Genomic DNA, 144,179 nt, shown 5'->3' on the forward strand with positions numbered 1-144,179 from the left:
TGTAAAAACGCTCCAGGCCGCAATTATGGACCGATCGTCACGAAATTTTGTATGGAGGTCGGGTTCAGATCAGAATAGATCCCTATTCTTATTGGTGATGATCGTGAAATATTTAGCGGGTGAAATGGACCAAAAACATAATATTTATACAATTTTCTAGCGGCTCTGTAGGTCTCAATAATAGTCCGATCAACGAAGGAGAAGCTTGCAATTTGAGATGGCGATCGGATAATATTTAGAGGGTTAAATGGACCAAAACTTTTGTGTGAAAATTGTGAAATTTTTTAATATACAGCTTATATCTTAATTCCTGGAAGTGACATTCCGGACCTTTCAATTTATGTCAATTATGTTGGTGTGCATGATCAGATAAAAGAGTTACAGCCTAATATATTCCGTTATTTGTTTGTAGTATAATAATAAACTCGCTAGAAGTCGCAATTGTACATCAATAGTCACGAAATTTTGCACCGGGTAAGAGTATAGGTCGAAAAAGATGCCTACAATTTTGAATGATGATCTGATATTCTTTAGCGGGTGAAATGGACCATTACTTTTGTATGAAAAATATAAAAGTTTTATTTTTAGTAGATTTTTTAATTCCTTGAGGACATATATATTTCGCAAAGTAGCCTACATATGGGAAAAAAACTACTGACCTTTCCTCTGATGTAAATTGCAATAAAGTGTTTGCTAGATAACGGGCCTACTGCCCAATATATAATGGGTTCTGTGTTGAGAACCACATTTTTATCCCATGCTACATATTGTCTCTCCCAAAGTTTTGTAACACCACGAAAGATTCGTCCTAGACCCCTTATTTGGTATGCCAAAATTCATATCTCGTCGAGATAAAGCGATTTAGCGATGTGTGTCTGTCCATTAAAAATTGTAAACAAGCTTAAGGCCGCAATTATGGACCGATTGTAACGATTTTTTTTATGGAGGTTGGGTTCGGGCCAGAATAGAAATGATTCGTTTTTGCTGATGATAGTGAAATGTTCAGGGAATGAAATGGACCAAAAACAAAATTTTAACCAATTTTGTAGCGGCTCTGTAGGTCAAAATAATAACCCGCAAAATTTTAAACAAAGTTTGAGTTTATGATGAGGAAGAAGCGTACAAACCAACGTGAATATCAGACGATACTTAGCGGGTTAAATGGACTGAAACTTTTGTGTGAAATTGGTAAAAATTTTAATAACGAAGCGGTTAAACAACGGAAGTAGTAGTACTACATAAGTGGGTTTCATTACATTTTAGTTTGTGTGAACTAAGTGTTCCTTTCCTGCTACAAAAATGTCTTTGTCATGGTAGATAAATTTTTGGTTTTGGTCATAAATATTATACATTACATCTCTGACATTTGATAATTAAATTTTCACAATCATTAAAAAGAAGTTCCGTGGAGAGCGATTGTCCAGGGACTTTTCTTACTTGTTATACCCTACACCACTATGTGGGGAGGGTATTATAAGTTGGTTTTGGCAAAAAGTTTGTAACGCATCGAAATAATGGTCGTAGACCCATACTTATATATACCAAAATGAATGTCTCGACGAGCTGAGTCGATCTGGCCATGTGTGTCCGTCCGCCAGTCCGTCTGTCCATCTAAACCTTGTAATCACGCTACAGGTCGCAATTTTGATCGGATCGTCACGAAATTTTGGATGTTGATGGGGGTCCCGGAGGGGAAGAAGCCTATTGATTTTGGTGATGGTCGGAAAATATTTAGGGGTCAGAATGGGCAAAAAACTTATGTGGATAAAAAGACAACTTTTTTTTCAAAGCGAATATCTCAGCTTCTATACGGGGTATATCAAAAGCAAAACCTGACAATAAAAGTAGAAAATATCACCTTTCTAATGATGTAAAGTAAGTTCTCGTAGGTGATCAAACAACGAAGATATCACAATAGTCGAAAATAAAACCCAAATTTTCATTTTTGCGATTTTACTTATAATGACGAATATCAAGGCTTTGGTTGTGGACTTTCCAAAAGCAAAGCCTGGCTATGAAAGTAGAAGATCCCAACTTTACAATGATGTAAACTAGGTCGACGTAGGTGACCAAATAACGGAGATATCACAATAGTCGGTAATACATCCCATTTTTCCACTTTTTTTGGAAATCACGCTACAGGTCTCAATTTTGATCGGATCGTCACGAAATTTCGAGGGTTAATGGGGGTCACACAGAGAAAGAAGCCTATTGATTTTGGTGATGGTCGGATAATATTCAGGGGTCGGAATGGGCAAAAAACTTATTTGGAGAAAAAGACAACGTTTTTTTCCTAAGCGAATATCGCAGCTTCAATATGGGGTATACCAAAAGCAGAACCTGGCCATGAAAGTAGAAAGTATCGCCTTTCTAATGATGTAAAGTAGGTTCTCGTAGGTGATCAAACAACGAAAATATCGTAATAGACGCTAATAGAACCCAACTTTTTATTTTTGCGATTTTAATAATAATGACGAATATCACAGCTTCGGTTGGGGATCTTCCAAAAACAAAGTCTGACTATGAAAGTAGAAAATCCCATCTTTACAGTGATGAAAAGTAGGTTGGCGTAGGTGGCCACATAACGGAGATGTCACAATAGTCGGCAATACATCCCATTTTTTCATTTTTTGTAATCACACTACAGGTCGCAATTTTGATCGCATCGTCACGATATTTTGGGGGCTAATGGGGATCCTACAGAGAAAGAAGCCTATTGATTTTGATGATAGTCGGATAATATTTAGGGGTCGGAATGGGCAAAAAACTTATTTTGAGAAAAAGTCAACGTTTTATTTCAAAGCGAATATCTCCGCTTCTCAAAGGGGCATATCAAAAGTAGAAAATATCACCTTTGCAACGATGTTACGTAGGTTGTCGTAGGTGGTCAAACAACGAAGAAATCGCAAAAGCCGCTAATAGAACACAACTTTTCATTTTTGCGATTTTGATAATAATGACGAATATCACAGCTTTGGTTCGGGACCTTCCAAAAGCAAAGTCTGACAATGAAAGTAAAAAATCCCATCATTACAATGATGTAAAGCAGGTTGGCGTAGGTATCCAAATAACGGAGATATCGCAATAGTCGGTAATACATCCCATTTTTCCACTTTTTTGGAAATCACGCTACAGGTCGCAATTTTAATTGGATCGTCACGAAATTTTGGGTGTTATTGGGGGTCCAACAGAGGAAAAAACCTTTTGATTTTTGATAATGGTCGGATATTATTCAGGAGTCGGAATGTGACAAAAAAATATTTGGAAAAAAGACCAACGTTTTATTTCAAAGTTAATAAGGAAAACCTGGCAAGGAAAGTAGAAAACATCACGTTTACAACGATGTGAAGTAGGTTGTCATAGGCTGTCAAACAACAGAGATGTCGCAATAGTCGGTAATGCATCCCTTTTTCCATTTTTGTGCAATCACACTACGAAATTTTGATCGGATCCTCACTAAAATTTGAGGGTTGATGGGGGTCTAACAGAGAAAGATGCCTGTTGATGGTTGGCATACATCCCACTTTTCCATTTTTCATTTGGGTTGTACTGTCGATGCACTTAAATGCGTTTCAAAAAAATTGACCTGTGTTAATGAAGACATTCAGAGCGAAGGCGCTAAGCTATCCCAATTTTAATATTTTGAATTTTATTAGTCAAAAGCTTATGAACAGGGGTAGTGGTGTAGGGTATCACATAGTCGGCCCGACCCGACTATAGCCTTGGCTCACTTGTTTTTATATAATATTATTTATATTATTTATATAACAACACATGTGGGAAGATTAAAAAATCAAAAAACATTGATCCTCGTATTAAAAAAAAAATCCCGTGATTCCCGGAATTGACGACTTCGTTATTCCCGTTTCGCGGCATGATAAAAACCGAGCAAACCTTACCGGAAGGTGATATCGATCCAATTCCAAAACATTGAGCTAATATAAATGAGGGTCATCTCATTCTATAAGATATTTTTTGCGAATTCGGGGATGTTCGTGGGAAAAAAATATACCTATGCATTTATGTGTGTTTTCATGAATATATACATAGGTAAGTATCTTTGTTGGTTTGACACATAAAATTGTATGCTCCTTTCAAATTAACCACTTCGTCTGCTCCGTCGGAAAAGGTCGTAAGTCCCTTTCAATAAATTTTTCAGGAGGAAGAAAAAACATTCCAGCGCTTTCTGTATTAAAGATTTTATTATGGTGGTAAAGGCAGTATTTTTCGTTTATTTATTCCGCTTCAATACCTGTACTTTGTTTGATAAAATTCCGTCGCGTTTGAGATATAATTGGATGTCTTTGGACTTACGACCTTTTCCTTGTACAGTTTTGTATTTTTTTGGGGACTTACGACCTTTTCCTACAATTTACGGACGTTTTTAAAATAAAATCTTTGTACTTTACAAAACAATGTGGAAAGGGTATTATAAGTTTGTTTTGCCCAATATTCGTGTAACATCGCGAAGTATTCGTCGTAGACCCCCTCCCCTTGCCATTTTTTCATATCTTGACGAGATAAAGCTATGTGTGTCCGTCCATCCATTAACAATTGTAATAAAACTACAAGCCTCAATTTTGGACCGATCGCCACACAATTTTGTGGAGAGGTCGGGTTCCGACCAGAAGTGACCCCATTAGATGTTTGTTATGATCGAAAGGTGTAAAATGGACCAAACCCACAATATTTACCCGACTTTGTAGCTGTCCTGTATATCGCAGTAATATTCCGATCGGAGCGAAATTTTAAGAATGATTTGAGTTTAAGACAAATTATTAGCGGGTTTAATGGACTAAAACTTTTGTGTGAAATCTTGTATATAAAAGACAATGTGTGTATGTTTGTATGTTCTGCATAGACTCAAAAACGGCTGAACCAATTCTTTTTGAAAATTTCAGAGAATATACAAGGAACAACCGAGGTAAAAATAGGCTTTATATTTCTTGAATTTCGGAGGGTGCGGGGGCAGGCCCTATTTTTCAAAAAACGCTTTTTTTGTAAAAGTTATGAAAGTATCGGTCAGAAAATTAATTTGCGAGGCAACGGTTGTTGAATCTCCAACCCTAAGTACTTATTCCATGTAATTTTCAGATTATGCACAGGGATGTCCCTTGGTTTAAGTAGGCTATATATGTATTTTGTTGAATTTCGGAGGAGCGGGTTACACCTTTGACCTATTTTTTAAATGCGCTATATATAAAACTTACAAACGATTCCGTTTCCCCAAGCCTGGGTACATATTTAAGCAATAAGACACGACCAGAGTAAAATTCTAAGTCGGTATAACCATTACCGTCTGCCCGTCGTTTGAAATTAAGATACAGCTCGCAATTTTTAAGATAGATCTTCGTGATTTGGTATAGAAGTTTCGATTACTTCTAGGATGTTTGGTATTGACGTCATCAGAGCTTTCAGAATCACCCTTAAAACCATAGGGAACTAGGCCCATGACACCATCGTCTAATTCCATTCCAAATTCATACTGCTCTTTGTTAGCAAAAATCATGATGCCTTCTTGGTTTAATATCATTTCAATCAATTATTATTTTAGAATCATTTAATAATATAAACATTGCACTTACCCGTCCGTTAAAAGGTACTACTTTATTGAATTCAGAATACAAACTAATCTCGTTATGTGAATAAATGTCCCTAGAGAAACCACAAATTACCATTTGATAAAGTTAACTAAGATATACGACAGTAAAAACAGTAAAAATTTTGATTTTGTTTAAATATGAGGTATTTGAACACATACAGCATCCCAATTTGTATCAATGAAAAGGCCAGAAGTCCATCTTTCATAATCAGTTCGCTTATAGGGGAAAATAGATTTCAAATGTAAATTTTCGTTGCAATATAAAAATTACCACATTTTTGTTCAAAAGTTTGGTCCACAGGCTCCGCCAAATATCATCCGATTATCATCCAAAGGTGTAGGCTAGTTCTTTACGTTGTACCCCAACCATGGATGACGTTAAACATTATATCTGAACTACATTAGCTGTAGTATTCTTTTAAAGTATACATTTCCCCGTGGACTTACGACCTATTCGTACTCAAATTTGTACGTTTTGTGGACTTACGACCTTTTCCGACAAGGGCAAAATATATAGAAAAACGCCACATACTACAATTTTCTTTGTATCATACGACGTGTTTTAACTTGTACTATCATCCTGTAACAAAAACGCGATTTCCAAAAAAAGTGGACTTACGACCTTTTCCGATGGAGCAGACGACTTGCTTAATTTTCTAATTTAAAAATCACAGTGTCTATTCCCATTTCTCCCAAATCATTTTGTTCAGATATTCTCGCCCCGAAAATTCAATCTGATACCCTTTTCCTTCCAACTGCACATAAATCACAACAATTCGACTTTATCATATTTCATTTACCGGCCACTCACTACTTCGAGAGTTTTGTGTTTGTTCTACCCTGAATTCTTTACAAATACCTATCACATCTGCTGCTGTTCCTGCTGCTGGTTGTTTTCTTCTTCATCTTCTAAATTTCTTTTTTTTCTCATTGAATGAAAAATAGTCTTGTAATCGGATAAGGTAATTGGAGGCTTTTGTCTAGACATTAAATGGACAAATTACCATTGTTCTCTAAGTGAGAAATTCCAAACACCCTCTGGTCGCAATGGTTTTGGTCGGTCAAAGGCAAACAAATGTTACCCAAACCACCTACACTTCACTTAACTCATATTCATGAAATAACAATAAATTCAATGGAGACCGGTAAACTTTGATCCATTTACCCAAACTTGAAAATAAAACGTTTTAAATTTCAAAATTTAAACAAAACTAAATCATTATGAAAAGTATAATACCGTCATAGTCGTAGTTGTGGGTCATATTTGGTTTCAATTTGGTATGCCAAGCTAATGTTCGTGGTGTGAGCAGGCAACAACCGAATAATGTGTGACAAAGAAATCAAGATGCATTAGTACTGGCAACTGTGCTTTAGGATATTTATTTTGCAGTACATAGCTTAAAATTCGGGCAGTTTCCTATCCATATTTAAAGTTGTTTGGCTTTTTAGTGAACAATTTTTCAATGTATTCACCATGAAGTAACCAAAGAAAAATTAAGCCTAAAAGTATGCTTTAATTTTCATAATACACATCAGACATTTCACCAGAAACAGTTAACCCGGCGTTTACAAATGCCAGCCCTGCAAACATTTGCTATCTGTTTCTTGTCCAATGAGTCACTTCAATTAGATTGCACAAACGAATGCGAAGGAAAGAACTGTTCCACTCATTAGATACTTTTTTGAGTGTCTAATTGGACACTTCAGAAAGTTATTAAAACGATAATATCGGTGGAGCAATGGTAGGCATGCTCGCTTTGCAATCTGAATGCCCGGGTTCGATTCCCAGGCCAGTCGACATTTTTTTAATGACAAATCTTTTTTTTTTAACTATAAAACATTAATATAGCTAAAAACTTGATAAAAAATATTAATAAATAAAAAAGAACAAAATTTTATTTTGATTTTCTTTTTAACTTAATTTAATTCCTTTTTATTTTATGTTTTGTTTTATTGTTGTTGTTGTGTCGTTAATCCTTTGTTTGGGTTATTTTTGACTTTTTGGTTTTTTATTTTTTAATTTAATTCATTATATTTTTATAATTGTTTCAGGAATTGTCGCTTATATTAATTTTGTCATTTGAAAAATGTGATGTCGCCTGACCTGGTAATCGAACCCCGGACATTCAAATTGCAAAGCGAGCATGCTTACCATTGCACCACCTGCGTATATAACAATCTGTGTACAAATGTCTTATTTGTTCAACTTACAACAATTCTAAAAATAAATGTAAGCTGTCTAATTTTTATCCAAATAAAGGATGGAAAATAGATATGTCTATCTAATTTCCATCCTTCATTGTGATATAAATGAGATAGCTTACATTTATTTTTAGATACATATGTTATTGTTGTTATTTGTCTATCGTATTCTTTTCTAAATAGTGACTGGATACGATACAAATGGGATAACAATTGTTATTGTATATTAGACAAATGTCGCATTTTTACAGAAAATTAGACACCAAAAAGATACTCATTTATAAAATTAGATAAAACTCACTTCCAATTGCTGGCAGGGAGTACTGGCAAGACAGTAGCAAAAATACAAACCTTTTTCACAAATACATTTATAAGTTTTTAAATATGGATAGAGAAAAGTATGAATGTATTGGTGAAAATGGTTTGTAACTTTGCTATTGTCTTGCCAATACTGTCCGTGTGTAAACGCCTAGTAATGGGAAGTGGCTTCATTCTCATGCGAGACTATTCAACATTTTCTTAATAAAGTAAAGGGAGAACTTTGAACTTCTTCCCTGTGTCCCTTAAGAAATCTCAGGATCCAAACAAACCTTCCATGCACATACGGATAAACAGAAATTTTCTACAATACTTTTCCACATAAAATATTAAAATAAGATGTTGCACTGGACATGGACGTAGACCAAACAGCACCATTGATGCAAATATTGTGCCTGCCACCAAGTGTTACAAATAGTTTTCCTATGCAAATCGAAACATTTAACCTTTTAATGGGGCTTTTGTCTACTATCCACCAGGAATATGCTGGAAAAATGCAACTTTCGTACAGACATTTATTGCAAGCCTTCGAAAGGATACACCCAAACCTTATGGAAATTTCAACTTATGCCCTCATGTATCGGTAGTTGAAAGTCATCTGAAATTTCTTTCTTCCAAAGAATTTCATAATTAATTCAAAAACCTTTTTCAATGGATGCAACACCTGTGGTTGGTTTTAGACGACCTCAAGAGTACTAAACCGCAAATATTTGGCTATAGAACGAACAATAGTTTTACTCGTGCGTGTGTTCCATCCATTCTTATGGTCGCTAAAAGGCATTAACAATAACATTTGGGTATTCGTTTGTGGGTTGAGTGGAAATTTCTTAAAAGTTTTGGAAAGGATTTTATGAATGAAATAACATTTTAAGTAAAATATAAAAATTAGCAGAAAAAATCTAAAATGTCGGAGGTATATTTAGTAGGCCGGGGCGAAGAAACAAACCTTAATTAATGGGCCCTTCGCGTTTCTGATTCCTGGGATAGAACTGAGCAAAAAAGTTCACTGGACCATATATATAATTGTTCCACAAACATCCCAGATTGGACAAGGGAGACTTCTCTCATATCAATGAGTGCACCCCGATTCATATTAGCTCAATGATATGGGACCTACTATTTATTGCCGAGTCCGAACGGCGTGTCCTAAGACACCACTTGTAGAGAAGTTTTACAAGGCTGAAATACTGAGGAAATGTCGCCAACATCACTGAGGGGTATTTTGCCACCGTTGAAAATTTGATGTTGCCTGGCCTGGGAATCGAACCCACGACCTTTAGAGTGCAAGACGGGCGTGCATACCATTGCACTACGGCGGCACCCTCACTGGACCATATGCCTACGATGAAAATCGAGCCTCCCGAATTTGACTTGAATTTTTATGGACGTTCTTTGGATATTTTGGCATATAACAGCCAAACCATTGAGATTTGCGATCCAACACAAAGAACAAAATTATAGCCAACACAATAGTTAAGAACTCTATACTATATCGTAAAAGTATTGGAATACTCCTTCAGGCAGTTTTGGCCTTGAGAAAGTGCAAATTTTTCGGAAAATATCGATAAATGACACTGTGCTACAAAAGTTGACCAGAAAAAATTCAAGTGTTTTGTTACAAAATTCTATCGTGTTGGGGTCCATGGACAACGAAAATGCCTTTGGTTCGTTTGGGTTACTTCGTTTTATTATTTTATAACGGTAAAAGTAGTGAAATCTGGGTTTCTTATATTTCCAAATTTAAAAGGGCATATCTTCTTTTTTCACAACGGATTTCTATTGATCCTTTTTCCTTTAAAAGGGGTGAATAATATCTTTAGAATAAACTATTATTTGTTCAAATCGGTTAATAAATGGCTATGTTATAGTTGTTGATTCATTGTTGATCAATACAATTCGATGAGATAATAAGGCTAAAACCTTTAGTATAACGAAAATCGGCAGGTACCATTATAAAGGGGCTATATCAAAACGTGGACCTATACCTAAAATTCTCTGCATATATATATATATGTGTTTTTACGTACCTCTAACATAGGTAGGCACACCTAAAACAGCCGGTGTTGACAAACCTGCAATCTTTAAGCACAACGATAGAGCCAAGCTGGTCGATTAATTGGGCGAGGACGACCTAACCGAACCTCTGAAAACTATTGAGGATAACTTAGAGAGACCTAGTAGGGTACTCCTCGACTAACTGGACAGACTTGTTCCAGAAGAACAGAATCGTTACATACGCCCGGAAGACTTATTTCTCAACGTGACCTTTACGGGTGATAAACTGTACACTGCGGCGATCAATGCCAAATCTACAAGAGAAGACGAGAGTAAAATTGGCGAAGGAAGTGTGGACTCTGATGCTAAACAGGAAGCAAGCCCAGTTCCAGCTAGTCCTATATCGGCACATGCCGGTATAGAATGACTAATAGTGGGGAATCCAAGGAGGCTCCAACAGCAATCAATGACTCCAATGACAGAACTGCCAGAGAAGTTAAGGATACGAATCACTATAAACGTGCTGTCACTTATCTACGCAAATTCGTGGGACTAGAAGCGAATTTGCATACTGAAAGGGAAAACGTCTTTAGCAGAAGCAAACTGAGATACATGTCTAAATTCGAAAGAACTTAACCACATGTACCCCCATGCGAATTTGAGGTGGAAAAGATATTCCTTCCAATCACAAAGGAGCCGCGTTGGATTGTAAAAAAGTAGAGGCGACGAAACCAACTGCCTAAAACTAAAATGTGGAGTAGACCTCTACTCCGAAGCCGAGCTCAACCAAGAAGGAAATGAGTTAAGCTAAAGAGGCGACCATTTGGCGAAAGGAATTCAAGCACAACTCAAACCCAGAAGACAAGGGGAATGCGGATGGAAAACCAGGTCCAAAAACTACCGCAGGCTGTAAGGAATTCAAAGTGGTTGGACCAATTGAGGAACCATCATTTTCTGAGAAGACGGACAAAGCTCACAGCTTAAAAGTGAGAAACGTGTATGATCTTCAGAAGGACCCCAACTAATGAAGTGCGATATATATACTAGTTCCCAAGCTTTGTCTTCGTCTGCCACAAAAACAACATTCAATACGCCTGAAGATCGGCTTAACCACCCGTGAAACGTAGCGTAATGGTTGAATGCGTGGAACTTCGGTAGACTCCTAATTTTTCAATGTATATAATAGGTCTAATAAGCTCAACTCGAAAGAGAATTAATTAAATATCACTATAGATGACCTTCGCCTTAATACGGCAAAAACAAAAAATAAAGATATCGTTCAATTGAACGATCCGGATCACTATCGCGTTCAATGGACACCGGTAATTTTGTTGAAAAAACTGCGTATACTTAATTTCACACGTTGATTTTTATGATGTTACTTATTCGCCTTTGAACGAGGACAGTGATCCGGATCGTTCAATTGAACGAAATTGCCCAACTCTAAACCCAACCCATTGACCTTCTACCAGGCTGCCACAGCCTAAAAGGAAAGGATAATAAGCCCACTACCGAAAAAGTAATTAACTCTTCAGGAAAGGCAACCTTTACGGCACATGGTCAAAGGCGCAACTAGTTCTACTCCAGACCGAGACCAATGATGACCGCTGACGACTTTCGAGAGCCAATCATCTACCGAACTGACACCGACGGGAGAATCGGCGATGGTCGCATGTTGGTCGAAATCGGACTTCGGAGGAACATTGTTTCTGACATTGTGGTACACCAGTAAAATGATAAGGTGCTATAACAAGAATTCGCGATATTCTTGTTGAGGTAGTTAATGGCCTTGGTAAGCTTCCGTAAGGGGCTAGTCGGTCTCAATTTCAAACCTAGGGTGGAAAAGGAGCTCATTCCGAAAATACTGGACTTTCAAAGTCTAGTCTAATCCCTTGTGAGTACAATGGAAGTATGGGCATTAGGGTGCCTGGGGACTCAATGGGGGAGGATTATCTGAGAAAGCACGAAAGAAAACTGAACTTCGGTTTCGAATGGATTCGGTCCCGACTGAATCCACCTCACGAAACTCAGTAAGAGTGGAAAGTGGCAAACACTGCATTTCCTACAGATTAATCTGCACCATTGCAGTGCTGCTGTCGCTGTACTACTCTTGCCCTTCACGAATTCCGAAGTAGACATTGCCTTAGTTCAGAAACTACATGAATATGGTTTCCGGACCAAGCAATGCAAACTTTGAAGTCTTCTCTTCGTCCGAGGGAGACATGAAGAGCTTAAATTTAATCATTCTATCTAATTACAGTAATGGAGACATGTGCACCGTTTGAATGGAACATGTTACGGGGAAAGCCACACTCCTGTCCTAAGTTTACATACCTTTTGAGGACCCGGGTGTCCGCAGGATGCTGAATAACGTGTATGTAACGTGATCTTGGGATGCGACGCAAATGCCCACCATTTTTTATGGGGTAACAACAGTGGGGGTGAGTCAATATTCGACATTATTTTATCATACATATAAGGCGGGAGGTGTGTATTGGTATATACATATATACAAGTATAAGGTTTTTCATTAAGAAGTCCATCGTAAAAAGCTGTATGCCATGATCTTATGAAAAGCCGATATACAGATTTTTACCATTATATTAAGAAGTATGGATTTCTCCACTAAAAACTTTATATCAATGTTAAGAGGACAAGTACTACCTCCTGTAATATTTAAACAAGGATTTTCAATTCTACCACTAAATAAATAAAAACAGCACAGTAATAAAAGTGTGACTAAATTAACGTAAAAGTTGATTTTACTACTAGTGACCCTAATTAGCTGGCCAGGCTAATATGACAAATTTTTTAGAAGAATTTGAGTTAATTTCCCCACATGAATGGAATCTCTGTATGTTTTGAAAGCGCACGATAGTGCTTATACTAATCTATATATGGTAACATGGGGCGCCTTCTCCAGCACCGATTTTCTTGATAATTATAACTGCTACAGAAATGCCGTTAAAGGAAAAATTGTGAGTTTAACGAAGATCTTTCATCTCCCAAAAATTGGCATTTCTATCAAATATATGATTGCTGATGCACGCGGTTTCATGTTTTTGGGGTATTGCGAAAAATATTTATGGTAGGTATATTTGGTGATATCTTGTATACCTTTTGTCATATCAAAATTATATTTTATACCGTTAATAGACAATTACTGAATAATATAAATCCAAATAATTTGCATGATAAAAGTAATTATAAATGTCAATATATTCATATTATGAACTATGTAGGGGGTGGGGCGGCTACGCCATGATAGGGGTGTTGTGGGTTAATGTGAGAAATATGTCAGGTTTAACTTAAATTGTTTATGCTATTGATATACCACGCTATAATGTGAAGTTGAAATCAAATATTGTGCTAAACCTATCTAATTTGGCAAAAATTTCATTTTTATGCCTAAATTCAAGGTACCTACTTCAATTAACGGCTAGAATATCTTTCTTTTTGTAAATTTTAGAATCATTTTTGATTATTAAATAGAAAACATGTTCCTTTTATGCATAATGTTGATATTTGGGGAGGAAGTATGGTAAATGCCAGTTTTAGAGTCCGTTGATATATGTCCTATGTCGATGTCGAAGCTACCCCATGGGTGGGGAGGCTTCGCCACTTTTTAGACATTTTGTAAATGCTCAAAAATAATATTTTAAAAACAAAATTATAGTCATTTATATATCAAAACTTATAGTCAAAACATGCTAATATTCTTACCAAAAATAATATTTGGAAAAACTTTAATGATGTCGATATGAGAACATTTTGAAAAAAACGTGGCGAAGGCGCCCCATGTTACCATATATAAAATTGAAATTTGTTTGTCTGTTTGTTTGTTTGTTTGTGCCTTATAGACTCGAAAACCGCTGAACAGATCTTGCTGAAATGTTTAGGGTACATTGCTACATGGCCTGGAATGAAAATAGGCTATATCATTTTTTGAAATTTCGCGTTGATCTGGAGATATAGCATCAAAACCGGAGGTACCTCCAAAAAATTTAGATTTTATATGCAAATATCTTTAGAACTATTAAAGATACAATCTCCAAATTTTGTATGTGTGACGGATTTTGATGCAGAAATAAATTTACCAAATCATATTCAAATCGGTTCAGATTTGGATATAGCTCCCACATACATATATTTTCAGCCGATTTCCTTATTTATGTACCAAACACCCTATATATATCCAATTTCGCTGAAATTTTGAATTTCTGACGGAATTTGTTCTAGAAATAAATGTGCCAAATTATATCAAAATCGGTTCAGATTTGGATATAGGTCCCACACACATATATTTTCGGCCGACTTCCTTATTTTATGCACCAAACACGCTATATATGTCCAATTTCTCTGAAATTTTGAATTTCTGACGGAATTTGTTCTAGAAATAAATGTGCCAAATTATATTGAGATTGGTTCAGATTTGGATATAGCTGCCATATACATATATTTTCGGCCGATTTCCTTATTTTATGCACCAAACACGCTATATATGTCCAATTTCGCTGAAATTTAGAATGTGTGATGGATATTGGCCTAGAAATATATGTGGCAATTTATTTTGAAATCGGTTCAGATTTGGATATAGCACCTATATATATTTTCTGCCGATTTCATGTAATTGATGCACCAAACACACTATATATGTCCAATTTCGCTGAAATTTGGAATGTGTAACGGAATTTGGTCTAGACATAAATGTGCCGAATTATATCGAAATCGGTACAGATTTGGATATAGCTCCAATATATATTTTCGGCCGATTTTCCACATTTGATGCACCAAACATGCTATATATGTCCAATTTCGCTGAAATTTAGAGGGTCTGACGGAATTTGTTCTAGAAATAAATGTGCTAAATTATATCGAGATCGGTTCATATTTGAATATAGCTCCCATATATATTTTCGGCCGATTTCCTGTATTTTATGTACAAAGCACGCTATATATATCCAATTGCGGTGAAATTTGAAATGTGTGATGGATATTGGCCTAGAAATATATGTGCCAATTTATATCGAAATCGGTTCAGATTTTGATATAGCTCCTATATATATTTTCTGCCGATTTCATGTATTTTAGGCACCAAACGCGGTATTTATATCCAATTTCAATAAAATTTGGAACGTGTGACTGAACGTGGTCTAGAAATACATGTGCCAAATTATATCGAAATCGGTTCAGATTTTGATATTGCTCCCATATATATTTTCGGGCGATTTTCCGCATTTGATGCACCAAACACGCTATATATGTCCAAATTAGCTGAAATTTGGAATGTGTTACAGAACTTGGTCTAGAAATAAATGTGCCAAATTACATCGAAATCGGTTCAGATTTGGATACAGTTCCTTTATATATTTTCGGCCGATTTCCTGTATTTTATGCACCAAACTCGCTATATATGTCCAATTTCGCTGAAATTTGGAATGAATGTGCCAAATTATATCGAGATCGGTTCAGATTTGAATATATGTAGCTCCCATATATATATTTTCGGCCGATTTCCTAAATTTTATGCACCAAACACGCTATTATGTCCAATTTCGTTGAAATTGTGAATATGTGACGGATATTGGCCTAGAAATAGATGTTCCAAATTATATCGAAATCGGTTCAGATTTGGATATAGCGCTCATATATATTTTCGGCCGATTTCATGTATTTGATGATCCAAACACGCTATATATGTCTGATTTCAATGAAATTTTTAACGTGTGAGGGATATTAGCCTAGAAATATATGTGCCAAATGATATCGAAATCGGTTTAGATTTAGGTATAGCTCCCATATATATTTTCCTCCGATTTGCAGAACTTAATGCACCAAAAACGCTGTATATGTACGATTTCAATGACATTTGGAATTCATGACGAATATTGGCCTGGAAATAGATGTTCCAAATTATATCGAAATCTGTTCAGATTTGGATATAGCGCCCATATATATTTTCGGCCGATTTCATTTATTTGATGCACCAATTACGCTGTATATGTCTGATTTCAATGACATTCGTAATGTGCGACGGAATTTGGCTAGAAATAATTGTGCCAAAATACTTCGAAATCGGTTCAGATTTAGATATAGCTCCCATGTATATTTTCGGCCGATTTCATGTATTTGATTTGATATATACGTCCCATTTCAATGAAATTTGTATCATTATTGACATATCTATATCAACATTGGATTAAAAATTATCAATAACAGAAGCAGTTATCCTAAGAGTAATTTAAGATGTCCCAATAGGCTGAATAAATTACAAGTATCCTCAAACTTAAGGTACTCAATTTTAGTGTGGTTCCTAATTTAATTATCGTCTTTTAAAGAGAGAGTGGACTCAGGAGTGTTAGAGTATATAAAATTTGTAAATGTGATCTACGTAGGACTCATTCATTTATTTTTCACTTAGTCGGGGTAGCGAAGCGCACCGGGTTAAGCTAGTACCATATAAAAAATGATTTCATAAAATTCTTCGAAGTTTTTCGGATTCGGAAACTACAACGTTCATGAGAAAAATCAAATAACAAACAAATAAGAACGACGTTATACCCTCCACCACGAGTTGTATTGAGGTAAAAACGAGTTGTATTGAAGTAAAATTAAGAAGACTAAATACCAAATCTCAGAAAGTTCGGTAAAACAATGTGACTAACCATCAAAATACCGAAATTCGGGAGGTACCGTTCCATGGAGGCTACATCAAAACGTCTATCAATTCCTACAAATTTCTGGCGGAAAGTTTTTAGACTCAAAGAAGACTAAATACGAAATTTCCGATATTTCGGTAAAACCTTCAAAACTTCTTTGGGGATATAGGAATCCGCGGACCTATACTGATAATTCTCTTCCGGATTATTTTCTAACCCCATGGAAGACTACATAACAAATGTCAGTCTTCCGGTGGCATACTGACGTCACAACATTTATACCGATGAATTTCAGTCAGAAAAGCTTTTACCTCCAACAAAAACTAAATACAGTATAGTCTCGATAATCCGGATAACGCGGTAATCCGGACACTAGAATTTTATACATTGTAGACTCTATAATCCGGGCATCTCATATTTTTCGTACCTCGATAATCCGGACATCAAAATTTTTTCCTATATTGAGCATTATATTCTTATTTATTGCATAGACGCAATAGCAATTCGTGTACAAATAAGAAAAATTAAGTTTTTTTAAGTCAAAATTTTTGGTTCACATCTCGCCTTTTTGGCTAGCCACTTTTGACTCAGTTATACAGTCAATATGGAATTCACACTATCTAAATCTGTCGAATGATTTTTCTACCGTTCAACGTATGAACATCTGGAGGTACCGTTCTATAGGGGATATACGAAGGCGTAGACCTATACCGACAAATTTCAAATGGAACGTTTAATACCCCAAATGGAGACCAAATACCAAATTTAAGCCATTTCGGTGCAATATTGAGGCCACATCCTTCGAAATAGGAACATATGCCGACAAATTTCATATGGAACGTTTAATACCCCAAATGAAGACCAAATACCAAATTTAAGCCATTTCGGTGCAATATTGAAGCCGCAACCTTCAAAATAGAGGCGTGGCCCTATACCTACAAATTTCAGGTGGAAACTTTTATACTATCAACGAAGACTAAATACAAAATTTCATTCCATTGAGGCAACAACTTTCAAAATACTGAAAATCGGTAGGTACCGTTCTATGGAGGCAATATGAAGGCGTGGATCTATACCGACAAATTTCTGGGGGAAGTTTTATACCCCCAACAAAGACTAAGTACCAAATTTTAACCATTTCGATGTGATAATGAGGCTAAAACCTCCAAAATACCGAAAATCGGGCGGTACCTTTCTGTAAGGGCTATATCAAAACGTGGACCAATGTAGCCCATTTGCAATATCAAACATCCTAGAAATAGAAAAAAATCTTTTTTTGTATTTTTTGTTGTTTTATCAGCTATCTTATAAAAAAATAAAAAAAATAATTTGCAGAGTGGGCTTGGATGGAATTTTCGCGATTTAAAATTTAAAATCAATTTTTATCAATGATTTTACTCTTCGATTTTCTTGAAATTTTTTGTATTAAACTACGATTAATTACAAAAATTGTAGGACCTATTTGGTAGTGATATTCGAATGATTACTATTTATTCTTAATTTTTTAAAATTTGTACAATACAATTTTTCCTTTATACCAGTGTGAAACATTTGTTATTTTATCAAAAACTAGCAGACCCCGGTCCGCGTTGCTGGCCCGTCGTAATGAGTTTAAATGACAACTTTTTATCGACTTTATGCTTGAAAATTAAAAAATAGGTATTTTCCACCCCACTTCTTCGGTCTATTGTCAAACCGAGAAGGATTTTTTGTCTGTAACCTTTCTTTTCTCTTACGGACTTTGTCGGATTTTTTCGCCAATTCATGCTTTTTAGGCTTTATTATCGTCCATGTCCCTGTCTTTATCCTAAAGCGATCTAATTTTTAAGGTTAAGAAGTGGTTAAATCGAATTCTCCCGCTTATTGAGACTTTTATGTTTTAGCTTTTCATGGCTGATGGACCGTTGAACCTCACCATAATTTATAAATATATACTTTTTCTTGATCGGGGGCGCAACCACCGTTGTCTCGAAACCTAATTTGCAACCCGATGCACTCATAAGGTTAGCAAATATGGCATTTTGGACCAAGGGACATTCCTGAATATTAGGTTCAGTAGTTTTGGAAAAATAATGTTTTGAAAAGAGTGGGCGTGGTCATCAGTTTTCAAGATATAACATATTAAAAAAAGTAGGCCTGGTCCGGTATCTTGGCTCCAAATATGCACACAACTTCATTGCCTACCAAAATGTATGCTGAAACCGATATAATCATACATTTGGCTTATATATAGCGTTTAACAGAAAGGCATGGGGAAGGTACCCCACCTCTTCCGAAATTCATAATATATACATAACAACGGCAAATATTGAGCTTTGTCGCAAATTTTATGGAAATCCCTTCAATAGTATTGGAGTTATGACATATTAAAAAAACAGGCGTGGTCGGGCCTATAGGCCCTAAAGAAGTACCTAGATTGTAGATTAATCCGTAAGTTTTAATCCGATACATGAATAATTTTTGCAAATATAACGTTTTTTAAAAATATCACATAAGGAAGGTACCTTGCTCCCTCTGGAATTCAATAAAATATGTAACCTGTTTTCGGGGGGCGTGGTAAACTTTTCTTTCCAAAAAACCTAAGTTGGGTTATGACAGCATTTGATTTTTATTCATAAAGGTAAGGCGTTTTTTTTTCAAATATGCCCCCTTCAAAATTCAAGAAAATATGCCCGTACATTCCCTGATATTTTCAGGAAAATCGGTTCAGTAGTTTTGTAGATGTAACATATTTTAAAAAATGGGTATGGTCAAGTCATTGGATCCTAAAAAAGTGGGTAAGGTCTTCCGAAATAGATACATTCGTAATTATTGTAAATATAACATTTTTAAAAAAGTAGGGTATAGGGGAAGTACCCCGCCCCCCGTATAAATGATAAAAATTAAAAATTGAAAAAAGTGGGCGTACATTTTCTTTGCATAAAAAAATATCGAAATCGATCCAGCCGTTCTCAACTGATGCCATGACCAACGAACGACATTGGATTTTTATTTTTAAAGATTTAAAAGTTTAGACAAATCGCGATTTCCTTGAAAATCCCTTCAATAGTTTTGTAGATATAACCTAATTAGAAAGTGAGCGTGGTCGGATCTTAAGTCCCAAAATAAGTACGTAAGGTTGGAGACACAATCGCCATTGACTCGTAAATAAATTCCGAAACCGATACATTCGTATTTGTTGCAAATATTGCATTTTTACAAAAATATGGCATAGGGGAAGTACCCGCCCGATCCGAAAGTCAAAAAATATGTAGCCTATTTTTATCGGGGACCAACCCTGTACATTCGCTGGAAGTTTCAGGAAAATCGATTCAGTAGTTTCGTAGATATAACATATTTAAAAAAGTGGGCGTTGTCCAGTCTTAATGCCCCAAATAAGCACGTAAGGTCGGAGACACAATCGCCATTGACTCGGAAATTAATTTTCAAAGCGATACATTCGTAATTGTTGCAAATATTGAATTTTTACAAAAATAGGGCATAGGGGAGATACCCCGCCTGATCCGAAATTCAACCAAATGTGTAGTCAATTTCAATATGGGGCCATCACTCTACGTTCCCTGAAAATTTCAGGAAAATCTGTTGAGTAGTTTCGTAGATATAACATATTTATAAAAGTGGGGGGAAAAGTGGGCGTGGCCAATTTTTCTTTGCATAAAAACCTAAACTGGACTATGACTAACATTTCCACAAAAAATTATCCAAATCGCTCCAGCCGTTTTCAGCTGATTCAATTACCAACAAACGACAATTGAGTTTTATATATAAAGATTAAAAAAAATTAAATTTTTCAAAATTTTTTTGTACTTTTATTTGGGAATTTATCTTAAACATCTTAAAAACGTAGTCATTTTTCGATTTTGAAAATTGGTTAGCTGTTACTGTACTAACTAAATTGATGATCAAAAATCTGCAGCTTAGGAACTATATGAATGGGCATCCGAGACGAATAATCTACCAAATATTAAAGTGATATTTGCATCCGAAGAATACTATTTAAATACAAAGGAGGATTTGAATTTTAGATATTCAACGGCTATGCCTATCGTGGGCACAAAAAAACTTCATTCAGTAATACGCACTGCTGCTGGTACACTTATAGCTACACTATTCTTAAAATCGCAAAATAAAGAAGTTTTTAAGACTTTTAAGATAAATTCCTAAAAAAAAAACATCAAAACAAATGTTTATAAATGGAACTTTTTTGTGTTCTTGTAAAATAACATTTGATATAAAAGAAATATTGTATTGACAAATTTTAAAAAATTAAGAAAAAATAGTAATCATTCTAATCCCACTCCTAAATATGTCTTAAAATTGTTGTAATTAATCGTAGTTTAATACAAAAACATTTCAAGATAATCGAAGAGTACAATCATTGATAAAAATTGATTTTAAATTTTAAATCGCGAAAATACCATCCAAGCCCACTGTCCATTTTTTTTTGCCCAAGAAAAAAACTTAAAAAAACAAAACTTAAAAATTTGAACTTTGATTGCCATTTATTTAAAAAGCGTTCCGTTCATTGTAGAATCCGCAAAAACTTTCCAGGTGTAAGCACCTTCCATTTTAAGTTGCTTCAGACGCACCGTGATGTAGGTCTGACCTAGTAGAATATAACGTTTCTAATCCAATAAGGTGGTAACATCGACTGGATGTTTTCAAAGATCCTTAGGTTCATTGTCTAGAGTTCAACATAACATGAGGGTTTTGCAAACATGCACGAGGTGTTTTCGAAGTATTGCCACTAATTGAGCATTAAGAGCAACTTGATAAACCAAACCATTACTAAAGACAGGCCGGTATAAACATCTTGGTCAGCGTTGGTATCATTAGAACATTCACAACAAGGATGAACAATGCTAGGCATAAAGGGTTATACAGAATAAGGCCACTCCACTTACAAAAATGTTTTATCAGAATAATTAAAAAAATATATATTATTTAGTCAATTATTTCCATTTTTTAATCATTTTCACATTACTTCGAAAGAGTGGGACGGAAAGAAATAACTAAATCAATATCTCACCACTTCCTTCCCCATTCTACAATTCAAAACAACATCTTCATCCTGCACGGTCTATAGCAAAAGAAACGCGTGAAAAGGGTTAATAATTTGAGGATATGTAAAAAATAAATTTTCATCTACACATCATTCGCTTGCCTTGTGGCTGCCCCCGGCATTACTGCCTACGACGCTAAAGGGTTGAAAACAAAGGTGAGTAGAGTAAATATAAAATATTACATTATAATTATAATTTTTGGTGCTTAATGAAAAATATTATTACAGCAGTACTGGCTGTGCTGGGCTGGCCTGTATGTGGCATGCACTGCGGCGAATGTCATGAGCAATGAGGATTATGCGGCAATGGATGCTGACGCTTGCCGCCGAAAAGTTTTTTTGCCGAAACCAAATGAAAATGTAAGTCCTCATTTTCCCATCCAAGAACATTTTTTAATTGTTAACGACAGTCTAAAATTTCGTTAGTTGATCTCTAACTACGGCTGGTAAGAACGTACATATGAATGTATGAGCCCAAGTGTGTGTGCGTGTGTTTGTGTAGACGACATCAGCACGTCACCGCGGAATTTCAAAATGAGTTATTAATGCCAGTGAACATTTGTTTATGTAAATTTTTCCTACGAAGTTGGTACTTTTACATACTTTGTTATAATGAAAGTATCATTCTGCCAGGGTGTCTAAAGTTGTTGTTAGTAATGGTAGTACTGAATGCTGCTAATACAAATGTCTATGTGCGTGTGTGTGTTTGTGATTAACCCCTTTTTATTTCCCGTTTACTGCTCGCATTGTAATAAATGAATGAATGTAATGATTTGGTGATAGACATCAACAACAAAGTCGTCTACGTCTGCCACGATGGAAATCTTCATCATCAAATCTCTGGCATCATGTCATTTATTATTTGCCTTGAGATCAAGACGAAGATGTTGTTTTAATTTTTAAGCAAACTCACGCCTCAATAGTGGAAGGCAATGAAATCAACCAACAACAACAACACTAGCCATGTGGCTAAAGAAGCGTTTTTCGACTTTAATTTTGAATAAACCGTAATTCAGCACAGCTGAATTAAAATTTCAATTCAGCATAGCTGAATGAAATTTTCATTAGAAAATGTTCAATTCAGCTTAGCTCTGAATGAATTTTTTTAGTAAATTCAGCCTAGCAAAATAAATTTTTCTTTAGAAAATTTTCAACTGAGTTTAGCTGAATGAAGTTCTCTTTAGAAAATTTCATTCAGCTTATCTGAATTGAAAATTTTCTAAAGAAAATTTCATTCAGCTAAGCTGAATTGAAAATTTTCTAAAGAAAAAAAAAAGAAAAATTTTCTAAAGAAAAATTTCAATTCAATTTTTCTAATGCTGAGTTGAGAATTTTCTAAAGAAAATTTCATTCAGCTAAGCTGAATTGAAAATTTTCTAAAGAAAAAAAAAAGAAAAATTTTCTAAAGAAAAATTTCAATTCAGCTTAGCTGAATGAAATTTTCTTTAGAAAATTCTCAACTCAGCATTAGAAAAACTTCAATTATGCTCAGCTGAATGAAATTTTCTTTAGAAAATATTCAATTCAGCTTAGCTGAATAAAGTTTGCTTTGGAAAAACTGACAATTGGTGCAAGGAAAATTTCCTAATGTAAATATGGATTTATAAAATATCGAACTCACCTTGTCTGAATGATTTTTTTAGTAAATTCAGCCTAGCTACATAAATTTGTCTTTACTACATTTTCAATTCAGCGTAGCTCAATACATTTTTCTTTAGAATATTTTCAACTGATTTTCGCTGAATGAAGATTTATTTAGACATTTTTCAATTCGTCTTAGCTGAATGAAATTTTCTTTAGAAAATTTTCAATGAAATCATCTTTAGAAAATTTTCAATCTAGCTTAGCTTAATGCAATTTTCTTTAGAAAGTTTTTAATTCAGCATAGCTGAATGAAATTTTCATTAGAAAAATTTCAATTCAGCTTAGCTGAATGAAATTTTCATTGGAAAATTTTCACTTCAGCTTAGCTGAATGAAATTTTCATTGGAAAATTTTCACTTCAGCTTAGCATAAAGCAATTTTCTTTAGGAAATTTTCAATTCAGCTTAGCTGAATGAAATTTTCGTTAGAAAATTTTCCATTCATCTTAGCTGAATCAAATTTTTTTAGAACATTTTCAATTCAGCTTAGCTGAATGAAATTTTCTTTAGAAAATTTTCAATTCAGCTCAGCTGAATAAAATCTTCTTTAATCTAGCTTAGGTGAATGCAATTTTCTTTAGAAAGATTTTAATTCAGCTTAGCTGAATGAAATTTTCATTGGAAAATTTTCACTTCAGCTTAGCATAAAGCAATTTTCTTTAGAAAGTTTTCAATTCAGCTTAGCTGAATGCAATTTTCTTTAGAAAAATTTCAATTCATTCTAGCTGAATGAAATTTTCTTTAGAAAATTTTCAATTCAGCCTATCTGAATGAAATTTTCTTTAGAAAATTTTCAATTCAGCCTAGCTGAATGAAATTTTCTTTAGAAAAATTTCAATTCAGCCTAGCTGAATGAAATTTTCTTTAGAAAATTTTCGATTCAGCCTAGCTGAATGAAGTTTTCCTTAGGAAATTTTCAATTCGGCTTTGCTGAATGAAGTTTTTTTTTAGAAAATTGTCAATTCAGCTTAGCTGCATGAAGTTTTCTTTAAAAAATTCTTCAATTCAGCTAAGCATAACCAAATCTGCATTATTTTTAAATTAATTTATAATATTCAATTGGTACTTTTCTTTTGTTATTGTACATTGTCAACACTTTATCTGTTAACAAAGAAAATTGTTCACTTTGCCACAAGATTTCCTTCCTTTTCAATGCCGCCCGCTTATAGTGTCAAAAACAATGATTTCAACACTCATGACCTCATATTGTTTTAAGCAATTTCCTTCTGTTTATAAGCCAATGAACCGTCTCCACTCAACGAATTCAAGATGCGGGGATTTTGGGCGTTTAGCAAAACATTCGCACCAAAGGGATATCCTTCGTCTGTTGTGCAGGGTTAAAAACTAATGTTTGTCTTAATCTTTGATTTGTTTTTCAAATGTAAACGACAGGAATTAATTTAGATAAATGATTTTTGAAGAGGCTTTACCACTTACTCCACAAAGAAGCACAATATAAGAAGCAGCAGTGCGTGTAAACATCAACATCAGCATCAATGCCAAATGCCAGTTTGGCATCTTCCTTCAAATGTGCCATGGTTGAAGACCATGGAAATTGAAAAGTCTTGCCGTACAAAATTCCTTCAACTTGAAGTGGTTGTTGGTCTTCATTAAAAATCGTGGTGCGAGAGTGATTGTTTTCTTTGGTGAGTCTTTCTATCTGCCTAAAGTTTTACAACCATTAGAGTTACGAAATCATTATAAATTGTTTTGAGTAAACAAAATAATTTCGTATTGAAATTTGATTTATTTGTTAATTTGTTTGTAATGAATTTCTGTCGTCTCCCATCCAGACATCCATCTAGTCATATATCCTTGAACGACAGTCATCATTGAAGCATGTAATACCAGTTCTTTCTGCCTGAATTTAATCTAAAACATTTACCCCTCCTTCTTCTCCTCACCCACCTCCACCAGTCTGTCTTTAATGTAACATTTTCTTAATCTTAAGTATTTAATTGGCTACATTTCTCAGCCAATTTTCGATTTAGGTTTGGGAATTCTTGGTCTTTGCCTCCTAGCCTTAATGGTGTGTCTATCTGTTTTGCATTTAATGCTCTTGTTGTCTAGGTTGGAAAGAGGTTTTCTTTTTGCACTTCATTTCACTTTGTAAATTTGCTTTTAAATTTAATAATACAACTGGTTTTCCTTCTGGTATCTGTTTGCTTTGGCTCCATCTGAAAATATATTTTCTTCTTTTGTTGGAATTTTAAGGGGAGGAGGGGTAAATTATTTACTTTTTAACCACTTAGTTGTTGAGTTCAGAGTCCGTCTGGAAACAGACAAAATTGAACATCGAATAATCATTCCATCCATTCATTGTCTTTTCTTTGTAGTGTACAAAGTTTGTATTGTAATTATTTGCTTATTTCTATCGAGAACGTTTCATCGAATAATTAGTTTCATATAAACTTTGTAATTGTGACCTTTTTGAATATACGGTAGCTAAGCAAATTGCCAATTAAGAAATACTTTTCTAATTTAACTCATACACCTCAATAGCAGTATTGGAAAATGAGAAAAATTAGATACTAGCAACGCAAGTGTTCCCTACGACATGTGAAGGTTTTGCTGTGGACCAATACAGTGCAAAACTCGCACGACCCGCTACACCTTTCAAACTGCTCTGCCAAACCTACTCAATTAACTCCACTAGATCTGTGGTTACATCCCATCGAAACCGCCACATTCCTAGAACTGGAGATATACTCAGAGTCATATTAAGCAGAAAAAAGGACATACAAACATATAAAATATTGTTACAGCAACAACAACCTTTCAGTGATGCATATGATGAGTATATGAAGCACCCACAAGTAAATTTTCACCACAAGTCAAGTTTCTGAGTTGTGGCGTCGATATAACCATATCCGTCCCTCCGTCTGTTGAAATCAAGATGCAGCACGCAATTTTTAAGATAGAGCTTTATAATTTGGTATAGAAGTTATGTTACTCCCAGGATGTTTAGTATTGAAAATGGCTATATGGGTGTATGTTTTGATATATCCCCCATAAAACGACACCTCCCGATTTTCGGTATTTTGAAGTTTTCTCTGTAATTATTTTAACAAAATGGCAGAAATTTGGTATTTAGTCTTCTTTGGAGCTACAAAACTTTTCCCAAGAATTTTGTCAGTATAGGTCCACTTTTTTATGTAGCCACCATATTACGGTATCTCCCGATTTTCGGTATTTTGAAGGTTTTAGCAACATTATCTTACCAAAATTGAAATTTGGTATTTTGTCCTTTTTTGGGGCTACAACACTCTCCCCCAATTTTTTTCGTATAGGTTCCCCACAACGGAACCTCCTGATTTTCTATATTTTGACGGTTCAAGCCACATTATCCATCCCAAATGGCTGAAATTTTAATACCTAGTCCTCTTTAAGGCTACAAAGAGGACTAGGTATTATTCAGTATTGGTCCACGTATCGATATAGCCCCTATAGAACGGTACCTTCCGATTTTCGTTGGTTTGCAGGTTTCAGACTCATTGTCTTACTAAAATAGATAAAATATGGTATTTAGTCTGCTTTGAGATTTCAAACCGTTCCCTCGAAATCTGTCAGTCATTAAAACGTGGACCTAGTGCTGATATAGTCACAGAACGGTACCTCCCGATTTTCGGTATTTTGAAGGTTTCAGCCAGATTATCTTACCGAAATGTCTAGAATTTGATATGTGGTCTTCTGAAGAGTTTTACAAAACTTTCCGCCAGAAATGTGTCACTATAGGTCCGCATGTTGATATAGCCCTCATAGAACTGACCTCCCAACTTTCATCATTTTTTAGATTCTGTCTGAATACCATACCCAAATGGCTGAAATTTGGTATTTAGTCTACTATGAGACTACAAAATATTCCTCCAGAAATTTTTCAGTATAAGTCTAGGTATGAGTATGGTGGTACATGCTTACCGTCGAGACGCGAGTTTGTTTTAACAAATTAAAAAAGTAAGAACCACGAGTTGTATTGAAGTAAAATGGAACAATAAGTTTCCTTTTGTTTATGAAAGTACTAAACTCTCCCGTCACGCCATTCCAATTGGACGATGCGTGTTGGTAGTCGTACCTACTTACAAAACCCCCTATTAACCCATGAATAACTAGTTATTCTTTAACCACTAGAATAACTGGCCACTAGAAGTTGAAACATTTGCTAAAAATTTCTACAACTCATAGTGGAGGGTATAAAAATTTCGCCCCCGGCCGAATTCAAAGCCGTTCATACTTGTTTTAACGGTTCCCTATAATGCTTAAGAAAACAGCTTATTTCTGTTTGGCCTTCTTGTTGCTTCATTTTGAGATCACATTTCTTCGTTAAAATCGAATGGAGAATCTTTTTGTAGAACATCTAGTCCTTCTAAATCTATTCCTCTCACGACCTTAACAGACCTTGAGTTCCATTTTGCGTCACCTTGTTACATGATGGTTTTGCCTTGAAGCCTATTCGATATGAAATAACCCGAATGAGCAATGTGCTATTATACTAAAAAGAAAAATCAGAGATGAAGAATTCTAATGATTTAAACTGATGTTTGATTCGAATTCAATTTCAAATTACCCCTGCCAATCAATAAATTACAATGCCATTCACGATCACGTTGATTTTTTCGCACCTGCTAATAATTCGGGTAATATATAGGTATATATATCATAAGCTGTTTCAATAAGGGGAAAAGTGCACTGCAAAACTTAATTGAAATTCGACTTAATTGAAATTCTATTCACAGAATATTTGAATAAAAATATTTAATTTGAATGTACATACAAACTGTGAGACAACGTTTGCCCTACACCAATATGTAGGAAGGGTATAATAAGTAAATTTTAGTAACATGCTGAAATAATGGAGATTGACCCACCTTTTTTATACCGATCAACTTCTATCCGCATTTTCAGTCGATTTAGCCTAATCTGTCCTCTAAACCTCGTAATCACTCTAAAGTTCAAAATTTCAGTTGGTCACTAGAACAAATATGAAATTTTTGAAGAAGAATGTTAAAAATGTGTATTGAAAAGTTGTAAAAAGTGTACTGACAAAACAACATGGCTCTTGCTTATTTCATAATAAAGAGCCGTGTGTATGGTGCAATCTAAGAAGCGACGTCGGAAGGTGAAAAAGTTTGTTTTTGCATTGGTGGTGTGTATGCGGTATTCGGCCAAACGCTTGTGTTTCGTTCTTGGTTGTTGTTGCGATTTATTCTTCCACAAGCATACATTTTTTCTGTAACTCACAGTTAACCAACCTAGCAAGCGAAGAGGAAAAGACAAAATTGGTATGAATTATTACACTGCTTAACAAAATTGAAAAAGTTGAATGTCTCAGCCGAATTTTTTGTTGTTTCTAAATGAAATCGGCGAGATATTTTCAAATCCGGTCGAGGTTTTTCTCCATAAGGTCTTGTTCTTGAGATATAGCTCAAATCGGTTTTTACGAGTTTTACCCAGAATTTCGCTATTTCCGGATACAAACAAACATTTTTTGTGGGTTTTCGACACTAATATATTAAGGAGATGTTGTACGTTCAATACAAACTGTTTTTGAAATAATTATGGTGAATATATATCAAAAAATATAGAAAACATACGACGGACTTTGTAAAAATTGCATATTTTGACATCGGATCTTCATATGGCACACTGGATATGCTTAGGGTGTCTACTATATAGTCCAGTATTCAAATATATAATATAAAGTTCATATAGCCCATGATTCGGCCATAACCTAAAAATCGTCATGAAGACCCTTAACAGCACTTAAACAAAAATGCTTACCATTTTAGAGAATATTTTCGAACTTTTGTGGGGGAGGTACCAGAAGGAGTGGACCTATAAGCACCATCTTCGAATTTAATCCAATATTCGAAGAAATATTACGATATGCACAGTGTGGACAAATACAATATTCGGTTAGGGCCGTAGGGGTTTTTTACAGTTTTCAGCTCTTTTTCTCAAGAAGTATGGACTTACCACTTAAAAAACGTGTACCATCGTAATAGGGAATTCGAAATTAAACTAAGTTTGGACAAAATATTACGAAGACCAAATCGGTTCATCCGTTCGAAAGTTATAGTGCGCACCAGACAGACGGGCGACATTGCTAAATGTAGAAAAAATTGATAAAGATTGATAAATAATGATTTCAAATGGAGTTGATATTAATAAGCGAAGATTTTTTTGCAAGTCAAAAAGGAACCACACACAATCACCATTATGTGATCTGGTTTCGCTGTTGGTAGCAGCTCATCAGACATATAGGCTGTGGAGTGAGTGGCTTCTATGTCATCGAAATGTCTTCTTTCAAATACAACGTGTTTTTACCGAGACGAATATTTGTCCGTTCAATCTGTATGGCTTACATGAAAAACGCTTTTTACACAGCCTTAGGAAGTTATGAGTTTGGCTCTGAACGTTAATAAATAGCATCCGGATGCAGTTCAAGGGAGTTGTGAAAAAGGCACTCCCGCACTACAAAGAACTGCATAATTTTTCCAAAGATAAAAGGTTGATATAAAATAACAAAATAAACCAAAAGTTGGGAACATTTTTACGGTAACTCACGAGAAGAAAATTTCCTGATGAAGTGCTGTTAGAGTACTTGTCGAAATCTTAACTGGTGGTGGGAAGACAATATAAGAACCCCTTTAGCAGATGAAGCAAAAACATTTAAAATTTTGTCTGTTAAAATTAAATTGTTTTTAAAGATTTTTTTTCTATTTGGACCAATATTAAATAAGTTATGAGTATTTTTTTGGACATAGTTTTTACAGAATTCGACTTTTTCAAAGAGCGACATCTTTGGAACCTTTAGCCAAAAAAAAAATTAAAATATACTGACATATTTTGTTGATGAGCAGCATCAACACAGTAAAAAAATATAGGAAATCGAAAACTACTTCTTGAAGAAATCCCCATATACACTCCGGTTCATCTGAATAGAACCAACCAATATTTGTCTACAAATACCGTTATATCTGACGAAAGAAAAGAAATTGTAAATTATAATTTTGTGGACATGTAGAGTATATAGTAGCCGATATGTTCAATACCTAACATGTTGCGCATATGCGTCATAACGGTACTTTTTACTCGCTTTATGAAAGGTGTCAAAATATTAGCATTTTTTAATGGTTCACCAGGATAGAACCACCCTAAGAATTTACACAAATCCTTTGTTAGATGTGGGAAACGTTAACAAAAAAATATTTATAATTATAAATAAATGCCGTGAGTGTTAATTGCTATCAAATATTGTGCAAAAATTTGTTTTAGGGTCTTGAAATTTGATGAAAATCGATGCTTAGAGCTCCAAAAAATATTTTTATGAAGAAATCGGTAGAAACAATTTATAAAGACAAAATTTTATACTGAATTATGTTCAAAATGTTCTATACTACAATAAAATTACAAAAAAGTCACATTTGATAGGTTTATCAGTCCGAAACAGAGGAAATATGGACAAGATAATTCAAAATTCTACCTTTCCAATCAAAAAATTGATATTTTATCTCAGGAAAGTGAATGCAAATCGATGGGTTCCACCCATTTTCGTTGGCTATGGACATCTACAGGACAAAAAAATAAAGAAAATTCCACCGCCGAGCGCTCCATGTCACCATCAAGTCCTTGGAATTTCAAAAGGTTCTAAGACATTTGATGCGAAGAAACAGCTTAGCGATAGAGGAATGCAGACGTTAAGTTTTTCGAAAGGAAAGGGTATAATTTTGATGGTTATGATGTTCACACATCTTTTACTCATAGTACAAGTACCGAAAAAATATTTCTGATCCGTTATTACACAAAAAGAGCGCCTTTGTTTCTGAGCTATCCATGTCATGCGATATCTTCTAAATCAAAGCCCTTGATGTTGACATGAAGCGTTCGGCGGTGGGATTTTCTTTATTTTTGGACCTGTAGATGTTCACAGCCAACGAAACTGGGTGGAACCCATCGATTTGCATTCACTTTCCTCAGATAAAATATCAATTTTTGGATTGGAAAGGTAGAATTTTGAATTATCTTTACCATATTTTCTCTGTTTCGGACTCATAAACCTATCAAATGTAACTTTTTTGTAATTTTATTGTAGTATGGACAATTTTGAACATAATTCAGTATAAAATTTTGTCTTTATAAATTGTTTCTACCGATTTCTTCATAAAAATATTTATTGGAGCTCTAAGCATCGATTTTCATCAAACTTCAAGACCCTAATACAAATTTTTGCACAATATTTGGTAGCAATTAACACTCACGGCATTTATTTATAATTATAAATAGTTTTTTGTTAAAGTTTACCACATCTAACAAAGGATTTGTGTAAATTCTTAGGGTGGTTCTATCCTGGTGAACCATTAAAAAATGCTAATATTTTGACATTTTTTCATAAGGCGAGTAAAAAGTACCGTTATGACGCATATGTGAAACATGTTAGGTATTGAAAATATCGGCTACTATATACTCTACATGTCCACAAAATTATAATTTACAATTTCTTTTCTTTCGTCAGATATAACGGTATTTGTAGACAAATATTGGCTGGTTCTATTCAGATGAACCGGAGTGTATGCTTGATCAGCATAAAATACATAAAATACTGAGCTCGCAATATTTAAAATAGAGCTTTATAATTTGGTATAGAAGTTTCTTTTTCTCCTAAGATGTTTGGTATTGAAAATGGGCTATATCGATCCACGTTTTTGTATAGCCCCCATAGAACGGTATCTTTCGATTTTCGGTATTTTTAAATTATCTCACCAAAATGGCTGAAATTTGACTGTATAAAATTATTCCATAAGCTGATGGCCTTTGTAGCTAATGCTTTTACCACTTTTGTAATTATCCTTATATTTACTATAAGTATAATTGTAAATAAATAAAATTATTCCACCAGAAACTTGTCGGTATAGATCCACGTCTTTATATAGCTCCCCATAGCTTCCGATTTTCGATGCTTTGAAGATTTCTGCATCATTATCACACCGAAATGGATGAAATTTGGTATTTAGTCTACGATGGAGACATAAAACATTACACGAGAAAACTGGGTATAATTCTACGTCTTCATATAGCTGCCATAGAAGGGTACCTCCCGATTTGCGGTTTTTTTAAGGTTTAAGCTTCATTACCACACCGAAGTGGCTGAAATTTGGTAATTCGAATTCGTTAGGAGTGTGACCCCAACATTGTTGGGGTATAAAAATTTCTATATGAAATTTGTTGTTATAGGTCCAAGTCTTTGTGTATTTTGTAGATTGTGGCCACAATATCCCACCGAAATTGCTGAAATTTTGGGATTAGTATTTATTGGTGGGTATAAAAAGTTCTGCCAATTCGCCGTTTTTACTTGTTTTTGAATGATTTCGAAAAAAGTAAGCCCAAACGTAATGATGTATGGTACCACATCATGGACCACTTACTTGAATTTAGTCGTGAATTGAATCATACTGTCGTTTCTTTCTATATATTTACAATTTTCTTGGGGTATATTAAAGTCTGCCACGTCCGACTTACTTTGATTTCTGGACGGTAATTAATTTCTTTGAGTATTTTGCATTTAATTAATTTCTTCGAGTAAATGAGCGATATTTATTCATTTATACCGTACCAATAGTTATGAGGGCGTTTTGTTGCTTTTTTCTCTCTCAGCTATTAAATGTGTTAAAGTCACAACTAAAAAATATCAGCTTCGTTCACAATGGTTTTGCTCGTGAAACACATTAAATCTAAATAACGGAGAAAAAGTGTAGCTAACACGCCAAGGTCAAGTTCAAGATCACTTTGTGTTTTGTTTTTTCATATTAGAGACGTGTGAATTCAGGTCAATGTACTCTCTCTGTTGAGTTTGTTCGTGCGAGAATGGGAACGAAACGGAAGTGTGAATTTGTCTAAGAAATTTTATGAATGAAATTCGGGGAATCATAAAATAAGTTTATTTGTGTGTGCGAAGCAGCTGGATTAGATTGGTATTCTGATATCTTCTAACAACATAAATTATGGACACTTAAGCCATGAAGTAAGATTTTGGCTTTTCCAGTTTTTAATAAGCGAGACGATCGCTTAATTCAAATATATTCTAAGGATAATTTTCCCCTCACATATTTAAAAGATTCTTTGAATATTCGAATACTTAATAGGCTTTGACTTGTTTAGTGTCAACAATTGTTTGTATCTTTGAGTCAAATATGATCTCAAAAATAATGCAATATTTATTTACAGCAGAAAATAAGCTGGCATCTGTTAGGTTGTCATGGGACCATGGACGTAGTAATTTATGGGATATTAAATGTTCGCATAAACAAATCGAATGTAAATGGAATACCCAGCAATAGAGAAAGACAAGCAACCCCCCAACTACGCCTGTAATGACCATGACAATGAAACTGAAAATGTCACCCCTGTGACATTCCATGTTTAGAATGGAATAATGGGATAATAGGAATTCATCAGCTTCCAAATACCCACATTTAAATTCAACAAATAGATGAATGAAAAACCAATAATGAGCTCCACTACAAATGTGGAATGTTAATGTTTCCCAGTAAAATTCATATAAAAGAAATTATTGTGGCAACCAATCCATTTAATAGTATACGAACCGGCATAGTGTTAGCAACGATATTTTGTGCTCTCTCTCTCTCGCGCTCTCCCACAGCCGCTCAAAGTAAAAGTCATAACGATCATGAATCAGGCCTGCCTGTACCACAGAGCTAATGCAGTTCAACGTTATGACGCGGAACAAATCATTCAAGAATATGCGGAAAAATTCGAGTGGCGCCATGACGGCTTGGATTGTTTGTTGGATGTGGGCACAGGATCCGGAGATGTGCTAATGGATTTCATTTATCCCATAATGCCGAAACAATTTTCGCGTGTTGTGGGTTCTGATATATCACGGAAAATGGTGCAATTTGCCCGGACATGTTATAGCAGTGAGAAACAGTGCAGTTTTCGGGTATTGGATATTGGCACCAAGGAGAACCTACCAGAAGATCTCGTGGGTTCATTTGATCATGTGACCTCATTTTATTGCCTACATTGGATACAAAATCAAAGGTAGGAAGAAGATAAATACGAAAATTATATTTAAGATATTCTAAACTTCCAGGCAAGCTTTACAAAACATCTATAATCTGCTGCGCCCACAAGGTGGTGATTGCTTGTTGGTCTTTTTAGCAGCTAATCCTACCTTTGATATTTACAAAACTCTGAGTAAATCAGCCAAATGGTCGGCTTATATGAAAGATGTAAATCGTTTTATCTCCCCATTGCACCACTCCAATGATCCCAAACTGGAATTCACACAAATGTTAGAGGATGCAGGATTTACGAACCTCGAAGTTGATCTAAGGGAGAAAGTCTATGTCTATGAAGGTTTGGAAATATTAAAAGGTAAATTGTAGAAACATTTATTTCCATACTCCATCATCGTTTATTGTTGTTCCCCCTCACCAATTTTTACAGATAACATTAAAGCTGTTTGTCCTTTTTTGGATCGCATACCTGTATCACGACATAATGAATTTTTGGATGATTTTATTGACATTGTCACGGAACTTGATTTAAGGCAGAGTAATGATGCCAGTGGAGAAATGGACAAATTTAATTCTCCCTATAAACTCATTGTGGCCTATGCCAAGAAACCAGCGGCATTGGTTGAAAATCTTCTCAATGGTTTAATTATATCGGCAGAAAGTGAAGAATTGGAAAAGAAAAATATCAAATAGTTGTGGATTATTACCATCTGTAGTTAATTTATCATTATCAATTGTAAATTTGTTAGTAACCGTTAATAGTGATATTAGTAAAATTTTTTTGTTGTACTCTGTCGTTGTGGAATTACAGGAGAAATAAAACTGTTGTGGGCAATTAATGGCATATTTTCTAAGACGATTTGAAATCGAATTCATTCGAATTACTACCAAGCTCCTGTTTATGTGGAAATTTGTCATTTTATTATTTAATTTTAAATATATTTCAGAAAACAGAAATTTGGACGAACGTGCTTTCGGATCGTTTTATTGAAACAGACCCTAAGTCTATTCGGACGTAATTACCTCGATGTTGGTGACATTTTCATTACCTCCACCACGAGTTATATTGAAATAAAATAGCTGAAAACACATCCAACGTTTGAGTAAACTTTTGTGTTAGGCGTTGAGAAAAAACAACAACAACAGGTCGACGCCGACACCAAAGTCCAGCGTTGTTAGCCGGCATATTTTTCAAATGAATTTGAATTTTTAGGCATCATGCCCAACAATGTAAAAACAGCCAAAACGACACAAAACGTTACCCAAACGTTGGATGTGTTTTCAGCTTTAGTTTCCTTTCGTTTATGAAGAAGACTAATTACCAAATTTCAGCAAACTTCGTCGATCTATACCGACAAATTCATGCGGAACGTTTTTAGACTCAAAGAAGACTAATTACAAATTTCCGATATTTCGGTAAGATAATGTGACTGAAACCTAAAAAATACCAAAATTAAGAGGTATTCTTTATAACCCCTGGAAGACTAAATAACAAAATCCAGTCATTTCGGTGGGATATTGACGTCACAACCTTTAGAATTGCGAAAATCGGGAGCTACCGTTCTATGGGGGCTATATGAAGGCGTGGACCCATGCCGACAAAATTAGAGGGGAATGTTGAATACTTCAACGGACACTAAATACCAAATTTCAGCCACTTCAGCGGAGTATTGTGGCCATAACATTCAAAACACCGAAATTCGGGAGGTACCGTTCTATGGGGGCTATATAAAGGCGTGGACCTATACCCACAAATTTCAGTTTTATACCCCAAATGATGACTAAACACCAAATTTCAGCCAATTCGGTGGAGTATTGAGGCCACAACCATCAAAATACCGAAAATCGGGAGGTACCGTTCTATGGGGGCTATACGAAGGCTTAGGCCTATACCGACAAAATTCTAAGTCAAAGTTGTATACCTCCAGCGAAGAGTAATTACAAAATTTCAGTCATTTTGCTGTACTAATGAAGCAAAATCCTTGAAAATACCCAAAATCGGGTGGTGCCGTTATATGGGGGCCATGGGCGTAGCCAAGTTCTTAGTCAGCTCCAGTCTCTTAGCAAGCTCCAAGCTCTTAGCAAGCTCAACGCTCATAGCCAGCTCGACGCTCATAGCCAGCTCAACGCTCATAGCCAGCTCCTAAGTACCAAATTTCAGCCATTTTGATGGAATGTTGTGGCCACATCCTTCACAATACCGAAAATTGGGACGTACCATTCTATGAGGGCTATATGAAGCCGTGGACCTTTACCGACAAGATTCTGGGGAAAAGCTTTATATTCCCAATGAAGACTAAGTGCCAAATTTTAGCCATTTCGCTAAAACCTTCAAAATACCGACAATCGGAAGGTTCTCCTATGGGGGCTATATAAAATGTGGACCGATATAGGCCATTTGCAATACCAAACATAATAGGAGTAATAGAAACTTTTTTTCCAAATTACAAATCTCTATCTTAACAAGTAAAAAAGTATCAGTCGGCTTTGCCGACAGAGATATACCCTCAGTCTGTGTGGATTGAAATACTTTTGTTGGGGAGGTACCGGAAGGAGTGCACCTATAAGCACCATCATCGAATTTCATCTAATGTTCGAAGAAATAATACAATATACAAAGTGTGGACGAACGCAGTATTCGGTTCGAGACCTCCAGGCACTACATATGGTGCCATAGGGTTTTTTTACAACTTTCGGGCTGTTTTCTCAAGAAGTATGGACTTGCCCCTGAAAAAACCTTTTACTGTCGTAATTGAGGCAGCGAATTCAAGTTGCATCAACAAAAATCCAAATGATTCGAGAGCAGGTCTTAAAGTGAACTTATCCGAAAATTTGTGTGGGTGGTACCAAAAGGAGAGGACAAATATAGTCCATATATATAGTCCTGATCTATATCTGGTAGATATATTAGGATGTGTAAGATATGAACCAAACCGGTCACTCCCTTCAAGAGTTATTGTGCGCACCATTTTTCCGAACATTTTTGAACTTTTGTGGGGGGATACCTGAAGGAGTGGAGCGATATGGCTTATCTTATCTGATTTTAAACTTAGTTTGGGCAAAATATTACGAAGGCTACATTTTGGGCCGAACCGGCAGAATCGTTCGAGAGTTATCTTGCGCTCCAACCACTACACACGGTGTGAGAGGGGTGTTTTGTATATTTCAGGCTATTTTCTCAGGAAGTATGGACTTGCCCCTGATGAAACTTATAGCGTCGTATGGAGGCCAGTAAATACAGGTTGCTACAAAAAAATTAAAGCGATTCGATAGCAGGTCCTAAACTGAACTTTTTCGAAATTTTGTGTGGGACGTACCTGAAGGAGTGAACCGATTGAGTCTATATTGGAACCTCACCTAAGTCCGGTAGAAATTTTACGATGTGCAAATTATGGACCAAATTGGTTACTTCCTTTAAAAGTTAGTTAGTGCGCACAAATTTTCGGAACATTTCCGAACTTTTGTGGAGGAGGTACCCGAAGGAGTGGACCGATATAACCCATCTTCGAACTTAAACTAAGTTTGGACAAAATATTACAAAAGCTAAATTTTGGACCGAATCGGTTGATCCGTTCGAGAGTTATCGTGCGCACCAGCCAGACAGACGGACATTGCTAAATCAAGTCCAAATTGTCTGAAACACATTTCGTCCAAACGTACCATTATTTCGATGAGACACATTTTGCCCGTTTGAAAGTGTATATACCCTCGTTAGCATAAATGCTGAGGGTATAAAAATTGCGAGCTGTATCTTGATTTCAAAAGACGGACAGGCGGACATGGTTAAATTGACTTAGAATTTTTACCTGATCAAGAATATATGGTCTCCGCTGAATATTTCGATGTGTTACAAATTGACTGACAAATTTAATTATACCTTCCATATTATGATGGAGGGTATAAAAGATATGAACTTTAACCGCAATTTATTTAAAAAGTCCTCCGGTTATTTTTATTTTTCTCATCTCTCATTTCCAATGTGTCACTTAATTACCAAACTCGACAACTTCTATACAGATCGCGAATGACAGAAAGAAACTGGCTGCAGAATCTCAAGGCGTATTTAGCCATATTAAAGTCATATCTATCTATTGTAACTAGTAGACGTCTAACTTTCTTTTTGATACGACTCTTCCAGCCTATTTTTCCTCTTATAACGCTCTTCCTTAAACCTAAACCTTAAATTCGACACAGTTTAAGTATAATTCTTTATTTATTATCATTCTATCGTCTGGCAAAAATCACCAACTGTTCATAAGGAAAATTGAATTCACCCACATGATCGTTGAAGTACTTAAAACTTGGCTTAGCTTTTATCATGGCTTTTGCAAAGTCATTCATGAAGTCATCCTGCAACTCAATGGGAATACGATGTGTATAATGTGAGACTGCTTTCATATTATCTATAAAAAATATATTAATAATCAAGAAGTTTTAGAACTTTAGTTAGTCAGTAACTCACTTTTAAAATCCTCTATATTCGAATAAGTATAAATTGTGGGCTTCAGTTGAACTTCAAACTCTCGAAAACCACATTCCTTTAGTAGCTTCTTAACTTCTTCCACAGGATCATATGAATAATGCCATGAGCAGGTATAATCGTCAACATCCGACATATAGGAGGACCATTTTATTGTCTTACTCATGGTTTGATAGGCATCGTAGTAGGGTGAACGAGCAAATATTGTCAATAGGCAATTACCACCATCTGGACGTAGCAGAGAGTAAATATTCTGAAAGGCTTTTCTATGATATGTTGTTAATTTTATTTTATACTTCTGGGAAACCCATTTCGACTCACCTTTGATTTGGTACCAATTGTAGGCAAAAGAATGACAATAAATGATCAAATTGTCCCTTCAACTCGGTGGGTAATTCCGTAGCTATATTGAGTATGCGAAATTCACTATTTTTTACTTTGTCACTGTAGTGTTTTCGGGCATATTCCACCATATTAGTATTTAAATCCGTACAAACAATGCGTTGAAAATCTCTACGAAATAGAGGACACACAATCTCCAAAAACACATCACCAATTGCTGAACCAACATCAATAATTGCATCTAAACCATCCGAACGCCAATGAAATTTTGAGAAAAATTCTCTGACGGCAATCGCTGCATTTTGACGTTGCAACTGATTTGTTTCTCGGTACAATTTTGGATTATCCATTCTAGACTGTAGGGCAATAAATAAATCCACTTTGTTCAGTTTCTAACTGAACTCAAAATGTTTTCATTTGCAATAAACATGGCTTTATATTTAAATAAGTGGTATTGACTACTTTGCCGTAGAATTTAAACTTTGAATCGAACTAAATAAATATAAAGGTTATTTCACATTTTAACTGCTTATTAGAACAGTTAGAAATACAGAAGCTATAATTATTAAGCATTAAACCGAGTAAATACTTTTTAGAAGAACACATGTTTTATTTGTGAGTAAATAAATTAAGTAAAAACGGTATTAAGTTCATTCAGACCGATATTTTCATACCCTACACCACGAATTGTATCGAAGTAAAATATAAATATTAGTTTCTTTACGTATATGAAAGCACTAAGCTTCTCACTTTTAATATCTTTTACGATTTGATAGTTCAGAGAGGTCATTGTTGTTCTATAAATTTTCTTGTTTTGCACACCCTTTCGATTGTGAATATATGTATTAATTTCGCTTAGTGTGTTTTTTGTGTTTGTTGCACTGGTGCGAGATGTAACCAGATCTTCCGTCTAGAAACATCGGCAACGAAAAGCGATTGAGCATAATTATACAGATAATTCTCTTTTGCAATATTTTATACACCCATGGCAATTTAAATACTAAATTTCAGTCATATCGGTGTTATATTGAGGCCACAACTTTCAAAATACCGTAAATCGGAAGGTACGGTCCTATGGGGGTATTTGAGAACGTCGACCTAAACTTAATTCCAAATATCAGCTATTTTGGTGGACAACGAGCTTACTTACTTACTTAGCTGGCCTTTTACAGAACATTTGTTCCATAAGCCGAACTAAGAAAAAAATCTCCAATCCTCTCTGTTTGCTGCTGTATTTTCCCAATCTGGGATATGTAGTTTACTGATATCTCGTTTCACTTGTTCGCTCCAACGAAGCTTTGGCCTTCCAGATCTGCGAGAACCTCCATGCGGCCCGTATTTATACGCCTTTTTAGCGGGTTCATCATCACTCATTCTTATAACATGACCTAGCCATCGCAATCGTTGTATCTCGATTTGTTCAACTACATTGATGTCATTGTATAGTTGGTACAGTTCGTTGTTCATACGACGCCGATATTCGCCGTCAACACAGATTGGCCCGTAGATCTTTCGATCTTATCTGCTTGAGCAAGTACCCATGCTTCGGAACCATACATTAGCACGGGTAGTATCAGTGTTTTATAAAGTGTTACTTTTGTTTGACGAGAGGTGGCTTTATTCCTAAACTGTTTACTCAGCCCAAAGTAGCATCTGTTAGCCAACACTATTCTTCTTCGTATTTCACAACTGATGTTATTTGTTGTGTTTATGGCGGTGCCGAGGTAGACAAAGTCCTTTACTACTTTAAAATTGTAGGTACCAACATTCACAAATGGTGCGGGGTTTGTGGTAAAATTACGAGTCGATACCATCAACTTGATTTTTTCGCCGTTTACTGCCAGACCAACTCTAGCAGATTCTCTTTCGACTTTTGTAAAGGTGTCAGTTACTTCCTTTACCGATCGACCCATGATGTCAATGTCGTCGGCATAAGCCAGTAACATATGGCTGTTCGTGTATATCGTTCCATTTCTTTTGACCTTCGCGTCTCGTATGACCTTTTCCAGCAGGATGTTGAATAGATCACACGACAGGCCGTCTCCTTGTCTGACACCTCTTTTGGTAATAAACTCTTCGGAGAGGTTCTTTCGTATTTTAACTGAGGATCTCGTCTCAGTTAATGTCATTCTACAAAGCCGAATGAGCTTTGCAGGAATACCAAAATCTGACATGGCTTGGAACACCTTTGAACGTATAGGGCTGTCGAATGCTGCTTTATAGTTGACGAAAAGATGGAAGGTGTCGATCTGCATTTCTTGGGTCTTTTCCAGGATTTGTCTCAAGGTAAATATCTGGTCAATGGTGGATTTGCCAGGTCTAAAGCCGCACTGATAGGGTCCAATAATTTCATTGACCATAGGCTTTAGTCTCTCACACAATATGCCAGATACTATCTTATATGCAATAGGGAGCAGACTTATGCCCCTGTAATTGGGGCACACAGTCTTATCACCCTTTTTGTGGACTGGACATAGAATGCTCACGTTCCAATCGTCGGGTACGCGTTCTTCCTGCCAGATGGTGCTAACTAGCTGATGCATACACCTTATCAGCGTGTCGCCTCCGGTTTTGAACAGCTCGGCTGGTAGGCCATCTGCTCCTGCCGCCTTATTATTCTTTAGCCGGTTTATTGCTGTCCTTACCTCATCTTGGCTGGGCGGTATACATTCAATACCATCTTCTGTGATTGGATCTGTGGTATCTTCGCCGTCTTCACTGCTATCGGATACCAACAGTTTGGAAAAATGTTCTTTCCATATCCTGAGCACACTGTCTGTATCAGTTACCAAATTACCTTGTTGGTCTCTACAGGAGGATATGCCAGTACCAAAGCCATCAGTTTGATGCTTCACTCTTTGGTAGAATTTTCTGACTTCGTTCTATCTCCTGTACATCTCTATTTGTTCACACTCCCTCTTTTCCATCTCTCTCTTTTTCCTGCGGAAAAGACGTTTCTCCTCTCTCCTTTTTTCCCGATACCTCTCTCGTGCGCTACGCGTTACTACTGATTGTAAAGTAGCCATATATGTCGCATTTTTTTCTTCGGTAGCAGCACGGCACTCCTGGTCATACCATGGATTCCTTGGTGGAGGTCTCTGGTATCCAAGTACTGATTTTGCGGCAGTTTGCATGGAGTGGGCAATATTTTGCCACTGTGCTGATATGTTATCGGGACGAGAAGCGCTTTCATTAAGCAATTGGGTCAGTTGAGTGGAATATGCTGTGGCTATCTGTTGTGTTTGCAGCTTAGCGATGTCCAACTTTCGTGTTGTGTCTGTCCGTGCTTTATTTGCAACGTTAAGACGGGTACGTACCTTTGCTGCAACGAGGTAATGGTCCGAATCTATGTTTGCTCCTCGAAACGATCGTACATCCAACACGCTCGACGTGATCAATTTGATTTATTGTTCTTTGGTCTGGAGACAGCCAAGTGCCCTTATGAATATCGAGATGCTTAAATCTGGTACTGCTAACTACCATGTTTTTTGCCGCTGCGAAGTCTATCAGCCTCATTCCATTGTCTGATGTTTCACTATGTAGACTGAATTTCCCGACTGTTAGTCCAAAGATATTCTCCTTTCCAATTTTGGCATTAAAATCGCCTAGAACAATTTTAATGTCATGGGCAGGACAACGGTCATATGTTTCTTCTAAGCGCTCGTAGAATATATCTTTGGTCTGTTCGTCCTTGTCTTCGGTTGGAGCATGAGCGTGAGAACGAGCTATATGTAGAAAATCGGGAGGTACCGTTCTATGGGGGCTATATGAACCCGTGGACCTATACCAACAAATTTTAGGTGGAAAAATGTATACCCTCAACGAAGACTAAGTACCATCTTGCAGCCATTTCCGTGTTATAATGAGGCTAAAACCTTCAATATACCGAAAATTGGGATATACCGTTCTATGGGGGTACCCCCAAAACATGCACGTATACCGACAAATTTCTAAGGGAAATTTTTGTAGCCCAGAAAAAAACCAAATACCAAATTACTGCTACTTCGGTGAAATAAGGAGGCTACAAAATTCAAATACCGATAACCGGGAGGTACCGTTCTTTCAAAACGTTGACCTGTACAGACAAATTTGTGAGAGAAATTTTTGCAGCCCGGAAAAAGACTAAATACCAAATTTCAAAATACCGAAAATCGGGCGGTGCCGTTCTATGGGAGCTATATGAAGACGTTGACCTATACCGACTAATTTCAGGTGGAAAGTTTTATACCCACAACGAATATTATGTACCAAATTTGAGCCATTTCGGTGTTATAATGAGGCTAAACCCTTCAAAACACCGAAAATTTGGATGTACCCTTCCATGGGGTGTACATTAAAGCGTGGACCGATACAGATAAATTTCTGGGAGAAAGTTTTACATCCCAAAAGAGGACGAAATATCAAATTTCTGCCATTTTGGTAGTATAGTATAGCTAAAACCTTCAAAAATACCGTAAATTGGGAGAAATCCTCCTATGGGGACTATATGAAGGCGTAGACCTATACCGACAAATTTCATATGGAATGTTTTATACCCCAAATGAAGACTAACTAACCACCAAATGTCAGCCATTTCGGTGGAATTTGAGGTCACAACCTTCAAAATAACGAAAATCGGGAGGTACCATCCTATGGGGGCTATATGAAGGCGTGGACCTATACCTAAAAATTTCCGGAAAATTTTATACCCCCAACGAACACTAAATACCAAATTTCAGCCATTTCGCTGCGATAATGAGGCTAAAACCTTCAAAATACCGAAAATCGGGAGATATCGTCCTATGGGGTTTATATCAAAACCTGGACCTATATAAATATTTTATGTTAGAAATATTTCTTAGCCTCTGGAAACACAAAATGTAAACTTACAACTGGGGCGTTATATGGGGGCTATACCAAAACGTGGACCTACATAAACAAACTTTGGTAGAAAGGTTTTTTAGCCTCTGGAGACAAAAATACCAAATTACAACCAATTCAGTCTCAAATGGGACTTATACATTCAAAATATCTTAAAATGACGCGTACTATATATGGGGCGTTATATGGGGGCTATACCAAAACGTGGACCTATGTAAACATTTTATGGTAGATATGTTTCTTAGCCTCTTGAAACGCAAAATGCAAAGCTACAACCGATTCAGTGGTCAAATGGGACTAATACATTCAAAATATCTTAAAGTGACGCGTACTATATACGCAGCGTTATATGGGGGCTATACCAAAACGTGGACCTATATAAACAAACTTTGGTAGAAAGGTTTTTTAGCCTCCGGAGACAAAAAATACCAAATTACAAACAATTCGGTGGTCAAATGGGACAAATATCTTAAAATTTCCTTAAAACGACGACACGTCACGCGTCACTTTGTATGGGGGCTATACGAAAACGTGGACCTACATAGCCCGCTTTCAATACCAAAATTCCTACATACATATAATAGATTTTCCCAAAATTTCATCCACCTACTTCAATCCGTTCGGACGCTAGAGTGATTTCCACAGACGAACGGACGGACGGACATGGCTATATCGATGTAGAATTTCACGCTGATCAAGAATATATATAGTTTGTGCGGTCTACAATGATTATTTCGAGTAGTTACAAACGGAGTGACAAGGTGACAATGTCGGCTAACAGATTTTGAAAAGAATTTTTGCGTATACTTGCGAATAAAAAAATTATCAACTTCCAGATTTCGTACAACTTAAAAATTTGGATATTTTTAATTTTTGGTTGGAAAATCAGCGAAAACCTAAACACCTTATAGAATGGATTTCTGCAAAATTTAATCGAGGTGTCAAAGACAACTTCATGACCGAAGTTAAAAAGCAAATTTATAATATTTGTGCACGCCTTAACCAAAAATGGATAAAAAATTGGAGGTCAAAAAGTCGTGTATTACAATTTGAAAGCTTATGGTTAGCTAGCGACACAGTATTTAAGCTAGAACAAGGCAATGATAAAAAGAAGAGAGGGCGCCCTAATGTGGATTATAGTGAAGGAAGAAAACTTGCTTCGGAAGTCTGCTATGAACACGGCAACAATACCAAACCCTTGATTTATGCCGCCTCTGTTTCGGCCAATTTGTCAAAAGAAAAATATTTAAACTATGTTCTCAAGGAAGTTCGGTATCAACCAACTAAATTGAGAAAACAATTAACTTCGACAGAGAAAATTTATGAACGATATATCCAAATCTGAACCGATTTCAATATGATGTCTCAATAATGTTTTCTAGACCAAATTCCGTCACACACTTAAATTTCATCACAATTGGACATATATAGCGTGCTGCACGAAATACCTAAAATCGGGTGAAAATATATATGGGAGCTATATCCAAATCTGAACCGATTTCGATATAATTTAGCATACTTTTTTTCTAGACGTAATTTCGACACACATTTTAAATTTCATCGAAATTGGACAGAATTTGCGTGTTTGTTGCACGAAATACCTCAAATCGGGCGAAAATATATAAGGGAGCTATATCCAAATCTGAACCGATTTCAAAATAACTTGGCAAACTTATTTCCTGTCCGAATTCCGCCACATATTCCAAATATCATAATTGGACAGAATTTTCGTGTTTGGTTCATCAATTACTCGAAATCGGGCATATATATGAGAGCTATATATATATGAACCGATATCAACCAAATTTGGCAGATTAGCTTCTAGGCCTATTATAAACATCTGCACGAAATTTTGAAGGTCTAGCTTGCCCTGTGGTTTTTTGCCTCAAAAACATGTCATCAGCCCCATCGTGCGGTGGTCGAAAGCACTGATCTAGCGGCGCGAAATTCATAACTTGTAAACGAATTGAGATACGTCACTGAAATTTTGCACAAACTCAGCTTGTACCTGTGGGTAATAATGGGCCAAATATGAACAATATCGGCTAATGGTTTGGTATAGCCCCCATATAACGGTACCTTCCGATTTTCGGTATTTTGAGGATTTAAGCAACAATTTCGTAGCAAATTAGCTGTAATTTGGTACTTAGGGTTCCTAGTGGTCACAAAATATTTCCACCAAAAATTATGAACCTAGGTCCACGTTTTGATATAGACCCCATGTAACCCTACCTCCCAATTTAAGGCATTTTGAATAACATGACCACATTTTTAATTCAACTTGGCTGTAATTTTGCATTACGTGTTCTCACTGCGTATAAAATCTTCTTGCAAAACATTTTCAATACGGATTTATGTTTCGATGTAGCCCCTTTTATGGTACCCCCGATTCGTTGAATTTTTACTTGTTATCCCATATTTAATAACATATTTAGCTATAATATGGTATTATAGTGTCTCCAGGGGTAGAACTCCTCCTTGCAAACATTTCTCAAGATAGGTCCATATTTTGATTTAGCTCCCATACAAATGCACAGCTAAATTTGTATGGATTTCATGCAAAATCCCTTATTTTAAAATCGCAGTCATCAAAAGATTTGCAAATATTTGCAGCCCGAATCTGGTTATTCAGTATCCAGAGAGTCCAATCTCATTCCCAAAAAAATAATCGGACCTAAGTTCGGCCAAGTTTACAAGATGCACTCTATGGAACAAGCGCGTACAATCCATAAAAACACTAAAAAATTGAATTTTTTGAAAATTTATTGCTATATAACTAAGTATCTCCAGACCCCAAACTAATTTTTATAATTTAAATCACACCCTCTGCTAGTAATTAAAAATAAATCTTGTCCAGTTTCATTACTAATTTAATTAACCTTTAAACAAATATGAAGTTAATTTTTTTGCAACAATTTTTTAAAATCTGATGCAACAAAACTCTTGTATTTGATAGTGTATAACTGAGTGAATATTTACAACAACAAAAATGAAAACAAGTAAAAAAGCATTAAGTTCGGCCGGGCCGAACTTTTCATACCCTCCACCATAAAATATTCATTCCTGTCCCCAACTTTAAGTGAGTACGTTAAAATGTCAGATAATGTACATAAAATGCTTCATTCGGGAGGCCCTTTTTTATGGTGCCTATATTTAACTGTTGACAATTTTTGGTGGGCTAGAAATTGGGAGGTACTGTTATATAGGGGTTATAATAAAACATGGGCCTATGTTGACAGTTTTTGATGGGAGCCTTTAATGTCAAATAACTCCTAATTCGGTTAAAAAATTTAGCTAGAATCCTCAAAATATCGAAAATCGGTACATAACGTGGGAACTTCAAATGTCATTAACAGTTAGTTCGGAGGTATCTGGGCTATACGAAAATATGAACTTAAATGAACAATTTTTGTTGCAGAATTTTTATTGACTATTAAATTTCAAATTACAGAAAGTTCGTCCAAAAAATAAAGCTAAGGTACGGAAAATCGGGAGGTTTGTTTTGGGGCTTTACAAAAACATGGACCTACGTTCGGTTAAACATTTTAAGTAAAATCCTCAAAGTACCGAAAATAGGGAAGTATCGTTATATTGGGGCTATGTTGAGAATTGTTGATGCAGATGTGTGGTGACCACTACAACCTTCAAATGTCAAATTACAGTTAGTTCTGTTAAAAATTGTAGCTAAAATTGCCAACTTACTGAAAATTGGGAGGTACCGTTACATGGGAGCTATATCCGAACATGGACCTATGTTGACAATTTTTGATGGAGAGGTGTTGTGACCACTAAGAACTTCAAATGTCAAATTACTGCTTGTTCTGTTTAATATTGTAGCTAAAATCATCAAATTACTGAAAATCGGGAGGTACCGTTATATGGGGGCTTTCTTCACAATTTTTAGGTGGAGAGGTGTGGTGACCACTAAGAATTTCAAGTGTCAAATGTTCAAATTACAGATAATTCGATTAAATCTTGTTGGTAAAATTCTCAAAATACCTGAAATCGGGCGGTAACGTTATATGGGGGCTATTCCAAAACATGGACCTATGTCCACTAGTTATATAAGTTTATTGACATTTAAGAACCCTAAATATCAATTGATAGCTAAATCGGTCTGAAAATGTAGATAAAAACGTCAAAATGCCGTAAATAGGGGGTACCGTTATATGGGGGCTATACCAAAACTTGGACCTAGGTCCACAACTTTTGTTATATAAGTTTAGTTACACTTAAGAACCCTAAATGTCAAATTATAGCTATATCGGTCTGAAAATGTAGCTAAAAACGTCAAAATACCGTAAATCGGGGGGTACTGTTATATGGGGGCTATACCAAAACGTGGACCTATGTCCACAAGTTTTGTCACATAAGTTTATTGACATTTAGGAACTTCAAATGTCAAATTATAGCTAAATCGGTCTGAAAATGTAGCTAAACCCGTCAAAATACCGTAAATCGGGGGTACCGTAATATGGGGGCTATACCAATACGTGGACCTATGTCCACAACTTTTGTTATATACATTTATTGACTTTTAAGAACCCTAAATGTCAAATTATAGCTAAATCGGTCTGAAAATGTAGCTAAACCCGTCAAAATACCGTAAATCGGGGGTACCGTTATATGGGGGCTATACCAATACGTGGACCTATGTCCACAACTTTTGTTATATAAGTTTATTGGCTTTTAAGAACCCCAAATGTCAAATTATAGCTACATCGGTCTGAAAATGTAGCTAAAAACGTCAAAATACCGCAAATCGGGGGGTACCGTTATATGGGGGCTATACCAAAATGTGGACCTATGTCCACAACTTCTAATTTATAAGTTTATTAACACTTAAGAACCCTAAATGTCAAATTATAGCCAAATCGGTCTGATAATGTAACTAAAAACGTCAAAATACCGTATATCGGGGGGTACCGTTATATGGGGGATATACCAAAACGTGGACCTATGTCAACAACTTTTGTTATATAAGTTTATTGATACTTAAGAACCCTAAATTTCAAACTATAGCTAAATCGGTCTAAAAATGTAGCTAAAAAGGTCAAAATACCGCAAATCGGGGGGTACCGTTATATGGGGGCTATACCAAAACGTGGACCTATGTCCACAAGTTTTATTATATATGTTTGCTGACACTTAAGAACCCTACATGTCAAATTATAGCCAAATCGGTCTGAAAATGTAGCTAAAACCGTCAAAATACCGTAAATCGGGGGTACCGTTATATGGGGGCTATACCAATACGTGGACCTATGTCCACAACTTTTGTTATATAAGTTTATTGGCTTTTAAGAACCCCAAATGTCAAATTATAGCTACATCGGTCTGAAAATGTAGCTAAAAACGTCAAAATACCGCAAATCGGGGGGTACCGTTATATGGGGGCTATACCAAAACGTGGACCTATGTCAACAACTTTTGTTATATAAGTTTATTGATACTTAAGAACCCTAAATTTCAAACTATAGCTAAATCGGTCTAAAAATGTAGCTAAAAAGGTCAAAATACCGCAAATCGGGGGGTACCGTTATATGGGGGCTATACCAAAACGTGGACCTATGTCCACAAGTTTTATTATATATGTTTGCTGACACCTAAGAACCCTAAATGTCAAATTATAGCCAAATCGGTCTGAAAATGTAGCTAAAACCGTCAAAATACCGTAAATCGGGGGTACCGTTATATGAGGGCTATACCAATACGTGGACCTATGTCCACAACTTTTGTTATATAAGTTTATTGGCTTTTAAGAACCCCAAATGTCAAATTATAGCTACATCGGTCTGAAAATGTAGCTGAAAACATCAAAATACCGCAAATCGGGGGGTACCGTTATATGGGGGCTATACCAAAACGTGGACCTATGTCCACAACTTCTAATTTATAAGTTTATTAACACTTAAGAACCCTAAATGTCAAATTATAGCCAAATCGGTCTGATAATGTAGCTAAAAACGTCAAAATACCGTATATCGGGGGATACCGTTATATGGGGGCTATACCAAAACGTGGACCTATGTCAACAACTTTTGTTATATAAGTTTATTGATACTTAAGAACCCTAAATTTCAAACTATAGCTAAATCGGTCTAAAAATTTAGCTAAAAAAGTCAAAATACCGTATATCGGGGGATACCGTTATATGGGGGCTATACCAAAACGTGGACCTATGTCAACAACTTTTGTTATATAAGTTTATTGATACTTAAGAACCCTAAATGTCAAATTATAGCCAAATCGGTCTGAAAATGTAGCTAAAAACGTCAAAATACCGTAAATCGGGGGGTACCGTTATATGGGGGCTATACCAAAACGTGGACCGATATAGCCCATCATCGAACTTGACCTGCCTGCAAACAAAAGACGCATTTTCCCAAAATTTCAGCGTCCTATCTCTATTTTTGTGGATGCTAGAGTGATTACCACAGACGGACGGACGGACGGACGGACGGACGGACGGACGGACGTGCTCAGATCGACTTAGAATTTTACCCTGATCAAGAATATATATACTTTATAGGGTCGCAAATGAGTATTTCAATGAGTTACAAACGGAAAAACAAACTTAATATACCCTCCATACTATGGTGGAGGGTATAAAAACAAATCTTTGTCTGCAAAGTGTCCGTAATCGATACAATGGAAAATATTTCTCAATTTTGTAGTTCGATTTTTTGAGTTTAGCGCCGCTAGATCAGTGGTTTCGACCAGTGTGCGTCAGTGAGAAGAAGAAAAAGCAAGATCTGTTACAATAACGCAAGTGCAATATCGTCATCGCTATCTGAAACAGTGGAATAAAGATTTCGGAAAAAAAAAATCAGTTTCAACATTTAATAATGGAGGAGATACATTTTTAAAATTCGCTTCATCTGCTCCAGGATCTTCATCTATAATGTAATTAGGAGGGCTTCTATAAAAGTTTCTGGCCTAATAATGAAAACGCAAATATTTATTTATTATTGTCTTTTTAGGACGAAGGCCATTATTTATGAAGTTTTTAATTAAATAATTGGATTAATCGAGCTAACATGGCCTAAGGAGTTTTGTATTGAAAAATGAATTCTAGCGAAATACCACACACTCAACCATTACGCTACGATCGTTTCGCCTGGTGGTTTAAGCCAGTCTCATCAGGCGTATTTGAATGCTAATCGCTAGAAGACAAAGGTTGATTTTGATAACTTCTATTTATACAAACATTTTTACAATTTTGTAATTATGAAGTATTTATTGAAGTCTTTTTCTTTATCAAGTCACCCTAGTGTCTTGTCTAGGAATCATTTTTCTCAATACATACACATATACAATCGAAGGGGGGTTTCCTTCATGAATTGTAATGCCATCAGTTATTGAAGTTTTGGATATCATGTCGACTAGTTTGTTGATATGATACATTGGCAGTGGCTTAGAACGCTGAGATCTCGACAACATTGTCTGTTTGTTGGAGAGGACCCAGGTTCAAACCTCAGCCGGGGCAGCCGGGCTCTGCTGTGAAGTTTTTATTTATTATTGTCTTTTTAGGACGAATGCCATTATTTATGAAGTTTTTAATTAATTAATTGGATTAATCGAGCTAACATGGCCTAAGGAGTTTTGTATTGAAAAATGAATTCTAGCGAAATACCACACACTCAACCATTACGCTACGATCGTTTCGCCTGGTGGTTTAAGCCAGGCTCATTTTATATTTATCAACAAAAATAGTTTTGTTGTTTTCTAAAGTATATTCCATCATAATTTATACACTTTTGGCACCACTCAAACCACTTGTTCAAGCGCTTTTTCCACTCCGGATGAGACATCTCCAAAACATGGTTTTTGAACGCTTCAACAGCATCTTCTGGCGACGAAAATCGTTGACCACATCTTTTTTCTTTATGTGGGGGAATCAATTGAAGACATTGGGTTCCAAGTCAGGGCTGTACGGCGGATGATCCATCAATTCCGGTCAAAAATGATTTGGTTTGAATGGATTTGTAAGAGCTCACATTGTCATGGTGCACAATGATTCGACTTTTCTTGTTCGTTTCCGAAGACATAGACATCAAACAAACAGAATTTATCGTCGTACGTTTTTTATGCCATGTACTCGTAGTCGCCATATGATCAGTTTAGCCGCAGAAACAGGCGACCATTTGTTTCGAACTGCTTCTTCAATGAACAACTTTAGTTGGATTTGGCTCGTGTTCGAAGACCCCCTGGTCGATTGCTGTTTTGTTTCGGGCATATATCCATCATTCGTCACCTGTGTATGAACGTCTTGTAAAGCACCGCACCGTATTTTTTCAACATTTCTTTGCACCAATCGACACGAGTCTTTTTTGAGCGATTGTCAAATTGTGGAGGTTCCAACGATAACAAACCTTTTTTACGGACAGATGTTCATGCAATATCGAATGTATGCTGGTGCAAAAAATGACCAATGCTGCCTCTATCTCACATGACGATTTTGCATTATTAGTTCTTGCGGCACATGTAGTGAGCTAACATGTGCCGCGCGTTCACCCATAAGAACGTTAAAAACTTGGGTTTGGGCGTCGGGTTAGTAACCCTCCCCTAGAAAAAACAGCCTACTATGAAAAAACGAAAGAAAAGAAAAACAAGTAAAAAAGTATCAGTCGGCTTTGCCGACAGAGATATACCCTCAGCCTGTGCATATTGAAACAAATTTTTCCCATAACACGTATGTATTTAGGGGGTTTTAAAAATTTTGGGCGTTTGAACTGACGAAAATGTTGACCAGGATTAAAGATCAAAAGTTTTGCGGAGGAGATACTAAAAGGAATGGATGGACATTGACCGTTATGGAAGTGGATCTCCAGCCGCAACATATGGTGCCATAGGGGGTTTTTACACTCTTCGGACTGTTTGCTCAAGAAAAACGTTTGCCATCGTAATTGAGGCAGCGAATGCAAGTTGCTTCAACAAAAATCAAAGTGATTCGAGAGCAGGTCTTAAAGTGAATTTATCCGAAATTTTGTGTGAGAGGTATCGGATGGAGTGGACAAATATAGCCCATATTTCAACCTGATATATATATATATATATATATATATATGGTAGATATATTAGGATGTGTAAAGTGTAGACCAATTCGGCCACTTCCTTCAAGAGTTACCGCACGAACAATTTTTCCGAACATTTATGAAATTTTGTGGGGAAGGTACCCGAAGGAGTGGACCGATATGGCTTATCTTCAAACTTAAACTATGTTTGGATAAAATATTACTAAGGCCATATTTTGGACCGAATCGGCAGATCCGTTCGAGAGTTATCTTGCGCTCCAACCACCTCACACGGTGTCATAGGGGGTTTTTGCAAGTTTCATGCTATTTTCTCAGGAAGTATGGACTTGCCCCTGATGAAGCTTGTACCGTCGTATGGAGGGCAGTGAATACAAGTTGCTAAAACAAAAATCAGCGATTCGAGAGATGACCCTAAACTGAACTTTTCCGAAATTTTGTGTGGGATGTACCCGAAGGAGTGGACCTATTGAGACCATATTGGAACCTCATATTACTCTGGTAGAAAGTTCACGCTATACAAAGTATGGACCAAATCGGTCACTCCCTTCAAAAGTTATCGTGCTCACAAACATTCCGAACATTTTCGAACTTTTGTGGGGGAGGTACCGGAAGGAGTGGACCGATGTAGCTCATCTTCGAACTTAAACTAAGTTTGGGCAAAATATTACGAAAGCTTTTAACCGAATCGGTTCATCCGTTCGAGAGTTATCGTGCGCTCCAGCCTGCTGGACAGACAGACAGACTGACGGACGGACATGGCTAGATCGACTCCAAATTGTCTGAAACACATTTCGTCCAAACATACTTGGGGTCTAAAACCATTATTTCGATGAGGCACATTTTCATCGTATCAAAGTGTATATACCCTCCTTAGCCTAAAGGCTGAGGGTATAACAAACCCCTCTAAAGTTGACGAACCCCGCAAACGTTTTAAGGACCATGATCTGCGAATCTGCACCTGGAATGTTCGCACTCTTTATAGAGAAGGTGCAGTCTTCGCATTGGCAGACGTACTTGAAAAGTACAAGGCCGATATTACTGCCATACAGGAAATACGATGGATTGGGAAAGGCGTCACAACAACACCTAAAGGTGACGCACTGTATTATAGCTGCCATGACGTAAAGCATGAGTTTGGTTGCGGATTCATAGTTAGTCGGAGACTAAAACATCTGGTATATTTTACGAGCGCTTAGAAGAAACATATGACCGTTGCCCAGCCCACGACATTAAAATCATTTTAGGCGATTTTAATGCCAAAATTGGAAAGGAGAATATCTTTGGCCCAACAGTCGGGAAATTCAGTCTCCACAGTGAAACATCTGACAATGGTATGAGGCTGATAGACTTTGCAGCTGCAAAAAACATGGTAGTTAGCAGTACCAGATTTAATCATCTCGATATTCATAAGGGCACCTGGCTGTCTCCAGATCAAAGAACAAGAAATCAAATTGATCATGTTGTGATAGATGGAAGACATTCATCCAGCGTGTTGGATGTACGATCGTTCCGAGGCGCAAACATTGATTCGGACCACTACCTTGTTGCAGAAAAGGTACGTACCCGTCTAAACGTTGCAAATAAAGCACGAACAGATACAACGCGGAAGTTGGACATCGATAGGCTGCAAACACAACAGATAGCCACAGCATATTCCACTCAACTAGCCCAATTGCTTAACGCGAGCACTCCTTGTCCCGATAACATAACAACACAATGGCAAAATATTGCCCACTCCATGCAAACAGCTGCAAAATCCACACTTGGATTCCAGAGACCTCCACAAAGGAATTCATGGTATGACCAGGAGTGTCGTGCTGCTACCGAAGAGAAAAATGCGGCATATAGAGCTACTTTACAATCAGTAGCAACGCGTAGCGCACGAGAGTGATATTGGGAGAAAAGGAGAGAAGAGAAACGTCTTTTCCGCAAGAAAAAGAGAGTAATGGAAAAGCGGGAGTGTGAAAAAATCGAGATGTACAGGAGCCAGAATGAAGTCCGAAAATTCTACCAAAGAGTGAAACATCAAACAGATGGCTTTGGTACAGGCACATCCTCCTGTAGAGACCAGCAAGGTAATCTGGTAACATATACGGATAGCGTGCTCAGGATATGGAAGGAACATTTCTCCAATCTGCTGGTATCCAGTAGTAGCGAAGACGTTGATACCACAGATCCAATCCCAGAAGATGGTATAGAATGTATACCGCCCGGCCAAGATGAGGTAAAAACAGCAATCAACCGGCTGAAGAATAATAAAGCAGCAGGAGCCGATGGCTTACCAGCCGAGCTGTTTAAAACCGGAGGCAACGCGCTGATAAGGTGTATGCATCAGCTAGTTAGCACCATCTGGCAGGAAGAACGCGTACCCGACGATTGGAACTTGAGCATCCTATGTCCCGTCCACAAGAAAGGAGATAAGGCTGTATGCTCCAACTATAGGGGCATAAGTCTTCTCCCTATTGCCTATAAGATAGTGTCAGGGATATTGTGCGAACGACTAAAGCCAATGGTCAACGAAATAATTGGACCATACCAATGTGGCTTTGGACCTGGCAAGTCCACCATTGACCAGATATTTACCCTGCGGCAAATCCTAGAGAAGACCCAAGAGATGCAGATCGACACATTTCACCTTTTTGTCGATTATAAAGCAGCATTCGACAGTCCCTTCCGATCAAAGGTATTCCACGCAATGTCTGAATTTGGTATCCCCGCAAAGCTCTAGGTCCTCAGTTAAAATTGGAAAGAACCTCTCCGAAGAATTTTGTACCAAAAGAGGTTTCAGACAAGGAGACAGCCTTTCGTGTGACCTATTCAACATTTTGCTGGAAAAGGTAATACGAGATGCAAATGTCAAAAGAAATGACACAATTTACACCAATAGCCACATATTACTTGCCTATGCTGATGACATAGACATCATGGGACGATCAGTAGAGGAAGTAACTGATACCTTTAGGAAGGTCGAAGCAGAATCTGCGAAAGTGGGTCTGGCGGTAAACGGCGAAAAGACCAAATTGATGGTGTCGACGCGCAAAGCGTCCATAGAGCTCGGACCAAGTGTGGAAGTTGGTACCTACAATTTTGAGGTAGTTAAAGACTTCGTCTACCTCGGCACTGCCATAAACACAACAAACAACATCAGTTGTGAAATAAGAAGAAGAATTGTATTGGCCAACAGATGCTACTATGGTCTAAGTAAGCAATTTAAAAACAAATCCACATCTCGTCAAACAAAAATAACACTATAAAAAACGCTGATACTACCCGTGCTAATGTATGGCTCCGAAGCATGGGTACTTGCGCAAGCAGATAAGGCAGTGCTTGGTGTGTTTGAGAGGAAAATTCTTCGAAAGATCTACGGGCCGATTTGCGTTGACGGTGAATATCGACGTCGTATGAACCACGAGCTATATAAGCTATACAAAGACATAAATATAGTTAAACGTATCGAGATGCAACGATTGCGTTGGCTAGGCCATATCATGAGAATGAGCGATGAATACATGCCACATGGCGGTGCACGTAGAATCGGCAGGCCTATGCTTCGATGGAGCATACAAGTGGATGAAGAAATGAAAAGGCGCGGTATTCCAATAAGTCAAGCGAAAAACAGAGAGGAATGGAGATCTTTTCTTAGTTCGGTCTATGGAACAAATGTTCTGTAATGGGCCAACTAAATAAGTAAGTTCTTGCACGACAACAATGTTTTCTGGCACAATGACCGTTTTTGAGCGATATTACCTAGGCCAGAAACTTATCTAGTAGCCCTCGTATTCAGATCTTCGGCGGGTGCAATTGCGATGCCATTAAAATCGTGCAAAAACTGTTCAAATATTTCTTCTAAGGCCTTTATTATCTCATTTAATGATAAAAATCTGTAAAAATAATATTTTTATTTTTTGCACACAAGTGCCGAACGTACTACATGTAGTACGCAAGGAAATATGTCAACTAAAATCACATATAATTATTTTTTTACATATACTTATGCTACGTACTGATTTGTACAACTGTTACAATTAGAAAAACATAGAAAACCAACAAAAATATGCATATAATTTTTTTCGCACCGATTGCGTGGCTTCTTCACACTTTTCCAAATTTCACAAAACTGAAATTTTTGATCATAAATAATACGCACAAGCAATCACTTAAGGCAAAACTTATCAAAGTACGCTCTGTTCATCGTTATGTTCTGTAGCGCCTCAGCAAGTTTATTAGCAAATTTAAAGTAAAATAAGCGCAGAAATATACAAATAATGGGTGTACTACATGTAGTACACTCGGCATATCTGGGTTAAGAAGTATGGACTTCTCCATGAAAACCTTTATATGTGTGTATGTATATAGTCATACACGAACATTGACTCACCCCTGCTGTTGGTATCCTTGTTATCCCATAAATAATGGTGGGCATTTGGGTTGCATTTCAAGACCGAAGTGACATACACCCAATATTTTATTCAGCATTCTGCAAACACCCAGGTTTGGTGGGTTCGGGTCCCCAAAGGGTATGTAAACTGAGGACAGGATTGTGGTCTTCCCCATAACATGCTCCATTTGAACCGTGCACACGTCTCCAGTAGATAGAACGATTAAATTTTAGTTATTCATAGCAACTACGCAAGTCCTCATCTTGACCCACTCGGACGATGTAAAGACTTCAAAGTTGGCATTGCTTAGTCCAGAAACCATATGAACCAAGGGAATGTCTACTTCTGAATTCGTGAAGGACAAGATTAGTTCAGCGGCAGCAGCATTGCAATGGTGCAGATTAATCTGTAGGACACGCAGTGCTTGCTGCTTCTCTACTCTTACTAAGTTTCATGAGGTGGATTCAGTCGGAACCGAATCCATCCCAAATCGAAGTTCAGTGTGGACTAAATAGGGTAGGGTTATCTGAGAAAGCATGAGGGAACTTTCCCAGATAACCCTCCCCTATTGAGTCCACAGCCACCCTAAAGTCCATACCTCCATTCTCCATACAAGGAGTTAGACCAGTGCTGGTCCAAACAGATGTAAGGAGATCTGGATTTTGAAACTTTATCATTTTCAGAATGAGCTTCTTTCCAACCGTAGGTGCGGAAGTACATGTAAACTCCTCTCTGGATTTTATATCAGATATTGAGACCGATTAGCTTCTACCCAAAGTATACCAAGGCAATTAACTGCCTCAATAAGGAAATCGCGAATTCTTCTTATGGCACCTAATGACCTTTTGAAGGTAGGCACTGCCGAACTGACGGTCACTCTGTTGTATCACCATGTGATACAATGATCCTCCGAAGTCCGGTTTCGACAAGCAACACGTGACCTTCGCCGATTTTCCGTCGGTGTCAATTCGGTAGATGATTGACTCTCGAAAGTCGTCAGCTGGCATCATTGTGGTCGGTCTGGCGTAGAACTTGTTGCGCCCTTTACCATGTGCCGTGAAGTTTGCCTTTCCTGAGGAGTCACTTACCTTCTCGGTACTGGGCTTATTATCTTTTCCTTCTAGGCTGTGGCAGCAGCGTAGAAGGTCAATGGATTGGGGTCTTTCTGAAGATCAGACACCTTTCCCACTTTTATGCTGTGAAGCTTTGTCCGTCTTCTCAGAAGATGAGTGTTTCTCAATTGGTCAATCCGCTTTTACTTCCTTACAGCCTGTGGTGGTTTTCGGACCCGGTCTTTCATCCGCTTTGCCCTTGCCTGCTGGGTTTGAGTTGAGCTTGAAGTCAGACCCTTTCGCCAAATGCTCGCCTTTAAAGAAGTCATTTGGTCTAGGGGTAGACTCTTCAGATTTTTTCGTTCCCTTTTAGGTTGAGCTCGGCTTCGGATTAGAGGTCGACTCCACATTTTAGTTTTAGGCAGTAGGTTTCGTCGCGGCTCCTTTGGGGCTTTTTTTGAGCAACTGCGCTTTTTAATGCTTTTGCGCTTGTTAATGCTTAATTCTCCATTTGAATTTCTATACCAACAATTTACTAACAAATTTTCTTTTTATACCCTCCACCATAGTATGGAGGGTATATTAAGTTTGTTATTCCGTTTGTAACACATCGAACTAATCATTTGCGACCCTATAAAGTATATATATTCTTGATCAGGATAAAATTCTAAGACGATCTAGCCATGTCCGTCTGTCTGTCCGTCTATTGTAATCACTCTAGCGTCCGCAATAATTGAGATAGAGTGTTGAAATTTTGCACCCGAGGGTCTTTTTTCCATAGGCAGGTCAAGTTCGAAGATGGGCTATATCGGTCCACTCTTCGGTATAGCCCCCATATAACGGTACCTCCGGATTTGAGGTATTTTGGCGTTCTTCGCCACATTTGCCGACCGAATCAGCTATAATTTGACACTTAGGGTTCCTAGTGATCAACAAACTTATATCCCAAAGGATATGGGCATAGGTCCATGTTTTGGTATAGTCCCCATATATCGGTACCTCCCGATTTTCGGTATTTTGGGAATTTTAGCTACAATTTTTTACAGAATTTTGCCATTTGAGGTTCTCAGTGGTCATGAAATATCTCCACCAAACATCGTCAACATTGGTCCATGTTTTGGTATAGCCCCCATATAACGGTACCTCCCGATTTTCGGTATTTTGAGAATTTTAGCCACAATTTGTAACCCAACTATCTGCAATTTGACATTTGAGGTTCTCAGTGGTCAAGAAACATCTCCGCCAAACATCGTCAACATAGGTCCATGTTATGGTATGCCCCCCTTATAACCGTACCTCCTGATTTTCGGTATTTTGAGCATTTTAGTTACAATTTTTAACCGAACCAGCTGTAATTTGACATTTGAGGTTCTCAGTGGTCATGAAATATCTCCACCAAACATCGTCAATATAGGTCCATGTTTTGGTATAGCCCCCATATATCGGTACCTCCCGATTTTGGGTATTTTTAGAATTTTAGCTACAATTTTTAACCGAACAAGCTGTAATATGCCATTTGAGGTTCTCAGTGGTCATGAAACATCTCCACCAAACATCGTCAACATTGGTCCATGTTTTGGTATAGCTTCCATATAACGGTACCTCCCGATTTTCGGTATTTTGAGAATTTTAGCTACAGTTTTTAAACGAAATAGCTGTAATTTGACATTTGAAGTTCTCAGTGGTCATAAAACATCTCCAACGAAACATCGTCAACATAGGTCCATGTTTTGGTATAGCCCCCATATAACGGTATCTCCCAATTTTCGGTATTTTGAGAATTTTAGCTGCAATTTTTAAACCGAACTAGCTGTAATGATCGGTATTTTGAGAATTTTAGCTACAATTTTGTCTATTCAAAAATAATCGTCAATATAGGTCCATGTTTTGGTATATCCCTCCATATAACTGTACCTCCGGATTTTCGGGAATTTTCAGTGGTCACAAAATTTCTCCACTAAAATTCGTCAACATCGGTCAAATCTTGAGGGTCTACGTTGTTTTGATGAAACTACCCTCAATTTGGCTCGTGAAGTTCCCTGCAGCTATAAAACTTTTCCGCCAAAAAATTTAAAGATAGGTTGACTCTTTGGTAGGTGGTACCTTTCACCTAGCTGAACACATTTTTTTAGATTAGATAACACTGTGCAACAAAATGGAGTTGAAAGTCTGGGGCACGGAAAATTCCTCTTGGGGAAGAAAGGCCTTGGTGAATATGTTATGAACCCCGAAGGACAGATCCGCCGTGAGTCGAACTTCTGCGTTATGGCGTTATGAAATTTTTGTTAGAGACCCTGTGGGCCATCAGGAATTAGCGTTATATCTTTGTTCACTGTTGCTTAAGTGCTCTACAAAAACAACAAACGAAGATATAATGCTAATTCATGATGGCTTACAGGGTCTCTTGCAAAAACTTAATCACGCGATAACGCGGAAGTTCGACTCACGGCGCATCTGTCCTTCGGGGTTTGTAATATACACACACCAAGGGCTTTCATCTCCAAAAGGAATTATCTCTGCCCCAACATTTGTGTTCACAGTGTAATTTAAGCAATAGTGGAAGGCAGTAGGAGTCTATCCATTGTCGAAAAGTTGTTCCACCTAAAATTGTGAAAGGACCCTAATTATTCCATTTTAATTAAGACTATTTTATGGTGGAGGGTATAAAAAGTTCGGCCCGGCCGAACTTAACGACTTTTTACTTGTTTATATTGCAATTTATTTTTAGAAAACATGTGGACTGGATTCTGAATATTTTATTGTTGCAAATCACATGTTGATATATGACCAAAAATCCCAAATATAAAACTTATTTCAAAACAGAAGGTTTTCTTGCATAAATCATCATTTGTCTGTAAGGCATGCGAATAGTATCATTATCCTTATTATAAAAATTACATTCTGGGTCCAATTTGTTCATGGCCTCAACATAATCATTAAAATAATCATCCAGCAAGTGATGGGGAATCCGACATAAATAGGGTATTAAGGCCTTTGAATTATCTGGAGAATTTATTAAAAAGTTACAAACATTTTTGTTAATTAAAATCATGTTACCATTCAACTCACCTTTGAATGCTTCCAATTTGTATACATAAGCGCGATCTTTGATTTCTACGGAACAATGGCTAAAACCAATGGAATGCAATAAATCGAGCATATACACCTTTGGATCTTCTACATTCTGTAATGCAGATGCTAACACCTCTGAATTCCGTATATAGGGAATCCATTTTTCATTACAGCTAATGATGTTAAGAGCATCAAAAGATAATGCATGTGGAATGACATTTATTAAAATATCACCACCCTCAGGACGTAATAAATTGTAGATATTCGTGTAAACTTGCCTGGGGAACAAAAACATAAGGATATAGTGTAAAATAATGAAAAATTCAATTTTAAGTCGTTAGTCATAACTCACCTTTGATCAGTAGGGTGATGTAAACAATAATTTGAAGTGACATGATTAAATTTGCCCTTCAAATCATCCGCTAATTCCTCATGAGATTCAATATTCAAAACATGAAATTCACTATTGGGTAAATGCTGATAATGTTGGCGTGCAAATTCCACCATGTTGCTCCTTAAGTCAGAGAAGACAAGACGTTGATATTTGCTGGGCATTTGGGGATAAATGCATTCGCTAACAACATCTCCCGGACCAGAACCAATATCGATTAGGGAATCCGAACCATCATTATGCCAAGAGATTTTTGTTAAAAATCTATTAAAAAATTCAATAGCGTCCTGCTTTTGCATTTCGTGGGCCTCGAAATATTTTTCGGGATTATCCATTTTATTCAAGCTTTTTCGCTTAATTTTAATTTAAAATAAACCTTAGAAGTTAACACACGTGAGGGCTTTTAACTACTACATTTTTTAAATTTTTTGAGCAGTTATATAAACAGCAAAATAATTGGACTGTTTATGACCTAATAGCATGTAATTCAACACGAGTATTATTCTATAATGTTTTACAAATTTATTACCTGAGTAATGTACAATAATCCAGTTGCGACAACGAGAGTTTTTAAAGATCTACGTATTTTGTTTGCGAAAGTATATGTTGAAAAAAAAAATGAATCATAAAACTACATTTGCATGTACACTAAGGAAGTGATCTAACTGGGTTATTTGAAAAATTCTCATATGTATATCAAATTAATATAGGTATAACAAAAAAGAACGATGTTAATAAACGTCAGACGAATTTCTTTTTACCTCCAGGAATTGTATGGTAGTGAAATTGAGGAATTAGTTTCCTTCCGTTTATGAAATTACTAAGCACTAAAAAAATCGGTAGGTACGGGGTATATACCAATATAAGTACGACGACACTAGAAAAGTTTCCGGCCTAATAATGAAAACGCGAATAATAATCATCAAAATTACTTACTTACTTACTTAGCTGGCCCATTACAGAACATTTGTTCCATAGACCGAACTAAGAAAAGATCTCCAATTCTCTCTGTTTCGTGCTTCGCTTTTTGGAATACCGCGCCTTGTCATCTCTTCATCCACTTGTTTGCGCCACCTATTCTTTGGCCTGCCAATTCTGCGTGCACCGCCATGTGGCTCGAATTTATACGCCTTTTTAGCGGGTTCATCATCGCTCATTCTTATTATATGGCCAAGCCAACGCAATAGCTGCATCTCGATACGTGCAACTATATTAATGTCATAGTATAGCAGATACAGCTCGTGGTTCATACGACGTCGATATTCACCGTCAACGGAGATTGGTCCGTAGATTTTTCGAAGAATTTTTCTCTCAAACACGCCAAGCACGGCCTTATCTGCTTGCGCAAGTACCCAGGCTTCGGAACCATACATCAGCACGGGTAGTATCAGTGTTTTGTAAAGCGTTATTTTTGTTTGACGAGTTGTGGCTTTGTTTTTAAAGTGCTTACTTAAGCCAAAGTAGCATCTGTTGGCCAATACAATTATTCATTTTATTTGACAACTGATGTCGTTTGTTGTGTTTACGGAGGTACCGAGGTAGACGAAGATCTTTTACTACCTCAAAATTATAGGAATCAACTTCCACAGTTGGTCCGATCTCAATGGACGCGTCGACACCATCAGCTTGGTCGTCTCGCCGTTTATCTCCAGACCTATTTTAGCAGATTCTACTTCGACCTTCATAAAGGTATCAGTTACTTCTTTTTCTGATCGTCCAATAATGTCTGTATCATCAGCATAAGTAAGTACCATGTTACTAAGCCGAATACGCTTTGCGGGGATACCAAATTCAGACATTGCTTGGAATACCTTTGAACGTAGCGGGCTGTCGAAGGCTGCTTTATAACACTGTGAACCCAATTTTTGGGGGGTTGAAAATTCCTTTTGGGGATGAAAGCTCTCGGTGAGTTTATACAGAACCCAGAAGGACAGATCCGCCGTGAGTCGAACTTTTGAGATATGGCGTGATGAATATTTTGCTGGAGACCCTATAAGCCCACAGATATTAGCGTTATATCTTTGTCCGCTGTTGTTTTAACTTATTTTTGAGATCACATTTCTTCAGCTAAATCAAATGAGGATTATTTTCGTAGAGCATTTTGACCTTCTATCTCGCATCCTTCAATGTCCTTTTCGTCCTTTATTTAAGAGCCGCCATAAAAGTACCACAAGATGACGTTTTTCAGCTTCGAAATGTTCTGCAAAAATGTCGCTCAGAAAATTTTAGGTACGGCTCTCATTGACAACAATTCGATTTTGTCGCGTTTTCGTGGTCGGTTTGTGCATTTACCCTGTTTTGTTCAGAAAAACACTATATTTTGTTTTTTTGTATATTCGTTACAGAACATACAAAAACACAAAACACAGTTTTTTTCTGAGCAAACAGGGGCAAATGTAATAAATGACTATGAAAACGCGACAAAATCGATTAGTTGTCAATGAGAGCCGTACCTAAAATTTTCTGAGCGACATTTTTGCAGAACATTTCGAAGATGAACAAGTGGGAAAAGCGTTAAGTTCGGTCGGGCCGAACTGTTTATACCCTCCACCACAAATTTCAGCCATTTCGGTAGATTAATGTGGCCACAACTTTCAAAATAGCGAAAATCGGAAGTTACCGTTCTATGGGGGTCATACAGCCCCATGGCGCGGACCTATACCTACAAATTTCTGGGGGGGGGGGAGTTTTATATCCCCAACGAAGACTAAATACCAAATTTCAGCCATCTCGGTGTGATAATGAGGCCAAAACCTTCAAAATACCGAAAATCGGGAGATATCGTCCTATGGGGGCTACATCAAAACGTGGACCTATATAAACATTTTATGGTCGAAATGTTTCTTAGCCTCTGGAAACACAAAATACAAAGTTGCAACCGATTCTGTTGTCAAATGGGACTAATACATTCAAAATATATTAAAATGAAGCGTACTTTATATGGGGGCTATACCAAAACGTGGACCTATAAAAACCAACTTTGGTAGGAATGTTTTTTGGCCTCTGGAGACACAAAATACCAAATTACAACCAATTCGGTGGTAAAATGGGACAAATATCTTAAAAATTCCTCAAAACGACGACGCGTCATTTTGTATGGGGGCTATACGAAAGCGTGGACCTACATAGCCCACTTTCAATACCAAAAGTCCTACGTACAAATAATAGATTTACCAAAATTCCATCCACCTACGTCAATCCGTTTGGACGCTAGAGTGATTTCCACAGACGGACAGACATACAGACGGACGGACATGGCATTAATATACCCCCATCCTATGGTGGAGGGCATAAAAACGTCATCTTGTGGTACTTTTATGGCGGCTCTTAAATAAAGGACGAAAAGGACATTGAAGGATGCGAGATAGAAGGTCAAAATGCTATACGAAAATAATCCTCATTTGATTTGGCTGAAGAAATGTGATCTCAAAAATAAGCTAAAACAACAGCGGACAAAGATATAACGCTAATATCTGAGGGCTTATAGGGTCTCCAGCAAAATATTCATCACGCCATATATCAAAAGTTCGACTCACGGCGGATCTGTCCTTCTGGGTTCTGTATATACTCACCAAGAGCTTTCATCCCCAAAAGGAATTTTCCACCCCCCACACTTTGAGATCCACTTTGTTGCACAGTGTAATCGACAAAAAAATGGTAGGTGTCGATCTGCATCTTTTGGGTCTTCTCCAGGATTTGCCGCAGGGTAAATATCTGGTCAATGGTGGACTTGCCAGGTCTAAAGCGGCATTGGTATGGTCCAATTATTTCGCTGACCATGGGCTTTAATCGTTCGCACAATATCCCTGACACTATCTTGTAGGCGATAGCCAGAAGACGTATGCCCCTATAGTTGGAGCATAAAGTCTTATCTCATTTCTTATGGACCGGATACAGGATGCTTAGGTTCCAATCGTCGGGTTCGCGTTCTTCCTGCCAGATGGAGCTAACTAGCTGATGCATACACCTTATCAGCGTGTCGCCTCCGGTTTTAAACAGCTCGGCTGGTAAGCCATCAGCTCCTGCTGCCTTATTATTCTTCAGCCGGTTTATTGCTCTCTTTACCTCATCTTGGCCGGGTGGTATACATTCAATACCATCTTCGCTACTATTGGATACCAACAGTTTGGAAAAATGCTCTTTCCATATCCTTAGCACACTATCTGTATCAGTTACCAGATTACCTTGCTGGTCTCTACAGGAGGAAGTGTCAGTTCCAAAGCCATCAGTTTGATGTTTCACTCTTTGGTAGAATTATCGGACTTCATTCCATTTCCTGTACATCTCGATTTGTTCACACTCCCGCTTTCCATCCCTATATTTAACCTGCGGAAAAGAGGTTTCTCCTCCCTCCTTTTTTCCCGATACCTCTCCCAAAATTGGTTTTATTGTTTTTATAGTATTCTCCAGCATGATTTATACACTTTTTTATTTGCTCAAACAAATTCTGGAAGCACTTTTTCCACAGCGATTGAGACACCTCCAAAACATGGATTTTTTATACCCTACACCACACATTGTAAAGGGGTATTATGTCTTTGTGTTTTTGTATGTAACATGCATAAGGAAACGAGATATACCCATAGTTCCTTTCGGGGATATACATAGAATCACTCTCTGAGTCGATTTATGCACGTCCGTCCGTTCGTTCGCAACGTACATGTCGCATTTATTGTCCAATTCAGCTGAAAATTGGGGAATATAATTTTTTATTGCTTATGGTGAAAATCGGTTTAGATTTGGATATAGCTTCCATATATATTTACTGCCGATTTCATGAACAGTCGAAATCGCTTATAACATAGTCGTTTATAATGTCATTTCGCTTATAATGACGAAAACCAAAAGTCCCGAATTTCTGCCCTTTTAATTCCACACAAATAAATATCGCATACAACGTCATCGGTTATAACGTCGTTTTTTGTGAAATATTTGAATTTTGTTATCGGTTATAACGTCGAACCATGCGACGAAGAAAAATTTCTCTCAGTACTTTGTTGTATGTATTTTTTAAACTCAAACAACAACAAAATACAAAACATATCGCTCATTTACTCAAAGAGTGACACATTTCAAAATATCCAGCTTCGAGAAAAAATTTAAGTTGGCGATTGAAATTTGACTTCCCAACTTAAAAATATAATTACACAACAAATAAAATAACTAATTAAACCATATTTTGCAAGATCTGCATGATTTGAAGATGTTTGGTGCTTAATAAACTGAAAAAACTTTTTTGTTGAATTAGACCAAACCCGTAATAAATGAGTTGTAACTTGTTGAGTTTTAAAGATATCAGCATGAAGATAAAGTAGAATTCTTAGAAAATATGAGCGATATGCACAATATCCCAGCAAAAATACTCATTACAAATTGACCTACTTTCTGATTATTTTAACAAGGACATGTCATAGGAAATCAGTACATATTTTTTGGCCAATAAAAAGTAGATAAATAAGTAGTTACTCTCTGGTTACTTCAAGTTGTAACTACTTATTTAACAACATATTTATCTACTTTTTAGTGGCCAAAAATAAGTACTGATTTCCTATGACATGCCCTTGTTAAAATAATCAGAAAGTAGGTCAATTTGTAATGAGTATTTTTGCTGGGATGTTCGAAGATGGAATTGAACAACTGAATTGCAGCTGTCATGTAGGCGTGAATTATTGCCACCCAATATCAAATCTGTTTTACAACCCACAGACCAAGGGGTAATAAAATCATTAAAATCGCATTACGGGTATCGGCAAATATCCACTATCCTGGAAAGAAAAGGATGAAAGTACGAAATTAAATGTGTTGGAGGCAGTGTTATTGTTAAATGAAGCCTGGAAAAATTTAGCGTCTTCTGTCATTGTGCAGGATTAATGGTCCTTTAAATGATTCTGAACACATTTGTCTCATTTTCTCATTTCTCCCAAAACACGAAGATATCGATGAGTTGGTTTCCATCGATGACAATTACCCACTAACCAATTTTTGCCGAGATCGTACCGAATTCGGATGTATTTTCTGCACATGTTTCCATTTCTGATGCCGTAATCGCATGCAAAACAGGTCCGAATTTGTGTGAAGCGGTTCGCAGAATTCGGAACGTTTTGTCGGAGGAAATTCAAAATGCTTTTTGGAATTTCTTGACGATTTACTTTAAAACAATTTAAGGAAATTCGAAGGTAAATTCTGATATTTGCCCGAAATTCGGCCAGAAGTGTGAAGAACATAGAGTATGCTTAGATTTTTTCAGATTTTCGGCCATAAGAACTAAAACATGTGCAGATTATACTCAGAGAAATCTATCAGAAAAGCTAAACACTTTCAAAGGCAAATTTAGAAAATCCGGTAAATTTTCTAGAACAGCTTAAGAAAGCTTCGAAAAAAATTCTAACATCATAACGCTCGGCAAGAATTGTTTATTGGGTAGACATCGGATTTTTGCATGTTTTTTATTTCTTACCCGATTAAACTAAAATTTTGGATCTAGGCGTTTTGGTGGTAAATTTTTCGAAAACATGCCAAAAATATGCAAGATATGCCGAATATGCAAAAAATATGCAGAATATACAAAAAAATGCAAACAATTTTTGGCCGAAAATCGTCATAAAAGTCGTAAAATTCTCAATTAAAGTTGGAAAAATCACCAAAAATCGGAAACAAACAGTACCTTAACATAGGGTACCGTACATGCTACACAAAGACTAAAATATTTATAAAGGTTATGTACGTGTACTCAAACGTTGAAAATCCATTTTAGCATTTATGTACGTGTACCCAACGAGTATAGAAAAGTTCGTCAACACACACATTTTTGGTACGCAACCGCCATCGTATTGGAACAACCGAAATGGTTGCGTACATAAGCGCGTACATTAAAAAAACACGTATACGCAGAGAAAAATATTTTGCGCTTTTGTTGAAACAACAATATCTACTTTTGTTCCAACAATTTATTTATTTATTGTTGAAGCATTGCAATTTCAAATCCAAAAATACCATCTTTTGCTCCAAAAATACAAAACAAAAACAACTTGCGAAATTCCTCAATATTGTAAAAATCATTGACAATACCTATGGTAGGAACTATCATGATCTAGAATTTTTACAAAAACTATTGTCAGCCCAGAAAATCTGTTACTGAAATTTTTAATTTGATCGGAAGGTACCGTTCTATGGGGGCTATATGATGGCGTGGACCTATACCTACAAATTTCTGGGGGAAAGTTTTATACTCTTAAAGAAGACTAAATACCAAATTTCAGCCATATCGGTGTGATAATGAGTCTAAAACGTTCAAAATATCGAAAATCGGGAGATATTGCATTATGGGGGCTATATCAACACGTGGACCTATATAAACATTTTATGGTAGAAATGTTTCTTAGCCTCTGGAAACATAAAATACAAAGTTACAACCGATTCTTTGGTCAAATGGGTCTAATACATTCAAAATATATTAAAATGACGCGTACTTTATAAGGGGTCTTATGTGGGGACTATACCAAAACGTGGACCTATATAACCCAACTTTGGTAGGAATGTTTTCTGGCCTCTGAAGACACAACATACCAAATTACAACCAATTCTCTGGTCAAATGGGTCTAATACAATCAAAATATATTAAAATGACGCGTACTTTATATGGGGCCTTATATGGGGGCTATACCAAAATGTGGACCTATATAACCCAACATTGGTAGGAATATTTTTTGGCCTCTGGAGACACAAAGTACCAAATTACAACCAATTCGGTGGTAAAATGGGCCGAATATCTTAAAAATTCCTTAAAATGACGACGCGTCACGCGTCATTTTGTATGGGGGCTATACGAAAGCGTGGACCTACATAGCCCGCTTTCAATACCAAAAGTCCTACGTAAATCCTATGGTGGAGAGTATAAAAATGCATACAAACAAAACTCACCAAAATTTTATTTTTCACCTCGGCATCGAATAACGAGAGAAGAGAATAAAATGGTCGAAGAAAAGAGAATAATATTGTCCATCAGACAAAAACTATTGTTGGATATGAGAACAACTATTGTTGTATATGACAAAAACAATTGTTGTAATTAACAAAAACGATTGTTGGAATCACAATACTACATGCGGAATCTTACTTTAACTTTACAATACATATTTTGCTCTTCGAATATTGTTGGATCAATCATATTTTTTCTCTGCATGTACACTACCATCCTAAGGTACATTTAGAGAAAAAGTGGTGACACACTTACATTTGTTTGGTTAATAAAGTATGAGAAAATATTAAGTTTAATTTTTGTGGAATAAATACAAAAAAAAATATAATTAAATATAAATGAATATTTATCTTCAATTTATTTGGACTATAATGACATTATTAAAATGTCATAAATACTTATGCGAGAATTGACTAATGCCTAAACAAAACGCTCCTATCTAACATCTAAAATTTTGCCAATTTGCATTATACGTTTGTTTTGGTAAAAATTCATGTAACACCGCGAAATATTCGTCGGAGACCCCTAATGTGGTATACCAATTTTCATATCTCGACGAGATAAAGCGATTTTGAGATGTGTGTCCGTCCGTCCGCCCGCCTGTCCATTATAAATTGTAATCAAACTCCAGGCCGCAATTATGGACCGATCGTCACGAAATTTTGCATGGAGGTCGGTATCACATCAGAATAGATCACTATTTTAATTGGTGATGATCGTGAAATATTTAGCGGGTGAAATGGACCAAAAACGTAATTCTTATCCAATTTTGTAGCGGCTCTGTAGGTCGCAATAATAGTCCGATCAACGCGAAATTTTAAATATGGTAAGAGTTTATGACAAAGGAGTAGCTTGCAATTTGAGATGCCGAACAGATAATATTTAGAGGGTTAAATGGACCAGAACTTTTGTGTGAAAATTTTGAAAAAATGTAATATACAGCTTATATCTTTGTTCCTGAAAGACACATTCTTCCCTCGTGAGTTATATTTGGAAGAATATATCTTGACCTTTGCACTGATGTCGATTACGTTGAAGTACGTGATCAGATAACAGAGCTACAGCCTAATATATCCAGTTTTTTGTTTGTAGTGTAGTAATTAACACCTTGGAGGTCGAAATTATAGCTCAATAGTAACGAAATTTTGCACGAGGTAAGAGTTTAGGTAGAAGAAAATGCCTATAATTTTGCATGATGATCTGATATTATTAACGGGTGTGAAAAACATACAAAATTTATTTTTGGTCCATTTTTTTAATTCATGGAGGGCATATAGCGGCAAAGTAGCCTACACATGGAATAATAACTACTGACCTTTCCCCTGATGCAAATTGCAATAATGTGTCTGCTAGATAACGGGCCTACTGCCTAATATATAATGGGTTTTGTGTAGAGACCACAATTTTCTCCCATGCTACAAATTGTCTCTATCATGACAGAGAAATTTTCAGTTCAGTTGTCAAATTGTATTTTTTATACAAACACGGAGTCGCCTCGCCACCTACTTTATAGCTCAGGATTTAGGGTAAAGGGGACACAAACAAAATACGACCAAAGATGTGTCTCATCGAAATATTGGTTTTAGAACCCAAGTATGTTTAGACGAAATTCGTTTCATACAATTTGGAGTCTATTTAGCCCTGTCCGTTCATCTGTCTCTCTTAATGTCTAGCTGAGAGGTACGCACGATAACTCTCCAACGGATCTACCGCTTAGAACCAAATTGTATACATCGTAATATTTTGCCCAAACTTTGTTTAAGTTCGAATGTAGGCTATGTCGGTCCACACCTTCCCCAAAAAAGTTCAAAATTGTTTTCGAAAAATTGTGTAAACGATAAATAACGATTTGCTCCAAACTTTCCATATATTATTATTCCTTCCAGATATAGATCGGATAAGACTATATCGGTGCACATCTTAGGGTACCTCCCACACAAAATTCGGAAAAGAGAAATTTAAGAGTCCTCTCGACTCGTTTTGAATTTTTTTCAGCAGATTGTACCTGCGCCGCAAATCCGCAAGATAACACTCAAGGGGATTTTCTGATTGGTCGAAACTTTACACATCGTATTATTTCATGTGTCAGGTTGGAATATGGACTATATCGATCCGTCTTTCGAGTACCTTCCACACAAAATTTGGGACAAGTACAGTTTGAGGATCCGTATCGGATCTATTTAATTTTTTTTTTTTTGAAGAAGGTTCTTTTCACGTTCCCTATTCTGGTCTCTAAAAATGTGCGGCTAAAAAATGTGAATTTTCCAATTTTCGAATATTTTTTAGAAATGTATAATTTATATTTTTCCACTAACATTCCAGTAAACACAAGAGAGGCTTCTCTTAAATCAATGGATTCATATTAAGTTATTGATATGTGACCTAGTTTTTATCGCCGAGTCCGAACGGCGTGTCCTAAATTGCCACTTGTAGAGACGTTTTTCATGGCTGAAATACTCAGGAAATATCGCCAACATTACTAAGGGGTATTTTTCATATTACATATTTCTTTATAAAAACCACTCAGGTGTACACTATCCCTATTTGTTTTTATACCCTCAGCCTTTAGGCTAAAAAGGGTATATACACTTTGATACGATGAAAATGTGCCTCATCGAAATAATGGTTTTAGTATGTTTGGACGAAATGTGTTTCACACAATTTGGAGTCGATCTAGCCATGTCCGTCCGTCTGTCTGTCTGTCTGTCCTGCTGGCTGGAGCGCACGATAACTCTCGAAGGGATGAACCGATTTGGTTCAAATTTTGGCTCTCGTAATATTTTGCCCAAACTTAGTTTAAGTTCGAAGATGAGCTACATCGGTCCACTCCTTCCGGTACCTCCCCCACAAAAGATCGAAAATGTTCGAAAAATTTGTGTGCAGGATAACTCTTGAAGGAAGTAACCGATTTGGTCCATACTTAGCACATCTTGAAATTTCTACCAGACTTAGATGGGGTTCCAATATGGACTTAATCGGTCCATTCCTTCGAGTACCTCCCCCTCGGAAAAGTTCAGTTTAGGACCTGTGCAAGAATCGCTTTGATTTTTCTTGCAGTAACTTTTATTCACTGTCCTCTATACGACAGTACAAGTTTCATCAGTGACAAGTCCATCCTTCCTGAGAAAATAACCTGAAAGTTACGAAAAACCCCTATGATACCCTGTGTAGTGGTTTTAGCGCATGATAACTCTTGAACGGATCTGCCGATTCGTCTAAAATTTGACCTTCGTAATATTTTGTCCAAACTTAGTTTAAGTTCGAAGATAAACCATATCAGTCTACTCCTTCAGGTACCTCCCCCCAAGAGTTCAAAAATGTTCGGAAAAATTCTGCGCATGATAACTCTTGATGGTAGTGACCGCTTTGGTCCATGCTTTACCCATCCCAGTATATCTACCAAATATATATCAGGTTCGAATATGGACTACATTTGTCCACTCCTTCGGGTGCCTCCCAAACAATATTTTGGATAAGTTCACTTTAAGGACTGCTCTGGAATCAATTTAATTTTTGTTGAAGCAACTTTCATTCAATGCCTCAGTTACGACGGTAAAAGCTTTTTCAGGGGCAATACCATATTTATTGAGAAAACAACCCTAAAAGTGTAAAAACCCTCTATGGCACCCTGTAGTGGCTGGAGAGCACGACAACTCCCGAACCAAATACTGAGTTGATCGACACTTTGCATATCGTAATATTTACTGGAATATTAGATGAAATTCGAAGGTGGTGCTTGTAGGTCCACTCCTTCCCGCACAAAAATCGATAATATTAGCTAAAATAGTTCACGCGATATTTGTCGGTTCATACGCTTAAAATTGTCAAAACCCCCTTAATATACACGTTTTTGGAAAAAAAAGTGTTTCAATTCACACAGGCTGAGGGTATATCTGTGTCGGCAAAGCCGACTGATCCTTTTTTACTTGTTTAATGTACATAATGATGTACATTACGTGGATTTTTAATGTACGCGCAACCTTTATAACGTATGTACGCAACCATTTCGGTTGGGTATGTGGTTGTTACATTACAATGGTGGTTGCGTACCAAAATGTGTGTTTGACGTACGCTACTATTTTCGTTTGGTAAATGTAAACGCTAAAATATTTTTTCAAGTTTGTGTACATGTACTGTACCTTACGTAGTGTAACTTTTCATGTTAGGTACGGTAAAAAACGTTATGGTACGGTATCTCCATGTATGATTTCGAACGCTGATTGTATTTAACTGAAAACATGTAATCTCAAAATGATAAAACAATATCGCAAAACAAAGATATAATGTTGTTTTCTCAAGCTTTATTTATTATTCCTAACATACTCAATAGGGGCTTTAATAGCCAGAGGGAATTTTCCAACCGCAGACCTAGACATCCATTTTGTGTGACAGTGTAATCAGCAAAACATTTGTTTTGCTTGCAAAAAATTAAAGGATCACTTGGACCTATAAATATTCTCGAAACGCGTTTTGTAATCAAAATAAAGATGAAAAGATTAGACTTCAAAGGATAGTAAATATCCTGCGACTCGTCCACTATCTTAGATTACTATACCGTTTGCTTATATGTTTTCTATTGTAATGTAGAAAAAAATATTGCCCGGAGTCGGAGTTGAGTTATTTTTGTTGACTCAGACTCCGACTCCAGCAAAATTGCTTGACTACGACTCCGCAACCTTGGTTTTAATACTACATGGAATAAACTTTATCTCAGAAAACATGTGGACCTATTATATATTAAATTCCAAACACAAAATATCCCCTCAAGATTCAGAATGTGTTAGTGTTAGCGATCTTTTGTTGGAATGTGACAATAGAAAGTCCCTAAACATAAACTTATTTCAAAACTGAAGGTTTTCTGGGGCATTGGGGGTCCAATTTACTCATGGTATCAACAAAATCATTTAAATAATCATCGTGCAAATGATTTGGAATCCGACGCATATATGGTGTTACAGCTTTTGCACTATCTGGAAAATTTAGTAAAAACCAGTTACAAACTTCTTTTGTAATTAGATTTGCTTTTATCATTCAACTCACTTTTGAATTCTTCCAATGTGAAGATATGAACGCAATCTTTCGTTTCCACTGTACAATCATAAAAACCAATCGAATGTAATAAATCTAACATATATCCCTTTGGATCTTTAATATTTTGCAGTGCCGAAGTAAACAAATCAGAATCCTTTATGTAGGGCATCCATTTTTTATTATAGGCAATTTTGGTAAAAGCATCAAAACCTGCTACATATGGAGCGGCATTAATTAAAATATCACCACCCTCAGGACGTAATAAATTGAAGATGTTGATGTAAGCTTGTCTGGAAAAAAGGAGAACAATTTTGGGATAAAATGTATGAAAAATTAAACCTTAAGACATAAGCCATAACTCACCTTTGATCAGCGGCGAGGTGTAACAATAATTTGAAGTAACATGATCAAATTGGGTGACGTAGGGGATGGAAGATACCAAGGAACGGTCCTGACCGGTTTTAACATGGCAAAGCCCAGGATTTATCTTGGTCCCTCTTTCATCCCAAGTGGACACTGACCTCCCCGTGGTGTCACCTGGGGAACTTCCTTTAACACCCGTTAAAGGTAGTGTGCTAACATGTGCCGCGCGTTCACCCATAAGAACGTTAAAAACTTGGGTTTGGGCGTCGGGTTAGTAACCCTCCCCTAGAAAAAACAGCCTACTATGAAAAAACGAAAGAAAAGAAAAACAAACCCCTCTAAAGTTGACGAACCCCGCAAACGTTTTAAGGACCATGATCTGCGAATCTGCACCTGGAATGTTCGCACTCTTTATAGAGAAGGTGCAGTCTTCGCATTGGCAGACGTACTTGAAAAGTACAAGACCGATATTACTGCCATACAGGAAATACGATGGATTGGGAAAGGCGTCACAACAACACCTAAAGGTGACGCACTGTATTATAGCTGCCATGACGTAAAGCATGTGTTTGGTTGCGGATTCGTAGTTAGTCGGAGACTAAAACATCTTGTATCCAGCTTCACTCCAGTGAATGAAAGACTTGCTGCAATTCGAATAAAAGCTAAATTCTTCAACATCAGCTTTATCTGCGCTCATGCTCCCACTGAAGAAAAGGATGAACAGACCAAAGATATATTTTACGAGCGCTTAGAAGAAACATATGACCGTTGCCCTGCCCATGACATTAAAATCATTCTAGGCGATTTTAATGCCAAAATTGGAAAGGAGAATATCTTTGGCCCAACAGTCGGGAAATTCAGTCTCCACAGTGAAACATCTGACAATGGTATGAGACTGATAGACTTTGCAGCTGCAAAAAACATGGTAGTTAGCAGTACCAGATTTAATCATCTCGATATTCATAAGGGCACCTGGCTGTCTCCAGATCAGAAAACAAGAAACCAAATTGATCATGTTGTGATAGATGGAAGACATTCATCGAGCGTGTTGGATGTACGATCGTTCCGAGGCGCAAACATTGATTCGGACCACTACCTTGTTGCAGCAAAGGTACGCACCCGCTTAAACGTAGCAAACAAAGTACGAACAGACACAACACGAAAGTTAGACATCGGTAAGCTGCAATCACAACAGATAGCCACAGCATATTCCACTCAACTAGCCCAATTGCTTAATCAAAGCCCTCCTCATCCCGATAACATATCAGCGCAATGGCAAAGCATTGCCCACTCCATGCAAACAGCCGCAAAATCCATACTTGGATACCAGAGACCTCCACCAAGGAATCCATGGTATGATGAGGAGTGTCGTGCTGCCACCGAAGAGAAAAATGCGGCATATAAGGCTACTTTACAATCCGTAGCAACGCGTAGCGCACGAGAGAGATACAGGGAGAAAAGGAGAGAGGAGAAACGTCTTTTCCGCAGAAAAAAGAGAGAGATGGAAAAGCGGGAGTGTGAAAAAATCGAGATGTACAGGAGCCAGAATGAAGTCCGAAAATTCTACCAAAGAGTCAAGCATCAAACTGATGGCTTTGGTACAGGCACATCCTCCTGTAGAGACCAGCAAGGTAATTTGGTAACTGATACAGATAGTGTACTCAGGATATGGAAAGAACATTTTTCAAATCTGTTGGTATCCAATAGCAGCGAAGACGACGAAGATACCACAGTCCCAATCCCAGAAGATGGTATTGAATGTATACCGCCCAGCCAAGATGAGGTAAAGACAGCAATAAATCGGCTGAAGAATAATAAGGCAGCAGGGGCCGATGGCTTACCAGCCGAGCTGTTCAAAACCGGAGGCGACACGCTGATAAGGTGTATTCATCAGCTAGTTAGCACCATCTGGCAGGAAGAACGAGTACCCGACGATTGGAACCTGAGTATCCTGTGCCCCGTCCACAAGAAGGGAGATAAGACTGTATGCTCTAACTATAGGGGCATAAGTCTACTCTCTATTGCCTACAAGATCGTGCCAGGGATATTGTGCGAACGACTAAAGCCAATGGTCAACGAAATTATTGGACCATACCAATGCGGCTTTAGACCTGGCAAGTCCACCATTGACCAGATATTTACCCTGCGGCAAATCCTGGAGAAGACCCAAGAGATGCAGATCGACACCTACCACCTTTTTGTCGATTATAAAGCAGCCTTCGACAGTCCGCTGCGCTCAAAGGTATTCCAAGCCATGTCTGAATTTGGTATTCCCGCAAAGCTCATCCGGCTTTGTAAAATGACTTTAACTGACACGAGGTCCTCAGTTAAAATAGGAAAGAACCTCTCCGAAGAGTTTGGTACCAAAAGAGGTTTCAGACAAGGAGACAGCCTTTCGTGTGACCTCTTCAACATCCTGCTAGAAAAGGTTATACGAGAAGCAAACGTCAAAAGAAGTGGCACAATCTACACCAACAGTCACATGTTACTTGCTTATGCTGATGATATAGACATCATGGGTCGATCAGTAAAAGAAGTAACCGATACCTTTATAAAGGTCGAAGGAGAATCTGCTAAAGTGGGTCTGGCGGTAAACGGTGAGAAGACCAAGTTGATGGTGTCGACGCGCAATGCGTCCATTGAGCTCGGACCGACTGTGGAAGTTGGTTCCTATAATATTGAGGTAGTAAAAGACTTCGTCTACCTCGGCACCTCCGTCAACACAACAAACGACATCAGTTGTGAAATAAAAAGAAGAATTGTATTGGCCAACAGATGCTACTTTGGATTAAGTAAGCAGTTTAAAAACAAAGCCACATCTCGTCAAACAAAAATAACGCTCTACAAAACACTGATACTACCCGTGCTGATGTATGGCTCCGAAGCCTGGGTACTTGCGCAAGCAGACATGGCAGTGCTTGGTGTGTTTGAGAGAAAAATTCTTCGAAAGATCTACGGACCAATCTGCGTTGACGGTGAATATCGACGTCGCATGAACCACGAGCTGTATCTGCTATACAACGACATCAATATTGTTAAACGTATCGAGATGCAGCGATTGCGTTGGCTAGGCCATATCATAAGAATGAGCGATGATGAACCCGCTAAAAAGGCGTATGAATACATGCCACATGGCGGTGCACGCAGAATTGGCAGGCCAAGGAATAGATGGCGCAAACAAGTGGATGATGAGATGACAAGGCGCGGTATTCCATTGTGCAAAGCAACAAATAGAGAGGAATGGAGATCTCTTCTTAGTTCGGCCTATAGAACAAATGTTCTGTAATGGGCCAGCTAAGTAAGTAAGTAAGTACATGATCAAATTTCCCCTTCAAATCAGCAGGCAATTCATCATGAGATTCAATATTCAAAAGCCTAAACTCAGTATTGGGCAAATGATGATAATGTTGGCGTGCAAATTCCACCATGCTGCTTTTTAAGTCAGAGAAGACCAGACGTTGATAGGTGCGAGGCATTTGGGGATAAATACAATCGCTTACAACATCACCCGGACCAGATCCAATATCGATTAGTGAATACGAAACCACTGCGCCATGAGACTTTTGTTAAAAATTTATTATAAAATTCGAAATATAATTCGGGATTATCCATTTTTTTCAAGCTTGTTAATTTAACTTTAATATAAAAAAACTTAAGAAGTTAATAATTGTGAAGGTCTTCAAATACTAAAGTTTTAAAATTTTATGATCAGTTATATAAACAGTAAAGGTAATTAGACTGTGTTTCTGGCCAAATTGCATTTAATTGAACACGATTAATATCTGATTACATTTTACAAATGTATTACTTAAACACAATAATCCACTTGGTTTGAGGAAGTATACGTTGAATGATAAATCATAAAACGAAATTTAAATTTGCATGTATAATAAGGAAGTAACCTAACGGGTTTATTTGAAAAATGTTCTTGTTAAATTAATATATGATAAGTAAGAACGACGTTAAATTCGGCCGGGCCGAATTTCTTCACACCCTATCTAGATCTGGCGATAGTCTGACTATCGTTTTGATCACTGTCGTAAAGCTTTGTTTACATCAGATTCCAAACCATTATTTTTTAAATAATTCGCGACAAATAGCCATACAAAATATTTTTGTGGCCGACGTATACTTTGCTTTCCGACAGCAATCAAAACGATAGTCAGACTATCGATAGTTTGCCAGCTCTAACCCTATCTTATATATGTATATATTGCAAGTTCTATCTTAATTCCAACGGACAGACAAATGAACTGACTGATATCAAGTTATGCTGATCCAAAATATACAGTGACTGTCACTGAAAATGATGCGACCTGAAATAACAAATGTAAACGTTGATAACTTGGAAACGAGTTGAGATTTTTGAACAATTCAAAAAACAATTTTGTAGGCTGAGAAGATGGCATACAAAAACGTTTCCGTTTACAGTATCTTTATACTAAAATTTTACCAGACAAGTAAAAAATGATCAGTCGGCTTTGCCGACAGAGATATACTCTCAGTCTATGTGAATTGAAACTTTCAGATCGAAAGTATTTAGGGTGTTTTCAGAATTTTTCAGCTCTATTTGAACAATTGAACTTGCCGACAAAAATGTGTTTCAGGGTTAAAGCTCAAAAGTGTTGTGGAGGAGGTGCTTAAAGAATGGACCGACATAGTCCATATCTTTTCGATTGATATCGCGCCCACTAGTTATTTCAGTGGATCATCGTATAACTTTTGGACCATTATGGACAATTTTAGAAGTTAAACTAAATTTGGACAAAATATTAGTGACATTTTTTAAATATTGGGGGGAAGTACCGGAAGTTGTGGATGGGTATTGCAAATGTTGGACCATATCGGTTGTTCAGTTCGAGAGTTATCGTGCTCTCCAGCCACCTACACATGGTGTATCTGGTAGATATATGAGGATGTGTAAAGTATGGACAAAATCGGTCACTCCCTTCAAGAATTATCGTGCGCACAATTTTTTCGAACATTTTTGAACTTTTGTGCGGGAGTTACCTGAAGGAGTGGACCTATATGGTTTATCTTAAAACTGAATCTAAGTTTAAACAAAATATTACGAAGATCAAATTTTGGACCGAATCGGCAGATCCGTTCGAGAGTTATCTTGCGCTCCAACCACTACGCACAGTGTCATAGGGGTTTTTTGCAACTTTCAGGCTAGTTTCTCAGGAAGTAAGGACTTGCCCTTGATGAAACTTTTACCGTCGTACGGAGGGCAGTGAATACAATTTTCTATAACAACAAGTAACAACGGCGTTAAGTTCGGTCGGGCCGAACTTGTTATACCCTCCACCACAAGTTGTATTGAAGTAAAATGGAATAATTAGTTTCCTTTCCTGTATGAAGAAGACTTAATACTAAATTTCAGCAATTTCGGTAAAACAATGTGAGGCAACATTCTATGGGGCTATTTCAAAACGTCGATGTATACCGACAAATTTCTGACGAAAAGCTTTTAGGCTCAAAGAAGACTAAATACCAAATTTCCTATATTTCAATAAGAGAATGTGGCTAAAACTAAAAAAAACAAGTAAGAAAAGTCTATAGTCGGACGGAGCCGACCATGGGATACCCTATACCACTATCCCTGGACAATCGCTCTCCACGGAACTTTCTTTCAATGATTGTGAAAATTTAATTATCAAATATCAGAGATGTAATGTATAATACTTATGACCGAAACCAAAAAGTTATCTAGCATGACAAAGACATTTTTGTAACAGGAAAGGAAAATCTAGTTCACACAAACTAAAATGTAATGAAACCCACTTATGTAGTGCTACTACTTTCGTTGTTTAACCGCTACGTTATTGAAATTTTTACCAATTTCACACAAAAGTTTCAGTCCATTTAACCCGCTAAGTATTATCTGATCTTCACGTTGGTTTGTACGCTTCTTCTTCATCATAAACTCAAACTTTGTTTAAAATTTTGCGGGTTATTATTTTGATCTACAGAGCCGCTACAAAATTGGTTAAAATTTTGATTTTGGTGCATTTCATCCCCTGAACATTTCACGATCATCACCAAAAACTAATAATTTCTATTCTGGCCCGAACACAATCTCCTTAAAAATTTGTTATTGAAGTTCAATTTGCCTTAAGCTTGTTTACAATTTTTAATGGACGGACACACACCGCTAAATCGCTTTATCTCGTCGAGATATGAATTTTGGCATACCAAATAAGGGGTCTAGGACGAATATGTTGATGTTATATAAACTATTGGAGAGACAATATGTAGCATGGTATAAAAATGTGGTTCTCTACACAGAACCCAATATATATTAGGCAGTAGGTCCGTTATCTAGCAGACACTTTATTGCAATTTACATCAGAGGAAAGGAAAGGAAAGAATATTTCGCCAAGTAACCTACATATGGGAAAAAACTACTGATTCCCATAAGAAGGATACTTTGCGAAATATATATGTCCTCAAGGAATTAAAATATCGACCAAAAATAAAATTTTTATATTTTTCATACAAAAGTAATGGTTCATTTCACCCGCTAAAGAATATCAGATCATCATTCAAAATAGTAGGCATCTTTTTCGACCTATACTCTTACCCGGTGCAAAATTTCGTGACTATTGATGTATAATTGCGACTTCTAGCGAGTTTATTATTACACTACAAACAAATAACGGGATATATTAGGCTGTAACTCTGTTATCTGATCATGCACAGCAACATAATTGGCATCAATTGAAAGGTCAAGCGTTCCACTTTCAAGTATATCTCACTTGTCAGGAATGTCACTTCCAGGAATTAAGATATAAGCTGTATATTAAAATTTTTCACAATTTTCACACAAAAGTTTTGGTCCATTTAACCCTCTAAATATTATCCGATCGCCATCTCAAATTGCAAGCTTCTCCTTTGTGATATACTCTTACCTTATTTAAAATTACGTGTTTATCGGACTATTATTGAGACCTACAGAGCCGCTAGAAAATTGGATAAATATTATGTTTTTGGTCCATTTCACCCCCTAAATATTTCACGATCATCACCAATAAGAATAGGGATCTATTCTGATCTGAACCCGACCTCCATACAAAATTTCGTGACGATCGGTCCATAATTGCGGCCTGGAGCGTGTTTACAATTTATAATGGACAGACGGACGGACGGACTGACGGACGGACACACATCTCAAAATCGCTTTATCTCGTCGAGATATGAAAAATGGTATACAACATTGGGGGTCTCCGACGAATATTTCGCGGTGTTACATGAATTTTTACCAAAGCAAACTTATAATACCCTTTTCCACATTGTGGTATAGGGTATAAATACCGGAAATCAAGAAGTAAGCTTCTATGGGTATATAGGAGGACGTGTACCTATACTGATAATACTCTTCTGGAAAATTGTAAAACTCTTGGAAGACGAAATAACGTATTTCAGCCATTTCGGTTGGATATTGACGTCACAATCTTCAGTATTACGAAAATCCGGAGGTACCGTTCTATGGGGCTATATCGAAACGTGCACCTATGCCTATGTTTTAGTCAGAATATTGAAGACACAACCTTCAAAATACGAAAAATCGGGAGGTACCTTCAGATGGGAAGGCGTGAACCCATACCGACAAATTTAAAGGGGAAGTTTGAGTACCCCCATTGAAGTCTAAATATCAAATTTCAGTCATTTCGGTGGAATATTGAGGCCACAACGTTCAAAATACCAAAAATCGGGAGGTACCGTTCTATGGGGGCTATATGAATGCATGGATGATACCGACAAAGTTCTGGGGGAAAGTTTTATACCACTAACGTAGACTAAGTACCAAATTTCAGCCATTTCGGTGTGATAATAAAGCTAAAACCTTCAAAATACCGAAAATCGGGAGGTACCGTTCTATGGGGGCTATATGAAGGTGTGGACCGATACCGACAAAATTCTGGGGGAAAGTTTTATACCCCTAGAGAGGACTACGTACCAAATTTCAGTCATTTTGGAAGGATAATGAAGCTAAAACCTTAAAAATACCGAAAATCGGGAGGTACCGTTCTATGGGGGCTATATGAAGGTGCGGACCGATACTGTCAAAATTCTGGGAGAAAGTTTTATACCCCTAAAGCAGGCTACTTAGCAAATTTCAGCCATTTTAGTAGGATAATGAAGCTAAAACCTTCAAAATACCGAAAATCGGGAGGTACCGTTCTATGGGGGCTATATGAAGGCATGGACCGATACCGACAAAGTTCTTGGGGAAAGTTTTATACCAGATAATGAAGCTAAAACCTTAAAAATACCGAAAATTGGAAGGTACCGTTCCATGGGGGCTTTATGAAGGTGTGGACCGATACCGACAAAATTCTGGGGGAAAGTTTTATACCCTTAGAGAGGACTACGTACCAAATTTCAGTCATTTTGGAAGGATAATGAAGCTAAAACCTTAAAAATACCGAAAATCGGGAGGTACCGTTCTATGGGGGCTATATGAAGGTGCGGACCGATACCGTCAAAATTCTGGGGGAAAGTTTTATACCCCTAAGGAAGACTACGTACCAAATTTCAGCCATTTTGGTAGGATATCGAAGCTAAAACCTTAAAAATACCGAAAATCGGGAGGTACCGTTCTATGGGGGCTATATGAAGGTGTGGACCGATACCGATAAAATTCTGTGGGAAAGTTTTATACCCCTAGAGAGGACTACGTACCAAATTTCAGTCATTTTGGAAGGATAATGAAGCTAAAACCTTAAAAATACCGAAAATCGGGAGGTACCGTTCTATGGGGGCTATATGAAGGTGCGGACCGATACTGTCAAAATTCTGGGAGAAAGTTTTATACCCCTAAAGCAGACTACGTAGCAAATTTCAGCCATTTTAGTAGGATAATGAAGCTAAAACCTTCAAAATACCGAAAATCGGGAGGTACCGTTCTATGGGGGCTATATGAACGCATGGACCGATACCGACAAAGTTCTTGGGGAAAGTTTTATACCACCAACGTAGACTAAGTACAAAATTTCAGCCATTTCGGCGAGATAATGAAGCTAAAACCTTCAAAATACCGAAAACCGGGAGGTACCGTTCTATGGGGGCTTTATGAAGGTGTGAACCGATACTGACAAAATTCTGGGGGAAAGTTTTATACCCCTAGAGAGGACTACGTACCAAATTTCAGTCATTTTGGAAGGATAATGAAGCTAAAACCCTAAAAATACCGAAAATCGGAGGTACCGTTCTATGGGGGCTATATGAAGGTGTGGACCGATACCGTCAAAATTCTGGGGGAAAGTTTTATACCCCTAGAGAGGACTACGTACCAAATTTCAGTCATTTTGGAAGGATAATGAAGCTAAAACCTTAAAAATACCGAAAATCGGGAGGTACCGTTCTATGGGGGCTATATGAAGGCATGGACCGATACCGACAAAGTTCTTGGGGAAAGTTTTATACCACCAACGTAGACTAAGTACCAAATTTCAGCCATTTCGGCGAGATAATGAAGCTAAAACCTTCAAAATACCGAAAACCGGGAGGTACCGTTCTATGGGGGCTTTATGAAGGTGTGGACCGATACCGACAAAATTCTGGGGGAAAGTTTTATACCCATAAAGAAGACTACGTACCAAATTTCAGTCATTTTGGAAGGATAATGAAGCTAAAACCTTCAAAATACCGAAAACCGGAAGGTACCGTTCTATGGGGGCTTTATGAAGGTGTGGACCGATACCGACAAAATTCTGGGGGAAAGTTTTATACTCCTAGAGAGGACTACGTACCAAATTTCAGTCATTTTGGAAGGATAATGAAGCTAAAACCTTAAAAATACCGAAAATCGGGAGGTACCGTTCTATGGGGGCTATATGAAGGTGCGGACCGATACCATCAAAATTCTGGGGAAAAGTTTTATACCCCTAAGGAAGACTACGTACCAAATTTCAGCCATTTTGGTAGGATATCGAAGCTAAAACTTAAAAAATACCGAAAATCGGGAGGTACCGTTCTATGGGGGCTATATAAAAACGTGGACCGATATATCCCATTTTCAATACCAACCATCCTGCAAGTAATAAAAACTTCTGTACCAAATTTTGACTCTCTATCTTTAAAATTGCGAGTTGTATCTTGATTTCAACAGACAGACAGACGGACGGACGGACGGACGGACAGACGAACATAGTCAAATCGACATAGAATTTTATGCTGATCAAGAATATATATACTTTATAGGGTCTCTGACGAATATTTCGATGTGTTACAAACGGAATGACAAATTTAATTATACCCTCCATATGGTGGAGGGTATAAAAAGTGGCCGTGCTTAAGTTGTTGGGTCCCAAATAAGTATTTAAGGTCGGAGACACAACCACAATTGTCTCGGAAAATAATTTCCAAGCCGATACATTCGTAATTATTGTAAAAATCGCTCCTTCCGGGGCCCATCCCTATACATTTCACTACAATTTCAGGAAAATCAGTTCAGTATTTGGGCGTAAAAGTGGGGGTGATCAAATTTTCTTTGCATAAAAACCTAAGATGGGTTATGAGAAACATTAAAAAAATAATTATCTAAATCGGTCCAGCCGTTCTCAACTGCTGCCATTACTAACGAACGACATTTGATTTTTATTTATATAGATATAGGATTTTTAAAGAAATAGGGTATAGGGGAAGTACCCCGCCCCTCCCGAAATTCAACTAAATTTGTAGTCGATTTTAACCGGGGACCATCGCTGTACATTCCCTGGCAATTTCAGAAAAATAGGTTCAGTAGTTTTTGTAGAAATGATGAAAATTTATGGTCTGTTCCTCTAAGACGATTCGAATTCAAATTCGTTCAAATTACTACCAAACTCCTGATGTTGCATACAATTTTTGTTTGATTGAAAACAAAAATGTTTCAAATATTTTTCAAAACACAGACAATTGGTAGTAGTTCGAACAAATTTGTATTCGAATCGTCTTAGTGAAACAGGTCGTTAAATTCTCGATTTTAATTTCATTAACAACAATTTACAGAACATTTTTCTGTAATACCTTTAACATCTTTAATATACTGCAATTTATTTTCCAAGCACATGTGGACATGTTATGTTTTGGATTTCATACCAAACAATCTACAATTTGATTTTTTATATGACTATATCAAGATAAAGGCCGATATTGTACACGTGACCCGAATTCTGCATATGTTATTGTTGGCGGTCTCATGTTGGTATATTGTAAAATAACGTCCAAATACAAAACTTATTTCAAAATACAAGGTTTTTTGGCATAAATCGTCATTTGTCTGTAAGGCAGGCGAACTGTGTTATTATGCTTATTATACAAGGGACATTGCTGGTCCAAATTGCTCATGACATCAACAAAATCATCCAAATAATCATCGAGCAAATGATTGGGAATCCGAGGTATATAAGGTATTATAGCTTTTGCAATATCTGAGGGATTTGGAAAAATGTTATATTTTTTGGCAATTAGAATGAGAATTCACTCACCTTTAAATGCCTCCAATGTGTAGACATAAACACGATCTCTGGTTTCCACTGAACATTGCCGAAAACCAAGCGAATGCAATAATTCTAGCATATACCCCTTTGGATCTTCTAAATTCTGTAGTGCAGAAGTGAACATCTCTGAATCCTGTATATAGGGCAACCATTTTTCATTATAGCTAATGCTGGTAAGAGCATCAAAAAATGCTACATATGGTGCAATATTCAATAAAATATCACCACCCTCGGGACGTAATAAATTGTAGATGTTGGCGTAAGCATGCCTGGAAAAATAGATATAAGGATGAAGGGTAAAACAATGACAAATTAAACCTAAAGACGTCCGCCATAACTCACTTTTGATCTGCAGCAAGATGTAAACAATAATTCGAAGTGACATGATCAAATTTGCCCTTCAAATCATCCGGTAATTCATCATGAGATTCAATATTCAAAACTTTAAATTCACTATTCGGCAAATGCTGATAATGTTGGCGTGCAAATTCCACCATGCTGCTCTTTATGTCAGAAAAGACAAGACGTTGATATCCTCGCGGCATTTGGGGATAAATACAATCGCTAACAACATCCCCCGGACCAGAACCAATATCGATTAGGCAATCTGAACCATCGTTGCGCCAACAGATTTTTGTTAAAAATCGAGTATAAAATTCAATTGCACCCTTTTTATGCATTTCATTGGCTTTGAAATATAATTCGGGATTATCCATTTCTTTCAAGCTATTGAACTTAATTTTATTTTAAAATAAACCTTTGAAGTTATCACATAAGAATGTGTTAAGCTACTAAATTTTTAAAATGTTTTGGCCAGCTATATAAATAGCAGAATTTAAAAGACTTTGTTTATTGTCAAATTGCATTTAATTTCAATTAAAAACGAGGTATTGTTTTTTGTACGTTTCAAATTTGTTGGTTAAGTTTGCCTATATAAAGATGGCAATGACCTGCTTAAAATACAGGTTTTTTATTAGAGGATCTCTGTGGACAAATTAATCATATTATGGCTAAAATTCTAAAAAAATTAAATCGAGCTCTAGCTTATATGGAAGCTAAAATAAAATCGTTATCTTTTGGATAACACATGCGGGCACAGTAGCTTATTATTTTACTAGAAAATAATTAGCCAAGATTGACTCTTCGCAATTAAAGGCCGCTAATTAATTAGATATCGAACGGTTTCATTCCGTTGTAATTAAACGGAACAAAATATTTCACACCCTATTTAGCTTTAATCAATTCAAAGAATCCGATCTGATTTTCAGAAATTTTATTCATAATACTTAACTGGAAAAGTTGTTTCAGCGTTTGGACCATAATTATGACTTTTAGAGAGTTTTCATGAAAATTCGCCTTTGGTCCCATACAAAATACTATGGTAGGTTGTCACGGGTTAATGTTAACCGATCGCCATAAAATTGCATATATACACGCAGAAAAATATAAGTTAGAACTATATTTGGATCTAAACAATTACTTGTTTGGGACTGGTTGCAACAAAATATGTATGAACACAATTTGTTACAACAAAAATAAAAGCGATTCGAGAGCAGGTTCTAAATTGAACTTTTCCGATATTTTGTGTGGGAGGTACCCGAAGGAGTGAACCGATTGAGTCCACATTAAAACCGCATCTAACTCGGGTAATAATTTCACGATGTGCTACGTATGGACTAAATCGGTTACTCCCTTCAAGAGTTATCGTGCGCACAAATTTTCCGAACATTGTCGAACTTATGTGGAAGAGGTACAGGAAGGAGTGGATAGATATGGCTCATCTCCGATTTTAAACTAAGTTTGGACAAAATATTAAGAAAGCCAATTTTTGGTCCAAATCGGTATATCCGTTCGAGAGTTATCGGGCGCTCCAGCCAGACAGACAGACGGCGGACATGGCTAAATCAACTCCAAATTGTCTGAAACGGATTTCGTCCAAATATACTTGGGGTCTAAAACCATTATTTCGATGAGGCACGTTTTGCCGTATGAAAGCGTATATGAGAAAAAGTCAGAATTTTTATACCCTACACCACTATGTGGGGAGGGTATTATAAGTTGGTTTTGCCCAAAAAGTTTGTAACGCATCGAAATAACGGTCGTAGACCCATACTTATATATACCAAAATGATTGTCTCGACGAGCTGAGTCGATTGGGCTATGTGTGTCCGTCAGTCCGTCCGTCTGTCCGTCTGTCCATCTAAACCTTGTAATCACGCTACAGGTCGCAATTTTGATCGGATCGTCACCAAATTTTGGGTGTTGATGAAGGTCCCGGAGGGGAAGAAGCCTATTGATTTAGGTGATGGTCGGATAATATTTAGGGGTCGGAATGGGCAAAAAACGTATTTGGAGAAAAAGTCAACGTTTGTTCCAAAGCAAATATCTCAGCTTCTGTAAGGGGTATATTAAAAGCAGAACCTGCTAATGAAAGAAGAAAATATCGCCTTTGCAACGATGTAACGTAGGTTGTCGTAGGTGGTCAAACAACGAAGATATCGCAATAGCCGCTAATAGAACACAACTTTTCATTTTTGCGATTTAAGATATAATGGAGAATATCACAGCATAAAGCAAAGTCCGACTATGAAAGTAGAAAATCCCACCTTTACAATGATGCAAAGTAGGCTGGCGTAGGCAAATAACGGAGATATCGCAATAGTCGGTAATACATCCCATTTTTTCAATTTTTTTGTAATCACGCTACAGGTCGCAATTTTAGTCCGATCGTCACCAAATTTTGGGTGTTGATAAAGGTCTCGGAGGGGAAGAAGCCTGTTGATTTTGGTGATGGTCGGATAATATTCAGGGGTCGGAATAGGCAAAAAACTTATTTGGAGCAAAAGTTAACATTTTATTTCAAAGCGAATATCTCCGCTTTTGTACGGGGTATATCAAAAGCAAAACCTGCTGATGAAAGTAGAAAATATCACCTTTGCAGCGATGTAAATTAGGTTGTCGTAGGTGGTCAAACAACAGGGATATCGCAATAGTGCAATAATGCATCACATTTGCCGATTTTTTTGTAATCACGCTACAGGTCGCAATTTTGATCGGATCGTCACGTTTTTTGGGAGTTGATGCGGGCCCCTTAGAATTTTGGTGGTAGTCGGATAATATTCAGGAGTCGGAATAAGCAAAAAGCTTATGTGGAGAAATGTCAACGTTTTTTTTCGTATGCGAATATCTCCGCTTCTGGTAGGAGTACATATTCCAAAAGGAAAGCCCGCCAATGAAAGAAGAAAAGATGTCCTTTATATCGATGCAAAGTATGTTGGCGTAAGTGGGCAAACAAACGAGATATCACAAAAGGCAGTAATATATCCAATCTTTCCATTTTTTGAAATCACGCTATAAAACTGTATCGGGTAATGTTCATTTTGAAATGCGCGTAAATCGCGAAATCCTCAAAATCACTTGATGCGCATGCGGTTTACCAATACAGCGAATTCTTCTCTTTTAACTTGTACACATTTACACAGAAAAAAATATTTCAAGAATTTTTTACATATTTTCGTTCGTGATGTAGTTTTTTCATACTGTACAGGTACTTCACGTAAGATACATGTGCAGTTTCTTATTTCCATCCAAAAACCACTATTTTTTCAAAAATATGTAAGATTTTCATGAGATACAAAATTATTTTCTTATTTTTCCCTATATTCCACTATTCTCTCTCATATTTCCTCTCTTGGATGGTAAATGCTCTCAACTTTGTTCTCGTTTTCTTTTGAATGGTCTCGTCGTCTCACCATAGTATTGACAATGTATCAACAAACCACAACACAACCCCCACCATCGCCTCACTATCACATTGAGGCTATGTCAACAAACCACATCACACACATACCCACCACAACAACATACCTAAACTACCCAGCTAACAATTTTTTCCGAGGGCTCTGATATCAGATTTTTTCTGAGATGTTCTGTTTTTTTTTAGAAATGTGGCCGATTTCTCTAATATTTTCCTAGAAATTGGACCGATTTTCTATAAGTTTATTTTAAGAATCTCTGCACATTTTCTAAAGAATCTTAAGAATCGTCCTTCCGAATTCGTTCCGATTTCTAATGGATTCTAATGGTTGATGTCGAAGAACAAAATGACTGGTCATAAAATTCGCATACACAATTTTACAATTTTTATAGCCTCCACCATAGTATGGAGGGTATATTAAGTTTGTCATTCTGTTTGTAACACATCGAACTAATCATTTGCGACCCTATAAAGTATATATATTCTTGATCAGGATAAAATTCTAAGACGATCTAGCCATGGCCGTCTGTCCGTCTGTTGTAATCACTCTAGCGTCCGCAATAATTGAGATAGAGTGCTGAAATTTTGCACCCGAGGGTCTTTTTTCCATAGGCAGGTCAAGTTCGAAGATGGGCTATATCGGTCCACTCTTTGGTATAGCCCCCATATAACGGTACCTCCGGATTTGAGGTATTTTGACGTTCTTCGCCACATTTGCAGACCGAATTAGCTATAATTTTGCACTTAGGGTTCCTAGTGATCAACAAACTTATATCCCAAAGGATATGGGCATAGGTCCATGTTTTGGTATAGTCCCCATATAACGGTACCTCCCGATTTTCGGTATTTTGAGAATTTTAGCCACAATTTTTAACCGAACTATCTGCAATTTGACACTTAAGGTTCTCAGTGGTCATAAAACATCTCCACGAAACATCTTCAACATAGGTCCATGTTTTGGTATAGCCCCCATATATCGGTACCTCCCGATTTTCGGTATTTTGAGCATTTTAGTTACAATTTTTAACCGAACAAGCTGTAATTTGACATTTGAGGGTCTCAGTGGTCATAAAATATCTCTACCAAACATCGTCAACATGGGTCCATGTTTTGGAAGAGCCCCCATATTACGGTACTTCCCGATTTTCGGTATTTTGAGAATTTTAGCCACAATTTTTAACCGAACTATCTGCAATTTGACATTTAAGGTTTTCAGTGGTCATAAAACATCTCCACGAAACATCGTCAACATATGTCCATGTTTTGGTATAGCCCCCATATATCGGTACCTCCCGATTTTCGGTATTTTGAGCATTTTAGTTACAATTTTTAACCGAACTAGCAGTAATTTGACATTTGAGGGTCTCAGTGGTCATGAAATATCTCTACCAAACATCATCAACATAGGTCCATGTTTTGGTATAGCCCCCATATAACGGTACTTCCCGGTTTTCGGTATTTTGAGAATTTTACCCACAATTTTTAACCGAACTATCTGTAATTTGACATTTGAGATTCTCAGTGGTCATGAAACATCTCCCCGAAACATCGTCAACAGAGGTCCATGTTTTGATATAGCCCCCATATATCGGTACCTCCCGATTTTCGGTATTTTGAGAATTTTAGCCACAATTTTTAACCGAACTATCTGCAATTTGACATTTAAGGTTTTCAGTGGTCATAAAACATCTCCACGAAACATCGTCAACATAGGGCCATGTTTTGGTTTAGCCCCCATATATCGGTACCTCCCGATTTTCGGTATTTTGAGCAATTTAGTTACAATTTTTAACCGAACTATCTGTAATTTGACATTTGAGATTCTCAGTGGTCGTGAAACATCTCCCCGAAACATCGTCAACAGAGGTCCATGTTTTGATATAGCCCCCATATATCGGTACCTCCCGATTTTCGGTATTTTGAGAATTTGAGCTACAATTTTTAACCGAACTATCTGTAATTTGAAATTTGAGATTCTCAGTGGTCATGAAACATCTCCACCAAATATAGTCAACATAGGTCCATGTTTTGGTATAGTCCCCATACAACGGTACCTCCCGATTTTCGGTATTTTGAGAATTTTAGCCACAATTTTTAACCGAACTATCTGCAATTTGACATTTGAGGTTCTCAATGGTCATGAAACATCTCCACGAAACATCGTCAACATTGGTCCATGTTTTGGTATAGCCCCCATATATCGGTACCTCCCGATTTTCGGTATTTTGAGATTTTTAGCTACAATTTTTAACCGAACTATCTGTAATTTGACATTTGAGATTCTCAGTGGTCATGAAACATCTCCCCGAAACATCGTCAACAGAGGTCCATGTTTTGATATAGCCCCCATATATCGGTACCTCCCGATTTTCGGTATTTTGAGAATTTTAGCTACAATTTTGAACCGAACTAGCTGTAATTTGCCATTTGAGGTTCTCAGCGGTCATGAAACATCTCCACCAAACATCGCCAACATAGGTCCATGTTTAGGTATAGCCCCCATATAACGGTATCTCCCGTTTTTCGTTATTTTGAGAATTTTAGCTGCAATTTTTAACCGAAGTAGCTGTAATGATCGGTATTTTGAGAATTTTAGCTACAATTTTGACTATTCAAAAATGATCGTCAATATACATAGGTCCATGTTTTGGTATATCCCCCGATGTAACTGTACCTCCCGATTTTCGGGAATTTTCAGTGGTCACGAAATTTCTTCACTAAAATTCGCCAACACGGGTCCATTTTTGAGTGTCTACATTGTTTTGATGAAACTACCCTCAATTTGAATCTTGAAGTTCCCTGCAGCTATAAAACTTTTCCGCCAAAGAACTTAAAGATAGGTTGACTCTTTGATATAGGCCCTTAGGTGGTACCTTTCACCTAGCTGAACACATTTTTTTAGATTAGATTAGATAACACTGTGCAACAAAAAGGAGGTGAAAGTCTGGGGCACGGAAAATTCCTCTTGGGGAAGAAAGGCCTTGGTGAGTATATTATGAACCCCGAAGAACAGATCCGCCGTGAGTCGAACTTCCGCGTTATGGCGTGATGAAATTTTTGTTAGAGACCCTGTGGGCCATCAGGAATTAGCGTTATATCTTTGTTCACTGTTGCTTAAGTGCTCTACAAAAACAACAAACAAAAATATAATGCTAATTCATGATGGCTTACAGGGTCTCTTGCAAAAACTTCATCACTCCATAACGCGGAAGTTCGACTCACGGCGCATCTGTCCTTCGGGGTTTTTAATATACACACACCAAGGGCTTCCATCTCCAAAAGGAATTATCTCTGCCCCAACATTTGTGTTCACAGTGTATTTTAAGCAATAGTGGGTGGCAGTAGGATTCTATATATTATCGAAAAGTTGTTCCACCTAAAATTGTGAAAGGACCCTAATTATTCCATTTTAATTAAGACTATTTTATTTTATGGTGGAGGGTATAAAAAGTTCGGCCCGGCCGAACTTAACGACTTTTTACTTGTTTTAATATAAATGCAACATATAATAATTCAAGCTAGTGTTGATAGCTTTAACATACTTCTGCACATTGTTCTACTGTTAATCATAAAATGATAACAACAGGCAAAATCATTAGAAAGTTTGAAATTATAATCTTCCATAAATAGTACATTAAAAGAAAATTGTCTCTGTGTCAATATCAAAGGCGTCAGCGTCAGAATTGTTTCCGATTTTTTTTTTCAGAAAATCTGAACTTTTCTCCGAATTTTTCCAGAATTTCCTGAAATTTTTCATCGAATTTTCCAGAATTTTCCAAGGATTTACTTCCGAATACGGACCGAATTCGTCGCGAAACTTAAATATTTTTTAAGAATTTCCTTAGAAAATTCTTTCCGAATTCGGTGACCACGTCCATACAACTTTCGTACCGAATTCGGTACGAATTACGTTTGGTGTCGAAAAAAACAAAGTGTTTAGGGCTCTATAGTTCGCACATACAAATTTTTAATTTCTTTAATATAAAGTCAACATCTAATATCTCAACCTAGTGCTGATAGACTCAACATGTAGGTACATATGGTTTGTATTGTTCTGCTATGTTCACAAGACGATAACAACTACAGTGAAAATCATTAGAGGAAACGGTAAGTTACAATAACACAAAATAAAAGAATTAATAAAAGTAGCAAAGTTTGTCTCTGGTTTGGTTGGTGGTGTGTGGCGTGGCGGTTGTTTAGCCCAACAAAAACAAAAACAACAACTCGTCAAAATTTTTTTTCAATCTCTCAGAAAAAACCAGTATTTTTATTTGCTTTATGAAAGGCGTTCATGAAATGCAGAAATTTGAACTTTGGCAAGACTTTATGAACACTATTCCTGAAATGCAGTAATTATTTTTTTCTGTGTAGCAGGATTTACTTTGGCCGCTAAGATGTAGCATCGTCTGCAGTTTAGTGTGCAATAAACTGTATAATGCTTATAATTTGCATAAAGTGCATACACTTTTTATGCGCCTCCGATTTCACTATCATCTATGAAAAAATACATCGATCTAAACCTATTTTGATAAAATCCATTAAGAACCGTGGATGTAGCATTACACACTATTTTTGGGATAAATCGAATACAGTTCCCATGCCACTAAATTTTTTAAACCGTTGTTTTCTCAAAAACGCGAGTGATGTGTCCGTTTCTTCAGTGAAAAGGAGACCATTTTTCGGTTTTTGCAGTTGTTGTTTTCGCCGTTCTAGTGGATGGATTTTCACGATCTATGATTTATATAATCCGGACCGTCAAAAAACTAAAATATTTTGGGGTCCCAGCACAACCAAAAGGATATTGGCAGTGGATTACTGTGATGCTGTCTGGGCTACACAGTCAATATACATATCAAATTATGCTTAATCGCGAGTACTTTGATACTATTATATGTTTTCTGAAATACCCGAATGCGCGTCACAGTTAGATCAAAAATACAAAAAACACCTAAAATCTGGCTTCAAAATGACAGCATCCATAAAAGTTGGATGTAGTGGAGATTTTGAAATGTGGTATATTAGAAGTGTAATCTTCATTGTGTATTCTTCTACATCTACTTTGGACAGATATCCGTGATTTAAACGGTTTAACAGCCAATCGAATAACAACGTAAAAACACTCGTTTGCTTCAACGTGTTTTTACCTATTTTTATTCATTTACTCGGTCATAGCTTCCGCGCAAATTAACGTGTTTAGTCACATTTTTGAAATTTGATTAAAAACACTTCGTTTGATCCAACTATGGTCATATTTCGTGGTACACCGCAATATTTCGCGAATTATAACAGTACTAAACTTGGCTTCATCAATGTTAAATTTTTTTTGACTTTTCGTCATATACCCTCGTTAGCATAAATGCTGAGGGTATACAAATTTCCAAATTTCAGTCATTTCAGTGAGCTAATTTGACTAAAACTTTCAAAATACTGACATTCGGGAGGTACCGTTCTATGAGGCTATACCCAATCGTGGAGACCTATACAAATTACAACAAATTTTTGGGAAAAAGTTTTGTAGCCCAAAAGGAGACAAATTTCAGCAATTTTTGTGAGATAATTTGGCTAAAACATTCAAAACACCTACACTCGGGATGTACCGTTCAATGGGGTTTAGGTTTTCACGATTTTGCTGGGAAACCACAAGCCCCATCAGAATGGAACCACAAAAAAATGTTGTAGCAGTGAAAATTCTTTACAAGATTGTCCTTAATGATATCTTCATAGGTTTTACCATTTTTGAGATATAGAAGTTCAAATTGGGACAATTCACTGACTGCATCGTCTCCATATAAAACAAAGTCCTGACTGCAATATATCTCAAAAATGGTACAACCTAAAAAAATTACGAAGGCCAATCTTGTAGAGATTTTCTCTATAAGAATTTCTCTAGTCCCATTTCGATAAGACTTAATTTTTCCAAGCAAATCGTGAAAACCTAACAAAAAAAAAACCTTAAAATGTGACCTGAACTTCTATATCTCAAAACTGGTAAAACCTTGGAACAAATCATAACCCTCAATCCTCAAGAGAGTTTTCACAGCTACAACATGAGGCTAGTTCGGTAGAACTTGCAGTTTCCAAGCAAAATAGTGAAACCCATAAAACTCTAAAAATGTGAATTTCGATCGCGATTTATTTAAAAAGTGCTCCGGCGATTTTTTTGTATTTGTTTTTGTTTTATTTTTCTCATCTATGAACACTAAAGTTTCAGAATCCGTAAAAACTTCCCAGGTGTATGCTCATTTTATTTAAAGTAGGCCCAAGAGCACCATGTGGGGGCTATTCCAAATCGTGGACCTATGTTGACAAATGTCTGGGATAATTTTTGCAACACAAATTTCAGCCACTTCGCACGATAAAGTAGCTAAAACCTTCATAAAAAATCATAAAATAAAATCCACTTCCATAATGGACTATGTCGGTCCATTCCTTTAAGTACCTCCTCCGCAACACTTTTGAATTTTAATCCTAATCCACATTTTTGTCGGCAAGTTCAAATGTCCAAAAGGGCCACAAAATTCTGAAAAGACCCTTAATACCTTCGATCTATCCGTGGATGAAAATTTCAATTCACACAGGCTAAGGGTATATATCTGTCGGCAAAGCCGACTGCTACTTTTTTACTTGTCATTCATAAAGATTTCCCTGAAAGTCTTTAAGGTAGAATACGTAAATGCCACCTTCTTAGGTGCCGTTAAAAATTACAAAAACATTTCTGGAATTTTAAAATATAAAAAATATGATATGTTTAGAGACAATTTGATGAATTGTCATTGAAATTTGTTGATAGAAATTTTTAGATTTTTGTCGCAGGTTGGGACCACAGTCATTCTATGGGGGTAACATCGAAACGTGGACCTGTACAGACAAATTTTCGAGGAAAAGTTTGTTAGCCCCAACAAACACCAAATATAAAATTTCTGCCATTTCGGTGGAATATTGAGGCCAGAACCTTCAAAATACATATGTATATGGGTTACATTAACACGTAGACCTATACTGACAAATTTCTAGGATAACGTTTTGTAGCCCCCAAAAATACTAAATATGAAATTTCAGCCATTATGTTAAGTTATTGTGCCTGAATGAGGAATATATCAAAACGTGGACTTGTACCGGCAAATTTATGGGGGAAAGTTTTTTAGCCCCAAAGAAAACTAAATACATATTTTCAGTCATTTTGGTGTGATAATAGGGCTAAATTCTTTAAAATACCGTAAGTTGGGATATATCTTTCTATGGGGGCTATATCAACACGTGGACTAATAAAGTCCATTTAATACCAAACACTCCTAAGATAGAATATAAACGTCTGTACTCAATTATTGAGATCCATTTTAAATGTTGCGAGCTGTCTCTTGATATCATCAGACAGACGGACGGTCATGGTTATACCGACTTAGAATTTTATGCTGATCAAGAATATATTTACTTTATCTGGTCTCCGACGAATATTGCGATTGAATATAATTATAACCTCTATATTATGATGGAGGATAAAAAGTTGTGACAAAAGTAAATATTGTTAATCTAACATATGAAAAAATATATTTTCTGCGTGTAGAGAAAATTCCGACAGACGGACGGTGTTTGCAGTCAAGTGCTTAGTTCAATGAGCTAGCATACCCTTCATAATATAGCGGGGAGGTAAAAAAATAACGCTGCATATTTATTGTACGACATATGTATTTGCAAACAACGGAACAATTGAAATTCAATACAATGACATTGAATTCTACTCAAGCTAAGCTATAAATATTAATCACTCAATCATATCCAAATGTCAGACTTTTAAAGACAACGCCGTGTTAAACAACACTAAAAGAAGTTAAGCCGCAATGAATAAACCCGCCTTATATCACAAATCGCATCGGGCTGCAAAACAAGATGCTGTTGATTTGCTTCGTAAACATTTCTCAAAACTTGCATGGCATGTAAATGGCGGTGACTATCTACTCGATGTGGGCACTGGTCCTGGTGATCTCTTTATGGAAGAGATTTATCCTTGCATTCCATCATCTAAGTGTGAACATATTGTACTGAGTGATATTTCACAAGATATGTTGGATTTCCTACAACAAAATTACGCGCTTCCAATGAAATGTGCATTACGAACCTTTGATATTGCATCTGAAAATGGCTTACCTCCGGATTTGGAAGGGCAATTTGATCATGTTACATCTAGTTTGGTTTTACATTGGATACCAGATAATAGGTAAAATTTATTAATGAAAACAATTACTTTGAGTTATTTCAAAATATCTTTTTTCACCATCTTGTTTTAGAACGGCCTTAAAGAACATTTTCAATTTGCTACGACTCGACATAGGCGGCGATTGCCTTTTAACATTTTATGCCTACAATAGCATTTTCGAAGCCCATTGTGTGTTGAGTGCAAGCCCGAGATGGTCGCAGTTTATTAAAGCAGGAAATTATTATGTCCCTCCATTGCAGAATTCCGTTAATCCAAAAGATCAGTTCCAAGCTATGATGGTGGATGTGGGATTTTGTAATATAAACATGGAACTAAAGTCTTCAATATACAGATATGAAAATATTGAACATTTCAAAGGTATGTAGAACACTCTCCACCACATAATGGTAGGTATACAATTTTATGTTTGAAAGAAACATATTCTGAGAGCAAAATATTATATTATATGTATATAGCTAACAATTTATATAGTTGAAACAATTATATACTTTGTGTCATTATGGTGTTTTACAAAACATATATGTTGGCAACAACATATATTTTTACATATTTAAAATACCTTAAATTGCTCATTGCTTCAACAATATTCATTCAGTGTTAACAGATTTTGGTTACATTGTTCCACAAACATCCCATAAGGGACAAGGGAGACTTCTCTCATATCAATGAGTGCACCCCGATTCATATTAGCTCAATGATATGGGACCTACAGTTTATCGCCGAGTCCGAACGGCGTGTCTTAAGACACCACTTGTGGAGAAGTTTTTCAAGGCTGAAATACTCAGGAAATGTCGCCAACATTACTGAGGGGTATTTTGCCACCGTTGAAAAATGTTTTGATGTTGCTTGGCCGGGGAATCGAACCCCCGACCTTCTGCGTGCAAGGCGGGCGTGCATACCATTGCACCACGGTGGCACCCGATTTTGGTAGTAACAAGTAAAACAAGTAAGAACTGTGTTAAGTTCGGCCAGGCAGAACTTGTTATACCCTCCACAACGAGTTGTATTGAAGTAAAATTCAGCAAGTTCGGTAAAACAATGTGGCTAACCTTCAAAATACTAAAATTCGGGAGGTAATGTTCTATGGATGCCTATATCAAACCGTCGATCTATACCTACAAATTTCTGGCGGAAAGCTTTTAGACTCAAAGAAGACAAAATACTAAATTTTCGATATCTCGGTAAAACCTATACGGATAATCCTCTTCTGGAATATTTCATAACCCCATGGAGCACTAAATAACAAATTTCAGTCTTTCGGTAGGATATTGATGTCACAACCTTCATCGGTAGGTACCGTTCTATGGAGGCTATATCGAAACGTGGACCTATACCGACGAATTTCAGTCAGAAAGGCTTTTACCTCCAACAAAGACTAAATACAAAATTTCAGCAGTTTCGAAACGTGGACCTATACCGACGAATTTCAGTCAGAAAGGCTTTTACCTCCAACAAAGACTAAATACAAAATTTCAGCAGTTTCGGTAAAACAATGTGCTAACCTTCAAAATACCGAAATTAGGAAGGTACCGTTCTTTGGGACCATATCAAAACGCCGATCTATACCGAAAAATTTCTGGTGGAAAGTTTTTAGACTCAAAGAAAACTAAATACCAAAATATCCGATATTTCGCTAAGATATTGTAGCTAAAACAGAAAATTAAGAGGTAAGCTTCTATGCGGTATATAGGAAGACTTGGACCTATACTGATAATTCTCTTCTGAAATATTTTATAAACACCTGAAAGACTAAATAACAATTTTTAGTCACTTCGGTGGGATACTGATGTCACAACCTTCAGAATTACGAAAATCTGGAGGTATCGTTCTATGAGGGCTATATCGAAACGTGAACCGAATTTCAGTCGGAAAGATTTGTACCTCCAACGTAAACTAAATACCAAATTTCAGCCATTTCTGTGGAATATTGAAGCAACTACCTTCAAAATACTGAAAATAGGTGGAATATTGAAGCCACTACCTTTAAAATACCGAAAATCGATAGGTACCGTTCTAGCCCCATATGAGGACGAGGACCCGTACCGACAAATTTCTGGGGAAAAGTTGTATACCCCCAACGAAGACCAAATACCAAATTTCAGCCACTTCGGTGGGTTTTGTGGCCACAACCTTCGAAATACCGAAAAACGGAAGGTACCGTTCAATGGGGGCTATATTTAGGCGTGAACCTGTACCGACAAATTTCTGGGGGAAAGTTTTATACCACCAGCGAAGACTAAATACCAGCCATTACCTTTAAAACACCGAAAATCTTGAGGTACCGTTCTATGGGGGATATATGAAGGCGTAGACCTGTATCCACAAATTTCCGGTGGAAAGCTTTATACCGCCAACAAAGACCAAAATCAAATTTCAGTCATTTCGGTGGAATATTGAGGCTACATCCTTCAAAATACCGATAATCGGGAGGTACCGTTCTATGGGCGCTATATTTAGGCGTGAACCTGTAAAGTTTTATACCACCAACGAAGACTAAATACCAAATTTTAGCCATTTCGGTAGAATATTCAAGCCACTACTTTCAAAATACCGAAAATCGGGAGGTACCGTTCTATGGGGGCTATATGAAGGCGTGTACATATACCGACAAATTTCTGGGGGAAAGCTTTGTACCCCCAACTAAGACCAAATACCAAATTTCAGGCATTTCAGTGGGTTGTTGTGGCCACAACCTTCAAAATACCAAAAATCGGAAGGTACCGTTCTATGGGGGCTATTCTTAGGCGTAAACTCACTCTTCACCACTTGAACGGCTGAAATGAGGCTCCCACTGAACATAGTGGCCGCTGGTGCAGTGTTTCCACTAAATATCCCAAATTGTTGGATGTAACATTCGATAGTCTGTTTAAGTCGTCCACGCAAGCCACAGCCATTTGCAATAAGATCAGAAGTAGGAATAAGGTCATCCACTTTGGGACCCAAAGCTCCGAAATACTCGCTCGAGTAGAAAAAATAAATCGAGTATACTCTATTTTTACTCGTCATTCGCGAAGCATATTTCAGACTTGATCGATTTTACTCGCGAATGAAAAGTGTTTGCGAGTACGAGTACTCGAAGAATACGAGTTTTGCAAGAAAAAACGAGTGGGAGGGAAAATGCTCCAGATAGAGTACGAGTTTACTCGAAGAGTAAAATCGAGTATAATCGAGTAGAAAAACATTTATTTTTTGACCGTTTGTGTGTTCGTGTGTGTGTGGTGGCGAACAGGTTTTGATATTGCTGTGGACTGAAGGTGGAAAAAGCGAGTTGTTCGGAAGTTCGGACGAGGGTGGTCGGAGGCTCGGAAGTTCGGAGGTGGGTTTTCTGAAATTTGGAGGAGAGTGGTCAGAGGTTCGGTGGAAGTTGTTCGAAACATTCGGCCACCCACCTCCGAACCTCCTTAACACATTGTAACCATCACAACGTTGTAAGCTACAGTTGCTGTTGAGCTTGGTTTCTTGCTACGACGCGACCTTGATGTTCTTCCGACTCATAAAATCTACTATTTCCTCAATCTTACCTCGGAGTCCATTGCAATTAAATTGCAAAAAGGATGCATTTACTGGGATTGGGACAACAACGGCTGGTGTTAAATGCTGTGTGTGCGGTTGCCGTAGAGGGGACTGCGGGGGATTTTCGTAATCTGACGACGACTCACTGGGGACTGTATTCACGCAGCATGCAGCAACACAGTCCCAGTCGTTGTCCCTCACGTGGGATATGGGTGAAGATGTGGATGTGACATACTGACCACAAACAAAATTGCTCCTGGATTTTTCTCCGTCCCGGCACGGACCAAAAGAATTCGGAATTCAGGCATTCCGGGATATGCTGCTCCCAACACAGAAAAACGAAACAAATACAAACAACTGTACACTGTGGTAGCTGCCGCTGACCGGGTCAATCCTGTACGAAAGAACCCACTGCCGAGGGATTGAGTACTTGTTGGTAGAAACTTTTACCGTCGTAATGGAGATAGCGAATGCAAATCGCTTTAACAAAAATCAAAGTTATCCGAGAGCAGGTCTTAAAGTGAACTTTTCCGAAATTTTGTGTGGGAGGTGCCAGAAGGGTATACAAATATAGTCCATATTCGAAACTGATCCCTTCAAGAGTTATCGTGCGCATAATTTTTCCGAACATTTTTAAACTTTTGTGAGGGAGGTACCTGAAGGAGTAGACCGATATGGTTTATCTTCGAACTTAAACTATGTTTGGACAAAATATTACGAAGGCCAAATTTTTGACCGAATTGGCAGATCCGTTCGAGATTTATCTTGCGCTCCATCCACTACAGACGGTGTCATAGGGTTTTTTTTTTGCACCTTTCAGGCTATTTTCTCAGGAAGTATGGACTTGCCCTTATGAAATCTGTACCGTCGTATGGGGGACAGCGAATACAAGTTGTTACATCAAAAATCGAAGCGATTCGGGAGCAAGTCCTAAACTGAACTTTTCCGAAATTTGTTGTGGGAGGTACCCGAGGAGTTGACCGATTGAGTCTATATTAGAACTTTATCTAAGTCTGGTAGAACTTTCACGATGTACAAAGTGCGGGGCAAATCGGTTACTCCCTTCAAGTGTTATCGTGCGCACAAATTTTCCGAAAATTTGCGAACTTTTGTGGAGGTACCGGAACGTGTGGACCTATATAACCCATCTTCGAACTTAAACTAAGTTTGGGCAAAATGTTACGAAAGCCATATTTTGGCCGAATCGGTTAATCCGTTCGGGAGTTATCGTGCGCTCCAGCCAAACAGCTCCAAATTGTCTGAAACACACTTCGTCCAAACATACTTTGGGTCTAAAACCATTATTTCGATGAGGCACATTTTGCCCGTATAAAAGTGTATATACCCTCGTTAGCATAAATGCTGAGGGTATAAAAAAGGGTATTTGTTTTCAAACTCAATACACTTCATATTTTTATTTTGTTTTATTTTATTTCGCTCTCGGCGAACATCTGATTTGTAGCCGAACAGACTAAAAAAAATTTCGCGTGCCGGCGGTGAGCCTTGAACACACAACCCAAGGATTTGTAGTCGGATACACACGCCCTGTGCCGCCATACTCATAACTTAGTAAGGAGTAATATAAGCAGGTATTTTTGTTTACATTACTTTGTAATGGGCGAAGGTGACTAAATGAACCCCAAAAATTTTCTGAAGCGGTTTTCGTACAAACATACTTGGCGTCTAGAATCATTATTTCAATGAGACACAATTTTGATCGTATCAAAGTGTATTTTATCTATTTAGCTTAATTGTTATTCTGTATAGAAAAACATTCGTTACAGAGAACTTCAACTGGACTTCACATATAACTCTATGTGTGACTTTTCCAAAATTTGAGAAGTTTCCATGATCGAAATTACAATATCTAGCTAACTAATTAACTTAATTAATTTTAATTCTAGTTCTTATTAATTTCAACATTTTCCTTAATGAATTTCAATTTATTTTCAGAAAATATTATGTCCACATGTGATATTTTAGATTTTATACCAAAAAATCTACAACCTGAGTTTTTAGATGACTATGTCAAGGTAATGGCCGATATTGCTAAACGAAAACGTGGTCTACATGGACGGGATTCAGAGTGTGTTATTGTTGCCGATCTCATGTTGGTGTACGGAAAAAGAAAGTCCCAAAAATAAAACTTATTTCAAAGCAGAAGGTTTTCTGGCATAAATCATCATTTGTTTGTATGGCATGCGAACTGTATTATTATCCTTATTATATAGGGGACATTCTGGATTCAAATTGCTCATGGCATCAACAAAATCACCTAAATAATAATCCAGCAAGTGATTGGGAATCCGAGGTATATAGGGTATTATAGCTTTTGCCATATCTGAGGAATTGAAAACAAATACATATGTACGTTATAAATTTTTGGGGTGGATAAAATTAGATTCCTTTTACCAACATTATTCAACTCACCTTTGAACGCCTCTAATTTAAAGATATAAACACGATCTCTGGTTTCCACTGAACATTGGCGAAAGCCAAGCGAATGCAGTAAGTCTAACATATATCCCTTTGGATCTTCTATATTCTGTAGTGCAGAATTAAACACCTCCGAGTTCTGTATATAGGGCAACCATTTCTCATTGTGGCTAATGCTGGTAAGAGCATCAAAAAATGAAGCATATGGAGCGGTATTTAATAAAACATCACCACCCTCCGGACGTAATAAATTGTAGATGTTGGTGTAAGCTTGCCTGAAAAAAAAAACAGATAAGAAATAAAATGGAAAAATAAAATCTTAAGGCTACTTACCTTTGATCCGCGGGAAGATGTAAACAAAAATTTGAAGTAACATGATCAAATTTACCCTTCAAATCTTCCGGTAAGCCATCATGAGATTCTATATTCAAAACTCTAAAATCACTGTTGGGCAAATGTTGATAATGTTGCCGTGCAAATTCCACCATGCTGCTCTTTAAGTCAGAGAAGACAAGACGTTGATAGCCTCCGCGTGGCATTCGGGGATTAATGCAATCGCTAACAACATCACCCGGACCAGAACCAATATCGATTAGCGAATCCGAACCATCATTATGCCATGAAATTTTTGTTAAAAATCTATTATAAAATTCAATTGCGCTATTTTTTTGCATTTCGTGTGCTTCGAAATATAATTCGGGATTATTCATTGTTTGTAATCTTAACTTAACCTCAGGAGTTGGCAAACATATGCGATTCTGTTCAGCTAATAAGTTTTAACATTTCTTCCCAGCTATATAAGCGGAAATAGTAAACCGCTTTGTAAACTGTGTGATTCAGGTATTAAAGTTTTAAAAATCTTCTGCCCTGCTATGTTCATAAAGAGTAAAAGTAATAAAGGCTTTGACATTTATAGCCTAATTGTGCTTAATTTTAATTCAACGCTGGTATTGTTTACGATGGTTACAGAAGACACAATGTGACCCGCTTAAACAGACACGTGTTTCGTTTGAGGGAGTTTGTGTTAAAATAAGTAGGAAAACGTTAAGTTCGGCCAGGCCGAACTTTCTATACCCTACACCATTAAATATTCTGAAATAATTATTTTTCTTTTTTACTGACTATTATAGGTGGAGATATTTTATGACCACTTATACGCAAATGCCGGTCTGAGTATGTATATAAAATGCCGTCAATCGGGCACACCTTTTATATACGGGCTGTATCAAAGTGTTGACAATTTTTAATGGAGAGCTTTGTAACCGCTTGGAAACCCAAATGTCAAATTACAGATAGTTCGGTCAACAAATGTAGCTAAACTCCTCAAAACACGTAAAATTGGGAAGTACCGTTATATGGGGAATATAAAAAAATGGACCTACAATGACAATTTTTGTTGTAGAAGTTTTGTGACCACTGCACACTGGTCGAAACCATTGATCTCGCGGCGCGAAAGTCAAAATATCAAAGTATAAAATTGCGAAATGTTTTCCATTGAATCGATTACAGACACTCTGCTGACTAAAATGTTGTTTTTTACTTTTTTACCTTTTAACAAAGTTGTTGCTAAAAACCTGATATCATATTTTTTAAATTGTTAAATAAATTCGTAATAAAACTAAACAAAGTTAATTTTTTATTAATAATGGAGGGTGTAAGTTAAATTAAAAAAATGTTTGGGGAATGATGTACACAGTTATATAGCAATAAATTTTCAAATATTATTATTTTTTTATGTTTTTAGTGCAATATATTTTTTTGAATGGAGCATAACTACAAAGGTTCTCTAAAGTCCAGACCAAATTCCTTTTCGACAAATTAAATTTGACTTCCTAGATTCCGAATAATCAACTTTTGGCTGCAATTAGCTGCAAATCTTGCTGATAAATGCATGGAAAATCTAGCTTAAATCCTCAAAATACCAAAAATCAAGCGGTACAGTTATAGAGGGGCTATATCAAAACGTAGACCTATGTGCACAATTTTGGGTGGAGAATGTTTGTGTCCACTGGGAACTACAAATACCATATAACACCTAATTTGGGCGGAAAATGTAGCTAAAATCCACCAAAATACTGAAAATCGGGAGGTACCTAAAAGGGGGCATTACCCAAACGTGAACCTATGTCCACAATTTTTGGTGGAAAAGTTTATTGACCACTAGAAATCCTAAGTACCAAATTGCAAAAAATTTGGAAGGAAATGATTGCATAAATCCTCAAAATACCGAATATGAGGAGGTACCGTCATATGGGGGCTATACAAAACTATTAACCGACCTTGTTCATATTTAGTCCATTATTACCCACGGACACATACTACGTTTGTGCAAAATTTCAGAAACATATCTCCATTCGTTTGCAAATTATTAATTTCGCGCCGCTAGATCAGTGATTTCGACCACTGTGCACTGGTATCAAAACACAGATAGTTCGATCAACATGTGTAAATAAATTCCTCAAAAAACCTAAAATCAGGAGGTATCTTTATATGGGGGCTCTACCAAAAACATGAATCCATGTTGGCATTCTTTTGTGGAGGGGTGTTGGGGCCACTGGGAATCTCAAACGTAAAATTACAAGTAGTTTGATTGAAAAATGTTGGCAAATATACCACAACATGGACGAGTGTTGAAAATTTTTAGTGCAGATGCTTTGTGACTACTGAGAACTTCAAACGTCAAATTACAGGTTGTTCGGTAAAAAGAATTTAGCCAAATTCTTCAAAATGCTGAAAATTTGAGGTACTGTTATATGGGGTCCATACCAAAACATAGACCTAAGTTCAACATTTTTAATGAAGAAGTTGGGCGAACACTGCGAATCCCATATTTTTAATTACGGGTACTACGGTCAAAAAAATTTAGCCGAAATCCTTAAAAATCGAAAATCAGTAGGTACCTATATTTAAATATGTATGTATCGAGCTATATTGACAATTTTTGGTGGAAATGTATTTTGACCACCGATCACATCAAATGTCCAATTGCATATAGTTCGATTAAAACAGCAACATTTTTTAATGCCTCAACATTTCGAAAATAGGGAGGTTGCATTATATGGGTGCTATAACAAAACATGGACTTATGGTGACAATTTTTGGTGGAGAGGCTTTGTGATCACTGGGAACTTCAAATTTCCAATTACATGTAAGTCAGTAAAAAAATGTAGCTATAATCCTCAAAATACCGAAAATCGGGAGGTACCGTTATATGGGGGCTATACCAAAACATGGACATACATTTGAAAATTTTTGGTGGAGAAGTGTAAGGACTAACCTCAAATGTCAACTTACAGCTAGTTCGGTAAGAAATTGTAGCTAAAATCCTCAAAACACTGAAAATCGGAAGGTTCCGTTATATAGGAGCTATACCACAACATGGACCTATGATGAAAATTATTGGTGGTGAGATTTTGTGACCACTGGAAATATCAAATTTCCAATTACTTGTAGATCGGTCAAAAAATGTTGCTAAAATCCCAAAAATACAGAAAACCGGGAAGTACCGTTATATGGGGCCTATACTAAAACATGGACCTATATTAAAAATGTTTGGTGGATAAGTGTAAGGACTACCCTCAAATGCGAACTTACACCTAGTTCGGTAAAAAATTTTAGCTAAAATCCTCAAAATACTGAATATCGGGAGGTACCGTTATAATTTTGCTATACCAAAACGTCGACTTATACTAACGAATTTCCGGAATAAAGTTTTGCAGGCCCAAAGAATATCAAATACAAAATTTTCAAAATACAGGAAAATCGGGAAAGTAACGTTCTATGGGGATATATGAAGACGCAATATGTCGCGAGTTCATATTAACTGTGGCCAAAAATAGAAGGAGTTATCGTGGGTGCATCAACCTCCAGGACAAAAAACTGGGATGGTCGGTCCACGCATTTATATAGCCCCCATAGAATCGTACCTCCCGATTTTCGGTATTTTGTAAGTTTTAGTCACAATGACCAACCGAAATGACTTAAATTTGGTGTTTAGTCTTCGGCAGAGATATAACACATTCCAACAGAGAATTATGAGTTTAGGTCCACGTTTTAATATAGCCCCCATATAGCGGTACCTTCGGATTTTCGGTATTTTGAAGCTTTTAGCCGCATTATAACACCGAAATTGCTGAAATTTGGTATTTAGTCTTCGTTGGGCGTATAAAACTTTCGCCTTGAAATTTGTCGGTAAAGGTCCATGCCTTCATATAACCCCCATAGGACGGTACCTTCCGATTTTCGGTATTTTGAAGATTTCAGGCTCATTATAACACCGAAAGGGCTGAAACTTGGTTTGTTGTCCGATTTGGCTGAAAATTGGGCAAAGATCATTTTTTTAGCCGTCGGAAGAACGCTATTGCTTTTGGTGAAAGTCGGTTCAGATTTGTATGTAGCTCGCATATATATTTTCGTCCGATTTAAGGTATTTCATGCACAAGACACGCTATATCTGTCCAATTTTGATGAAATTTGCAATTTATGACGAAATTAGGTCTATAAATAAATGTAATCGGAATCGGTTCAGATTTGGATATAGCTCCCATATACATTTTCGGCCAATTTGAGGTATTTTATGCACCAAACACGCCATATCTACCCGATTTTGATGAAATTTGGAATGCGTGACCGAATTCGGTCTATAGATTAATGTGCCAAATAATATCGAAATCGGTTCCTATTTGGATATAGCTCCCGTATATATTTTCGGCCGATTTGAGGTATTTGATGCACCAAACACGCCATATCTGCCCGGTTTTGATGAAAATTGGAATGTGTGACAGAATTAAGTCTATAGATAAATGTGCCAACTAATATTCATATTGCTTCAGATTTGGATATAGCTCCCATATATATTTTCGGCCGATTTGAGGTATTTGATTTGATTTTTGCACCAAACACCCTATATGTGCCCAATTTTGATGTAATTTGGAACGTGTGACTGAATTTGATCTATAAATAAATGTGCCAAATTATATCGAAATCGGTTCAGATTTGGATATAGCTCCCATATATATTTTCGGCCGATTTGAGGTATTTGATGCCAAAAAACACGCCATATCTGCCCGAATTTAATGAAATTTGGAATGTGGTTTATAGATAAATATGCCAAATTATATCGAAATCGGTACATCGCTAAGCTAAGTATTTGCGTATTAGGACTATCGACTGGTGTAGGGTATTACATAGTCGGCCCCGCCCGACTTCGGTCGTTTCCTTACTGGTTTTTGGTGTAAAATTTACAAGTGTCATTCAATTTCTATTGCGCCACGGATCTAACGAGCCATTCCGCGATCACGGTGCTCTTGAACCAAGTTTAAATGGAAGGTGCTTACACCTGGGAAGTTTTTGTGGATTCTGAATCTAGAATGTTCATAGATGAAAAAAATCAAAAGAAAAAAACAAACAAAAATCACGGGGCGCTTTTTAAATAAATCGCGATTCAAGTTGACATTTTTAGGAGTTTTTTAGGTTTTCACGATTTTGCTTGGAAACCGTAAGCTCTATCGAAATGCGACTAAGGAAAACATTGTAGCTATAAAAATTCTCTACAAGATTGAACTTTATGATATCTTCGTAGGTTTTACCGTTATTGAGATATAGAAGTTCAAATTGGAACAATGTATTGACTGTATCGCTTTCTTATAAATAGACAGCGGAATCATATGGAAATGCATATATGGTTAGGATGGATAGTCGTAGAGAAAAAGTGATTAGACAGAAACTCGTTTTATCACAAAATAAAACGAATTAGGCCCAGAAATGTTTGCATATTTTGACATATTTTTACATATTTGCAGAAAATGAGCATATGCAAAACCATATGCAAGGATTTGTGGTCTAAAAATCCCACAGAAATGGCTGAAATGTGGTATTAAATCTTCGTTAGGGGTATGAAACTTTACACCTGAAATTTGTCCGCATGGGTTCAGGTCTTCATATATCCCCCATAGTACGGTACCTCCCGATTTCCGGTATTTCGAAGGTTGTGGGCTCAATATCCCGCCAAAATGGCTGAAATTTGGTATTAAGTGTTCCTTGGGGGTAAACAACTTTCACCTAAAATTTGTCGGAATTGGTCCAAGTCTTCATATAGCCCCCATAGAACGATACCTCCCGATTTTCTATATTTTTAAGGTTGAGGCTGTGGGTATACATTTATATGTTTTATTGACTTGTCTGAAAAGAGAAATTGTACATACAAAAATTGTTGTACCTATTATTGAAATATGTGTTGCATATGTCATATGTTTCGATTGCAATTAAGTCAGAAGCCAAAAATATGCCCAGTCCCAAAATTTGACATGAATCAGACCAAAAATAGGGGTTCAATAAAATTCCGCTGTCTACTTATAACACAATGTCATACTGGGTGCGCCTTAACTAACTTCAAGTGAAAACCGCTTACACCTGGGAAGTTTTTGTGGATTTGGAAACAGTAATGTTCATAGTTGAGAAAAAATCCAAAAACAAGAAAATATCGCCGGAGGGGTTTTTAAATAAATCGCGGTCAAAGTTCACATTTATAGGTTTATTTTAGGTTTTCGCGATTTTGCTTGGAATCCGCAAGTCCTATCGAAGTGGGCCAAATGTTGTAGCTATGAAAATTCTCTAGAGGACTGACCATTATGATATGTTCCTAGGCTTTATCAGTTTTGAGATATAGAAGTTTGGATCATAGTTTTAGGTTTTTTCTGTTAGGTTTTCAAGATTTGCTTGAAAACGGTAAGTCTTATCGAAATGGGAATAGAAAAAATCTTATAGCTGTGAAAATTATAAACAAGATTGGCTTTCGTAATTTTTCTCCTAGATTGTACCATTTTTGTTATATACAAGTTTAAGTTGGGAAATTGCAGTCATGACATTGTTTTATATATAGACAATACTGTCAGTGAATTGTCCCAATTTGATCTTCTGTATCTCAAAAATGGTAAAACCAACGAAAATATCAGAAAGGCCAATCTTGTCGAGAATTTTCATAGTTACAATATTTTCTTCAGTCCCATTTCGATAAAAATTGCGTTTTCCAAGCAAAATCGTGAAAATCTAAAAACCCATAAAAATGTCAACTTGAATCGCGATTAATTTAAAAGGCGCTCCGGCGATTTTTTTTTTTTTTTTTAGGAAAATCTGCAAAAAAATATATTTTGACAAACCCCCGTACAAAACCGCGATGTTCCTTGAAGAAATTTACATAAATGAAATCCTTTATACGCGATTATACTATTTGTGTCATAAATTACAGAGATTCGCGAGTAATATAGGTATTTTACGAGGGTTGTCGTTTTTTATATGGGATGACGACTTCTATTTTGCTTTTCAAAATGGTCAGGCTTAATCCCATTTTCATTGTTTTAATATTTTATTAAAACAACTTTAATTCATTAGTGGCAAAAAAATTGGGAAATTCTCGATCAGAGTGTTTCTTTGGACACGTATCTATGAGCGAGCAATTGACACTTGGGTATAAAAATTTCTTGTTGAAAAACAAGACACAAGGGAACTGATGAGGATCTGTGGCGAAATAGGTAGGAGGCACTTCAGCGGTTCTTGAAGAATCTAGTTGTGTAGTTCCGGAAGGAACTAGTTCCAAGTAACTATTCCGAATGAGGAACTATTGGAACTATATCCAGCTCTTTCTTTTATATAGTTCCTTTAGTTCACATAGTTCCTTTTGTTCACCTCATTCCTTTAATGTATCACCTCACCTACGTCGATCTTTTTTCGTTGCGTTAATTTTTCTTATTTTACATTGGCAAATAAACATAAATGACATGCACCTAACATCGCTGCAATTCATTTATTATTATGTCAATTCCAACAAAAAATGAAAACAAAAGATACGATATATTTCGCTCTCTGAATTATTTTTAAACGAAGGACACAGAAAGAACGGTGAAAGGGAAAGATTCATGGAACTATATCGCTCTCGGAACTATTTGGATCTATATTAAGGAACTAGTTCCTTTTGGGAAAAGGAACTAGAAAGATCGATCCGCTCCGGGAACTAGATTGCCCAACTCTATTATATTGACGTATTTTTGATGGGTGCTACTGAAATCGGATGCGCATCAAAATCGTATGCACAATTCGCGACTTTAGTCACTTTAAGGATTTTGGCATTGTGTGATGCAACTGTCGACACACTTTGGCCGTTCAATTAAACATCGAAATATGCCTAGATATTGAAAGAGATTGATTCGCCGTATACAAAATATTGTACGGTTTAGTATCTGTGGATAAGAACCAGAGAAAACAGGATAAAAATCCCATTTGCTTTGTTATTTTGACCTTTAAGAACCGTCTATATAGAGATCGTATGTTCTAGAAAGATGTTTATTAAGATCTGAGGTACATTTTTGCAGTTGGTCGCTTGCTTTAAATTTGCTCGGTTTGATAGCTGCAGACAAAAACCCGAGAAAAATTTTTAAAAAAAAATTTGACCTTGTCGATTTTGACCTTGCAGATGAAGTTTTATGGATTATATGTGTTCACAATTTTTGTTCCTTAAGACAAGATCTACAAGTTTGCCTCTTAGATAAATTCAAAATTCCTAACGGTTTGGAAGATATAATCTTGAAAAATGACCCCTTTTTACATCAAAGTCTCAAACCTTTGGAGGCCTATAACCTCGAAAGTTGATGAGATAGGGAAAAACGGCGAGACACGTGTCTCCCATTTTTTGGTCTTCTATCACCCTACCGTGTTAGAATATGGTTAATAATTTTCGTGTTGCACAGCGTATTCCAACATTAAGTTTTTCTCTTTTTTTGTTGCCATATTATGCAATTTATACACCCTATCTCTATAAATTTGGTTTCACATTTTTTATCCATTTTCTAGATTCTGCAGATATTTTTAATTTATTTTTAAGCTTTATACGGGCAGGATAATTCGGATTTACTTCAAGATTCGTTTTATTATTTGTTGACTTTCCGCGAAAAAAATATAATTTTAGAAAATATTGAAACATCTACGAATAGATATGGAATGCTGTCAACGATTTATGTATGCAGTTTCTCATAAAAACAAATAAGAAATTTTTAAATATTTTTTATACCCTCCACCATAGTATGGAGGGTATATTAAGTTTGTCATTCCGTTTGTAACACATCGAACTAATCATTTGCGACCCTATAAAGTATATAAATTCTTGATCAGGATAAAATTCTAAGACGATCTACCCATGACCGTCTGTCCGTCTGTTGTAATCACTCTAGCGTCCGCAATAATTTGCTGAAATTTTGCACCCAAGAGTCTTTTTTCCATAGGCAGGTCAAGTTCGAAGATGGGCTATATCGGTCCACTCTTTTGTATAGCCCCCATATAACGGTACCTCCGGATTTGATGTATTTTGACGTTCTACGCCACATTTGCAGACCGAATTAGCTATAATTTGGCACTTAAGGTTCCTAGTGATCAACAAACTTATATCCCAAAGGATATGGGCATAGGTCCATGTTTTGGTATAGTCCTCATACCTCCCGATTTTCTGTATTTTGAGAATTTTAGCCACAATTTGTAACCGAACTATCTGCAATTTGACATTTGAGGTTCTCAGTGGTCATAAAACATCTCCACGAAACGTCGTCAACATAGGTCCATGTTTTGGTATAGCCCCCATATATCGGTACCTCCCGATTTTCGATATTTTGAGAATTTTAGCTACAAATTTTAACCGAACTAGTGTTATTTGCCATTTGAGGTTCTCAGTGGTCATGAAATATCTCCACCAAGCATCGTCAACATAGGTCCATGTTTTGGCGTAGCCCCCATATTACGGTACCTCCCGATTTTCGGTATTTTGAGAATTTTAGCCACAATTTGTAACCGAACTATCTGCAATTTGACATTTGAGGTTCTCAGTGGTCATAAAACATCTCCAACGAAACATCGTCAACATAGGTCCATGTTTTGGTATAGCCCACATATAACGGTATTTCCCGATTTTCGGTATTTTGAGAATTTTAGCTGCAATTTTCAACCGAACTAGCTGTAATGATCGGTATTTTGAGAATTTTAGCTACAATTTTGTTTATTCAAAAATAATCGTCAATATAGGTCCATGTTTTGGTATATCCCCCCATATAACTGTACCTCCCGATCTTCGGGAATTTTCAGTGGTCACGAAATTTCTTCACTAAAATTCGACAACATGGGTCCATTTTTGAGGGTCTACACTGTTTTGATGAAACTACACTCAATTTGACTCTTGAAGTTCCCTGCAGCTATAAAACTTTTCCGCCAAAAAATTTAAAAATAGTTGACTCTTTGATATAGCCCCGTATGTGGTACCTTTCACCTCGCTGAACACATTTTTTTAGATTAGATAGCACTGTGCAACAAAATGGAGGTGAAAGTCTGGGGCACGGAAAATTCCCCTTGGGGAAGAAAGTCCTTGGTGGGTATATTATGAACCCCGAAGGACAGATCCGCCGTTTGTCGAACTTCCGCGTTATGGCGTGATAAAATTTTTGTTAGAGACCCTGTGGGCCATCAGGAATTAGCGTTATATCTTTGTTCACTGTTGCTTAAGTGTTCTACAAAAACAACAAACAAAGATATAATGCTAATTGATGATGGCTTACAGTGTCTCATGCAAAAATTTCATCACGCTATAACGCTGAAGTTCGACTCACGGCGCATCTGTCCTTCGGGGGTTTTAATATACACACACCAAGGGCTTTCATCTCCAAAAGGAATTATCTCTGCCCCAACATTTGTGTTCACAGTGTAATTCAAGCAATAGTGGGAGGCAATAGGAGTCTATCCATTGTCGAAAAGTTGTTCCACCTAAAATTGTAAAAGGACCCTAATTATTCCATTTTAATTGAGACTATTTTATGGTGGAGGGTATAAAAAGTTCGGCCCGGCCGAATTAACGACTTTTTACTTGTTCTTTATATGAAAATAAAAACCGCTATAACATTTGCGGGCATCGGCCGATTTTGTGAACGTGAACGCATTTGAAACCACATGTTTTTCTTAACCTCAATACCAAAAATATTAGTGCAAAACATTTTTTTTTAATTTGTTCAAATGGAATTGCAAAAGAATTTTTGTTTTTACCATATACATATTTACTTTACAGGGTCTACGACGAATATTCGGATGTGTTACAAACGGAATGATAAAGTTAATTATACCCTCCACATTATGGTGGATGGTATAAAAATAAATCATAAAGCTACATTTACTTGTGCAGCTATAATAATGATCGTAATCTAACTACCACGGTTTATTGCAAACATTTGGCACACTATTTATGTGAAACAATTCTATAAAAATGACATTAATGTTGGTTTCGCATTAGTAACAGGCCAAAATATCTTGTATTCGAATTCACTCTGATGGAAGAAACACCAGCGACAATTCATATAAAAGCTAAATTCTTCATCACGCACATCACTCTAACAACCGACCAATTGACAAAGAGAAGCAGACCAAATAAATATTTTAAAATTGTCTAAAATAACTGATCCTATTCTGATGAAGTCCAGAAAAAAATAGCCAGAAAAAAAATTTGCTACATTTAAGCTCACAATTTTCCTTATTTAAAACAATTTACAAATGCATTGCTAGACTTTAAGAAAATTGTGAACGACCAAAGTTTATGAAGGTAGTGATATCCAACCTCAAAAGAGATCCCCTAACAGCTACCGCTGTATTTCGAAGTTTGCGATATGGTACCAAGTGTATTTGAGCGGAGCCTCGTTGATACCTGGGTACCTCAACGAGTATTAGTCTTAGTTGTCAAGCCCTTGCCGGAGGGAGGAGGTTATGCTGCGGTAGACCAGAGTCCCTTCACAAAATAATACCACATTGATATACAAAATTTTGGTAATAAAAACTAATAAATCGTCGACTTATATAGATATGGATGCCTTGGCAACCCCAGTCTTCACTTTAACGAGTGCATCTTCCTCACCCTGCCCGACTATTGCAAATATGATAGCCTTACTAACGTCGACAGCAGCTCAAGATGTGTGACAAAGAAACGGACTGTAGGAACTGTACGATATTTATGACAGCCTACACAGACAAGGCAGGGTATTCCTCAATGTCATTAAGGAAAAAAATCCCGGTCTCAGTGAGGATAACATCTTAAACAACATTTGGAATAATTTGTCAATGACAGAGGAGATTGAAGCTATGGGCACGACTGTGAAACGATGTCTCTACCCTCAGTTCATTACTACTACACTCCAATCCGACAAGCCATTACTTTTTAGGCAGAAAGCATTTGGAGGATGAAAGCAGAGCTCAGAATACTCGCCCTAATTCGCTCGAATTCCATTCGCGAGTGGAACTCTTCTCGAATTTGAACAAGTTGAGGGGGGCAACTTGCCCCGTCCCCAGCGCCAAACAAAAACTTATCCCACCCTCAAATAAACTTGCCCCAAACCAACCAATTTTATAGCACCAAAAAAAATTACCACCTCCCCCCAATTTTTCACTCGCGAGTAAATCGGAGCTCTGGATGAAAGTGGTATGGGAGAATCTCCCCCAATAAGATGATGATTCGCTTTTACCTCTGAGCTCCAAAAATTCCAAAGCCAAAGGAGCAATGGACGTACCTTAAGGCAGTCATATAGTATAGCCGGCTGTACGTTAATAAACATGCGAATACTATTCGAGAAAGGGAATTTCATGTGATAAGATCTTTTCTCAAGTTTATGAGGAACTTCTCACACAGCTAAGAGGAAACTTCATATCAGCGCATTCGTACTTCAAGAACAATAGCATCCCCCGTCGAGTTCAAGGGGGAGGGAGACTTCTCTCATATCAATGAGTGCACCCCGATTCATATTAGCTCAATGAATTGGGCATACGGTTTACTGCCGAGTCCGAACGGCGTGTCTAAGACAGCACTTTTGTAGAGAAGTTCTCCATGGCTGAAATACTGAGCGGTATTTTGCCACCGTTGAAAAGTGTTTTGATGTTGCCTAGCCGGGGAATCAAACCCACGACCTTATGTGTGCAAGGCGGATGTGTGTACCATTGCACCACGGTGGCACCCTCTCCCTTGTCCCTTATGGGAAGTTTGTGGAAAAATTATATTATGTCGAGCTCCCTAAAGAGGTGAAGACCAAACGAACCAGAAAAGGGTAAATCGCCGACCAAGGTGGCTAAGTTCCAGTCTTCAAAGAAGACTAAAAAGCCGAAGACTGTTTCCAAATTCTCCAAGACAGGTGTTATGAGCTTCTCATCTGCCTCAACCCCAAAACCCCTTACCAGGGTGATAGAGATGAGACAGGTGATGAGAAGTAGGAAACCAATTAGACTAACATACGTGAAAACGCAGCAATGATGGGTCTGTGAAAGCGACAACTACTTCAAATGTCGCTAGTCCTCAGTCGACCAATCCATCCGAAATTCCATCCGAAGAACGACAGGCTTGTCGTGAAGAGCTCCCTTACTTTCAGAAAGAGTTCGTAAAAGCACCCTTACTTTCAGAAAGAGTTCGTAAAAGCACCCTTACTTTCAGAAAGAGTTCGTAACAGAACCCTTACTTTCCGAAAGAGTTCGTAAAAGCACCCTTACTTTCAGAAAGAGTTCGTAAAAGCACCCTTACTTTCAGAAAGAGTTCGTAAAAGCACCCTTTCTTTCAGAGAGAGTTCGTAAAAGACCCCTTATTTTCAGAAAGAGTTCGTAAAAGAACCCTTACTTTCAGAAAGAGTTCGTTGAAGCACCCTTACTTTCAGAAAGAGTTCGTAAAAGCACCCTTTCTTTCAGAGAGAGTTCGTAAAAGACCCCTTATTTTCAGAAAGAGTTCGTAAAAGAACCCTTACTTTCAGAAAGAGTTCGTTGAAGCACCCTTACTTTCACAAAGAGTTCGTAAAAGCGCCCTCTCTTTGAGAAAGGGTTCGTAAAAGCGCCCTTTCTTTGAGAAAGGGTTTGTAAAAGCACCCTTTCTTTAAGAAAGTGTTTGTTAAAGCACACATTCTTTCAGAAAGGGTTTGTAAAAGCACCTTTTCTTTGAGAAAGGGTCTGTACAAGCACTCTTTCAGAAAGGGTCTGTACAAGCACTCTTTCTTTCAGAATGGGTCCGTACAAGCACCATTCCTTTCAGAAAGGGTTTGTAAAAGTACTCTTTCTATCACAAAGTGTCTTTAAAAGCTCCCTTTCTTTCAGAAAGGATGTGAAAAATCACACTTTCTTTCAGCAGGGGTTTTTAAAAGCTCGCTTTCTTTCAGAAAGCGTCTGAAAAGCACCTTTTTCGGAAAGGTTTGGTGACAGCACCCTTTCTTTCAAAAATGGTTTGTAAAACCTCCCTTTCTTTTAGGAAGGGTTTGTAAAGGCACCCTTTCTTTTAGAATGGTTGCAAACCCAAGGGTCTGTACAAGCACCCATTCTTTCAGAAAGGGTGCTCCGTACAAGCACCCTTTCTTTCAGAAAGGGTCTGTAAGAGCACCCTTTATTTCAGAAAGGATTTGTAAAAGCACTCTTTCTATCAGAAAGGGTTTGTAAATCACCCTTTCTTTTAGAAAGGGTTTGTTTCGAAATGGGTCTGTAACAGCACTCTTTCTTTAAGAAAGGGTTTTTAAAAACATCCTTTTTTCAGAAAGGGTGTGAAAATCACCTTTTTTCAGAAAGGTTTTGTGAAAGCACATTTCTTTCAGAAAGGGCCTGTACAAACACCCTTTCTATCAGAAAGGATCTGTAAAACACCCTTTCGTTCAGAAAGGCTCTGTAAAAGCAAACTTTCTTTCAGAAAGGATCTGTAAGAGCACCCTTTCTTTCAGAAAAGGTCTTTCTGGCATAAATCATCATTTGTCTGTAAGGCATGCGAACTGTATTAGTTTCCTTATTATAAAGGGGACATTCCGGATCCAAATCACTCATGGCATCAACAAAATCATTCAAATAATCATCAAGCAAATGTTGGGGAATGATGGGAAGGCAACATAAAACAACTTTAGAATGATGAGAGAAAATCACATGCGCTTGGATTTAATCGGGAACGGTGGAAGTATGCTCAAATGTGATTGAATTTAATGGAAACTTTTTTTAATTTGTGTTTATATAATAAAGTTCTTTGTGTTCTTGTTTTACACAAATAATAAATGCATTTTATTTATTTTGGGATATTTCGCAACGGCTTGCATTTTATTTGCATCTTTGGACTGATTGAAAATGCAATCCGAAGAGTGGCTTTAAATTCAATCCAAAACACTACATCAAAAGCTGTGATTTGGATCGAAAATGGAGTGCATCCTAGCTGTGTGCTGTGGAAGCAAAATGGAGTGCATCCTAGCTGCGCGCTCTCTTGTAAAATTCATAAGTGAATTCATAGGAAAAGATGTACTCCAACGGCAAATTACATTTAGTTAGCTAACTACCAGGGCTTATTTCAAAGATTCTTATACATTTTTCATCAAAAAAAAAAAAAAAAAATACAATCAGGCAACAGCCCACGGCGACATGCCAAGCTGTCAAAGATGTCATAATTTTCATTCCGTTTATTTCTGGCATTCAGTCGTGATTAAACAATTTAAGTATTTTGGTGCCAAACCCTGATCAGTTGATATTATATTTTTTTTTTTAAATGAAAAATACGGGTAATTGTATGTAAATTGTTTGATGTATAAATGTTTTTTGATGTAGTGTTCTTTGGTGTAGAACTTTCGTTATCGGGGCGTATTCTCGTAAATATACATATATGTATATTTGGTGAGAGGCGACGATATCAGCTAACAGCGAAAACCTAAAGATGTTATAGACTGGATTTCTGCGAAATTTAATAGAGTTGACAAAGACAACTACATGACGGGAGTTAAACAACAAATTAAAAATATTTTTGCATGCCTTAACCAAATAAAATACTTCTGTGCGCAAGAAAAGACCCAAGTCGGACGGGGCCGATTATGTGGTACTCTTTCTTATCAACGTAACATTAAATAAAATGAAAATATATAAGGGGAGTATAGTTAACTCTGAACTGAATATAACAAAAATTGACCGACTCTACTCTAATCCGGATCGGAATTATTTTACGAATTTACTGTACAATAAACATAAAATCGGATGAAAAATATATATGGGAGATATATTCAAATCTGAACCGATTTAAATATAACTTGGCAAACTTATTTATTGTCCGAATTCCGCGACATTTCCCAATTTGCATCAAAATTAGACATAATTTGCGTATTGGGTGCACAGAATATCTCAAATCAAATATATAGGAGCTATATCCAAATCTGAACCGATTTCAGTATAATTTGGCAAACGTTCTTCTAGTGCAAATTCTGCCATACATTCCAAATTTCATGAAAGTTGGACAGACATAGCGTGATTGGTGCACCAAATACCTAAAATCGAGCGAATATACGAGGGCGGTTCGGAAACTTCTTAGCCTATCAATGAAAGAGAATAGTTAGTTTTTCAAAAATATTTTTATTTTTCAATATAATCTCCTGAAACTTCAATACGCTTTTCTAGCAATTCTATCCCTTGATTAAAATAGTTTTCCTCAAGGTCTTCAACATAGTGGTTTACAACTGTAATTATACCCTCAGCATTTATGCTAAAGAGGGTATATGAGGAAAAGTCAAAATTTTTTAGTTTCCATGAAGCCAAGGTTTGCTCTATTATAATACGCGAACTATTGTAGTTTACCAGTAATTATGACTATTGCTGGATTATTTTAGATGTTTTTGTACAAAGCTCAAAAATTTAGCAAAAAAAATAATTTACGTGGTAGTTACGACCGCGTAAAGGAAAAAACATAGGTAAAAACACGTTGAAGCTAAACAGGTTTTTTACATTGCTATTCGATTTCTGATTAAACCATTCAAATGACGGACATCTGTCCAAAGTAAAAGTAGGAGAATACAAAATGAAGATTACACTTCTAATGTATCACTTTCCAAAATTTCCACTGCATCCACCTTTTATGGATGCTGACATTTTGAAGCCGGATTTCAGGTGTATTTTGTATTTTTTATGTAACTGGGACGCGCATTCGGATATTTCGAAAAACCAATTATAGGATTAAAGAACTCGCGATTTCGCATAATCTGATATGTATATTGAGTATGTAGCCCACACAGCAGCAGATTAATCTACTGCCAAAGCCAAAATTTAGTGTGATATTTTTTCTAAAAAACCTATTTTTTGGGTACAGTATTTACAATATCGTTTTGAGTGTGCTGGTACCCCGCGATATTTTAGTTTTTCGACGATCCGGATCATATGAATCACAGATCATAATAATCCATCTACTAGAACGGCGGAAATGGCTACTGCAAAAATTGAAAAATTTGCGAAAAATGTTTTTCAAAATATCGCTGACTAATTCGCGTTTTATGTGGATCGTTTCCATTTCAATGAAGAAAGTGAATCATCAATCGCGTTTGTGCGAAAACAGCGGTTTGAAAAATTTAGTGGCGTGGGAGCTGTATCCGATTTATCCAAAAAATACTGTGTGATGCTACATCCACGGTTCTTGATGGATTTTATTGAAATATGTTTAGATCGATGTATTTTTTCAGGGTTGATAGTGAAATCGGATGCGCATAAAAAGTGTATGCACTTTGTGCAAAATATAAGCGTTATACAGTTTGTTGCACTCTAAACTGCAGACGATGCTACATCTTAGCGGCCAAAGTAAATCCTGGCAAATGTGTACAAATTAAAAGAGAAGAATTCGCTGTATTGGTAAACCGCATGCGCATCAAGTGATTTTGAGGATTTCGCGATTTACACGCATTTCAAAATGAACATTACCCGATACAATTTTATTTCAGGATTATACCCCATTTAAAGGAACCCAACATTTATTTGAAAGATATCCATATCTTCTGCTAGATGTTAGCGTGTTTTCGAGAAGTGATTAGAATAAAAAATGTGATTTATTGCGTGAAATTTAACTAAAATAGAAGAAAAACTCCGACCTATTTTTCTTACATTTTGTTCAACTAACTCACAAAATAAATTTTAATAAATACTAGCAGACCCCGGTCCGCGTTGCTGGCCCGTCGTAATGAGTTTTAATTCAAAAGTAAGTATTTTCTACCTCACTTCTTCGGTCCATTGTCAAACCGAGAAGGATTTTAAATTTATCAGCAGATTTTGTCTGTAACCTTTCTTTTCTCTTACGGAATTTGTCGGATTTTTAGCCAATTTGTGCCTTTTAGGATTTATTATCGTCGATGTCACTGTCTTTATCCTAAAGCGATCTAATAATAAAAGTTTAAAAAATGATTAAATCGAATTCTCCCGCTTATTTAGACCTATATGTTTTAGCTTTTCATGACTGATGGACCGTTGAACCTCACCATTTAAGTACATTTGTAAATATATAGTTTTTCTTGATCGGGGGACAACCACCGTTGTCTCGAAAACTAATTTGCAACCTGATGCACTCATAAGTTTAACAAATACACAGATTATAAAATAATAGGCCCCGAAATTGGTCTAAAAATATGTATATAGCACGGGACATTCCTGAATATTTTCTGAAAATTAGGTTCAGTGGTTTTGGAAAAATAATGTTTTGAAAAAGGGCGTGGTCATCAGTTTTCAAGATATAACATATTAAAAAAAGTGGGCCTGGTCCGGTCCCAGGGTGCACACAACTTCATTGCCTACCAAAATGTATGCTGAAACCGATATAATCATAAGTTTGGCTTATACATATAGCGTTTAACACGTTCGCTGACGTGAATGCTATAGCATTCATTTTGATGTTGACGTAGGATGACGTGAATGCTATAGCATTCACATGCAAAGTCAATCTTTAGTCATTTACTTCTATACAATCGCATGTTTTTGTGAGTTTTGTACATAATAGGACTCATTTCATATATATCCTAAATATAATAAATAAACAATTATAATAATATTAATAACACTGTGCTACAGTGAAAATTTGCAGGGGTTCTAATGCATAAATTCGGTTTTGTGGGAGTCCACAGAAGACGAAAATACCTTTGGTTTCTTTGGGTCACTTCGGTTTTTCATTTTATAACGGTAAATGTAGTGAAAAATGGGCTTTTTTGGATTTTCAACTTTAAACGGACATTACTTCTTTTTTCCACAACCGATTTGCACACACTGTTTTTCATTATAAAGGGGAGAGTAATGCCTTTCGAACAAGCCATAGATTTTTAATATTGGTTAACAAATGGCTAGTTAATAGTGGTTTAAGTGTGACAAAAACGCATTAAAAAACAGTAAAATGTTTTTCCTTGTGCTCTAGGCAGCGTAAATGATACCTAACAGTACAATTATTTACAGTTAGCAAGTAGGAAATTTAGTTGGCTTTCCAAAATGGGAAAAAGCAACAAAATCCGTTGAAAAATGAATGCGTTATGGCATTTTTTGTGTTTCAACTTTTTGGTTTTTTCTTATATTTTCCTTTATAAAACATTGATACCTTGTGCGTAATTGTTAAGCAGGATAATCACAATTAGAATCATACATGCTAAGATACCCATCTTTTATAAAGGAAAATATGAAAAAAACAAAAATGTTGAAACACAAAAAATGCCATAACGCATTCATTTTTCAACGGATTTTGTTGGTTTTTCCCATTTTGGAAAGCCAACTAAATTTCCTACTTGCAAACTGTCACTAATTGTACTGTTAGGTGTCATTAACGCAGCCTAGAGCACAAGGAAAAACATTTTACTGTTTTTAATGCGTTTTTGTCACACTTAAACCACTATTACATAGCCATTTGTTAACCGATTTTAAAAATCTATGGCTTTGTTCGGAAGGCATTACTCTCCCCTTTATAATGAAAAACAGTGCGTGCAAATCGGTTGTGGAAAAAAGAAGTAATATCCGTTTAAATTTGAAAATCCAAGAAAGCCCATTTTTCACTACATTTACCGTTATAAAATGAAAAACTGAAGTGACCCAAAGAAACCAAAGGTATTTTCGTCTTCTGTGGACTCCTATAAAACCGAATTTGTGCATCAGAAATCCTGCAAAAAAATTTTGTCCACATTTGTATCACAGTGTAATTAATTAATAAATGCACAAAAATTAATTTCGAAAAAAATTGGGTGTCGTTTTTTGCACCACTCTGAGTTTTTTTGCGTCCGCGAACGTGGTAACAGAAAGGCATGGGGAGCTTTTGCTGCAAATTTTATGGAAATCCCTTCAGTAGTATTGGAGTTATGACATACTAAAAAAGAACAGGCTTGGTCGGGCCTATAGGCCCCAAAGAAGTACCTAGATCGTAGATTAATCCGTAAATTTTTATTCCGATACATACATAATTTTTGCAAATATAACGTTTTTTTTTTTAATATCGCATAGGGGAGGTACCCCGCCCCCTCTGGAATTCAATAAAATATGTAACCTGTTTTCGGGGGCGTGGTAAACTTTTCTTTCCAAAAAACCTAAGTTGGGTTATGACAGCATTTGATTTTTATTCATAAAGGTAAGGCGTTTTTTAAATATGCCCTCTTCAAAATTCAAGAAAATATGCCTGTACATTCCCTGACATTTTCACGAATATCGGTTCAGTAGTTTTGTAGATGTAACATATTTTAAAACGTGAGTATGGTCAAGTCTGTGGTTCCTAAAAAAGTAGGTAAGGTCGGAGACACAACCACAATTGTCTCGCAAATTAACTTCCAAATAGATACATTCGTAATTATTGTAAATATAAAAAAATAGAAAATTTAAAAAAGTGGGCGTAAAAGTGGGGATGATCAAATTTTCTTTGCATAAAAACCCAAGTCGAAAATAGGTCCAGCCGTTCTCAACTGATGCCATTACCAACGAACGATATTTGATTTTTATTTATAAAGATTTAAAAGTTTAGACAAATCGCGATTTTCTTGAAAATCCCCTGTAGATATAACCTAATTAGAAAGTGAGCGTGGTCGGATCTTAAGTCACAAAATAAGTACGTAAGGTTGGAGACACAATCGCCATTGACTCGCAAATAAATTCCCAAACCGATACATTCGTATAAGTTGCAAATATTGCATTTTTACAAAAATAGGGCATAGGGGAGGTACCCGCCCGATCCGAAAGTCAAAAAATATATAGCCTATTTTTATCGGAGACCAACCCTGTACATTCGCTGAAAGTTTCAGGAAAATCGATTTAGTAGTTTCGTAGATATAATATATTTAAAAAAGTGGGCGTTGTCCAGTCTTAATGCCCCAAATAAGCACGTAAGGTCGGGGACACAATCTCCATTGACTCGGAAATTAATTTTCAAGGCGATACATTTGTAATTGTTGCAAATATTGCATTTTTACAAAAATAGGGCTTAGGGGAGGTACCCCGCCCGATCCCAAATTCAACCAAATGTGTAGCCTATTTCAACCGGGGGCCATCACTCTACGTTCCCTGCAAATTTCAGTTAAATTTATTGAGGAGTTCCGTAGATATAACATATTTATAAAAGTGGGCGGAAAAGTGGGCGTGGCCAATTGTTCTTTGCATAAAAACCTAAACTGGACTATGACTAACATTTCCACAAAAAATTATCCAAATCGCTGTAGCCGTTTTCAACTGATTCAATTACCAACAAACGACAATTGAGTTTTATATATAAAGATTTTCTCTTACAAAAAATTTATAAATTTCCTCAATATATTTTTTTGTTTTCGCTATAATATGAAAACCACTAAACGGATTTGTATAGTTTTGGTTTCATTTGAATCTTCGCGATGTATAGATTACGTACATATTTTTTATATATTTTTCAGAGGCATAAGCAGGTTGAATTTTATTAAAACAAGTTGCAAACTACCAATTGTTTGGAATTCTTTCCTAATTTCCGCGAAAATGCACAACTTTTTGACTAAAGTTATGGGACCTCAGTAAACATATAGTATGTAGGGAGCCCCTAATTAAGAGAGTTTCTCAATATAATGATTAGAGTCTTTTAAAGATTTTTTTCTTTTTATCAGAATTGAAACCGCCATAACTTTTGCGCGCAACAACCAAAATTAGTATCACGAACAGATTTAAGAATGACATTTTTTTCCCAATCTATGTACCAAAAATCTTTCATGTAGCTTAAAAAAAAAATTTAATATTTTTTTTTATGGAAAACTAAAAAATTTTGTCTTTTCTTCATATACACTTTCATATGGGCAAAATGTACCTCATCGAAATAATGGTTTTAGACCCCAAGTATGTTTGGACGAAATGTGTTTCAGACAATTTGGAGTCGATTTAGCCATTTCCGTCCGTCTGTCTGTCTGGCTGGTGCGCACGATAACTTTCAAACGGATGAACCGATTTGGTCCAAAAGTTGGCTATCGCAATATTTTGTCCAAACTTAGTTTAAGTTCAAAGATGGGTTATATCGGTCCACTCCTTCTGGTACCTCCCTCACAAAAGTTCAAAAATGTTCGGAAAAATTTTATGCACGATAAATCTTGAAGAGAATGACCGATTTGGTGCATACTTAAGACATCCTAATATATACACCAGATATATATCAGGTTCGAATATGGACTTTATTTGTCCACTCCTTCGGGTACCTCCCACGCAAAATTTCGGAAATGTTCACTTTAAGACCTGCTCTCGAATCACTTTGATTTCTGTTGAAGCAACTTGCATTCGCTGCCTCAATTACGACGGTAAAATTTTTTCAGTGGCAAGTCCATACTTCTTGAGAAACCAGCCCCAATTTTTATACTCTCAGCCTTTAGGCTAAAGAGGGTATTTACACTTTGATACGACGAAAAATTTGCCTCATCGAAATAATGGTTTTAGACCCCAAGTATGTTTGTACGATATCCGTTTCAGACAATTTTGAGTAGATCTAGCAATGTCCGTCCGTCTGTCTGTCTGTCTGGCTGGTGCGCACGATAACTCTCGAACGGAATAGTCAATTCGGTTCAAATTTAGGGTATCGAAATATTTTGTCAGATTCGATTTAAGTTCGAAGATGGGCCATATAGGTCCACTCCTTCAGGTACCTCCCCCACAAATGTTCAAAAATTGTCGCAAAACTTGTGCGAAGGGAATAACGGATTTGGTCCATACTTTGCACATCGTGTAATATCTGCCAAACTTAGATGAGGTTCCAATATGAACTCAATCGGTCCACTCCTTCGGGTACCTACCACACAAAATTTCGGAAAAGTTCAGTTTATGACCTGGTCTCGAATCGCTTTGATTTTTGTTTACGAAAGTTGTATTCGCTGCTTTCTATACGACGCTGTAAGTTTCATTAGAGGCAAGTCCATACTTCCTGAGAAAATAGCCCGAAAGTTACAAAAAACCCTATGACACCGTGTGTAGTGGTTGGAGCGCAAGATAACTCTCGAACGGATCTGCCGATTCGGTCCAAAATTTGGCTTTCGTAATATTTTGTCCAAACTTAGTTCAAGTTCAAAGATGGATTATATCGGTCCACTCCTTCCGGTACTTCCCCCACAAAAGTTCGAAAAAGTTCGGAAAATTTGTGCGTACGATAACTCTTGAAGGGAGTAACCGATTTGGTCCATACTTTGCACATTATGAAATTTCTACCAGACTTAGATGAGGTTCCAATATGGACTCAATCGGTAAACTCCATCGAGTACCACCCACACAAAATCTCGGAAAAGTTCATTTTAGGACCTGCTCTCGAATCGCCTTGGTTTTTGTTGTAACATCTTGTATTCACTGTCCCCTATACGAAGGCACAAGTTTCCTCAGGGCAAGTCCATACTTCCTGAAAAAATAGCCTGAAAGTTGAAAAACAAACCCTATGACATCATGTTTATGGGTGGAAGCGCAAGATAATTCTCGAACGGAAATGGCGATTCCGGCCAAAATTTGGCATTAGTAATATTGCTTCCAAACTTACTTTAACTTCGTAGATAAGCCATATCGGTCCGCTCCTTCAGGTACCTACCCAACAAATGTTCAAAAATATTCGGAAAAATTGTGCGCACGATAACTCTTGATGGGAGTGACCGATTTGGTCAATACTTTACACATTCTCATAATATCTACCATATATAGATCAGGTTCGAATATGGACTATATTTGTCCACTCCATCCCGTACCTCCCACACAAAATTTTGGATAAGTTCACTTTAAGACCTGCTATTGAATCACTTTGATTTTTGTTGAAGCAACTTACACTGCCTCAATTACGATGGTAAAAGTTGTTTCAGGGGCAAGTCAATACTTCTTGAGAAAACAGCCCGAAGGTTGTAAAAACCCCCTATGGCACCCCCATGGTCTATGTCGGTCCATTCCTTTAAGTACCTTTTCCGCAAAATGTTTGAACTTTAATCCTAATCAACATTTTTGTCGGTTCATACGACCAACATTTTGAAACCCCCTAAATACATAAGTTTTTTATGAAAAAAGTGTTTCAATTTGCACAGGCTGAGGGTATATCTCTGTCGGCAAAGCCGACTGATACTTTTTTACTTGTTGCATCTTCATTTGAGGTAAAACGCTTGCCAGAAAGGATTTTTTTTTAGATTTGGGAACAAGTAAAAGTCGCTGGGCGCTAAATCAGGAGAATAAGGTGGGTGGTCAAGCAACTCGTACTTTAATTCGTTGATTTTAGCCATTGTTAAAACACTCTTGTGCGCTGCACAGTGCGAAATTTGAGAAGTTTAGTGGAACTTTAAGGGATTTTCAAAGTACATGAAATTAGTTAAACTTTTATTGAATTCGTTAGCTAAGTACTCCACTGCTAATGATCCATACTCAGTTTGCCGATTTACTCCACGAAACGACTTAAAAATGCACTTAAAGTTGCACTTTTGTTTAATATTTTTTTTTTGTGAGAAACGACTTAAAAATGCACTTAAAGTTGCACTTTTGTTTAATATTTTTTTTTTGTGAGAAATGTATTTTTGATTCATTAAAAAAATGGAGTGGCGCGGACAAATGGTAATTCAGTATGCCATGATTTATTTTTCTTAATATTTTACAAAACAATTATGATATTTTACACTTTAAAAAATGCAAAAAACCCTTATTGTTTTCGTGCAATTTTAGTCGGAAAGAAGTGATTTTTTGAAGTTTTCAAAATTATAATTTTTTATTTTCCGTGGACATTTCAAAAGTGAGTTCCGTACATTCACGTGTTAAGATATATATAATCTGAAAGATTGGATTCTCCTCTGTTCTCAAAGCTATAAAACTGCTGCGGTATCGCGCGGTCTTTGGAGATATTCAAGATTTTCTAAAAACACTTCGGAAATTTCATTCAGTTGCATTTTTCAAAAGTGGAAGGTAAACGCGACAATGAACGCCATTGTTGACTGTGTTTTGAAGAAATGGACTCACTAATTCTAACAATGATAATTTCTGTAAAATTAAGAAACCTCTCGCAATTTTTCATAGTTTTGACCTCTAAATGTTGGTGATTTACATATAGTGCAACGTTTTTAGATGCTGTGGTGCAAATACCAAAATACGTGAAAAATTGTAATGCAGTGCAGACCTGAACTTGATCTGAAAGACATTATTAACAAAATTAATGGCATAGACCCGCTGAATAGACCAATAAACATTATAGATACAAATGAAAACAAAAAATATTGACATTTTACTCCTTAATAGATGTGTAGGGTTGTGGGGCTTCACCCAGAAGTGGACCTATGTTGACAGCTTTTGTGTGAGGAGGTTTTTTATTCGCTAACATCTTAAAATTTACATTTCCATCAAAATCGGCTGCAATTTTTGTCTTTAACCTTTAAAATACCCAATATGAGGGAACCCGGCATGTGGGGGCTATTCGAAACGCGAACCTATATTGAAAATATTTTGTACATAAGTTTTCTATCCGCTAAAAACTCAATATACCAATTTGCATCAAAATCGATTGAAAAATGAATGTAAAACTTAAAAACGGCAGCCACCGTTACATGAGCGCTACAGGAAACCGCGGGTCTATGTGGCCCAATTTGAGCCCCTCACTGTCCACTAATATAAGAAACATTTGCACAAAAATTTAGGAATCTACACCTTTTCCTTTAAAAGTTATTAGTAAAGTTCCGCTAAAGTGATCATATTTTGCACTGTGCGCTGGTACGTTGTCTTGATGAAAAATTATTTTTTTGTGTTGTAAGCCAGGACGTTTTTCTCGAATTTGTACATTTAGAAGGTTGCAATAGTACTCTGAGTTTATTGTTTTACCCTTTTGCAGATAGTTTTTTACTGTTGCATATGAAGGAACACTTTCACCTAACACATTCACCATATCATTGTGAATTTCTTGTCCCGATAAACCTTTTTTGTGTAAATATTTAATGACAGCACGCATTTCTAATTTTTCCGTTGTCTTTTTTGAACACCTGTTTCTATATGAAGGAGTTGCCAGATCGAAACAAAATTTAACATGTATTCATAACAGAGATGGAAGTTTCCAAAACACTTAACTTTTTTCTGTTTATGCCGCGCTTTTTGTGCTAGGCTAAGAAGTTTCCGAACTGCCCTCGTATATGGGAGCTATATCCAATTGTGAACTGATTTCAATATAACTTAGTAAATTTATTTATAGTCAGATTGATCGGTAACATTGTCTAAATTTTATATTAATTGCGAGTAATGTAAACCGCTTATTTATCCAGATTAAAATGGATTTATAAATAGTTTTTTGATAACTTATTTAAATTGAATATTTTTAAAATATATTTTCAGAATCATGAACTTAGTCCCAATTTACATTGGGCGAGTTTACTTGCGACAATTGTCATTTTGTAGGAGAGAGAGGTGAGGCATATGGCAACCCTTTGCCTCTCAGCACCCTCTCTCACCTACAAACTGACAATTGCCGCAAGTAAACTCGCCTAATGTAAATTGGGACTTATTTATTTAAAAGACAATTTCAGAGTAACAAAATATGAAATATGTGTTGAACAGGAAATGAAAATTATGAATAACAGTAAATTCAAATAAGTCGATATGAAGAATTATATAAAGTATTAATATTACAATATTGAGTAATATAAGTAATTTATAGATAGATAGGGATACGATAAATGGTACAATGAACATTATGAATGTAATGCAATATATTAATTATGTAAATAAGAATGGAGAGAAGGAATGATATTGATTTCTTGTAATCAATTTTGATAATTTTAGGATTATGATAATTAGGACTTTGGTAATGATAGGTCTATCATTACTTGCGTGTTTGGTTCATCAATTACTTGAAAACGGGCGAACATATATATGGGAGCTATGTCTACATATGAATTTGGCAGATTCGTTTCTAGGCCGATTATAAACAACTGCACGAAATTTTGAAGGTCTAACTTGCCGCTATAATTTGTTGCCTCAAACCCTGACGTTTACCCCACAGTGCAAAGATGCAAAGTAGGTTGGCGTAGGTGGCCAAACAACGGATATATAGCAATAGTCGGATCACCAAGAAATGTTGGTGGTTAATAGCGCTCCAATTTGAGGCAAAAAACTTTTGTGGGCAAAAAATCAAAGTTTCATTTTTACGAGTATGCGAATATCTCCGCTTTTAGTAGTCGTATTCTAAAAGGAAAGCCCGTCAATGGAGGAGGTAAATACCTTTATCCACCTTTATTATGATGCAAAATAGGTTGGCGCACGTCACACTTTTCAATTTTTATGCCCTCAGCCTTTAGGCTAGAAAGGGTATAAACACTTTGATACGAAAAATGTCTGTCTGTCTGGCGGGCTGGTGCGCACAATAACTCTCGAACAGATCAATTTTGTCGAAACATAGTTTAAGTTCGAAGATGGACCATATCGTTCCACTCCTTCTGGTACCTCCCCCACAAAAGTTCACAATTTTTCTGTAAAATGGTCTGAACGATAACTCTCGAAGGGAGCAATCGATTTGGTCAAAACTTTGCACATCGTATTATTCCTTCCAGATATAGATTGGGTTCGAATATTAACTATATCGGATAAAGTGAAGTTTAAGAGCTCCTCTCGGATGGTTTTGCAATTTTTTTCAGTAAGTTGTCCTAGCGGCTCCCTTTACGATGGTACATTTTTTTTCTTGCCATACTTCCTGAGATATTGGCCTAAAAGCTCCAAAAAAAACCCTGACAGCACCACCCAAAATGACAAATCCGCAAGATCATTCTCGCAGAGAGTTTCTGATTGGTGCGGGCTTTGTTCATCGTATTATTTCATCCAATCATGTATCAGGTTGGATTATGGATTGTATCGGTCCCCTACTTCGGGTACCTCCCACACAAAAAAAATCGAATAAAGTGCAGTTTAAGAGCTCCTCTCGGATCGTTTTGAAATTTGTATCAGTAAGTTTTCCTTGCGGCTCCCTTTACGAAGGTAAAATTTTTGTCTTGCGCATTTCCATACTTCCTGAGATATTGGCCTAAAAGCTCCAAAAAAAGCCCTGACAGCACCAATCAAAATGGCAAATCCGCAAGATAATTCTCGCAGAGAGTTTCTGATTGGTGCAGACTTTATTCAACGTATTATTTCATCCAATCATGTATCAGGTTGGAATATGGATTGTATTGGTCCACTCCTTCGGGTACCTCCCACACAAAACTCGGATAATGTGAAGTCAAAATCTCCTCTCGGAACGTTTTTAAATTTGTTCAATAAGTTTTCGTTGCGGCTCCCTTTACGATGGTACAATTTTTTTCTTGCACAAATCCATACTTCGTGAGATATTGGCCTAAAAGCTCCAAAAAAGCCCTGACACCACCAATCAAAATGGCAAATCCGCAAGATAATTCTCGCAGAGAGTTTCTGATTGGTGCAGACTTTATTCAACGTATTATTTCATCCAATCATGTATCAGGTTGGCATATGGATTGTATTGGTCCACTCCTTCGGGTACCTCCCACACAAAACTTGGATAATGTGAAGTTAAAAGCTCCTCTCGGAACGTTTTGAAATTTGAAATTTTCAGTAAGTTTTCCTTGCGGCTCCCTTTACGATGGTACATTTTTTTTTCTTGCGCAAGTCCATACTTCCTGAGATATTGGCCTAAAAGCTCCAAAAAACCCTGACAGCACCACCCAGAATGTCAAATCCGAAAGATAATTCTCGCAGGGACTTTCTGATTGGTGCAGGTTTTGCACATCGTATTATTTCATCCAGTCATGTATCAGGTTGGAATATGGATTGTATTGGGTCACTCCTTCGGGTACCTCCCAAATAAAATTCGGATATTAAGAGCTCCTCTCGGATCGTCTTGAATTTTTTCAGCAGGTTGTCCTTGCAACTCCCTTTATGAAGGTAAAATTTTTTCTTGTGCAAGTCTATACTTTCTGAGATATTGGCCTTAGTATTCCAAGAAACCCTGACAGCACCAACCAAAATGGCAAATCCGCAAGATTATTCTCGCAGGAGTTTCTGATTGGTGCAGACTTTGCCCATTATATTATTTTTTCCAGTCATGTATCAGATTGGAATATGGGCTATATCGGTCCACTACTTGGGGTACCTTGCACACAAAATTTGAAAAAGTTTAAGTTTAAGAGCTCCTCTCTCATCGTTTTGAATCTTTTTTTAGTAGGTTGTTCTAGCGGCCTCATTTTCAACGGTACAATCTTTTTGCGGAGTAAGTCAATACTTCCTGAAATAATGGTCCAAGCACCAAAACCCTCCCGGCACATACTAAAATGGCTATTGTGCAAGATAACTCTTAAACTTGTTCCAACAATTTCTTTCAAACTTAGTTTAACGTAATTAAATATTTCGAGTCCTTTATGAAGAAATTTGGTTACTAAAAATGTTTGGTATATGTCAATGAATTGGTATAGCCCCACATTGCGGTACATACATATTTTAAAGCAAACTCTTGATTCAAAATAAAAATATTTTATATACGGCATAATTATTGTGTTTGGTTTTGTTGTTGTTGTTTTTATACCCTCCACCATAATATGGAGGGTATAATTAAATTTGTCATTCCGTTTGTAACACATCGAAATATTCGTCGGAGACCCTATAAAGTATATATATTATTGATCAGCATAAAATTCTATGTCGATTTGACCATGTCCGTCTGTCCGTCCGTCCGTCCGTCTGTCTGTCTGTTGAAATCAAGATACAGCTCGCAATTTTAAAGATAGAGAGTCAAAATTTAGTACAGAAGTTTTTATTACTTGCAGGATGGTTGGTATTGAAAATGGGATATATCGGTCCACGTTTTGATATAGCCCCCATAGGACGGTACCTCCCGATTTTCGGTATTTTTAAGGTTTTAGCTTCATTATCCTACCAAAATGGCTGAAATTTGGTACGTAGACTTCTTTAGGGGTATAAAACTTTCCCCAGAATTTTGTCGGTATCGGTCCACACCTTCATATAGCCCCCATAGAACGGTACCTCCCGATTTTCGGTATTTTTAAGGTTTTAGCTTCATTATCCTACCGAAATGGCTTAAACTTGGCACTTAGTCTTCTTTAGGGGTATAAAACTTTCCCCCAGAATTTTGTCGTTAACGGTCCACACCTTCATATAGCCCCCATAGAACAATACCTCCCGAGTTTCGGTATTTAGAAGGTTTTATCTTCATTATCACACCGAAATGGCTGAAATTTGGTACTTAGTCTACTTTGGTGGTATAAAACTTTCCCCCAGAACTTTGTCGGTATCGGTCCATGCCTTCATATAGCCCCCATAGAACGGTACGTCCCGATTTTCGGTATTTTGAACGTTGTGGCCTCAATATTCCACCGAAATGGCTGAAATTTGGTACTTAGTCTACGTTGGTGGTATACAACTTTCCCCCAGAACTTTGTCGGTATCGGTCTACGCCTTCATATAGCCCCCATAGAGCGATACCTCCCGATTTTCGGTATTTTGAAGGTTTTAGCTTCATTATCACACCGAAATGGCTGAAATTTGGTACGCAGTCTACGTTGGTGGTATAAAACTTTCACCCAGAACTTTGTCGCTATCGGTCCACGCCTTCATATAGCCCCCATAGAGCGGTACCTCCCGATTTTCGGTATTTAGAAGGTTTTAGCTTCATTATCACACCGAAATGGCTGAAATTTGGTACTTAGTCTATTTTGGTGGTATAAAACTTTCCCCAGAACTTTGTCGGTATCGGTCCATGCCTTCATATAGCCCCCATAGAACGGTACCTCCCGATTTTCGGTATTTTGAACGTTGTGGCCTCAATATTCCACCGAAATGGCTGAAATTTGGTATTTAGACTTTGTAGGGGGTACTAAAACTTCTCCCTTAAATTTTTCGGTATAGGTCCACGCCTTCATATAGCCCCCATGGAAAGGTACCTCCCGATTTTTCGTACAGTTATTTCGTCGTTATTTCGTCTTCCAAGAGTTATAAAATATTCCAGAAGAGTATTATCAGTATAGGTCCACGTCTTCCTATATCCCCATAGAAGCGTACTTTTTGATTTTCGGCATTTTTTAAGTTTTAGCCACATTCTCTTACCTCTCTCATCGACAAACTGACAGTTGTCACAATTGGCTAATGTAAATATGGACTAACCCCCAGTTTTTGTAAAAACTTTTATTCTTCTCACACGAATTGTCAAATTTTGTAGATCGATTTACTCGCTTTAGCGCAAATGTAGAGCTCTGATTTTTAAATGAGGAATCCTTAACGATATATGGAATGGGTATACGAAAAATTAGATGCGTATGTCATCTGGGGGCTGAGCTATGAATGCTTAAATTATTACGAATGTAGACGAACGAACAAAAATAAGTTACAAAAACTGGGGGTTAGTCTTCTTCATACCCGAAAGGAAACTACTTATTCCATTTTCAATACAACTTGTGGTGGAGGGTATAACAAGTTCGGCCCGGCCGAACTTAACGCCGTTCTTACTTGTTTCTTTTGTGATTGATATATTGATATATTTCCCTCTGCACAGCTGACAGATAGTTTCATACTTGTTTTTAACATTTGTTTTTATATAAATACATAAATGTCTAAAATCTAATTAGTTATTATTTATTTCATTGTAAGCAATAGCCTGCGAAGGTAATTTTTGAGCATACACCACTATCATATCTGCGGCCATTGTAAGCAGCGCCTCCTGTAGCGAAATACCGCGCTTTTTGGCAGCTGTTTCAGTCATGACTTTGCAATAATCATCAATGAATTCCAAATGACGCGATTTTGGTATACAATCGAAAATTCCGCATACGGGTATTATACTCTCTGAAAAAAGAAAACAAAAATAAAAACAAAAACAAAAGAAAGTGAAAACTTGTTGACTTTTCAGGGTCATTAAACGTTTACAGTTGTTTCTTCTTAATTCTTATTTAAATAATGGAAAAAAACAGCACATATTTGTGTTTACCTTTAAAAACCTCTAAATTATCATAACGATAAATGCCATGTTTTATATCAATGCTAATGTTCGAAAACCCTGTCTCCTCCATCATTTGTTTAAATTCTTCTTTTGGATTGGGGCTGTATTGTAAAGGTGCTACAAAACGATCGACATCAACTGTCATGTACTGAGACCATTTGGGATTAGAGCTCATAATTTTGTTGGTTTCGAAAACATTGTGGTAACTAAAGAAAGTCAAAATACAATCACCGCCGGAGGGACGCAGCAATTTAAACATGTTTCGCAATGCAGTTCTGTATAGAAAAGAATAAAATGTTTAAACAAATATTTTATTGTTTTAAGGCCATTATATGCATACCTGTTATCCGGCACCCAATGTAATAGCAAAGCTGATATTACATGATCAAATTGACCCACTAAATCACTTGGTAATTGGGTTTTTGTGGCAATATCCAATAGTTTCAATTCACATTTATTTGGAATTTGATAGGTGTTTTTGAAGAAATCCAACATTTCCAACGATACATCGGTGAATACAAGTTTTCCAAAATTCTCAGGCATCAATGGATAAATGTAGTTTATAGAAACATCACCAGGACCACAACCGATATCTATGAAAGTATCACCACCCTCTGGACGAAATTGCAACAACCGCTTGGCAATTTTTGTTATTTGTTGCTCCGAATCCTCTTTTAGAGGCCCATTTGATGTTTGATACAATTGTGGTTTATTCATTTTTCTCTTTTGATCTCTTTTATTACGATCTGACACCTCCGATTTTGTAATTGCTGACTTTACTTAATTATCGATCTCGAATAAAACAAATTTGACTCGTAAATTATTTTAGCAGTTTCCGAACCACAAATATTTTCCTGCCAACACTTTGTGGCGATCTGACAGCCAACTGTTTGCAGCGGTGGAATTTATATTAATTATTGTAAAGTTTACATCTGTATTCTCACAGTGTACCAGAACAAACACAAACTGTAAACATCAAATGGGTTTTTTGTCACTCATACAAACATTGCTACCCAGCTAACATTTTTTTCTGAATTCGGTTTCAAAATCGTACAGAATTTCTCAAAAAAATTCCCGATTCTGATGTCGAATTCGGTACGAAAGTTGTAGAGACCTTGTCACCGAATTCGGAAAGAATTTTCTAAGGAGATTCTTAAAAAAATATTAGAGTTTAGCGACGAATTCGGAAGTTCATTCTTGAAAAATTCAGAGAAAAAATTTGATTTTCTGACAGAATTTGGTCCGAATTGGAAAGAAAATTCTGGAAAATTCGATGAAAAATTTAGATTTTATGATTAGATTTAAAATTTGTATATGCGATTTTTTAATCAGTTCTTTTGTTTTTCGACAAAAACCAAAAAAAAAAATTCCTTAGAAAATCGATTAGAAATCGGAATGACGATTCTTCAGAAAATGTGCGGAGATTCTCAAAACAAAAACTTATAGGTAACACTGTCCGACAGCCAAAATTGCACTTGAACCGGACTATATAAGTTTGAAAATATAGCAAAATGGAGTAAAATGGCATTTTTAATTTTTCGTTTTCTCATCGTTTTGACCTTTTAGAGGTCAAACAAATTTCAAAGATCAACATTTTTCACGAAAATATTTTAAATACTTGTACTCGTCGTATGATGCTGGTATTGGTGTCATACTAAGGAGGAGAGTATAGACTATTGCATTCCAGGATAAAAAGAACATCAAAAATATCCTTGAAAAATTAAGTCAAAAGTGAGAATTTTGGCAGTCGCATATCTCCTAAACCGCGAAGAATTGTAATTTGCTCATGGAAGCAAAGTTGTAGCTCTTGTCATAAAGAATATAAATTCTGGACACATGAAATCCGCCAAACCTCTAAAAGGTCAAAACGATGAGAAAACGAAAAATTAAAAATACCATTATACTCCATTTTGCCTATACTTTCAAACGTATATAGTCCGGTTCAAGTGTAACAAAATTTTTTGAAAATTGTCGGACGGTGTAATCGTTCCAATTCCTAGGAAAATATCTGAGAAATAGGCAAATTACTAAAAAAAATATTCAGAAAATCGCAGAAAAAATTGGAAATTAGAGCCCTCGGAACAAAATTGTTAGCTGGGTATGGACGTCACTGTTGTAAACGGATAAATCGGATGTTTGCCTTTAATAAAGAGCTTTTGTTTATTTCCCATTGTAATGTCTCCCTTGTCCCATCTGAGATGTTTGTGGAACAATTATTATTATTATAATGTCATGAAATATATGGGATATTAAAAAGACAATAATGCGTACATTGACGTACAGTGAGTCACAGTCAAAAGTATCCGCTTGAGTTTCGTTAATTAAAAATGCAATTGCTATGAACTAATTAATTAACATGAACATTAATGTCTTAACTTAAAATTAATCAAATTAAATTAACAATATTCAGGTAAATTCAGATAAAATAATAAAATAAAAGCGTTAAGTTCGGCCGGGTCGAACATTTATTACCCTCCACCATAAAATATTCTGAACTAAAACGGAATAGTTACCCAGCAAAATGTTCGATGCCAAAGAAGCTATTCAAGAATGGGTGCAAGTGAAATGGAATGTAATTTTTTTAGCATCTTCACTCATTCTTTTTACAAGAGCGTGACCCCCAAAAGATGCAATTCCTTTTCAGATCCTTAGCATGTCATCTTCGCAAACTCGGTGGAATGACATCTTCAACAATTCTTTGGCATGGCATCTATACCAATCCTTTGGCATGTCATCTTAATCGATTCCCTAGAATAGCATTTTCACTAAACTTTGGCAAGTCATTTTCACCAACCCTTCGGCATGAAATTTTCACGTCTTTTTCGGAAAATGGAAAAAAGGAATTTATGAAATAACTATAATTATCATCAAAAAGTTTACATCCATAATTGCAGTTTGTTGTTGATATAACAGTAGTTTATATGTTTGTTCATTTTCCTGTGATCTGAATTCTGCTACCATCGACCATGACATTCAACTCTATTGTTCTCAACTCTGCCGCCTAGACTGATATTTGTATATTCCTCGCGTCGAAAAAGGTGGTTAGATCAGACAAAAAGGAGTTCAGCCTTTCACAAATGTCATCAGGGAAAATCGTACAATCATCCGCACACGTTACGATCACAATGCCATCTGAGCTGTTTGAATTCTGGAGAGGTATAGATTAGCCAGTTCCGGCAATATCACCCCACCTTGGACAACTCCCTGTTTCACTGCGGGTCTTGGACTTCTTGATCATAAATTCTACGTACGACTGGCGTCCACACATAATTTATTATCTAACGTTTCAAACTTGGCCGGAGAGTAGTCTGCTCGATGACCTCAAACAGCGTGGAGTGCTTGAGAGTATCAAAGGGGTTTAATAAATCAAGCGCCACTATCACTGTTTTATTGCACGGCTTGCTCTGATTGAGTCCTCGACTAATATGTGTGGAGATGGCGTGCAGCACTGTTGTCGTGCTGTGCTGCTTACGGATCCCATGTTATTGATCGGCAACTGGACAGTTAATTCTTATGCTGGAGAGGACTTAAGCCCCAAAGGTATTTTCTGCGGGCGATAAAAGCGAAATCGGTATGTACGATTCACCTTCGCTGGCATCCTTCCAGACTTCGGGAACGATGTGGGACAGGTTGAGAACTTTAGTGAGATACTTGACTTAACTTCCAGCCGTCCAGCGCAGTTTAAGCATCGTCGCCGCTCGCAACAGACTTTACTTCCTCCGCAAATGATTTTGATTCATCTCACAAAAAGTATTTTACTTCCCATCACCGCAAATGACTATTTCGTGAATTTTATTTTACAATATTTTGTTTACTCTTTTGTTTTGTAGGGATCTACAAATCGACTTGTTTTAAGGTTCTGTAGAGCAGCGTTCTCTAGACCAGGCAAAGACACTTTTTTAATACCAAAGAGTGCAGTCCAACTCTATTTTTAGCTCAATGATTGGGTCTTCCTAGCATAATAAATCTTATATAGCTTTAAACGTATTCAGATAAATAAAAGAAAATATGTATGTGTATACATAAAAACACAAAATTCATCTCTATTGGATCGATGGAATGGGTTTAAATGCTGATGGAAATATCGGATTTATCACGACTTCCTTTGAATGGGTTCAAATGCTGATAAAAAGATCGGATCTTTCATGACTTCCTTTGAATGGGTTCAAATGCAGATGAAAAGATCGGATATTTCACGACTTCATTTGAACCAATGCAAAAGATCCAGTGAAATCATGGCATCTCATGGAACCACTTCCATAAAATTTTGCTGGGTATTTTCTTTCCTGTCCACAATTTTAGACGGAGATATTTTGTGACCACTGATACCTACATACATAAATAAGGTAAAACAATTAAAGAAGATATACCCTCAATCTATGTGGATTGAAACTTTCATCTACGGACACATCGAATGTATTTAGGGTATTTTCAGAATTTTGTGGCCCTTGTTGGAGATTTGAACTTACCGACAAAAATGTGGATTATGATTAAAGTTCAAAACTGTTGCGGAGGAGGTATTTAAAAGAATGGACCAACATAGTCTAATATGGAAGTGGATCTTGTTTTGAGAGTCATATCTTTTTGACAGATATAGCGCCTACTAACCATTTCCGTAGGTCATCGTTTAACTTTTGGACCAGTATGCCAGGAAGCATGGACTTGTCCACGGAAAACAGGAGCACAATGAACAGCATCGGTATAAATTTCCAAAAGATCTTCGAACAGACCCTAAACTGCATTTAGACACAAATGTTGAACTGTGGTGGGGGAGGCACCATAAGGAGAGGACCGATATGCCCCTTTTTTAGAAGTTAAACTAAATTTGGACAAAGTATTAGGAGATACCAAGTTTGGACCAAATTTGTTGCCACGTACAAGAGATATCGTGCATACCATTTTAGTGACATTTTTCAAATACTGGGGGAAGTGGCGGAAGTTGTGGACCGGTATTGACCATCTTCGAACTGAAACTAAGTGTGGAAAAAATATGACGAAGGCCAAATTTTTGACCAACTCCGTTCGAGTTCGAGAGTTATCGTGCTCTCCACCCTCTACATATAATGCCATAGGGGTTTTTTACACCTTTCGGGCTGTTTTGTAAATAAGTACAGACCTGCCCCCGAAAAAACTTTTAATGGAGGCAGGAAATGCAAGTTGCTTCAACAAAAATCAAAGTGATTCGAGAGCAGGTCTTAAAGTGAACTTATTCGAAATCTTGTGTGGGAGGGTCCTGAAGGAGTGAACAAATCTACACCATACTGTAAACTGATTTATATCTGGTAGATATATTAGGATGTCTATCGTATGGACCAAATCGGTCACTCCTTGCAAGAGTTATCCTGCGCACAATTTTTCCGAACATTTTTGAACTTTTGTGGGGGAGGAACCTGAAGGTGTGGACCGATATTGATTATCTTCGAACTTAACCTAAGTTTTGACAAAATATTACGAAAGCCAAATTTTGGACCGAATCGGCAGATCCGTTTGAGAGTTATCTTGCGCTTGGACCACTACACACAGGAAGTATGGACTTCCCCCAGATGAAGCTTGCGCCGTCGTTATGGGGGGCGGTGAATACAAGTTGTTACAGCAAAACTCAAAGCGATTCGAGGCCAGCTCCTAAACCGAACTTTTCCGAAATTTTGTATGGGAGGTACCCAAAGGAGTGGAGCAATTGAGTCCACATTGAAAATTTTCGATATGCAGCGTATGGACCAAATCGGTTACTCCCTTCAAGAGTTATAGTGCGCACAATTTTTCTGAACTTTTTCGAACTTTTGTGGGGGAGGTACCGGAAGGAGTGGGCCGATAACCCATCTTCAAACTTAAACTAAGTTTGGACAAAATATTCCAAAAGCCAAATTTTGGACCGAATCGGTGGCTCCAGCCAGCCAGACATGGCTAAATCAACGCCAAATTGTCTGAAAAGGCTTTCGTCCAAACATATTTGGGGTCTAAAACCATTATTTCGATCAGGCACATTTTGCCAGTATGAAACTGTATATCCTCGTTAGCATAAATGCTGAGGGTATAAAAATGTCTGTAAAAATGTCTTCAATAAGTCGGCACCTTTATATGGAGCTATACCAAAGTGTGGACCTATGTTGACAATTTTTGGTGGAGAACTTTTGTGACCACTGGGAACTTCAAACGTCTTAAATACCAAAAATCGGGAGGTATTTTACATGGGGGCTATACCAAATGTTTTGTGTTAAGTGTTATAATACAGGCAGTTTGGACCAAAATTGTAGCTTAAATCCTCAAATACAGTAAATCGGGAGGTATCTTTATATGTGGGCTATATCAAAACATGCACCTAGGCTGACAATTTTTGGTAATGATGGTTTGGGACTACAAGAAACCTCCATCGTCAAATTATAGGTAGTTCGGTCAAAACAGGTTGTTAAAAACCTCAAAATAAAAATCGGGAGATAACGTTTTTTTTTTTGCGCTGTTGACATTTTTTTGTGGAGTTGTTTTGTGACCTTAAATTTTAAATTACAGGATCAAAACTGTACCAAAAATATAGTGCTTTAGCTCAATTATTGCGGACGTTAGAGTGATTACAACAGACGGACATGGCTATATCGACTTAGAATTTTATCCTTATCAAGAATATATATACTTTATAAGGTCGAAACCTGAATTTTCGCCCATTCTTCTTTCAGGGTTCCTATACTTGGTATGTAATGTCTTCTTATATTTACGTCCAAAATACTCCATAAATTTTCTTCAGGATTCAAATCCTTGGTGGTTTGAGGAGGTGTTTGAATCACTTTTGGACAGTTATATAGCATCCATTTAAGAACAATGTGTGATTTGTACTTAGGGTCATTATCTTGATAAAATTAAAATGTTGTACCAATCCCAATTGAATTTTTTATACATACATACATATGTCGATTCCCCGACAAGGCAACATCAAACTTTCAACGGTGGCAAAATACACCTCAGTAATGTTGGCGACATTTTCTTAGTATTTCAGCCATCTAAAACTTCTCTAAAAGTGGTGTCTTAGGACACGCCGTTCGGACTCGGCGATAATCTCTAGGTCCCAAGCTTA

General features: G+C 36.8%; 8 protein-coding genes across 16 annotated transcripts; 2 read left to right on the plus strand and 6 right to left on the minus strand.

The window, feature by feature from the left end:
• The first annotated feature begins 33,146 nt into the window (after positions 1-33,146).
• jhamt (juvenile hormone acid methyltransferase) lies at positions 33,147-35,356 on the plus strand. 4 transcript variants are annotated; one of them, XM_073966206.1, is made up of 4 exons: positions 33,147-33,246; positions 33,703-34,539; positions 34,592-34,875; positions 34,948-35,356. In XM_073966206.1, the coding sequence occupies exons 2-4, from the start codon at positions 34,166-34,168 to the stop codon at positions 35,208-35,210; spliced, it is 921 nt and encodes a 306-aa protein (XP_073822307.1). In that variant the 5' UTR covers positions 33,147-33,246; positions 33,703-34,165; the 3' UTR covers positions 35,211-35,356. The 4 variants fall into 4 exon arrangements, with proteins under 4 accessions (XP_073822307.1, XP_073822305.1, XP_073822308.1 ...); XM_073966204.1 differs by having other exon boundaries at positions 33,172-33,499; XM_073966207.1 differs by having other exon boundaries at positions 33,179-33,246; positions 33,706-34,539.
• A 3,355-nt stretch (positions 35,357-38,711) lies between these two features.
• On the minus strand, positions 38,712-39,756 carry LOC141393237 (juvenile hormone acid O-methyltransferase-like). Its single transcript, XM_073966208.1, has 3 exons — positions 39,319-39,756; positions 38,980-39,263; positions 38,712-38,920 (listed from the first exon to the last, which is right to left on the minus strand). Exons 1-3 carry the CDS (start codon positions 39,687-39,689, stop codon positions 38,742-38,744), a joined length of 834 nt encoding a protein of 277 aa, XP_073822309.1. The 5' UTR covers positions 39,690-39,756; the 3' UTR covers positions 38,712-38,741.
• An 11,140-nt stretch (positions 39,757-50,896) lies between these two features.
• On the plus strand, positions 50,897-104,618 carry LOC141393239 (juvenile hormone acid O-methyltransferase-like). 6 transcript variants are annotated; one of them, XM_073966212.1, is made up of 6 exons: positions 50,897-51,105; positions 51,183-51,378; positions 79,126-79,232; positions 98,534-98,961; positions 99,032-99,318; positions 104,428-104,618. In XM_073966212.1, exons 4-6 carry the CDS (start codon positions 98,585-98,587, stop codon positions 104,616-104,618), a joined length of 855 nt encoding a protein of 284 aa, XP_073822313.1. In that variant the 5' UTR covers positions 50,897-51,105; positions 51,183-51,378; positions 79,126-79,232; positions 98,534-98,584. The 6 variants fall into 6 exon arrangements, with proteins under 6 accessions (XP_073822313.1, XP_073822311.1, XP_073822314.1 ...); XM_073966210.1 differs by lacking the exon at positions 79,126-79,232 and having other exon boundaries at positions 98,311-98,961; XM_073966213.1 differs by lacking the exon at positions 79,126-79,232.
• Positions 61,421-62,523, minus strand: LOC141393238 (juvenile hormone acid O-methyltransferase-like). The gene is made up of 3 exons (XM_073966209.1): positions 62,093-62,523; positions 61,738-62,018; positions 61,421-61,671 (listed from the first exon to the last, which is right to left on the minus strand). Exons 1-3 carry the CDS (start codon positions 62,464-62,466, stop codon positions 61,478-61,480), a joined length of 849 nt encoding a protein of 282 aa, XP_073822310.1. The 5' UTR covers positions 62,467-62,523; the 3' UTR covers positions 61,421-61,477.
• LOC141392462 (juvenile hormone acid O-methyltransferase-like) lies at positions 74,946-86,690 on the minus strand. Its single transcript, XM_073965402.1, has 4 exons — positions 86,649-86,690; positions 78,885-79,063; positions 75,150-75,430; positions 74,946-75,079 (listed from the first exon to the last, which is right to left on the minus strand). Exons 1-4 carry the CDS (start codon positions 86,688-86,690, stop codon positions 74,946-74,948), a joined length of 636 nt encoding a protein of 211 aa, XP_073821503.1.
• Positions 87,328-87,705, minus strand: LOC141392463 (juvenile hormone acid O-methyltransferase-like). The gene has a single exon (XM_073965403.1). The coding sequence runs from the start codon at positions 87,703-87,705 to the stop codon at positions 87,328-87,330; it is 378 nt and encodes a 125-aa protein (XP_073821504.1).
• Positions 104,323-105,772, minus strand: LOC141393240 (juvenile hormone acid O-methyltransferase-like). Its single transcript, XM_073966217.1, has 3 exons — positions 105,244-105,772; positions 104,905-105,185; positions 104,323-104,815 (listed from the first exon to the last, which is right to left on the minus strand). The coding sequence occupies exons 1-3, from the start codon at positions 105,618-105,620 to the stop codon at positions 104,622-104,624; spliced, it is 852 nt and encodes a 283-aa protein (XP_073822318.1). The 5' UTR covers positions 105,621-105,772; the 3' UTR covers positions 104,323-104,621.
• A 30,874-nt stretch (positions 105,773-136,646) lies between these two features.
• Positions 136,647-137,981, minus strand: LOC141393241 (juvenile hormone acid O-methyltransferase-like). The gene is made up of 3 exons (XM_073966218.1): positions 137,454-137,981; positions 137,102-137,388; positions 136,647-136,959 (listed from the first exon to the last, which is right to left on the minus strand). Exons 1-3 carry the CDS (start codon positions 137,828-137,830, stop codon positions 136,739-136,741), a joined length of 885 nt encoding a protein of 294 aa, XP_073822319.1. The 5' UTR covers positions 137,831-137,981; the 3' UTR covers positions 136,647-136,738.
• Between the last annotated feature and the right edge of the window lie 6,198 nt (positions 137,982-144,179).

Source organism: Musca autumnalis, unplaced genomic scaffold (assembly GCF_047663935.1).
Source record: "Musca autumnalis isolate F117 unplaced genomic scaffold, ASM4766393v1 scaffold_2, whole genome shotgun sequence".
NCBI lineage: Eukaryota > Metazoa > Arthropoda > Insecta > Diptera > Muscidae > Musca > Musca autumnalis.

Excerpts from the sequence above, each read along its gene's own strand:
- LOC141393238 (XM_073966209.1), bottom strand. The coding sequence starts at position 62,466 with ATGGATAATCCCGAAAAATATTTCGAGGCCCACGAAATGCAAAAGCAG. Across the intron at positions 62,019-62,092 it reads CATCACCCTACTGATCAAAG|GCAAGTTTACACGAATATCT; the intron begins GTGAGTTATGAC and ends TTTGTTCCCCAG. Across the intron at positions 61,672-61,737 it reads CAAATTGGAAGCATTCAAAG|ATAATTCAAAGGCCTTAATA; the intron begins GTGAGTTGAATG and ends TAAATTCTCCAG.
- LOC141393239 (XM_073966212.1), top strand. The coding sequence starts at position 98,585 with ATGAATAAACCCGCCTTATATCACAAATCGCATCGGGCTGCAAAACAA. Across the intron at positions 98,962-99,031 it reads CATTGGATACCAGATAATAG|AACGGCCTTAAAGAACATTT; the intron begins GTAAAATTTATT and ends ATCTTGTTTTAG. Across the intron at positions 99,319-104,427 it reads AAATATTGAACATTTCAAAG|AAAATATTATGTCCACATGT; the intron begins GTATGTAGAACA and ends ATTTATTTTCAG.
- LOC141392462 (XM_073965402.1), bottom strand. The coding sequence starts at position 86,690 with ATGAGACCGCCAACAATAACATATGCAGAATTCGGGTCACGT. Across the intron at positions 75,431-78,884 it reads CATCATTTGCCCAATACTGA|ACAAGCTTACATCAACATCT; the intron begins GTTTAGGCTTTT and ends CCTTTTTTCCAG. Across the intron at positions 75,080-75,149 it reads CACATTGGAAGAATTCAAAA|ATAGTGCAAAAGCTGTAACA; the intron begins GTGAGTTGAATG and ends TAAATTTTCCAG.
- LOC141392463 (XM_073965403.1), bottom strand. The coding sequence starts at position 87,705 with ATGGATAATCCCGAATTATATTTCAAAGCCAATGAAATGCATAAAAAG.
- LOC141393241 (XM_073966218.1), bottom strand. The coding sequence starts at position 137,830 with ATGAATAAACCACAATTGTATCAAACATCAAATGGGCCTCTAAAAGAG. Across the intron at positions 137,389-137,453 it reads CATTGGGTGCCGGATAACAG|AACTGCATTGCGAAACATGT; the intron begins GTATGCATATAA and ends TTTTCTATACAG. Across the intron at positions 136,960-137,101 it reads TAATTTAGAGGTTTTTAAAG|AGAGTATAATACCCGTATGC; the intron begins GTAAACACAAAT and ends TTCTTTTTTCAG.
- LOC141393237 (XM_073966208.1), bottom strand. The coding sequence starts at position 39,689 with ATGGATAATCCAAAATTGTACCGAGAAACAAATCAGTTGCAACGTCAA. Across the intron at positions 39,264-39,318 it reads CAATTGGTACCAAATCAAAG|AAAAGCCTTTCAGAATATTT; the intron begins GTGAGTCGAAAT and ends AACATATCATAG. Across the intron at positions 38,921-38,979 it reads GAATATAGAGGATTTTAAAA|ATAATATGAAAGCAGTCTCA; the intron begins GTGAGTTACTGA and ends TATTTTTTATAG.
- LOC141393240 (XM_073966217.1), bottom strand. The coding sequence starts at position 105,620 with ATGAATAATCCCGAATTATATTTCGAAGCACACGAAATGCAAAAAAAT. Across the intron at positions 105,186-105,243 it reads CATCTTCCCGCGGATCAAAG|GCAAGCTTACACCAACATCT; the intron begins GTAAGTAGCCTT and ends TTTTTTTTTCAG. Across the intron at positions 104,816-104,904 it reads TAAATTAGAGGCGTTCAAAG|ATATGGCAAAAGCTATAATA; the intron begins GTGAGTTGAATA and ends TCAATTCCTCAG.
- jhamt (XM_073966206.1), top strand. The coding sequence starts at position 34,166 with ATGAATCAGGCCTGCCTGTACCACAGAGCTAATGCAGTTCAACGTTAT. Across the intron at positions 34,540-34,591 it reads CATTGGATACAAAATCAAAG|GCAAGCTTTACAAAACATCT; the intron begins GTAGGAAGAAGA and ends CTAAACTTCCAG. Across the intron at positions 34,876-34,947 it reads AGGTTTGGAAATATTAAAAG|ATAACATTAAAGCTGTTTGT; the intron begins GTAAATTGTAGA and ends CAATTTTTACAG.